The 110,381-nt window shown below is 43.3% G+C and overlaps 2 protein-coding genes across 5 annotated transcripts; one reads left to right on the top strand and one right to left on the bottom strand.

Annotated features, from left to right (window-relative positions):
- The first annotated feature begins 15,175 nt into the window (after positions 1-15,175).
- Positions 15,176-45,547, top strand: TMEM243 (transmembrane protein 243). 2 transcript variants are annotated; one of them, XM_048836532.2, is made up of 5 exons: positions 15,176-15,290; positions 16,619-16,929; positions 41,598-41,648; positions 43,348-43,452; positions 45,087-45,547. In XM_048836532.2, the coding sequence occupies exons 2-5, from the start codon at positions 16,852-16,854 to the stop codon at positions 45,207-45,209; spliced, it is 357 nt and encodes a 118-aa protein (XP_048692489.1). In that variant the 5' UTR covers positions 15,176-15,290; positions 16,619-16,851; the 3' UTR covers positions 45,210-45,547. The 2 variants fall into 2 exon arrangements, with proteins under 2 accessions (XP_048692489.1, XP_048692488.1); XM_048836531.2 differs by lacking the exon at positions 15,176-15,290 and adding an exon at positions 16,370-16,413.
- A 544-nt stretch (positions 45,548-46,091) lies between these two features.
- DMTF1 (cyclin D binding myb like transcription factor 1) lies at positions 46,092-107,570 on the bottom strand. 3 transcript variants are annotated; one of them, XM_048836527.2, is made up of 17 exons: positions 107,426-107,570; positions 96,513-96,629; positions 95,370-95,492; positions 94,167-94,261; positions 91,962-92,076; positions 88,114-88,190; positions 86,466-86,623; positions 84,345-84,377; positions 83,022-83,131; positions 79,303-79,531; positions 77,576-77,727; positions 66,000-66,215; positions 56,698-56,783; positions 53,987-54,145; positions 51,907-52,290; positions 47,786-47,933; positions 46,092-46,889 (listed from the first exon to the last, which is right to left on the bottom strand). In XM_048836527.2, exons 2-17 carry the CDS (start codon positions 96,619-96,621, stop codon positions 46,780-46,782), a joined length of 2,304 nt encoding a protein of 767 aa, XP_048692484.2. In that variant the 5' UTR covers positions 96,622-96,629; positions 107,426-107,570; the 3' UTR covers positions 46,092-46,779. The 3 variants fall into 3 exon arrangements, with proteins under 3 accessions (XP_048692484.2, XP_048692485.2, XP_074980626.1); XM_048836528.2 differs by lacking the exon at positions 107,426-107,570 and adding an exon at positions 106,958-107,396; XM_075124525.1 differs by lacking the exons at positions 83,022-83,131; positions 84,345-84,377; positions 86,466-86,623; positions 88,114-88,190.
- Between the last annotated feature and the right edge of the window lie 2,811 nt (positions 107,571-110,381).

Here is a 110,381-nt window from a genome sequence, read left to right as displayed (position 1 = left end):
CCACGGCCCTGCAGCCCTTCAGCGCAGCTTCCCCCCACCCCCTGCGGAGGGGCCAGCCCCCCAGCAGAGTGGCTGCTCCCCCCACAGGGGGGTGCAGGCACTCGGGCTACGTAGGGCACCACCACAGGTAGGGATGGCCCTGCCTCCCTGGTTGTCTCTTTTCCCAGATGAACAGTCCCATTTTTTTCAATTTCTCTTTGTGGAGGTTGTTCTATACCCCTAATAATTTTTGTTGCCCTTCTCTGTACTTTTTCCACTTCTAATATATCTCTTTTGAGATGGAGTGACCAGAACTGCACACGCTATTCAAGGTGCAGGTGTACCATAGATTTATATAGTGACATTATGATATTTTCTGTGTTATTATCCCTTTCTTAATGGTTCTTAACATTCTATTAGCTTTTTTGACTGCCACTGCACATTGAGCAAATGTTTTCAGAGAACTATCCACAGTGACTCCAAGATCTTTCTTGAGTGGTAACAGCTAACTTAGACCCCATTATTTTGTATGTATAGTTGGGATTATATTTTCCAGTGTGCATTACATTGCATTTATCAGCATTGAATTTCATCTGCCATTTTGTTGCCCAGTCACACAGTTTTGTGAGATGCTTTTGTAACCCTTCACAGTCAACTTTGGGCTTAACTGCCCTGAGTAATTTTGTATCATCTGCAAGCTTTGCCACCTCACTGTTTAACCCTTTTTCCAGTTCATTTATGAATACATTGAACAGAACTGGTCCTAGGACAGATACTTGGGGGGGAAAAAGCTCATATAAAATGGAGAGATTCTATCAGAAAGATAGTCCCCACCAAACCCAGGTTATCTGAAAACCTGAAGGAGAGACACAATTATAGTGAATCAGACAAACAAAATTGTCCACTGTTCTGAACTCTTCAGCTTTTGTTATTTAACTCTTCCACTTGATCTCAGTAAATTCAGAAACATGCAAGTTGGGAAAAATAAAATAAGGAATAGGAAGTTGCTTATTTAAACACTGCTACAAAACAGTCTACATGATCAAAACCACCAGAAGGAAAAAGTAGGTTAATATACTGTAATACCTTAATTTAGTGGATATGCTCTTGTCTCCCTCTTGTGCCTGGCTCTAGCAACTATAATAGCTTATTTCAGAGTAACAGCCGTGTTAGTCTGTATTCGCAAAAAGAAAAGGAGTACTTCTGGCACCTTAGAGACTAACCAATTTATTTGAGCATAAGCTTTCGTGAGCTAAAGCTTATGCTCAAATAAATTGGTTAGTCTCTAAGGTGCCACAAGTACTCCTTTTCTATAATAGCTTAGTGCTTACAGCTAAAGGAATTTTCCTTTATTTCAGATGATGAAAGGTTGGGACTTGTGTGCTGAAGTTCTCAGGTTAAATCCCCACTGATGACCTTGGGGCCTATGTGTAGAAGGCCACTATAAGTTACAGTATCATCATAAAGACAATTAAAGATTACAGGTCAGGATAGCAGCTGGTGTATGTTGGCTGAATGATGCCAGTTTCCACCAAGTGATGATCTAGTCCTATACGTTTGATCTCTAGTTGGTGTAATCAACTACTGACAGTAAAACGCTTAAAAGAAGCATTCCTATTTTGTGAACTCATTGACATGAAAGGTGAATGTCCTGGAGCTGTAGGCCATTGTGTCTATTTTAATATTTAAGTCCATTTAACTCAAAGTTTTGTGTGTAAATTCTTTGTATTTTTCAAACATTTTTTAACATGTAAAAGGCACTCAAGGTAAGTTACTAGGGGATAAGAGAAGTAAGTGAGGGAGGGGGCCTTTCATTAGATTAGAAAGGGGGTTAAAATAGAATCTGCTTGAAATATTTTTGCTGCTTTTCCTTTCAATTTCACTTCATTTTCATTCTGACAATATCAGTGGCTCCCTCAGATGGCAATTCAAGCCACTCCTAGTTCCTAATTGCAGACGCTGATAAAGATTGAGGCTGTGAATTTCAAAAGATAATACTATTTTTTTCCCAATAACATGTAGAAACAGCCCATGGACCGGACTGTTCCCCCAAATCCACACAGGGAGGTGCACATGGATCATCCCCATTCTGCATGGGAAAAGGACTTACCCGACATTGCACCATGATCCCTGCAGATGCCCCTCTGCTCAGCCTCTATGCCGATGGAGGGGGTGAAGACTGGGTTGGCCAGGGAAAGAGTGGTCATGACTGGAGCAGGAATTGGGAGAAATGCACAATGTCCTACTTCCAGTCCTACACGGTTTAGTCAGAAGATAATACAGCTTGCCCTCAATTGGGATCCCAGAGGCAGCTGCAGTCTGGAGAGTCCTTGAGCCATGCTGCCAGGAGCTGAGGAGCACCAATCTAGAATCTCTGGGATTCTGCCAGGTTTGGAGACCAGCCCAGTGGCCTTTTCCACAGGGAGAGGCAAACCTTGCCCCTTTTGGGGACAATAAGGTGGGATCTCAGTGAGGAGACCCTTGTGTAGATTTCCTCCTCCAGAACATTTTCTCAAGAGAGGGATGATCTGGACCTTTGTTACGAAAAGTTAATATTCAGAGTCATTGTAACCACATTCTACTTGGACTCAAAAGTGTAGGAGAAAATAGCTCAGGTATCCTCCAGGAATTTGTGCCCCCTGTTCTTTTGTTAGAAAGATCCAGTGAAAGCTTCATGCTATTAAAAAGAATCATGCCAAATGGAATAGCAGAAGGTGCATAAAAGCTCTGGACAGGAGGTAGAATTAATGGTGCAAAACTGATTTCTCAATTCTCATCACTCAAGACTGTCACAAAGGTGAACGTGCTTTGGAAGGGGGCAATGAAAGAGTGGTGGTTCCTTTATCAGAGCTGAAAACATGAGAGAAATTGCCACAGGAAAACAATATTAATAGTAGGTTTCAGAGTAGCAGCCATGTTAGTCTGTATTCGCAAAAAGAAAAGGAGTACTTGTGGCACCTTAGAGACTAACAAATTTATTGGAGCATAAGCTTTCATGAGCTACAGCTCACTTCATCGGATGCATTCAGTGGAAAATACAGTGGGGAGATTTATATACACAGAGAACATGAAACAATGGATGTTATCATACACACTGTAAGGAGAGTGATCACTTAAGATGAGCTAATACCAGCAGGAGGGCTGGGGGGGCAGAAAACCTTTTGTAGTGATAATCAAGGTGGGCCATTTCCAGCAGTTGACAAGAACGTCTGAGGAACAGTGCGGGGGAGGGATGGGAAATAAACATGGGGAAATAGTTTTACTTTGTGTAATGACCCATCCACTCCCAGTCTCTATTCAAGCCTAAGTTAATTGTACCCAGTTTGCAAATTAATTCCAATTCAGCAGTCTCTCGTTGGAGTCTGTTTTTAAAGTCTTTTTGTTGTAATATTGCGACTTTTAGGTCTGTAATCGAGTGACCAGAGAGATTGAAGTGTTTTCTGACTGGTTTTTGAATGTTATAATTCTTGACATCTGATTTGTGTCCATTTATTCTTTTACGTAGAGACTGTCCAGTTTGACCAATGTACATGGCAGAGGGGCATTGCTGGCACATGATGGCATATATCACATTGGTAGATGTACAGGTGAACGAGCCTCTGATAGTGTGGCTGATGTGATTAGGACCTGTGATGGGGTCCCCTGAATAGATATGTGGACACAGTTGGCAACGGGCTTTGTTGCAAGGATAGGTTCCTGGGTTAGTGGTTCTATTGTGTGGTATGTGGTTGCTGGTGAGTATTTGCTTCAGGTTGGGGGGCTGTCTGCCTTAATTGAAGGGACTTTTGGAGTGGCAGAGAGCGATGTTGGAGAGCATAAATAAAGATGAGATTGGCTAAACTGACCTCCACCTCTCTGGAATCTGACAATTAGTTTTACTATCCAGGCAGCTGCATCAGTGGCAGTGATACATAATTAACCCTGGTATAGCCCTGTCCTTCCAAAACACTAATATACAAGATGAATTAAATCTTTAGGCAAATTAAATGCCATGGACTGAGTACAGAAAAAAACATACAGATGCCCTTCAGAATAAATAAAATAGAGGCAAGAGAAGCTAAGTACTGTCTTATATGTATATAGTGCTGTTCATCTGTAGGGATACCAAAGCTCTTAACAGACAGCCTATGGTCCCAAGCCTCTTTTGGAAACAACGCGAAAGCTCCTTTTGATTTCAGTGGACAATGGATCATGCTCAGCATACAAAACCAGGAACCCCTTCAGCAATGAAATGTAGCTACTTCTGGAATGGAGGGTAGCAGCTAGTTAGACAATCAGGGCAGAGGTGTGCTAAATAATAGTGGAGGAGGGGATTTTTTAACTAAGGACACCAGAGCAAACTTTAGCAAAGTCAAGCACTGTGATGTTTTTTTGTCTGTGAAAAGCAGACAGAACTTTAATTTTGACCAAACGATCCTACCCAGCTCTCAAAGGAGATCAGATTTTTTGTCCCAGAAAAACAAAGAGTTGAGTCAACATTACGGAGAGTTATATCTATGGATCCAGTGAACCTAGCCAATACAAACCTGAAACTTAGGCCACCACGCCATCCCCTCTGATATACATGAAACATGGCTTGACCCACATTTCAGAGGAAAAGGTTGAACCAGACAGAACAGATTTCTAAATGAGGAGGAAAATATTTTCATTATTTTTATTTATTAAATTCTGGTACTTATGAAGTACATCTGTGTTTCCCCAAATATGGGTTGCCACCTCCTGGAGGAGCATGAAGGAAGCCAACATAGGGGCATTTAGAAAAGCTGGATGAGCACAAGTCCATGGGGCCAGATGTGCTGCATCCGAGGGTGCTAAAGGAGTTGGTGGATGTGATTGCAGAGCCATTAGCCATTATCTTTGAAAACTCATGGCGATTGGGGGTGGGGGAGCGAACCCAGATGACTGGAAAAAGGCTAATGTAGTGTCCATCTTTAAAAAAGGAAAGAAGGAGGATCCGGCGAACTACAGGCCAGTCAGCCTTACCTTAGTCCCTAGAAAAATCATGGAGCCGGTCCTCAAGGAATCAATTCTGAAGCACTTAGAGGAGAGGAAAGTGATCAGGAACAGTCAGCATGGATTCACCAAGGGCAAGTCATGCCTGACTAATCTAATTGCCTTCTATGACGAAATAACTGGCTCTGTGGATGAGGGGAAAGCAGTGGATGTGTTATTCCTTGACTTTAGCAAAGCTTTTGACACTGTCTCCCACAGTATTCTTGCCAGCAAGTTAAAGAAGTATGGGCTGGATGAATGGACTATAAGGTGGATAGAAAGCTAGCTAGATTGTCGGGCTCAATGGGTAGTGATCAAAGGCACCATGTCTAGTTGGCAGCTGGTATCAAGCGGAGTGCCCAAAGGGTCGGTCCTGGGGCCGGTTCTGTTCAATATCTTCATTAATGATCTGGAGGATGGGGTGGATTGCACCCTCAGCAAGTTTGAAGATGACACTAAACTGGGACAAATGGTAGATACGCTGGAGGGTAGTGATAGGATACAGAAGGACCTAGACAAATTAGAAGATTGGGCCAAAAGAAATCTGATGAGGTTCAACAAAGTCAAGTGCAGAGTCCTGCACTTAGGACGGAAGAATCCTACAGACTAGGGACCGAATGGCTCGGCAGCAGTTCTGCAGAAAAGGACCTAGGGGTTACAGTGGACGAGAAGCTGGATATGAGGCAACAGTTTGCCCTTGTTGCTAAGAAGGCTAACGGCATTTTGAGCTGTATAAGTAGGTGCATTGCCAGCAGATCAAGGGACGTGATCATTCCTCTCTATTCGACATTGGTGAGACCTCATCTGGAGTACTGTGTCCAGTTTTGGGCCCCACACTACAAGAAGGATGTGGAAAAACTGGAAAGCATCCAGTGGAGGACAATAAAAATGATTAGGGGACTGGAACACAAGACTTATGAGGAGAGGCTGAGGGAACTGGGATTGTTTAGTCTGCAGAAGAGAAGAATGAGGGGGGATTTGATAGCTGCTTTCAACTACCTGAAAGTGGGTTCCAAAGAGGATGGATCTAGACGGTTCTCAGTGGTAGCAGATGACAGAACAAGGAATAATGGTCTCAAGTTGCAGTGGGGGAGGTTTAGGTTGGATATTAGGAAAAACTTTTCCACTGGGAGGGTGGTGAAGCACTGAAATGGGTTACCTAGGGAGGAGGTGGAATCTTCTTCCTTAGAGGTTTTTAAGGTCAGGCTTGACAAAGCCCTGGCTGGGATGATTTAGTTGAGGATGGTCCTGCTTTGAGCAGGGGGTTGGACTAGATGACCTTCTGAGGTCCCTTCAAACCCTGATATTCTATGATTCTATGGAATGGACAGATGTATATAGTCAAGTGTGAGGTTTTTGTTTTTTAAGTAAACCTCTAAGCTATTATAGTTGCAAATAAAACCCATCAAAACTGCAGCTGGCATGGAGATGGCTGCCTGAGTTAGCAGAGAGCCTGAAATAACAGCTGTATGGTACGAACTGCCATCAGTGTTAACTCAGATGCCAGTGATGGCTCTTTAACTGTCAGCATCCATATTGTTAAATATTTCACTGCTCATCTAAGCAAGTAAGAAAAAAAATAGATTATGAAGATCATTATCAAGGCTTCCTGGTTTGGGGAAGCAGGAAATGTATCCATTGAAATGGGTAGCACTTTAACAACACAAGGCAAGGCTGTAGGGGATTCCAAATTGGTTTCACTTTCCTGAAGAAGGAGGCTTATATTTCAGAAGTCTGGGAAACACAGAAGTACATACTGGTTGGACTGGCTAAAAATTAAGGCAATTAAACAGAGAGGTCCTGAGTCTGCATTCAGATCCATGGGGTGCATTCTTGTGCCAGCAATGAGCCTTTCTGATGTTAATTGGAACTGCTCACACAGATCTGATTGCAGGATTGGGTCCAAGACTCTCTCTCTCTAAAAACTTTAGAACTTTTTTTTTTCTTAAAACTCTTTTCTTTCCTTCCCTAGGGAATGCTATTACAAAGAGCCATTCATTTCAACATTCTAAAAGGATGTGACTGCATTGCACTGAAACAAATACAGTAACTAGTGAAATAGAACCCTGGCATATACACACAACTCTCACTTACAAAGTGAGGTGACGTTGATACAGTATAATCACTCAACAGAAGAGATCATTTAGAGAAGCAGATGTCTCATCTAATGATCCAGATATTGAGAAAGAGGGATCAGCTACTGAATCAGATACATCATTTACTAACCAAGAGATGTCACCTGTTGACGCTGACACATAATTTCTTGAGACAGATATATTATTAAATCAGGCACATCACTTACTGAGTCAACAGTTATAAACTATTATCTACTGAGTCCAATATAATACCTGTTCAAAAGATGCATCATGCATCAGCTGCTACCTACTAACTAAATGTGTCACCTGCTAAAACATTCAGTGTACAATCAGGGGGTCCATGAGTGAAATGCCAGACCTTAAAGTAGAGAGAGGGTATGTTGTTTAAGAATGAACATACTGGATGGAACATGAAACCATGAAATTGACATATACTTGTCACCTCCTTCTCAAGTGTCTAACTGGCGTCCAGTCTCCTTCCCTATCACATTCAGATTCCTCCCCTTCAAAGCCCTGCATGGTTCCATCCTAGCCTACATCTCATCTCTAACATTTTGCAGCTCCCTTGCTCAAGTCCTGACATACTTCAGCTCCCTCTGATACTCCCTTTGTCTCCTACTCCCACAAATAATTCCAGGCCTTTTACACCACGTAGAAAAGGTCAAAGAAGCGTAAAGAGGCTCTAAAAACCCTATACACTGCCCAGGGACTGCCTCTGTACAGGAACTGAGGCAGACAGCCATACAGCTCCTCCAAGCTAGGAGTGGGAAGGGTGAATCTGCAGCATGCAGCACTGCAGTGAGTGATTCTGGCAGCCAAAAGAGCAGCCCAGGGAAATTGTTGTAATGTAGACAGGCCCCCAGGGATGTCTAAATTATGCTAGGGGTCACAGAGCACACCAAGATAAGCCACCACCAGAGCCTATCACTCTGCCTAGACTGTGAGGGCCATGCTGCACTTTTAGTCAGTCCAGAGGAGCCTCTCGCCTCATGTGCTAAATGCCTGATTTTGCTTGCTGTCAGTAAAATCTATTGCACAACTCCCATTGACTTCAAGGAGTGTCCTGCTTCCTGAACATTCGTATGCCTTGACGAGTGAAGGAAATTGCTTACTTTTCATACCAATCATGTGAAACCCAAGAGCTTCAGAACCCTTCTCTTTTGTTTCCCTACAGGATCCCAAAGTTTCACATTGAAAGGGCTCCAGAGTGCTTCTAGAGACCCTGCTTTCTTTTAAAGTGGCAACTGCTAAGTCACTTTCTCAGAAAACCTTATCTGATATCTGGGTCTTATGGTAATTAGAGCTTGCTGAATACTTTAGATTAGATAAAAAGAACAGGAGTACTTGCGGCACCTTAGAGACGAACAAATTTATTAGAGCATAAACTTTCATGGGCTACAGCCCTCTTCATCAGATGCATAGAATGGAACATATAGTAAGAAGATTATATATATATATATATATATATATACACGTTCAGAGAAGGTGAAAGTTGCCATACAAACTGTAAGAGACTAATTAATTAAGATGAGCTATTATCAGCAGGAGAAAAACACTTTTGAAGTGATAGGTTTCAGAGTAACAGCCGTGTTAGTCTGTATTCGCAAAAAGAAAAGGAGTACTTGTGGCACCTTAGAGACTAACCAATTTATTTGAGCATAAGCTTTCGTGAGCTACAGCTCACTTCATCAGATGCATACTGTGGAAAGTACAGAAGATCTTTTTATACACACAAACCATGAAAAAATGGGTGTTTACCACTACAAAAGGTTAGCACAAATCCAGGTTTTCTCCCCACCCAAACCCACTCTCCTGTTGGTAATAGCTTATCTAAAGTGATCACTCTCCTTACAATGTGTATGATAATCAAGATGGGCCATCTCCAGCAGTGGGGAGAGGGGGGGAGAAACCTGGATTTGTGCTGGAAATGGCCCAACTTGATTATCATACACATTGTAAGGAGAGTGATCACTTTAGATAAACTATTACCAGCAGGAGAGTGGGGTGGGGGGAGAGAAAACCTTTTGTAGTGGTAAACACCCATTTTTTCATGGTTTGTGTGTATAAAAAGATCTTCTGTACTTTCCACAGTATGCATCCGATGAAGTGAGCTGTAGCTCACGAAAGCTTATGCTCAAATAAATTGGTTAGTCTCTAAGGTGCCACAAGTACTCCTTTTCTTATTGTAGTGATAATCAGGATGCCCCATTTAGACAGTTGACAAGAAGGTGTGAGGATACTTAACATGGGGAAATAGATTCAAGATGTGGGGGGAAGGATAGCTCAGTGGTTTGAGCATTGGCCTGCTAAACCCAGGGTTGTGAGTTCAATCTTTGAGGGGGCCATTTGGGACCTGGGGCAAAAATTGGGGATTGGTCCCCCTTTGAGCAGGGGGTTGGACTAATGACCTCCTGAGGTCCCTTCCAACCCTGATATTCTATGATTCTATGTGTAATGATGCAGCCACTCCCAGTCTCTATTCAAACCTAAGCTAATGGTATCTAATTTGCATATTAATTCAAGCTCAGCAGTTTCTTGTTGGAGTCTGTTTTTGAAGCTTTTCTGTTGCAAAATTGCCACCCTTAAGTCTTTTACTGAGTGGCCAGAGAGGTTGAAGTGTTCTCCTACTGGTTTTTGAATGTTATGATTACTAATCAACAGGGATGTTCTAAGAGTAAGGTAGCCTCTTGTAAATTGTAATCAGCGTGACCCAGGCTAACATAGTTCTTTTTATTTAAATACTTTCAGTACAAAGCCGAAGCCCTGAAATAAGATTAGGAGCGGGTGGCACAGAAACAGCTTTTGTCAGTTTATGTTACAGATAAATAGACCTGGGCACAAAATCACATCTGTTGAAGCTGGTGTAAAGAGCTGCACAAAGGAAGCCATTTGCAATACCCGTGGTAACAAGTTGTATTGGTCCTACAAACCCGAAGAGCTATGCTGTATATTCCTGAGCACCATCTATGGCACTTCATCTGTTAGCTCTTTATATATCTACAGCAGTCTTATAACATCGCTCTTCCCATACTGGAAATTGAGTGATTTCAGTGAACCATACAGTCTTTGAAATGACTAGGCAGCTTTACAGCTCTTCCACTTTGTGTGGTTTTATCAAGAGTTTCTTCCTTCTCTTGCCACTACATTTTCTGGCATCGCCTTTGCCAATTCCCAAGATGTGAAATGAGTTTGGATCTGGACCTGCTTCAAAAAAACACTATGCAGATGAGATCTAACTCTGTAATAGACCAAGTAAAACCTGGGATCTGGCCAACTTCGTGGAAGTACAGAAGCTGCATGGATGCAAGCTTTATGGTTTGGGCCTCTCTCTAGAAATAAGCACAAATATTAATAAGGAGCTCTACTACCCAAAGGGTTCCAACACCTAACAGTCTAGCTGTGCAGTTGGTCCAGGTGCACAACTCTCATTGGCTTCAGTGGGAATTTTATATGTAGGGCAGCTGCAGGGTCAGACTCTAAAGAAGGGGACCCCTGAAGTCCAGAATTTTGTTAATCAATACACATGTATTGGAGTGAATGGCCCGATAGAAGAGCAAAGTGTCATAATTATGTAACCCTTCTGCCCGTCAGAGTTGGGAGCAACAAGGGCCGGGTTCAATATCTAGGGGATTCATTCCAATAACACAAGGCAAACCGGCTCGAGCCCCCACCCAGTGACCTGGGACAAATATATACCACCCCCGCTGGGCGCCTCCCAGAGGCAATACTTCCCCTCTCGCAAGCACATAGTCTGAGTGTAGCAAAAAGCCTTTTAATAACAGAGAGAAACAATGTGGCATTATGTTGGGGAAATACCACCAACAGGATTCATAACACAACCCATGAGCAAAAAAACCCACCCCAAGCAAATTGGGGCATGCCCTTTTCCTTTGGTTCTTGAGTCCAGCAACCCCAAATCACCCAAAGTCCCAAAAGTCCAATGACCCAAAAGTCTCTGTCCCTGGTCAGGGCAACCCCAGAGTTCAAAAGTTTATCTGCAGAGCTTTACCTCCCAACCTGGGTGGAGATGGGGGCAGGGGTAAAAGGCACCTTACATGATCTGAAGCTGACCGCCCCACAGCTCCGTAGGCCTTTGCTCCGCTCTGCCAGCCACCCCACGAACTGCTTTGCTCGGCTCCGCTCCGTGGCCCACAAGCAGCTCCCGCCGTCCCACAAACTACTCCACCAGCCCGTCCACGAACTGCTCCGTGTCCCACAAGCAGCTCCTGCCATCCTATGAACTGCTCCACCAGCCTGTCCACAAGGCACTCCAGCCATCCCACAAACTGCTCCACAATATACCTTCAGGCTCCCCCACTACTTAACACAATGCTCAGTGATTTCAACTCTTAGGCAGTTCAGCTCTTCAGTGAATTCAGCTTGTAGTAGGGGAGCCTCAGTGCTGGTGCACCATTAGCCCAAAGTGAGCTCAGCAGCCTGTAACTAGACTCCTAATAGAATCAAAATTAGCTCTGATATTCCACAGTGGAGAGAGAAGGAAGAGCAATTAGCATGTAAGGCCCTCACTCAGGGGCCCATACCACCAAGTATTAATACTTGTCCCCAGCCTCTCTCCATTCACAGAGTTTTGGAACCCATGACCCTTGCCTAGCGAGTGCTCCTTCGTTGATGGTGAGTCCCTCCATCATAACAAAAGGCCACGTACAGTTCCAAGCACAGTTCCCATAATCAGGGTAATAACAATTTATTCTTCCTGCCCCAATAACAGAGACACTGGGGATCTCACAGCAGCCAAAGTGACCATTTGGGAAGCTATGGCCTCATTCTAGGCGGGGTGGCTGTGCCTATGCAAATGAGATCGGCCCCTGAAGTTCTTTTCCTCAACTTGCCACATCTCACCACCAGATGTCAGGGTGGAGCTCATTCTGACACTGCTTACAATTATTTCATGTCCTGGCTTTTAAACATTTAATCCCCAACTATAAAATTGCAGTATATTTTGTTCTGTAGGAGGGGGAGAAATACATCACTTGTTGTTGGTCTGTTAGATGGTGACACGGTAACCACTCTTGGCCAGGTACTTTGGTGGATAACTGCGATTGCATGGGGGCAAGATGGCTTTGAACCATTTGTATGTCCCCTCTTCCTGATCCTGGGGACCAAGGGGCTCTGCAGCATAATTTAGTGCAGTTTCAGGGCTGCTCTAATATATGCCTGGCTGCCCACAGTATCACAGGGCCACCCCAGCAACTGGAGATTGCTGGGGCATAGGAACAACAAAAAAATCTTTTGGGAACACTCAAGAGTGGTGGATCCACCAAGCTAAAGGCTTCCTTGCGCTGCAGGATAGGCACAAAACAGCTAGAGAGCAAGGCCAAGAATCTGCCCCTTTGTCTCCTTAATCAAATGAAATACTTGCACGTTATGTCTAATTTAATCTAGACAGTGCAAAAGACCCCTCCAGAGATGTTATCCAGAGCTGAAGAGCTGAATAACCATAGAAAAGCTAACAGTGCACTGTCTGTGCAACTTATTTAATGAGAGCCCCACAGAGCCCTTCTTTGTGGTGTATTGAAAACTCGGTTATAATTGTGATCTATCACTTTAAATTCTCAGGGGTCTTCCTGGTTCTGCTTGCAGCAGATGGCTCTGTAGGGAAGCATGTAATCAGAGTCAGTCTGTGCCAGCAAGCTTTGAGTAAGGGGGATGAATTGTACATCGCTGCCTTTGGGAGCAGCCTGTTTTGTCTCTCTCTATTTCGGGTCCTTGTGTGCCAAGGTTCTGAAGTCTAAGAAATAAAGTAGTGTTACATTGCAACCTTCGAGCAAGAGCATTTTAGGTTTTTATCCAACTTCTCTGTGTGTATGCTGTGAAACCTAACACTCTCTCAACCTTTCATTTTTCATCTATCAGCCAGGGCCCCCCTTTCTCTGGCCAGCAATTTTACAAATGAATCAAAATGGCATGAAGAGTGTGTCCATCTGGCCTCAGAAATCCACTTTACTGGGCAACAGTATATGAGCGCTAGAGAGGTTAAGGAAGAGAATACCAGATTAATGACTTTTCTCACTGTACTTTGGATCAGAACAGAGGCAGGGTAAAAGATAGTTTGATTTTTACTTTATAGTATCACTAGAATTTAATCCCAACTTTATCTGTCTTTCCAGTTATAGTGCTTTGATGTTCTAACATAATGACTGTAAGTGGCTAATGCAAGATACTGATCAAATATACTACAGGGCTGGGTGGCTCCTGTGTACAGAACACTTGTACTGAGTCAAAGAAACTTATTAGGAACAATGACCTGATTTGTACCCGCTCGACAGCCTTCTCCTTACAAAACCACAAGGGTGGAAATATCATGCAAAAAAAGCGACTTGCTTCACCAAGAGAGAGGAACCTACATAGATGGGCTGTCCAAGAGCTTGTTAAATGTACAAATTCTTTGATGCAGGGACAGAGATGGATTAAGGAAGGGTCCTTGGGCTCTGGAGTCCACAGTGAGAGGGGACTTGAATACAGCACATGAACAAGCAGTGATACAGAACAGCTGATTGCTACTGGCGGCCTTTTTCTGGCCTGGCTCATCTACAGTCCTGACCCTTTACATTTCCTCCTGTCCTGCAAGAATGAAGTATCTTTTTTATTTTTACAGGAACCCAGTGGTGTTCAGTGGAATTCACCTAATGGACAAGAAATCCCCTGATGTCTTTTAAAGGGCCAGGACTGGACAGGAAGAGCAATGATTTGGGAGTGGGTCATAAACAGGAGTCTATTAGGATGAAGAAGAAAATTATGTCAAGGGAGCATTTGAGCACCAAACTTAATATGTCACTAATCTCAGCCCCGGCAATATTTGCTCCCTTTCTCAACTACATTTATTAAAGTAAAACAAGTTGCCCTTGCCAATGACCATGTTATACACACACTGGTAACATTTTACACAACATTATTCACTTTGGCACAGGCCCCCCAAAATCATGAGATTGGCTTAAAAGCATCAGATTTAAAAAATAATAAATTTGGGGTTCTTTTAATTTGCCTTCTGGTGTTGAGTCTTCATGTTTCATGTTTTCAAGCTTTTCTTCACAACCATGATGGAAAAAAAATTAAAAACAAAAACTAAAACTGTACAATGAGTCTCACATAATCACATGCCTCCAAGAGCTGAGGCTTTAACAGCAACATCAAATACTGCAAGACTCTTGATAAAACCACAATGGTTGGCAACACTGCATTTTTCCCAGAGGGAGGACTACAGAAGTTGCAAGGCAGTAGAGAATCAGGCCCTAAAGCCCAGATTATGAAAGGTATTTAGGCACGTAACTCCCATTGACTTCAACAGGAGACAGGCACTAAAATACCTTTGAGGATCCGGACCTAAGTGACTTCCTGAGTGCTCCAGAGGGACAGTCAGAATCAAAGCCAAGATTAGACCTTAAAATTATTTTATCATCTTTCTCTTTTGATTGCCAGGCACCACTGTATCAATGGTCAAAGTTCTTGGCTCCCAGATGTGTGCTCAGACTACTATCTCTCTCTCCAATAAATAATATAACAATCTACAGTGGAGATAGACCATGAACCAGGTTCTCTATTGGTTACACCGGTTTTAGTTGAGTATAACTCCACTGAGTTTAAAGGAGTGACAGCTGCATAAACTTTAGTAAAAATAAGGAGGAGTCCTTATGGCACCTTAGAGACTAACACATTTATTTGGGCATAAGCTTTCATGGGCTAGAACCCACTTCATCAGATGCATGGAGTGGCACCCTTGGTCAAATTCACCCTGCTGCCAGAGGGGTCATCCCATTGTAACAGATGGGCTAAATACGGCCATCATCTCAGCATGTATTTTGAAAAGACCAATACTCAGCAAATCATTGTATTGTTACTATTAGCAATGATCAATTTAATTATTATTAATAATAAAGCTGCACTTAAGGGTAAAAAAAAAATCTTAAAATAATGTGACTCTCACGTTGCCCGGTTACTGATTAGCTACTCACGTACCAATGTCCCAAACAGTTATTTCCCTTTCAAAATAAACAAACCTGCAAGCTTGGGAAATAAAGAATTGCAGCAAGTGCAGGTCCTCTCCTGCCTGTGATTGGATCGAGCTGGCAGTGAGATCACGGGGGAGGCTGGATTGTAGGTAGGGGAGGGCTGGTTTGCGACAGCGCCTGGAAGGATATTAACCAGTGAAGGGCAGGGTTGGGGGTGCTTGTATCGGCTGTAGCTTCCCTGGGGTACACTACGGGGGTAAGTAGCACCAATGGAATCTTAGCAACGCCAACGTTCTGTTTCCGAACGTTAGCTATTGTGGCGTCTTGGACATATGTTCCCCAGAGGGGGGTCAGCCTTGTGTGTAGAAGGGGGTGGGCTCCACGCTTGGGATATGTACGGGGGTTCGCTGTCGGGGCAGGAGGAGGAGAGGAGGGTCTGGTATTTCAGTTTCTCTGATCGGGGTTGCTTTGTTTTTGGTCTTCAGCGTTTGTGTGTTTTCCCTTAAGAGGCGAATCAATCTTTCAAGGGATGGATGAATGGGGTGGGGAAAGGGGTTGGTGCCTGGCTCTTTTCCCTCCCCTTTTGCTCAGGCCGCTGCAGATCTCCGGGAAAAGAAGGGTTATTCTTGGGGGAGCTAGTGTCTGACTATAGACTAGAGGAAGCAAGTGGGACATGAATCAAAGTTTATTGCGTGCTGTGGCGGCCTGATTTAAAATGGAAGGGGAACAGAAATCGTGGATCAACCACTTAATTTCCTCTTATTATAAAATTCTGTTGGATTTTTTTTATAGAATCACTCCCCCCTCTCCCCCCAGCAAACAAGTTCTAGCAGAGGGGAAGAAAAGCATTATTTTCTGTTGTAACCTTTGGCATATACTCGGCACGCCCTTCTCTGATAAATACTCTGCACCTAGTCTAATCTGATTGCTTGGTTGAGCACCAGAAGCGAATCCGGTGGGAGGGGAAAGAAGCTGGGGCAAGATTTCCTTTCCCACAAGAAGAAAAGGAGTACTTGTGGCACCTTAGAGACTAACCAATTTATTTGAGCATGAGCTTTCGTGAGCTACAGCTCACTTCATCAGATGTTTACCGTGGAAACTGCAGCAGACTTTATATACACACAGAGGTATTGTTTCATATTCTCTGTGTGTATATAAAGTCTGCTGCAGTTTCCACGGTAAACATCTGATGAAGTGAGCTGTAGCTCACGAAAGCTCATGCTCAAATAAATTGGTTAGTCTCTAAGGTGCCACAAGTACTCCTTTTCTTTTTGCGAATACAGACTAACACGGCTGTTCCTCTGAAACCTTTCCCACAAGACTCACCGCTCTGCCAACCCCCAGCTCGTGAGCCTTGAACTTGGAGCCATGATGGTGGGGTAGGGGCAGCAGTTGCAGAAAGGCAGCTTTGTTTAATTGATCTCCAAAAGAATGGAGCTTTTGTTGGGGGTGGGGGAGAAAAGGACTCCTGGCATGGTCTCCCTATTAACAGCCTTGATTAGTTCCATTAGGGGAACTACATGATAATAAATCAACCAGGCTGCCCTAGGTCCAATATTTCTCGTTTGTGTTTGTCTCTGGCAGGCAGCAGCTTCTGATCATGAAGAAGAAAGCGAAGGCTTGGAGGGGAGGCTTGGATCCTTGGCTCTGAGCCATGTGTTGTATGTAGCACCCAAAGCCAGGAGAGATGTATTTTCCATAAATAACTCTTGCTCACACATACTGTGCCATGGGCTTAAGGCCTCTTGAGACGGGGGTGGTTTTGTTTTGAGATAATCTCTCTCCCTGTGAGTGACACAACCAATTTTGGGGAGGAAATGGAAGACTATACAACTAGAACCTATGGCACGGGTGGACTGGACAACAGACCTCTCTTTGGAGAAACTTCAGCAAGGGTAAGACCTGATTCTGCTTTGGAAAGATCTCTGCTGCCCCCTTTCCCCTCCAAGAGCTGGCTAATGAAGGGCTCCTTTCTGAAGCAGAGGTAGAACTACTCAGAGTTTGTTGGAAAGCAGTATTTGGCATTTTCATGTGCAATAAGTAGCTTACTCAATCTCTTGGTAGTCACTAATTGCACCCCCCCCACCCCCTTTTTTTAAATAAAAGTTGAACTTGCTAGAGAAAGAAGTATTTCCACACCCATAGGGGCACTTCACAGATGTACTAGGGCCTCTGGAAAGCAGGCGGCTGAATAGAGATTTTGTTGTTTGATCTAAAGGCACAGAGCCACTGGGATTATTTGCAGAATTTGAAGGGTTCTTCAGAGCCTTTGTAGGGTCCCATGTCAGCAGTTGCGATAGGGTGCCTTGCAGAGGGTCATCTTGAAAATGAATGCTGTGATTGTGCAGTGGTGGTGTTGTGTAATGTGGCTGTGACTTGCCCAATTGCAAGGGTGACCAGATAGCAAGGGTGAAAAATCATGACCCTGGTTTTTTGTTTGTTTGTTTTGCGGGGGGAGGATATAGTTGGGTAAATAGGACAAAGCTCCTAATATCAGGACGTCTGGTAACCCTACCAACTGCATATGTCTAGCACATGGTGTTAGTTGCTCAGTGTTGTGGGATCTTCTAATAATGGGGTCTTTCTGCTATGGCAACTCGGCAAAATACTTTGCCATGGCAAATTTACTTTAGAATTCTCTGGTTTAGTGGGATTATTTCAAAGCGTTGGGGGAATGGGGGGAAATTTGTCCCCTGACTCTTTTTCTCATCCTGCCTTTTTCTTGAGATAACTATGAATTTGTGAATTGTGGTCTGAGCAGCCGACTGGAACAGGGCAGCATTAATTCTTGAGCAAATCACTCAACCTCCCTGCCTCAGTTTCATCACCTGTGAAATGGTGATGATACCTACTTGATAGAGCTTTGGTGAGGATTAATTGGAGAATGTCAAATGTTTTCAACGTGAACCCTGGGAGGTGCTAGGTGGCAGGAACAACTTCTTGTAACGCTATTTATATTGCTAGTAACTAAGCCCCAGATCAGCAAAGATACTTAGGAGCCTAAATCCCAGTTTTGGTTCCCCTGTAATCCATAAAACTCCCTGAACCCTGTAGGTGGCTAAATTTAATGCCGAAGTTTTCAGGGTAAAAGTTTCCTCTGTGCGTAAGTTTTTGCTTCTGGGCTTACACGCTGCTGCCTCACTCTTGGTGTCCAGAGCTGCAGAGTGATTCATGCACTGGGGGAAGATAAGTGTTTAGACACCTAAATTGCTTGCCAGGTCCAATCTGGTTGATGGCTGCCTACAGGATTGGGTCCCCTTCAATAGGTGGGGTGCCCATTTCATAACTTCTAGCCCAGTGAGTAGAGCATTAACCTGGGTCTCCCACATCCCAGGTGTAATTTTCCCCCTCCACTGGAAGCGGGGAAACCACAGCTCAAATCCTCTGAGGACAGTTCTCTAACCTCTGGGCTATTCTGATATGGGGCTCCCTCAGTCCCTCCTGTTGAAGTTGTTCCACTCTGGATTAAAAAATGAAACTAAAGGGAGTAGGGGGACTGGATGCCAAGTCTCCCTCTGCCTGGTGGGTGTACTAACCACTGGACTACAGAGTCATTCTCTCTCTGGCCCAGTGACTGTTCCACTGGGGATAAATACTTACCCAGTCATAGGGCCACAGAGAGAGCATGAGAATGACTCTATTGTACAGTGACTTTGGCTGAATACCTAGTCTTTCATGGTTTATCCTCGTAGCTTAAGTGGTAGGGCCTGGCCTTCTGGAGCAGGAGGATCTGAGTTCGATCCCTGTTGCTGCCACGAAGTTCTGAGTGGGCATGGCATGCAGCTGAGAGACAGCTGAGAACTCCTAGATAGCTGTGAATTTATTCAAAATTATACACAGCTCCTGACTTTGTGAGAGCACTGGAAAAACAACCCTTTGGGCTCTTGAACTTAGCACCAGAAAGAGCGTTAGTTGTGTTCTGCCTTCTCCACTGCCTGGAGAAACCAAAAAGTGCCAGTCAAGCTAACTTCAGAGGTGCCCAAAATGTAAGGGGTAAATATGCAGTGAATATCTAAGAGGAGATATCTGTCCCTTTCAGCTCTGTTTTTCCTCATCTAGGAGGGTAATAGACAATGAAAGGGTTTTTATTACAATTTGCTGTTTAACAGCTCCCCGGCTTTGGCCGTGATCCTGCAGGCCACGGCAATGAACCCTGGTGCGGAGCCCTATTGAGAAGCTCAACATGAGCACAGGGCTCTGCTCACGTTTTGTTTTGTTTTTTTTTAAACTCTTCACACCACATTAACGTCCTATCCCGTGCTTTAAGTGTGTGTGAGAATATACCACCGAAACTCCTTTTTTTATTAGCACTGAAGTCCATCATTTACCCTTAGGATGGATATAATATGGACAGCAAACGGGGTAAAATTCCACTATGACTCAAATCTGATCTGAGGGGACCACGTCTAGACTTGAATACCTCTGGGCACTGGCTCTGCCTTACACTTTACATGACGCTAAGATTATAAGGAAACCACAGAGACACAGTTGTATTCCAAATAACTGTGTTTACTAACTGTACCCAAATTTACAAACCTAGCTACCTTTCGTACACTGCTGCTTTATGAAGTGTTCTGGTCGCTTCTGCAGGAGAAACCTGGGAGGCCCACTAGTGGGCTTCCAAACTACTGACCGGGATACTTCTCAATTCCTGTACAATTACTCCTCACTTCACATTGTAGTTATGTTCCTGAAAAATGCTACTTTAAGTGAAACGATGTTAAGCGAATCCAATTTCCCCATAAGAATTAATGTAAATTGCGGGGGGGCGGGGGGGAGGAGGTTCCAGGGAAATTTTTTTCCCCAGAGGAAAGACCTATATACACACACATACACAGTATAAGTTTTAAACAAACAATTTAATACTGTACACAGCAATGATGATGTGAAGCTGGGTTGAGGTGGTGAAGTCAGAGGGTGGGATATTTCCCAGGGGATGCCTTACTGCTAAATGAACTAGCACTCGTCTGAGCCCTCAAGCGTTAACCCGTTGTTGTTAATGTAGCCTCACGCTCTGCAAGGCAGCACGAATGGAAGGAGGGGAGACAGCATGGCAGAGAGAGACAGAGACACACACTCTGTGCGTGCCTGCGAGTGAGAGAGAGAGATGCACATTGCCCCTTTAAGTACTCTGACCCCACTCTAAGTACATTGCCTTTTTAAGTAGATCAGCAAGTGGAGACAGCAGCTGCTGTCGGGAAGCTCCCTCCGTCCAGAGCCCTGTGGTGTCACCCCACCCTGCTCTGTGGACATAAGGTACAGGAGCTGGGGGAGGGGGACATTCTGATATTAGGACCTGATATTCTGATATTATACCTGATATTAGGACCCCCCCCCACCTCCACACAGCAAACAGGAGGCTCCCAGGAGTGGCTCCAAAGCAGAGGGCAGGAGCAGCACATGGCAATGGGGGGAGGGACAGCTGAACTGCTAGCAATGGATAGCCTGCTGGGTGGCTGTCGCACAGGGAACTTAGGGGAGCTGTTGGGGGGGCTGCTGGCCCACCCTGGTTTCAAGCCCCCCCCAGCTCGCTGCAACGGGCTGCTGTTCCTGCAAGCAGTGGACAAAGCAGACGGCTGCCAAACGTTATGAGGGAGCATGGCGCAACTTTAAACGAGCACGTTCCCTAATTGATCAGCAACGAAACGACGTTAACCCGGACGACTTTAAGTGAGGAGTTCCTGTACACTGCAGCCTCTCTCAAGTCTGACAGCGACATGGGTGATGTGCTGTGAAATTAATAAAATGGATACACTTTCACCAGGAGCTGCTGAGGGGCCACCAAGCAGACATCAGGTAGACAGGGCCTAGCTACCGCTCTACTTGCCATATATCAATTAGGGTGCTGCTCTTCTTCCACTTCCCATTCCCTCGCTTTCCAGCCCCACCAGTTGTCTTGTGATGGGTTGTGTGATAACTGTGGGATCTGCCTACATGATCCCTGCACTGCTGGTACCAAAGTCCTTATTAAAATGCTGTGGGATCCCCAAGGCATGACAGGTGTCTCTTTAAAACCTTGACATTTGCTGGAACAGAGTTTGGTTGGACTTGGCCATTGTACAGGACAAAATGGCTTAACTTGAATTATGGCACCATAACTTCAGACTTCTTAATTGAAAGTACAGCATCTGGTACTCTTGGGTGAAAGCCTGTAGTTAGCAGCCTTTTCTTTAGTTGGCGGAGAATGCCAAAACCATGACCCTTTCCAATCCCGCCCCTTCTGGCATGGATTCATCCTGACCTGGATTTCTGGATCTCTCCTGCTCTGATTTATTTTGCTCCTCTGGCACAGAATCATCGGAAGATTGTGCAGAGCTGAAATGGGCCATATAAATAAAAAGAAAATAAAGAAAGAAGAAGTGGGACCACTAAGTATGGGGTGGAGATTAAAGATAATCTGGTATAGCCCAACACCTAAACAAATGCTCTGCCTCAATTTTTCATAAGGTTAATGAAGAATTTAGGGGTAGTGGCAGGATGACTAATGGGAATGAGGATATGGAAGTAGAAATTACCATATCTGAGATGGAAGTCAAACTCAAACAGCTTAATGGGACTAAATTGGAGGGCCCAGATAATCTTCATTCAAGAATATTGAAACTGGCACATGTAATTGCAAGCCCAATAGCAAGGATTTTTAATGAAACTGTAAACTTGGGGGTTGTACCCTATGACTGGAGAATTGCTAATACAGTTCCTATTTTGAAGAAAGGAGGGGAAAGCGATTGGGGAAACTACAGGCCTGTAAATTTGGCCTCAAGTGTGTGCAAGGCCTTGGAACAAATTTTGAAAGAGAAAGTAGTTAAGGACATAGAGGTGAACAGTATTTGGAATAAAATGCAACATGGTTTTACAAAAGGTAGATTGTGCCAGACCAACCTGATCTCTTCCTTTGAGAAGGTAACTAATATTTTTAGACCAAGGAAATGCAGTAGATTTAATCTACCTGGAGTTCAGTAAGGCATTTGAGACAGTTCCACATGGGAAATTATTAGTTAAATTGGAGAAGATGGGGATTAATATGAGAATTGAAAGATGGATAAGGAACTGCTTGGAGGGGAGACTGCAACAGATCATACTGAAAAGTGAACTGTCAGGCCGGAGGGAGGTTACTAGTGGAATTCCTCAGGGATGATTTTGGGACCAATCTTATTTAACTTTTTTTTTTTTTTTTTTTTTTTTGACAGCACAAAATGTTGAAGTGTGTGAATAAAATTTATGGCTGACACAATGTTGGGAGGTATTGCCAATACCGTTCCTGAATTGGGGATTTAGACCTTGAAATGGAATTGGTTAATCAGCTAGATTTAGTTGTTAAACCGGCCACAAGCTAGAGAACTGTTCCCGGCAGACTGTTTGTTGCTTTGTTGCTGCTTTAACTTTCAGTCTGACTTCACGTTTACTGTAGTTACTGATGTGGGATTGTAGTCTTTGATCAGCTGTCTCATGGGTGCCTGCGCCTGATGGATTACACATGCACGAAAATGTCCTGCAATTTCATCATTTTAGGATTGAATAGAATGTGATACACAAACAGAAGGAAAAGCTTTGTCTAACTCCCTGGCTGTAGGCAGAATGGGCAAGTTTTTTTTTTTTATTATTCTTTTTATTTTCAAAAGCAGCTGCTAATTTTGGGTGCCTAACCTGAGATCTTTTAAAGGGGCCTGACTTTAAGAAAATGGTGAGTATGATGAGGCCCTGTAAAGCCTCCAGTTAGGTACCCAAAATTACTAGCTGCTGTTGAAAAATCTTGGCCAATGACCATTCTTTCAGCCCAGCCCATGTGAAAGGACCATGACGTGATTTTGCATTTTAATATTGTGGTGTATTTAAAATGGTGTTAAAATTGTCATTGTCACTTTAGATTTCAGGGTTTTTTTTTCCTGATCCTGCTTGCACTCTGCATGGAAGCATGGGATCTCTGGATCTAGTGGCAGTTAGTTGTGTAGACAGTCTAGAGCAGAGGGCGTCAACCTTCAGCATGGGGCCCATCAGGGTAATCCGCTGGCAGGCCACGAGACATTTTGTTTACATTGACTGTCGGCAGGCATGGCCCCGCCCCGCAGCTCCCAGTGGCTGTGGTTCGCTGTTCCATACCAATGGGAGCTGCAGGAAGTCGCAGGTCGCTGTCGGATTACCCTGATGGACCGCGTGCCGAAGGTTGATGCCCCTGGCCTAGAGCAGTGGTTCTCAACCTATTTATCATTGTGGGCTGCAGGTTGAGAACCACAGCGCGTCCGCCCCTCCCATAGTCCCCTATGCCCAGTGCCCCTCACCCAGAGACCCCTCCAGAGAGTGGGGCCATGAGTGGAGCCCTGGGTGCAGGGCTTGGCAGCCGGACATCGCCACATGGGGCTGGCAGCTGGGACCCGGACCCCCAGCGGCGAACCAGGAACGGAGTGCTTGGCACAGGGCTAGGAGCGGAGCCCCACCTGAACCCTGGAGGTGCTTCAGCATCCCAGCAAACCCCTAGTTCCCAGAGCCTCCCCCCCCACCCGACAAACCTGGCCAGAGATCCACTTTCCCACATCCTGCCCCCCTGTGGCACTCGCCCAGCCCCCTGCTAGCAGGAACGCTCCAGCAGGCGGACAGACCCTGTCTCCCCCTGAGCCACCCTCTCCCCCTTCCAGATCAGAGCAGCAAATTTTGTATTTTTTTTTTTTAAGCACACAGCTGAGCTGCAGCTGTGTGCTAATTGGGCCGCGGGTTGAGAACTGCTGGCCTAGAGGCAGGTTGAGTTGTGCCTTTCTATTTTAGTGAGCAGCCTGCTTTCTCTCTGTTCTCTCATTCGAAATCCTAAGGAATACAGCAGGGTTGCATTGCAACTTTTCTGCAAGACTGTTAGAGAGAAACAAGCTTCTCGAGTGTATACCGTGAACATGACACATGGGTTCTGTTTTCTTTTTTTAAAGCTTCATAGCAGTTCCCACTGTGTGAATCTGAGATGCCTGACCTTGTTGTTTTACTGCTGTTGTGAGAGGCTTTCCCTCTTCATGCTTTAAAGAGTATCTTCAATGTGGCTCAAAAGCAGAGACATGAAATAGTTTCTGTTTTTGGCCCCCAGTGATCCCTTGGCATGCTCCTGCAAGAGTACGGTGAGCCAGGTTCAAATATGGGGTACGCCTCTATTCTACCTATTGAAAATCTCCCTGTAGCTTCAATTGGCTAGGGTATCTTTCTACAGGTCTGTGCACTGTTGGAACAGAGCAGCTGTTTTACCTCGGAGGTGGCTGCACATTTAGCACTGAGCTCCATAGGTGTGCATAGCACTGTACATACTGAGTGAAAGACTCTCGCTGCCCTGCAGAGCTTACAGTGCGGGCAGATCTCTAAGTACTATAGGTGTGGACTATAGATGTGGACACTGTGGCACAGAGGTTAAGTGACCTGCCCAGGGTCACTCTGCATGTCTGTGCTAGAGGCAGGATTAGAACCTAGATCTTCATCACCCAGTTCTGTGCGTTAACCACTAGAATACCTCCCTTCCCATTTGCAATCACAGAACTTCCCTGGGCAACTTCAGTAACTGCTTACGTGTGGAAAGTAAAGTTCAGTGTCTCTCAGTAAAGCAGCTGGAGATAAGGAGACTTGTTGTCCTATCAGCCAGCAAGCTCTCTGCTGATCAGCAAGTGCCCCAAGGACCACTGCAGGCCATAGACCATGGTCTGACAACTGTTGCATTAGGCTGGGGAGTCGTAGCTAGGAGGTTGCATGCAAGCGCCAGTGGGTCACAGTCACTCTCACCTTGCTGAAGGGGAGGAATTGTTGTGTCTAGAGTGACCAGACAGCAAATGTGAAAAAATTGGGATGGGGGGGGGGGTAATAGGAGACTATATAAGAAAAAGACCCAAATATCGGGACTGCCTCTATAAAATCGGGACATCTGGTCATCCTAGTTGCGTCCCAATATGGGGAGGATAGAGGACTCCTGCACTAGACCAGTGGTTCTCAACCAGGGACGTTGGGGCCCCTGGGGGCCATGAGCAGCTTTGTGGGGGGTGGGATCAGCCAAAATATATCCGAGAACAGGGCCAGCATTAGACTCACTGGGGTCCAGGGCAGAAAGCTGAAGCCCGAGCCCCACCACGCGGGGCTGAAGCCAAAGCCCGAGCAGCTTAACTTTGCAGGGCCCCCTATGCAAGCGGATGTTCGCCAGTCATGATCGGAGCAGGAAAGCTGACACTGAAGAGATGGCAGGCATGCACATAGCGGAGGGGAGGACTGATGGCATTTTATAACGACCCTTGCACATAAGCATGGAGGCGGGGAAATGTAAAATTTAAAAAAAAGGAAAAACCTACCAAAAAAACCCTGTCCATACTATTTAAAGAGGGCTGTATCAGAAACTTGAGTTTTAGATTAGCCAGTTTATTTAAAAAAAAAAAATCTAAACTTGACAATGTCCCTATTAAAGCAGCAAAGAGTCCTGTGGCGCCTTATAGACTAACAGATGTATTGGAGCATGAGCTTTTGTGGGTGAATACCCACTTCGTCGGATGCATGCACCCGTGTATGTATTCACCCACGAAGGCTCATGCTCCAGTACGTCTGTTAGTCAATAAGGTGCCACAGGACTCTTTGCCGTTTTTACAGATCCAGACTAACACGGTTACCCCTCTGAAGCTTAATGTCCCTATTAAAGCATTTCTGAGTTCAGCTGGATGGAAGGGGCAAGATTTGAGTCCTTATTTCCAGGAAAAGACATTACTGACATGTATCCTAACATGTCCCCCCACCTCCGCTTTGTGTCCTTTGATTTTTTGCCAAGTCATTCTGTCGGAACTTGCTTTTTAACGAATCTAGGTTTGAGAAAAGTTCAAACCTTGGTATGAAATGCTGCTGCTTTACTATAGAATAGCAACTGAATGCGTCTTACTTGGTTTAACATAAATTGGCACTGGTCTAATGGGCTTCAAAAGTCCACTTGCCAGGTCTAGAGGAGGTAGGGGTGAGTGTGTGTGTGTGTGTCCTCTAAACCATCAATTGCTGCAGGATTTGAGTCAATTTATAAATCAAAACCCCATCCCAATGTGACTGGAGTGTAAAGTAATGCAGGATTGCCTTGGTGGCTGCAGACTGCTCCATTCTCATTGCTTCTGTTCCTGGCTTTGCACAGCAGTAGCAGAATGAAACTAACAAGATTGGTCAGTTTCACACTGCTGTTCCCTTGTCTGTGGGCAACAGTGATCCATGCTGGAGGAAGGGAGGGGAGATGACAGAAAGCTCCTTCTCCCTTTCCGCAGCTAGGAGGAGAGGGAGCTTGACACTTCAGACCTCTGCTTGCCAAAGGCCTACATGAAAGTTAGTTCCATCTAGTGCGAATCCCAGAGCTCTGATCTTTGGGACAGCCAGGCTAATGTGCCTAGCTGTGGGTGACAGTGGAGCTAGCCTTCTCCCTGGGGCACTGCCTCTGGACCTCCCAAGTGAGTGATGCTTGACTTTCATATCAGTCTCTGGTGAGCAGGTAGATGCCTGCCAATTTTTTGAAGTCTTGATCTCTCTTGTGCACTATTCAACATGAAAGTTAAAGTTCTGCCTGCTATCGTAAGAGGGAGGTTGCAGTGGTCTAGGGTTTCCATTTTCATCTAGGTTCAAATTCAGCTATGGTCCCTGAAAAAAAGATCTCACAAAACTCAGTGATTGGGCAACAAAATGGCAAATGAAATTTAATGTGGATAAATGTAAAGTAATGCACATTGGAAAAAATAACCCCAGCTATACATACAATATGATGGGGGCTAATTTAGCTACAATAATCAGGAGAAAGATGTTGGAGTCATCGTGGATAGTTCTCTGAAGACGTCCACTCAATGTGCAGCGGCAATCAAAAAAGCAAACAGGATGTTAGGAATAAGACTGAAAATATCTTATTGCCCTTATATAAATTCATGGTACACCCACATCTTGAATACTGCATACAGATGTGGTCCCCTCATCTCAAAAAAGATCCACTGGCATTAGAAAAGGTTCAGAAAAGGGGCAACTAAAATGATTAGGGGTTTGGAACAGGTCCCATATGAGGAGAGATTAAAGAGGCTAGGACTTTTCAGCTTGGAAAAGAGGAGACTAAAGGGGGATATGATAGCGGTCTATAAAATCATGAGTGGTGTGGAAAAAGTGAATAAGGAAAAGTTATTTACTTGTTCCCAAGAACTAGAGGCCATCAAATAGAAAAGGAGTACTTGTGGCACCTTAGAGACTAACCAATTTATTTGAGCTTTCGTGAGCTACAGCTCACTTCATCGGATGCATCCGATGAAGTGAGCTGTAGCTCACGAAAGCTCATGCTCAAATAAATTGGTTAGTCTCTAAGGTGCCACAAGTACTCCTTTTCTTTTTGCGAATACAGACTAACACGGCTGTTACTCTGAAACAGGCCATCAAATGAAATTAATGGGCATCAGGTTTAAAACAAATAAAAGGAAGTTCTTCTTCACTCAGCGCACAGTCAACCTGTGGAATTCCTTGCCTGAGGAGGTTGTGAAGGCTAGGACTATAACAGGGTTTAAAAGAGACCTGGATAAATTCATGGAGGTTAAGTCAATTAATGGCTATTAGCCAGGATGGGTAAGGAATGGTGTCCCTAGCCTCTGTTTGTCAGAGGGTGGAGATGGATGGCAGGAGAGAGATCACTTGATCATTACCTGTTAGGTTCACTCCCTCTGGGGCACCTGGCATTGGCCACTGTTGGCAGACAGGATACTGGGCCGGATGGACCTTTGGTCTGACCCAGTATGGCCAGTCTTATGTAAATTAAACTGAATTCTGCCTTGGATCAGAAACGCTTGTTTGTGGGAAAACTGCCATTTTTCTTGTTCTTTTCTCTAGTCCCCAACTTTCCAAACGGTTGTCATCACTGAAACTCGAGGTGCCCTTGGCTCAGTGAATGAAGGGCATTCCCTTGCTCTCCACGGTGTGTTCACACATCCTGGGTTAGCACCTAAAATGTAATTCCAGGAGGCAGTGTGGCCCCATGGTTGTGACACTGGACTGGGAGTAGAGCGACCTCGGTTCTATTCCTGACTCTGCTGCTGACCTGTTGTGTTGTTGTTGGGCGAGTTGCTCTCCACCACCACTCCCCCCCGCCTTTGTCTTGTCTTGTTTGTTTAGATTGTCAACTCCTTGGTGCAGGGACGGTCTCTCAAAATGTTTTTGTATGGCCCCAGCACAATGGGGCCCCAATTTCTTACAGGATTTGTACGTGCTGCTTTGATACAAATGACTATCCTTTCTGGGCTTTTCCTTTAGTCATAAAGGGGCACCATGAATGTGAATCTTGGAATGGCTGAAAGTACCTTCAAGTAACACAAGTTGCAGCTGCAGTTGTACATCTCTGGGAGTAGAAATGTTAACTTTCTCTCCAACCCTTCTTCCCACAACCACCCTCCTGCACAGTCTACCAGGAGCATCCTTTTCTATTTAGGCAAATGGGTCAGCTTATTTTGAAAGCTGGTTGAAATAGCTACACCTGTCCCCTTTTGTTGATGACAAGCTCAGAATACACCATACACTCCCCTCCTTAGTGCCTCCCTCCCCTTCTCCCTGCCCTCCCAATGACACGCTGGCAGAATTGAGAATAGTTTCTTGGCACAAAATTTTGTTTCTTGAAAGCCCCACAAAAATAGTGGTTTTGGCTTCTCACCTTTTACTTTTCTCTTTAAAAACCTATATTAAAAAAAATCATCACCAGGAGAAAGCAGTCATCAATTTAAAACACTGTCTTCAGTAGGCGATGAATGCTTTTTGCCTGTGCCCAGAGATGAAGAGCGTGAGTGAGATACGGGTGGGAAAGGGGGACAAAATAGCCCCATGTGCAAAGCAAGTGGCATGCTTCTGATTTAGGTCTACACAGATCCCCACTTAATACTGTGACAGGTGACAGCAGCTGTGTAGAGCTTACGCCTGCTCTGGGTCCTGACAACAGCCTGTGAAGTCAAGGTGGCCTTTTGCATCACTTTTTGTGTTCTACACTGTGCTTCCCTAGGAGCCGAGCGTTCCAGATACCTTCGGCTTCTGTATGGTCTGGTAGCTGTAATGGTGTAACCACAGGTCATTGCTCCGCTTTGATCTTGTATGGACATGGAATAGACATAGTTACAAAAGTGTCTGTGTGGGTGTTAATCTTTAGAATCCTGGTTCCATTGTAAATGGTAGGGGATCTAAAAACCAGTCAGGGTGCTGGCAGAGAAGATCTGGTTGGGACGTAGTGGAAGAGCTTAGCAGCTCAGAGGGAGGTCTGGGCGCTTAATGGGAAAGTGGAGGGAGAGATGGTAAGCTTCCTCTAAAACAAGCACCCTTTTTTTAGACTGGGATTTTGTACGCAGGATCAGTGTCTGGATATATGTCATGTCAGGACAATGTAGGTACTGCTGCAAGTGGTGGTGATGAGTTTGTTAGTCTGCAGCCTGCAGCCCACCAAGGCAATCCTGCATTACTTTACACTCCAGTCACATTGGAATGGGTTTTTGGTTTATAAATTGACTCAGCTTTCCCTCAGCTGGTACCAACCTAGTGCCACAAGCTGGTTCTATGCTGCTTCACACCCTGGCATTTGATATTCTGAACAGCTAGTGAGGCATGTAAACTTTTTTGGCTAAGACTTGCATGAGGTTCTGGTGACCAACTTCTACTGAATGCTTCATGGCAGTGCTGCTTTTAATTCAGAAGTGTTCATGTCAGTCTCACACACAGACTCAGCTAGACTCCCTGATACAGCGATATCAGGTCTAAGGCCGCAATACCCCCATGCCATTCTGTTTTCTTTTAGTTATATTTAACTAGAGTAGGGGCTACTTTAACATCCCCTCATTCTACAGAAGAGGAGAGGGTAGAACACCACTCCATCTTTCTTTGTTTTTTGCCCAGACTGAAATGCCAAATGCACGTGGAAGCAAACAATGGGCAAGGAATCAATTAGCCAAGACCTGAAGTCAGAGGGTAAGTCTACACTACGAAATTAGGTCGAATTTATAGAAGTCTTTTTTTAGAAATCGTTTTTATATAGTTGATTGTGTGTGTCCCCACACAAAATGCTCGAAGTGCATTAACTCGGCGGAGTGCTTCCACAGTACTGAAGCTAGCGTCAACTTCCGGAGTGTTGCACTGTGGGTAGCTATCCCAGTGTTCCCGCAGTCTCTGCTGCCCATTGGAATTCTGGGTTGAGATCCCAACACCTGATGGGGGCAAAAACATTGTTGCAGGTGGTTCTGGGTAGGTGTCATCAGGCCCTCCCTCCCTCTGTGAAAGCAATGGCAGACAATCGTTTCGCGCCTTTTTTCCTGAGTTACCTGTGCAGACGCCATACCATGGCAAGCATGGAGCCCGCTCAGCTCACTGTCACCATATGTCTCCTGGGTGCTAGCAGATGTGGTACTGTATTGCTACACAGCAGCAGCAACCCGTTGCCTTGTGGCAGCAGATGGTGCAATAGGCCTGAAAACCATCCTCATCGTGTCCGAGGTGCTTCTGGCCACCTCGGTAAGGTCGGTCAGGAGCGCCTGGGCAGGTATGGGTGCAGGGACTAAATTAGGAGTGACTCGATCAGGTCATTCTCTTCAGTCCTGCAGGCAGTCCTATTGCACCATCTTCTGCTGGGCAGCCAGGAGATGTGGATGGCTTGCAGTCCTACTGCACCGTCTGCTGCCAGGCAAAGATATAAAAGATAGATGGAGTGGATCAAAACAAGAAATAGACCAGATTTGTTTTGTATTCATTTGCTTCCCTGTCCCTCCCTCTGTGAAATCAACAGCCGACAATCGTTTTGGTGAGGTCTGTCAGGGGCACCTTGAAAACTTTAATGGAGATTCAGTCTTGCCTAAAATACCAGAGGGAGCGATAGCTCAGTGGGTTGAGCATTGGCCTGCTAAACCCAGGGTTTTGAGTTCAATCCTTGAGGGGGCCATTCTGTGTGACAGTTGTTTTTGTTTCTCCTTGATGTAAAGCCACCCCCTTTGTTGATTTTAATTCCCTGTAAGCCAACCCTGTAAGCCATGTCGTCAGTCACCCCTCCCTCTGTCAGAGCAACAGCAGACAATCGTTCGATGACTTTTTTCTGTGCAGACGCCATACCACGGCAAGCATGGAGCTAGCTCAGATCACTTTGGCAATTAGGAGCACATTAAACACCACGCGCATTATCCAGCAGTATATGCAGAACCAGAACCTGGCAAAGTGAATCCGGGCGAGTAGGCAACGTCAGCGCGGTGACGAGAGTGATGAGGACATGGACACAGACTTCTCTCAAAGCACGGGCCCTGGCAATGTGGGCATCATGGTGCTAATGGGGCAGGTTCATGTGGTGGAAGGCCGATCCTGGGCCTGGGAAACAAGTACAAACTGGTGGGACCGCATAGTGTTGCAGGTCTGGGACGATTCCCAGTGGCTGCAAAACTTTCACATGCGTAATGGCACTTTCACGGAACTTTGACTTGCTTTCCCCTGCTCTGAAGCGCATGAATACCAAGATGAGAGCAGCCCTCACAGTTGAGAAGCGAGTGGTAATAGCCCTGTGGAAGCTTGCAACGCCAGACAGCTACCGGTCAGTCGGGAATCAATTTGGAGTGGGCAAATCTACTGTGGGGGCTGCTGTGATGCAAGTAGCCAATGCAATCAAAGATCTGCTGATATCAAGGGTAGTGACCCTGGGAAATGTGCAGGTCATAGTGGATGGCTTTGCTGCAATGGGATTCCCTAACTGTGGTGGGGCCATAGACGGAACCCATATCCCTATCTTGGCACCGGAGCACCAAGCCGGCAAGTACATAAACCGCAAGGGGTACTTCTCAATAGTGCTGCAAGCTCTGGTGGATCACAAGGGACGTTTCACCAACATCAACGTGGGATGACCGGGAAAGGTACATGACGCTTGCATCTTCAGGAACTCTGGTCTGTTTCAAAAGCTGCAGGAAGGGACTTTATTCCCAGACCAGAAAATAACTGTTGGGGATGTTGAAATGCCTATAGTTATCCTTGGGGACCCAGCCTACCCCTTAATGCCATGGCTCATGAAGCTGTACACAGGCAGCCTGGACAGTAGTCAGGAGCTGTTCAACTACAGGCTGAGCAAGTGCAGAATGGTGGTAGAATGTGCATTTGGACGTTTAAAAGTGCACTGGCGCAGTTTACTGACTCGGTTAGACCTCAGCAAAACCAATATTCCCATTAAGAAAAGGAGTACTTGTGGCACCTTAGAGACTAACCAATTTATTTGAGCATAAGCTTTCATGAGCTACAGCTCACTTCTTCGGATGCATACTGTGGAAAGTGTAGAAGATCGTTTTATATACACACAAAGCATGAAAAAATACCTCCTCCCACCCCACTCTCCTGCTGGTAATAGCTTATCTAAAGTGACCACTCTTCTTACAATGTGTATGATAATCAAGGTGGGCCATTTCCAGCACAAATCCAGGGTTTAACAAGAACATCTGGGGGGGGGGGGGTTAGGAAAAAACAAGGGGAAATAGGTTACCTTGCATAATGACTTAGCCACTCCCAGTCTCTATTCAAGCCTAAGTTAATTGTATCCAATTTGCAAATGAATTCCAATTCAACAGTTTCTCGCTGGAGTCTGGATTTGAAGTTTTTTTTGTTGTAATATAGCAACTTTCATGTCTGTAATCGCGTGACCAGAGAGATTGAAGTGTTCTCCGACTGGTTTATGAATGTTATAATTCTTCACATCTGATTTGTGTCCATTTATTCTTTTACGTAGAGACTGTCCAGTTTGACCAATGTACATGGCAGAGGGGCATTGCTGGCACATGATGGCATATATCACATTGGTGGATGTGCAGGTGAACAAGCCTCTGAGAGTGTGGCTGATGTTATTAGGCCCTGTGATGGTGTCCCCTGAATAGATATGTGGGCACAGTTGGCAACGGGCTTTGTTGCAAGGATAGGTTCCTGGGTTAGTGGTTCTGTTGTGTGGTATGTGGTTGCTGGTGAGTATTTGCTTCAGGTTGGGGGACTGTCTGTAGGCAAGGACTGGCCTGTCTCCCAAGATTTGTGAGAGTGTTGGGTCATCCTTCAGGATAGGTTGTAGATCCTTAATAATGCATTGGAGGGGTTTTAGTTGGGGGCTGAAGGTGATGGCTAGTGGCGTTCTGTTATTTTCTTTGTTAGGCCTGTCCTGTAGTAGGTGACTTCTGGGAACTCTTCTGGCTCTATCAATCTGTTTCGTCACTTCCACAGGTGGGTATTGTAGTTGTAAGAATGCTTGATAGAGATCTTGTAGGTGTTTGTCTCTGTCTGAGGGGTTGGAGCAAAAGCGGTTGTATCGCAGAGCTTGGCTGTAGACGATGGATCGTGTGGTGTGGTCAGGGTGAAAGCTGGAGGCATGTAGGTAGGAATAGCGGCCAGTAGGTTTCCGGTATAGGGTGGTGTTTATGTGACCATTGTTTATTAGCACTGTAGTGTCCAGGAAGTGGATCTCTTGTGTGGACTGGACCAGGCTGAGGTTGATGGTGGGATGGAAATTGTTGAAATCATGGTGGAATTCCTCAAGGGCTTCTTTTCCATGGGTCCAGATGATGAAGATGTCATCAATATAGCGCAAGTAGAGTAGGGACGTTAGGGGATGAGAGCTGAGGAAGCGTTGTTCTAAGTCAGCCATAAAAATGTTGGCATACTGTGGGGCCATGCAGGTACCATAGCAGTGCCGCTGATCTGAAGGTATACATTGTCCCCAAATGTAAAATAGTTATCGGTAAGGACAAAGTCACAAAGTTCAGCCACCAGGTTAGCCGTGACATTATCGGGGATAGTGTTCTTGACGGCTTGTAGTCCATCTTTGTGTGGAATGTTGGTGTAGAGGGCTTCTACATCCATAGTGGCCAGGATGATATCATCAGGAAGATCACCAATGGATTGTAGTTTCCTCAGGAAGTGAGTGGTGTCTCGAAGGTAGCTGGGAGTGCTGGTAGCGTAGGGCCTGAGGAGGGAGTCTACATAGCCAGACAATCCTGCTGTCAGGGTGCCAATGCCTGAGATGATGGGGCGCCCAGGATTTCCAGGTTTATGGATCTTGGGTAGTAGATAGAATATCCCAGGTCGGGGTTCCAGGGGTGTGTCTGTGCGGATTTGATCTTGTGCTTTCTCAGGGAGTTTCTTGAGCAAATGCTGTAGTTTCTTTTGGTAACTCTCAGTGGGATCAGAGGGTAATGGCTTGTAGAAAGTGGTGTTGGAGAGCTGCCGAGCAGCCTCTTGTTCATATTCCGACCTATTCTTGATGACAACAGCACCTCCTTTGTCAGCCTTTTTGATTATGATGTCAGAGTTGTTTCTGAGGCTGTGGATGGCATTGTGTTCTGCACGGCTGAGGTTATGGGGCAAGTGATGCTGCTTTTCCACAATTTCAGCCCGGACACGTCAGCGGAAGCACTCTATGTAGAAGTCCAGTCTGCTGTTTCGACCTTCAGGAGGAGTCCACCTAGAATCCTTCTTTTTGTAGTGTTGGTAGGGAGGTCTCTGTGGATTAGTATGTTGTTCAGAGGTATGTTGGTACTGCTTGCTGTACGCTCCACAATATCTGTGAGAGTAAGGGGGAAAGATATTTATGGCAGGGTGGGAGGTTGAGGCAAATTGCCTGGCTGCTGGTTACGTGCAGCCAGACACCAGGGCAGTTAGAGTACAGGAGGGCGCGGTGTGCATCAGAGAAGCTTTGAAAACCAGTTTCATGACTGGCTAGGCTACGGTGTGAAAGTTCTGTTTTTGTTTCTCCTTGATGAAACCCCCCACCCCTTGGTTCACTCTATTTCCCTGTAAGCTAACCACCCTCCCCTCCTCCCTTCGATCACCGCTTGCAGAGGCAATAAAGTCATTGTTGCTTCACATTCATGCATTCTTTATTAATTCGTCACACAAACAGGGGGATAACTGCCAAGGTAGTCTGGGAAGGGTGGTGGAGGAGAGAAGCACCGGGAGGGGTGGTGGAGGAGGGAAGGACAAGGCCACACAGCACTTTAAAACTTATTGAATGCCAGCATTCTGTTGCTTGGGCAATCCTCTGGGGCGGAGTGGCTGGAGGCCCCCCTACCACGTTCTTGGGCGTCTGGGTGAGGAGGCTATGGAACTTGGGGAGGAGGGCGGTTGGTTACATAGGGGCTGTAGCGGCGGTCTGTGTTCCAGCTGCCTTTCCTGCAGCTCAACCATACGCTGGAGCATATTAGTTTGATCCTCTAGCAGCCTCAGAATTGAATCCTGCCTCCTCTCATCACGCTGCTGCCACCTTTCAGCTTCAGGCCTCTCCTCAGCCCGCCACTTACTCTCTTCAGCCCGCCACCTCCCCTCCCGATCATTTTGTGCTTTCCTGCACTCTGACATTGTCTGCCTCCCCGCATTCGTCTGTGCTCTGTCAGTGTGGGAGGACAGCATGAGCTCAGAGAACATTTCATCGTGAGTGCATTTTTTTCGCCTTCTAATCTTCACTAGCCTCTGGGAAGGAGAAGATCCTGTGATCCTTGAAACACATGCAGCTGGTGGAGGGAAAAAAAAGGGACAGTGGTATTTAAAAAGGCACATTTTATAGAACGATGTGTACACTCTTTCATGGTAAACCTTGCTGTTAACATTACATACATAGCACATGTGCTTTCGTTCCAAGGTCGCATTTTACCTCCCCCCACACCACGTGGCTAACCCCTCCCCGTGGCTAACAGCAGGGAACATTTCTGTTCAGCCACAGGCAAACAGCCCAGCAGGAACGGGCACCTCTGAATGTCCCTTAAGAAAAGCACCCTATTTCAACCAGGTGACCATGAATATCACTCTTCTGAAGAAAACACCGAGAGATAAAGAACGGATGTTCTAGCAAACATACACTGCAAAGCTTTGTTCTACGATGATTCCCGAGTATGTACTACTGGCCTGGAGTGGTAAAGTGTCCTACCATGGTGGACGGAATAAGGCTGCCCTCCCCAGAAACCTTTTGCAAAGGCTTTGGGAGTACATCCAGGAGAGCAGCAAATGCCAGGGCAAATTAATCATTAAACATGCTTGCTTTTAAACCATGTATACTATCTTAAAAGGTACACTCACCAGAGGTCCCTTCTCCACCTGGCGGGTCCAGGAGGCAGCCTTGGGTGGGTTCGGAGGGTACTGCCTCCAGGTCCAGGGTGAGAAACAGTTCCTGGCTGTCGGGAAAACTGGTTTCTCTGCTTGCTTGCTGTGAGCTATCTACAACCTCATCATCATCATCATCTTCCTCGTCCCCAAAACCTGCTTCCGTATTGCCTCCATCTCCATTGAAGGAGTCAAACAACACGGCTGGGGTAGTGGTGGCTGAATCCCCTAAAATGGCATGCAGCTCATCATAGAAGCGGCATGTTTGGGGCTCTGACTCGGAGCGGCCGTTCGCCTCTCTGGTTTTCTGGTAGACTTGCCTCAGCTCCTTAAGTTTCACGTGGCACTGCTTCGGGTCCCTGTTATGGCCTCCGTCCTTCATGCCCTGGGAGATTTTGACAAATGTTTTGGCATTTCGAGAACTGGAACGGAGTTCTGATAGCACGGATTCCTCTCCCCAAACAGCGATCAGATCCCGTACCTCCCGTTCAGCCCATGCTGGAGCTCTTTTGCGATTCTGGGACTCCATCATGGTCACCTCTGCTGATGAGCTCTGCACTCACCTGCAGCTTGCCACGCTGGCCAAAGAGGAAATTGAAATTCAAAAGTTCGCAGGCCTTTTCCTGACTACCTGGCCAGTGCATCTGAGTTGAGAGCGCTGTCCAGAGTGGTCACAGTGGAGCACTCTGGGATAGCTCCCAGAGGCCTTTACCGTCTAATTGCGTCCACAGTACCCCAAATTTGACCTGGCAAGGCCGATTTCAGCTCTAATCCCCTTGTCGGGAGTGGAGTAAGGAAATCGATTTTAAGAGCTCTTTAAGTCGAAAAAAAGGGCTTCGTTGTGTGGATGGGTGCAGGGTTAAATCGATTTATTGCTGGTAAATTCGACCTCAACTCCTAGTGTTGACCAGGGCAGAGTTTCAATGACCTTTCAAATGTTGCTGACAGCAGAGAAGGGAGCTGTAACCTCTTAAACTACAGGGAGCTGTCCTCCTGTGCTGCTTTGAGTTCTAGAATCAGCTGATGCAGGTCCTGGCAGATTTAAAAACAAACAAACCTCCTGTTCCTCTATGGAACTCTTTAGATTAAACATTTATCCTGTTAATGATTTGCATAGTGCAGTTCTGTATGTTGTCTCCCCCCCTCCCTCCATTTTGAAGTGTTATTCTAATCTGATGTGTCTCTCATAGAATCCTAGGACTGGAAGGGACCTCAACAGGACATCAAAAGTCCCCTGCACTCATGGCAGGACTAAGTATTATGTAGACCATTCCTGACAGGTGTTTTTCCAACCTGCTCTTAAAAATCTCCAATGATGGAGATTCTACAACCTCCCTAGGCAATTTATTCCAGTGCTTAACCACCCTGACAGTTAGGACATTTTTTCCTAATGTCCATCCTATACCTCCCTTGCTGCAATTTAAGCCCATTGCTTCTTGTCCTGTCCTCAGAGTTAAGAAGAACAATTCTTCTGCCTCCTCCTTGTAACAACCTTTTATGTACTTGAAAATTGTTGTCATGTCCCCTCTGTCATCTCTTTTCCAGACTAAACAAACCCAATTTTTTCAGTCTTCCCTCATAGGTCGTGTTTTCTAGACCTTTAATAATTTTTGTTGCTCTTCTCTGGACTTTCTCCAATTTATCCACATCTTTCCTGAAATGTGGCTTGCAGAACTGGACACAATACTCCAGCTGAGGCCTAATCAGAGTGGAATAGAGTGGAAGAATTACTTCTCATGTCTTGCTTACAACACTCCTGCTAATACATCCCAGAATGATGTTCACTTTTTTTTTTTTTTTTTGCAAATGTTACACTGTTGACTCATATTTAGCTTGTGGTCCACTATGACCCCCAGATCCCTTTCCGCAGCACTTCCTAGATAGTAATTTCCAATTTTGTATGTGTGCAACTGATCATTCCTTCCTAAATGGAGTACTTTTCATTTGTTCTTATTGAATTTCATCCTATTTACTTCGGACCATTTCTCCAATTTGTCCAGATCATTTTAATCCTATTCTCCAAAGCACTTGCAACCCTTCCCAGCTAGCTATCGTCCACAAACTTTATAAGTGTACTATGTATGCTATTATCTGTCCACAAACTTTATAAGTGTACTATGTATGCTATTATCTATGTATGCTATTATCATAAATTATCATTTATGAAGATATTGAACAGAACCGGACCCTGAATTGATCCCTGCGGAAACCCACTCATTATGCCCTTCCAGCATGACTCATAACTACTCACTGGGAGCGGTTTTCCAACCAGTTTTGCAGCCACCTTATAGTAGCTCTATCTAGGTTGTATTTCCTTAGTTTGAGACAGTCATGGGAGACCGTATCAAAAGCTTTACTAAAGTCGCGATATACCATGTCTACCGCTTCCCCCCCATTCACAAGGCTTGTTACCCTGTCAGAGAAAGCTATCAGGTTGGTTTGACATGATTTGTTCTTTACAAATCCATGCTGACTGTTACTTATCACCTTATTATCTTCTAGATGTTTGCAAATTGATTGCCTAATTATTTGCTCCATTATCTTTCCGGGTAGAGACGTTAAGATGACTGGTCTGTAATTCCCTGGGTTGTTCTTATTTCCCTTTCTATAGATTGGCACTATATTTGCCCTTTCCCAGTCTTCTGAAATCTCTCCTGTTTTCCATGACTTTTCAAAGATCATCCCTAATGGCTCAGATATCTCCTCAGTCAGCTCCTTGAATATTCTAGGATGCATTTCACCAGGCCCTGGTGACTTGAAGACATCTAACTTGTCTAAAGAAAAGGAGTACTTGTGGCACCTTAGAGACTAACCAATTTATTTGAGCATGAGCTTTCGTGAGCTACAGCTCACTTCATCAGATGTTTTTTACCAAAGGCTTTTTACCAAACCTTGTCCAGGAAGTGGGGTGCAAGGTTTTGGGAAGTATTTTGGGGGGACAGACGCGTCCAAACAGCTCTTCCCCAGTAACCAGTAATTGTTTGGTGGTGGTAGCGGCCATTCCAAGGATAACGGGTGTAATATTTTGTACCTTGGGGAAGTTTTGACCTAAGCTGGTAAAGATAAGCTTAGGAGGTTTTTCATGCAGGTCCCCACATCTGTACCCTAGAGTTCAGAGTGGGGGAGGAACCTTGACATGGAACCAAACATCTGATGAAGTGAGCTGTAGCTCACGAAAGCTCATGCTCAAATAAATTGGTTAGTCTCTAAGGTGCCACAAGTACTCCTTTTCTTTTTGCGAATACAGACTAACACGGCTGTTCCTCTGAAACCTAACTTGTCTAAGTAATTTTTAACTTGTTCTTTCCCTATTTTAGCCTCTGATCCTACTTCATTTTCACTGGCATTCACTATGTTAGGCATCCAGTCACCACCGATCTTCTTGGTGAAAACCGAAACAAAGAAGTCATTAAGTACCTTTGCCATTTCCACACTTTCTGTTATTGTTTCCCCCTCCCCCCCCCATTGAGGCCTACCCTTGTCCTTGGTTTTCCTCTTGCTTCTAATGTATTTGTAGAATGTTTTCTTGTTACCTTTTATGTCTTTAGCTAGTTTGATCTCGTTTGGTGCCTTGGCCTTTCTAATTTTGTCCCTACATACTTGTGGTGTTTGTTTATATTCATCCTTTGTAATTTGACCTAGTTGCCACTTTTTGTAGGACTCTCTTGATTTTTAGATCATTGAAGATCTCCTGGCTAAACCAGGGTGGGCTCTTGCCAGACTTCCTATCTTTCCTATGCAGTGGGGTAGTTTGCTCTTGTGCCCTTAATAATGTCTCTCTGAAAAACTGCCAACTGTCTTCAATTGTTTTTCCCTTTAGACTTGCTTCCCATAAGATCTTATCTACCAACTCCCTGAGTTTGCTAAAGTCTGCCTTCTTGAAATCCACTGTCTTTCTTTTGCTGTTCTCCCTCCTACCATTCCTTAGAACAGTGGTTCTCAAACTTTTTTTTCCGCGGACCACTTGAAAATTGCGGAGGGTCTTGGCGGACTACTTAATGATCTTTCCAAATGTTGTTTTTACTGTTAGCTAACTATTGTAAAGCGCTTTGGATAAAAGTGCTATTAACAAAAAGACTAAGTAATTAATGTTTTTTTTGTTCTACAAATAAAAGCACACAACTTCTATTTTACTATCAGTAGTCTAGTCTTACCTTTCTAATGCAATGGATGTGCCCTCTCTCCCCTGCTGCAGCAGCCCCCGAGCTGGGGCTGGGAAGGAGGGCCGTCTCTCCCCGGCAGCTGCAGCCCTGGAGCTGGGGAAAGTCACCTCCTTTCTCTGGCCGCCGCAGCCCTGCACGTACCAAATTCCCCCCACTCCCTCTTCTCACCCAACTGCCCCCTCCCACGTACCCTCTATTCCCCGCAAGGCCACCACCTCACCTTACATGTGCCTCTTCTCCAGGGCCCAGGCACCTAATTAGTGGAGCCACGCCTGTGCAGCTCCACTAATTAGATGGGTGGCCCTTCATTCTCTCCTGTGCGGCCACCCAGGCGTGCACCTTAGAGGGAACTATCCGCGGACCCCCTGAACGGAGCTTGCAGACCACTGGTGGGTCCGCGGATCACAGTTTGAGAACCTTTGCCGTAAAATCATGAACTCTACCATTTCATGATCACTTTCACCCAAGTTGCCTTCCACTTTCAAATTCTCAATCAGTTCCTCCCTATTTGTCAAAATGAAATATAGAACAGCCTCTCCCCTAGTAGCTGTCTCCACCTTCTGAAATAAAAAATTGTCTCCAATACATTCCAAGAACTTGTTGAATAATCTGTGCCCTGCTGTGTTATTTTCCCAACAGATGTCTGAGTAGTTGAAGTCCCCCATCACCACCAAGTCATGTAGGTGTCTAACTTGGGGAACAGATCTCACTTGGTTTCAAAGTACAAAGATGGTAGGTGGTCCTCCCCGAGTCCTACAAACTTGACTTAAGACCTGTCTCAATCTGGGTTCTCTCCTCCTTCATTGCTAGTAATAAAGCTTCTGCAGGTTAAATGATGCGTGTGTGAGAGCCCTGTGCAATCCCGCTATTTTAGTGGGTTTATACAGGTGTGAGGGTCTGGTAACACAGGAAAGTGGTGGTTTAAAAAAAATTAAAAATCCACTGTTAATGCACAGGAAACAGACTCCAGCTTTCTCATTCAGAATGGTGTTGGTTCTGCCAGGCTTATAGGAGTTGAAAGGAGTAGCAGCTTGCTTTTGTCATTGAGAGCAAGATTTGCTGACGTCAATACACAGTGGAAGACTGCCAGTGAGAGGTAGTTACATTTCAAAGTAGAACTGCATATAGATGAAGGATGGAATATAAAAACATTGGCTTGTCTTTTCTACTTAAATTGTAAGCTTCTGGGGGGCTGAGACCCTCAAACACTGTATGTACAGTGCATAGTAGAACGGCACCCGGGCCTCTACCTATTACTGTAATACACACATTAATCAAATGTTAGGATGATAAATCAGATAACCAAGTGTGTTACTTTCTCCTTTTCTTCCTTCTTCCAGGATAGAATCATCAACTTAGCTGTTGGTAGCTTAACATCCTTGCTGCTAATAGTAAGTATTCACCTTCCCAAACTGCATTTCTTTGCTTTCTATGCTTCAAATCCTGATTCTGTTGAAGTTTAATGGCAAAACTTCCACTGACCTGAATGGGCGCAGGTTTTAGCCCCAAGTGCTTCCATCCTTTGCACAGTGGCTTGCTAGTAATTTGAGACCCTTTGCCTTTAGGGAAGGGAGAATGCCATTTTCTTTCGGCAGTTTTATTTTCTGCTGCTACTTCACAGGAACGGAGTCCTTTTTAAAACGAGTAATAGAGTTCCCCAAATCCACGGGAGAAAGGAACTCTTCAGCAGCACTCTCTAGTGCTGGGTGAAATTTTTACATGTGTTTGAGGTGCCCATTGCTGTGCTATCTCACTGTGCTTTCCTCCAGCTCTTGAAAGAACCAAACGCTTTCACAAAAATGAGGAGTCTACTCCATGATCTGTGATGGTAGCTGCTGACTCTCCTGCCTTTGAGAGCCAACATGATGGGTAGCGCCTGAATATTCAGGGAATCCAGCCTGTTATTGGAAAGTCCAGAGAAAGAGAATCCTTGAACAACCCCAGGGTAGAATGCCAAGCCCGTCACAGAGAACCTCCGGCCTCACAACTCCTTGAGCTTCACCTTCGAGCAGGGATCGGCAACCTTTGGCATGCGGCCCGTCAGGGAAATCCGCTGGCGGGCCGGGACGGTTTGTTTACCTGCAGCGTCCGCAGGTTTGGCCGATTGCAGCTCCCACTGGCCGTGGTTCGCTGTTCCAGGCCAATGGAGGCTGCAATCGGCCGAACCTGCGGACGCTGCAGGTAAACAAACCATCCCGGCCCGCCAGCGATTGGCCGAACCTGCGGATGCTGTAGGTAAACAAACCGTCCCGGCCCGCCAGTGGATTTCCCTGACAGGCCACATGCCAAAGGTTGTCGATCCCTGCCTTAGAAGACATGTAGCTGAAACATCCCTTCCAAGCAATAATGCTGGGATAGAGCATAGGTGGGGAAGTTGGAAGATAGCTGGGGACCATTTACATGTTTGTAAATTATGACCAGAACCTCGGAAGTAAATTAGCTGCTGCAAAGAGTAAGACACACTGCTGCAGTACTTTTTGGTTTAGTTGGCTTGCCGTTTGGCTAGCCACATGCTATATAGCCAGTTGGAACTTTTTGACTGGCCTTCAAAATTAAACACAATTATGTAGGACTTGGTCCTTGAGGTGACAAGGTACAAGATAATTTTGCAAGACCTGCATCCATGAGGGATGGTTAGTGTCCTCTGGGAGCAGGATATCTTTCAGGACTGCCAGAAGGAGCACTATTCTAGTTATAAGGAGTTCTAGATGGCTTTTTTCTCCCTTAAGTTTCTGTGTGTGTGACCCTTGAATTTTCCACTTCCATCTGTCCTTCTACATGGACATGAGGATTGTATTGGGCCACTGGAAGGGAACTATTGTACAATTACTAAGGATTGTGCCTATGTGGTTAGAGGTACTTAATGTTTAATTTTTAAACAACTATGTCCCTAGTCCTTTCCATGCTCTCATACCCCCACCTCCCTCATGCCTCTTGCCAGTGTGGGTGGGTGAGACACACCCAAAGTGGAATCCTAAACTGTTTCCTTGGTCACTTCATAACTCTGCTTCCCGAGTGGGTGTGGATGTGTGGGGTTTTTTTTTTTTGACACTATGAAAAAATTTAATCTCTCTGTATTTCTCTGTACAGGTCACTCTGATCAGTGCTTTTATCTTTCCTCAACTACCTCCAAAACCAGTGAATATATTTTTTGCTTTCTGCATCTCCTTGTGTAGTGTTTCTGCTGGCATACTTGTAAGTATTCCTACTTTTATTGTGAAATATACACAGAATTGTATTTTATGTAATAATAGATCCTTTGTTTTCCATAATACAGTAGTGAACTAGCTACACTAACCCTCTAAGTAGGGCAGCTGTAAGATTATAGTACATGTGTGCACTTGAAATCTGGTGAGGCACTGGATATTGGTCAAAGGTAGATATCTTATGTTCAGACTTTATTCTGCTCGTGCAGAGGGATAGACTTTCTATCAAATATCTTCTGTTCTAATTTCTGTGATCCTGTTGTCCACTCCTGAGCATCCAGGCCACAACATCCCAATATTTAACACACTCACAATAGGCTTGTCTATGCACCTGCTACACAGAGTGTACAGGTCACATCCTACAACAAAAGACCATGCTATGGTTAGGGATTTACTTAAATCACGGAGAAATCACACATTTTTCACAGGTTGGTCACAGTATAAGTAGATTTCATGGATGTGTTACACATCTCGAAATTTTATTTATGCCATGACTTACATTAAAGAGTGTGATTTCTCCATAGCGTTTGTCAAACTGGGGGCCCTGACCCAAAGGCGGTCATGGGATTGCTAGCAGCAGCTCCTGCTCTCTGCTCTGCCTTCAGAGCTGGGCAGCCAGAGATCATATTTCATGGACCATGACACTATTTTCACGTCAGTGAATTTTGTAGACCCCCTAGCTATGGTGTGTCTTCATACACAACAGGCAAGACTTAACTTCTGTACTGGTGGGAGCTGCCACAGGAAAGCGAGGCAAACAGAGTTAAAGTTGGCATCTCAAGTATCTAAAAACTTTGGCATTCATTACTGGGATTTTTCTCTTTTAAATTTGACTCTTTTAAATTTGTTTAACTGTGAATTTCCTAGCTTTCAAACAACCATTGAAATAACAACTCCACTTTAAATGTTAATGGCTTATTGACACTTCTGTATCTATGGGCTTGTCTACTCTTAAAATGCTACAACTGCACTGCTGTAGTGCTTAAGTATAGACACTACCCATGCTGACAGGAGAATCCCTTTTGTCAGCATAGGTAATTCCACCTCCTTGAGAGGCGGCGGGGTAGGTAGGCAGACAGAAGAATTCTGCCGTCAATCTATTGCTGCTTTCGCAAGGACTTCGGGCTGTTTAACTATGGTGGTTGGGGTGTGAGAAATCCACACGCCTGAGCCATGTAGTTAAACTGACCTAATTTTCTAGTGTGGACCAGGCCTTACAGTTTGCAAAGCAAGCTCACCCATCTCATCGCTTGCATAATTAACATTTCTCAAAATTAAACTGTCTTAAGTCTATAGGAACGGTAAGTAAGCAGACTGTGATACTGGCAGGCAATACATGAGTGGTTAGTATCTCCCTGCAGTGTGCAAGTGCATTCCACAGAATGCTGAGAGAGAAAGGTGGTTGGTTTTTCTTAGTGCTTAGTTTTCTGTGAGGTTTCCCTATATTAACTGCTCTCTCCTCCTTAGTCCGATTTAAAGGGGGTGATGTTAAATAAAACCCTAGCAGTTCTTAGTTTCACCCAGTTACTTACTGTTGCTCTGAACTATAGACGGTTTGTTTGTTTATCTTACATATAAATGCCTGACTTTATTTCTAATGCAAAATCACTCTCTCCTTTCTAGATCTACTGGTATCGACAAGGAGACTTGGAACCTAAGTTTAGGAATCTAATTTACTATATCTTATTTTCTATTGTCATGTTATGTATATGTGCCAACCTGTACTTCCATGAAGTGGGTAAATGATTGTGAGACTGTTCTTAGCTCCACCCTAGAAACAAAGGGGATAATCAACTGGACAGGGATGAAGAAATGGGTTGTTCAGGGATAATCAGTACATGATTTTCATGTAAATGTGTATCTAAAGTCCCTTGTGTTGGGAAGAATTATTGCCATAGGACATGACACTTTGCTTTTATTTAAGAGCTAACTTTGCACTTAATGCACATTCCAACTATACTGATGTTTCAGAAGGGCACAAGCTTTTTCATTTTGGAAAAAACGGCATTTTTTTAATTGTACAAATAACTGCAGCATCGCAAAGATCTGTAACAGAATAAATAAATGGCATCTTAGTTACAGAAGACAAATACTTTATTTTTGTTTAAACTGACTATACAATTATTTCTGTTCCCTAGGCAACCTTTTGTTGAAACTACAACTTAATTTCACATTAACAAAACCACAGACTGAAAGACCAACTGATTATGAAGAGCTAATTACAGAAATAAATAAAATAATTTATAGAGTTATTTTCCCTCACACGCACACTTAGAAGGCTGCTCAGTCTGCTAGGAGCCTGAAGGTCGAAAGAATTGCTTTCCACTGCTTTAGGGATATAGGCCCATACTATTACTGAGCTGCTTCTTCAAGACCTTGCAAAGGGTGCTACCACCTCCTTGCCATCGCCCAGATATTAATGTGCTGCATGCAACTCACCTTCAGAGAGAGGCTGGAAGTGTAATATAGCTAGGCAGTCTTTCTACCCGACTTGGAATGGCATCTGAAGGTTAGAGGCTTTTTTGTTCTCTAGGTTTTAGAGGGATGCTGGTGGACCTCCGTAGCTTTCCCTTTCTCATCAGTTTCCCTTTTATTGAACTTGCTGTAGTGATTATTTTTTTACTTTAAAAAACCCCCAAAAGTTCAAATCTTTCACTTCTGCTCTTTCTGCAACTCCATCCATTGCCAGCAATAGACTCTTCAGGAACAGCGAAAGACAACCCTGTAAGCATCTGTAACTAGGGTCCTATGTGCTGGAAATACTGGTACGTCAAATGAGATTGGGAAAACAGACCCGTTCTGCAATGCTGCTCCTGCCCTTGCCCTCACCCTCTCAAGTCACTGAGATATCCTCAGCTAAATTTCAGGAGGAAAAAGTAACAAGTCTTAACTCTGTATTTTAGAAGAGCCAGTAAGTGCAGAAATCCTCATCCACTCTCCATGAAATGTGTGCAAACTAATTCTTGTTGCTGCATTAACAAGCTAAGGGCTACAGTCCTTGGTTTCCGTCCAGTTTTCAAGGTGCATAAAGTCCAACACACGGGCAACAGCCAGGTCAAAATGATTGACGGATCCTAGCAGTGTGCAACTGAGACTCTTAACACCTGGCTGAACTGGGGCTTCAGTTAGCTGCTGTACCCCTTTACAAATGAGGTACATCGTCTTATGAGCAGTAAAAGTGCACTGTAGCCATTTCAACTTGAGAATGTTTTAAACATGTGAACTGACTACTTTCTTTGGAAGGTGGTATAGGGCTGCAACTGTAATTTCATGATGCAAACAGGTTCATTTAGAAAGCAGACATGATTACTGCTTCTTAGTGACAACGCACTAAGTCTTCAACATCCTTTGAATCTTCAGAATCGGGACTGTCCAAACATGAGCCAATAATGTGTGATCCCTCTTCGTGGTGTTGCAATATAGGATCTGCAATGAGCCATAACATGTTAAGGACAAACTTATTGTATTGCTAAAAAAAACTTACCTCAAAAGCACATAGGTAATACTTTGAAACAGTTTAAATAAAACTATTAAAATGTAGCTACTCTACTCTAGTTTTTCCAAAAGAATTTCCTCTAAAAAGCAGGTATACAGAATTGCACGCTGAACAAAAACCAATCTCTAACTCAAACCTCACACTGAGTGGTTTCCACAAGGGCTACCACCCATCACCATTCTTCCAGCTACAGTATAAGCAGTCTAAAACTAATTAGCTGTCATTTAACATTGGTGCAGTGGAGGAAAACTGATGAATGCATGACTTCCTTGTTTTTAAAAAAGCTTCCAACTTCTTTCATCTAAAGAGGCTTATTTCTAAAGTTTCAAACCAGCAATGATTTGGAAGGTAAGTTATATGAACATTCCATAGATAAAGGCTATAATGCACAGAATGATTAGAGGAGCTCAATTACCATATGGAACTAAAGCAGCTGTTCTCAAACAATGGCTTGGGACCCCGTTTTAATGGGGTCGCCAGGGCTGGCTTAGACTTGCTGGGGCCCAGGGCTGAAGCCCAACCTGCACCACCCAGGGACGAAATCGAAGCCCAAGGGATTCACCCCTTGGCGGCAGGTCAAAGGCTAAGGCTTTGGCTTCAGCCCTGGGAGGTAAGGCTCAGGTTACAGGCCCCCTGCCTGGGGCTGAAGCCCTTGGGATTCGGCCCCTCTGCCTGGAGTGGCAGGCTCAGGCTTCCGTCCCACCTCCTGGGGTCATGTAGTAATGTTTGTTGTCAGAAGGGGGTTGCGGTGTAATGATGTTTAAGAACCCCTGAACCAAAGAATCTTGTTTCAGGCCAATTGCATTAAGCAACTGTCTCATATTACCTGTTAATGTTGTCAGAGGTAAGACTGATTCATTGTCTATATCATCCGATGTCTGGATAAAACCATGGGGTGAAGGAACAATAAGGACAGTTTCATCGTCTATTGCAGTCTGATCAACTTGTTCTTCTATGGCTGGAGAACCTAGGTCCTGCATGATGAGAGATTGAAGGATAAGATCCGAGAGGTTTATCCATAATGGAATACAGAAACATTTGCTTCTAGAAACTGAGTTATGTGCTGGCTGTGGCTGAGATCTTTTTCACAGCGAACAGTAGTTAGAAGGAGCGGAAAATGACAGACATATTCAAAAGCACTGTTTTAAGTGAACCACAATGGCTATAAACTGAATTTCTCACTATGTTGGCTACTCTTCTCTAGATGTGCTAAGACATACCTTATATATTTACAATACTTATCAAGTTTTGGTCCCCATGTAGATAAGAGGGCTCTTCAATGTAAACAGTTATAACACAATCCAATGGCTGGAACTTGAAGCTAGACAAATTCATACTAGAAATCAAGTGCAAACTTAACAGCAAGGGTAACTTAACCATTGAAAAAACTTACCAAGGGTTGGGATGGATCCCTGGAAACTTTTAAATCAAGACTTTTTTGGGGTAAATGATTCTCTAGTTCAACTTTATTTAAGCAAGTCTTATGGCCTGTGTTTACACAAGAGGTCAGACTAAATCACAATTGTCCTTTCTGGCCTTGTAATCACGAATTATTTATACAACTATAATTGCTTTCTGTGAATTTAATAAGGAAGTTAGAAAAAAAATTAACACCTTACCAACACTTCTCCTTGAGTCATAACTACAACTGCTGCTTTCACTGTCAAGTTTTAACTACTCTAAGCACAGCTAAGTAAGAGTGATCTTGACTGCTGTCAGCTAAAGGCTGATTGCAGAACAGCAGGGGTGACTGGAATTGGCAGAATGAAAATAGCCGGATTGTTCAGATTCACAGCTGGCGTGGAGATTGCTGGGGCTGGCTAGAGGCCCTTGTTTAGAGGGATAGCTAGGATGGTCCAGCCAGTTTTACTAAAACCTGTTCCTCTCGGCAGTTTTGTTAGTACCACCTTTGTGGCTGGCCACCCAGCTGGTTACCCCTTATCAACTGCTGTCAAGCAGTGTATGAAGGAACGCATGTATGTGATGCATGTATCATAACTGGGTCCTCCCTCACTAAATTAGACCAGATCCTAGCTTGCACTACTTAGTGCAAAGTATGATGTCCCTAATTCAGTGAGGAAGCAGCCTGCAGAAAGCACAGCATAGCATACCTTCCAACATTGAGGAGTGGTTACTAGGCCCACACTGAAAAGCTGGCCCTCAAGGTACAGGGGATAGAGGGAAAGGCAACTGGGCACTTTTCCAGCTATAATTATCAAACCCCTGCAATGTGAGTCCATACCTCCCATGCACTGACACAACTGTAATGGCAGCAGGCGGGGAGAAATGTCTTATTCAGAAAGTGAAGTTTACACAGGCCTTTTTAGAGTCACTCCTACTCCTGAGTACTCCTCTTGGCTAAAATATTCCCCTCTATCTCCACTAGTGAAACTGCACAGACCCCAAACTTCCATTTAGCTAGGAGGATAAACAAATGAGAATTACCAAGTCGATTTGCTTTTTCTTCCTAGAATAATTAAACAAACAATCTAACATCTTTTCATACCTTTACCCATAACTAATGTCTTGAAAGTTTAGATTTTGAATTGCTAGCATTTTTGTCTTTATAGGCTGAACATGGTAACTTAACTTATTTTGATTTGTGTGTGACAAATCCAAGGATTCAACTGCTGAAATAGAGCTCTCAACCTGCCTAAAATGTAGAGCTTATTATTGCATCCATTTCAGCTAACGGGAAAAAAAAAAAGAATGCAAATTGATGAAAGTCTGTAGCCTTGGACTGTGTGCAGGATGTACTGATCCTGCTCCTCAGAACAGCAGAGAGAAGGTTCAATGTACATATCTGTTCACCGTTGCAGAAACAAAACCTAAGAGTCTGAATTATAGTGGGATTCCTGGCTGAGTGAGAAAAAAAAATTGTAGCATCTGTTATATTAGCCCTTTTGGAGAATAGTTTGTTGAAGGGGAAGTGCAACTTAACCTAACAAACTCTAACAAGCCCAATAAAATGCAAGTTGATCTTATTTCTTGTTACTTAATCCCTATCAATTGTTCCAATTCAAGAACATGCAAGATGTATGGGCTTGGTATAAAAGGTAGTATCTAGCCCAGAGGTGGGCAAACTTTTTGGCCTGAGGGCCACATCTGGGTATGGAAATTGTATGGTGGGCCATGAATGCTCAAAAAATTGGGGTTGGAGTGCAGGAGGGGATGAGGACTCTAGCTGGGAGTGTGGGCTCTGGGGTGGGGCCAGAAATGAGGAGTTTTTGGGGCGGGGGCTCTGGCTGGAGGTGCGGGCTCTGGGGATGAGGGATTTGGGGTGTAGGAGGGTACTCCAGGCTGGGACCAAGGGTTCAGAGGGTAGGAGGGGGATCAGGGTTGGGGCAGATTGTTGGGGCAAAGTGGGGGAGCGGGCTCTGGCTCAGAGTGCGGGCTCTGGGTTGGGGCCAGAAATGAGGAATTCAGCGCATGGGAGGGGGCTCCGGGCTGGGGAAGGGAATTGGGGGCATGAGAGGGTGTCAGGGGTGCAGGCTCTGGGCAGCACTTACCTCAAGCAGCTCCTGGAAGCAGCGGCATGTCCCCTCTCAGGCTCCTATGCGGAGGTGCGGCCAGGCAGCTCGGTGCGCTGCCCCGTCCACAAATGCTGCCCCTGCAGTTCCCATTAGCTGCAGTTTCCAGCCAATGGGAGCTGCGGGGGTGGCGCACAGAGCCCCCTGGCTGCCCCTAAACGCAGGAGCCGGAGCGGGGACATGCTACTGCTTCCAGGAGCCTCGGCAGACACACGCAGAGCAGCCTCCGAACCCACTTCCTGGCTGGAGCACGGGAGCAGGGCAAGCCCCAGATCCAGATCCCGCTCCCCAGCAGGAGCTCAAGGGCCGAATTAAACCAGCTGGACAGCTGGATGTGGCCTGCGGGCTGTAGTTTGCCCACCCCTGATCAAGCCTATACAATGGCTCCAGTGTTATACTTATTTAGATAAACACGTGGCTGCATCTGAGATGTTGAGCTGTGTAAGATTGTAATTTGTTTCACAACTGAATCTTTACTGAAGTGTTTGAGCATTTAATAATCGGACTATTCCGCTTAACCAATCAAATCCTGAAAAAAAGTCATGAAAGGTCTGCTGCAGCTAAGGGGACACTAGCGAGATTAGTAGAGTAAAAAGTTGACTGTAAGAAATACTGTACTTCACCTCTCCCTTGCTCACACAATATATTTGTAAAGAAAAGACAGTGACTTGGTAGACAAATAGCTGGCTTGTTTATCGCCTAAAACCATAAACCATCAGTTCACTGCTTTGATCCATACTAGCTGGGTCACACTATGTTATGTTACCTACCTGCATTAAAGCAAAATCCTCAAGATGAGGACTTGGGGAGTCCAGATTCCTAGCCCACTTGTGAGTTTTCTGTGCCACTGAATCTGAACCCAAACCCTAGCCTTGATCTAACTACCACCACTTCCCAACATGTAAGGGTTTACGAAGTTCTGAGACAGAAAAAGCCTCTTCACAAAATGCTCATGGAGCTAAAACACTAGAAGACTGAATTAAAAAGCAGCACTATTGACACACTCATAAGGACAACTTAATTTTCTCATCAGGCCTTTATCTTGAACCTTCACTTTCTCTCTCCCTGAAGGCTTGTTTTCACTACTAGGGAGATCCACGCTGCTGCAATCGATGCAGCAAGTGTCGATTTAGCAGGTCTGGTGAAGACCCGCTAAATCGGCGGCAGAGCATTCTCTGGTCGACTTTGGTACTCTAGCTCTCCAAGAAGAGTACGGTAAGTCGACCAGAGAGCATCTCCCGTTGACGCAGCGCAGTGAAGACACGGGGTAAGTCGACCTAAGGTATGTCAAGTCCAGTTAAGTTATTCACATAGCTGGAGTAGTCTAACTTAGGTCAACTTACCTGGGTAGTGTAGACAAGGCCTTAGAGGCAGTAGTTTCACATATTCTGATAGTTTCCATCATACACTTCCTTACCTCAGTGACATAAGTGTCAGTTAAATTGGAGTGGGAATCCTCTTCATGTTTGAGGTCTGTATCTGAAATTTCCTCTTCAGTTCTTACCATCACCCCATCTATCAGTTCGGTGCTATTTCTGCCACTGAATTTGGAGGAGTCATCGTCAATATAGGCAGACTGCTCTTCATTGCTCAGTTTGGACTGATGGATGTCATGTGGAAAAGTATCTGTTTCCAAGGTACTTGGAGGATCTGACAGGTCAGCTGACTGAATGTGTGAATCGACAGTAAGTTCTGCCTGGGTTACGGAGGAGATGTCTTCAGTAGCAACAGTGCGAATTATGACACTCGGTGTGTGGCACTGCACTGTGACATTATCACTTGCATTCAGCAAATGTTCTGGCTGTAAGAAGTATTAACAGAGGATACAAAATAAATAGTATTTAGCACTTTGTGGGTTTTTCACCTATCTTTAGTCCAACACAAGTTATTGCGGTCAATACATGGGTAACTGGGTGAAATTTAATGGTCTGTGACATATAGGAGATAAGACTAGATGCTCTGATGGTCCCTTCTGGCCTTCAACTCTATGAATCTGCAACCTGATTAAAACTGTTATATCTAGTTTATGGAGGAGTAAAAAAAGAGGGGCATAGCAAGGTAAAGTGAATCAGTGGCAGAATTGCAGCTAGAACCCAGGGGAGTTCTGAATCTCCATCCTGTGATCTCACTATTAGACAACATTTCTTCCTTGCTGTTTGTAACAAAGGAGGAGTACCCCATCTGGATTATTGTGTCCCGTTTTGGGCCCCACACTACAAGAAGGATGTGGAAAAATTGGAAAGAGTCCAGCGGAGGGCAACAAAAATTATTAGGGGGCTGGAGCACATGACTTATGAGGAGAGGCTGAGGGAACTGGGATTGTTTAGTCTGCAGAAGGGAAGAATTAGGTGGGGATTTGATAGATGCTCTCAACTACCTGAAAGGGGGTTCCAAAGAGGCTGAATCTAGACTGTTCTCAGATGTATGAAGCAGATGACAGAACAAGGAGTAATGATATCAAGTTGCAGTGGGGGCGGTCTAGGTTGGATATTAGGAAAAACTTTTTCACTAGGAGAGTGGTGAAGCACTGGAATGGGTTACCTAGGGAGGTGGGGGAATCTCCTTCCTTTGTGGTTTTTAAGGTCAGGCTTGACAAAGCCCTGGCTGGGATGATTTAGTTGGGGACTGGTCCTGCTTTGAGAGGGGGTTAGACTAGATGACCTCCTGAGATCCCTTCCAACCGCGATATTCTATGATTCTATAATTCTGAGGATAGTGATAAGCTTAAGTATTATTTAACTCGAGACAGAAAAGTCATCAGCGGTGATCAAACCGGATACCTTCAGTTCCAAAAGCACAAGCTCATACTACTTGAGCTAAGTGGTTACAGTTAAAATAATAGTCCTAGATTCAGGAGATCAGAGTTCTATTTCTATAACTGCAACAAATTTCCTATGTGACTTCCAATATCTGTCAGCTGTCACCCTCTGCTAACCAGTCACAATACTTCCCTACCTTACAAAGGTTGTGGGAGGACAAATTAATTCATAGATGTGAAGATTTCAGTGATAAGATCTTAGAAAATCCTATAAATAAAAAGTTGTAGGTAACAGATTTAAATTTTGTTGAGGTCAACCACTAGAGGGAGACATCTCGTTCAAACCAGTTTAATCTTCAACCAAACAACTAATCTCCAATAAGGACTATGCCCATGCCAAATTTTAAACTTCAGCAAGTTTTCTGCAGCCTGTAGTTTGAAGAGTTGGGTTTTTTTAAAATGGGAAATTCTCACTCTTCAATAATTTTAAAATGGCCAAAAGAATTTTACTCTACCTGTGACTAGACAGAGAGTGAGCATGGAAAATTTCAGCTCCAAAGGGAATATTATGGAAAGTTATAAGCATGTCAGAAAGGTGTATGCATTGGGAACTATTTTGTAACCTTAGCATACGGAGATAACTAGGGGCCTGCTGTAACCACAGCAGCTGATAGGCAATAATTATTAGCCCACCCTTTTCCCAAGATGTTTCGGCATTCTAACTCTTCAAAATACATACGGATAAGGCATGGACTATGATCTGCTCTGGGGAGGCAGGAGCAGCAGCAGCTGTCAGGGTCACTGTCGGACTGGTAGTCAGTGTTAAAGGAAGACCTTGGTTTGAGCTTGTCTGTAGTAAGTAAGTGCCCGGAGTTCCAGTAGGCTGGAGATGGAAGGACTAAGAAAGGGAAAAAACAGTCAGTACAAAAATTCCCCACTTCCTGAACCATGTTTAAAGCTCTTAGCGCACTCACTTATAGGGAGTTTAGCTAGCTAGAAACAGTACTGAAATAACTCCTTCCCTGTGTTACTTACCACAATTTAATTGGAGTAACTGTAAAAACCTCATTTTTCTTCAATAAACTAAATTAGTGAAGAACTAATTATCTGAGGTCCTCGCAACTGTCTCTCTGCCCTAAGGACTTTCTCCTACAGGGTAGTGCAGGGTTCTGTTTAGTCCCTTCTCCTGTTCAGCTATGGATAGAAAAGTTAACAAGGGGACATGGTTAAACTGGAGTGAAAATCCTGAACTGCGTTGGTGCAGAATCTTTTCACACATCTTATAGTGAAATTTCACTCTGGTAAAAGCAAGTTCTGCTATCCTAAATCCACTTGGAATACAGCAATTTCCACCCACTGATAGGTTAATTCTTGTCTGCCCCTCTGCTGGGACATGATCCAACTCCCATTGAAGTCAATGGAAAGACCCAATGTGAGCTGGATTGGGCCCTGGCTGACCAGATGAAAACGGCGGGGGGGAGGAGGGGGGAGAGGGGAGATAAAAGATGCCAGTATCCCATGAGGGGAAAGATAAGGAGAGATTCTTGACTTCCTGGTCTTGCTCCCAGAGAGGAGTGACAAGGAGACAGGCCACTCTTGCTACAGCTGTTCAGTGAGAATATGGCCTCCCAGAGCTCCCATTTGCCATAGCCAGGAGTAATAGAGAGAGACCGTGCCCTACCAATAATGGGATGAATGGTACAGGCATAGGGAGATCTTTTGCCAGCAAGGGTCTCTCGTGTTATAAACTCCACTTATAAGAAAGATTTTTATTAAAATAAAAATATTAAACATACACTGCTATAAGATGTGGCACCTTAGAGACTAACAAATTTGTTTGGGCATAAGCTTTCGTGGGCTAGAACCCACTTCATCAGATGTATGAAGTAAAAGATACAGGAGCAGGTACAAATACATGAAAGGATGTGGGTTGCTTTACCAAGTGTTAGGTCAGTCTAACGAGATACATCAATTAACAGCAAAATACCAAGGGAGGAGAAATAACTTTTGAAGTGGTAAGAGAGTGGCCCATTACAGACAGCTGACAAGAAGGTGTGAATAACAGTAGGGAGAAATTAGTATTGGTGAAATTAAGTTTTTGTAATGACCCACCACTCCCAGTCTTTATTCAGGCCTAATCTGATGGTGTCTAGTTTGAAAATTAATTCCAGTTCCGCAGCTTCACGTTGGAGTCTGTTTTTGAAGTTTTTTTGTTGAAGAATTGCCACTTTGAGGTCTGTTATTGAGTGACCAGAGAGATTGAAGTGTTCTCCTGCTGGTTTTTGAATGTTACGATTCCTGATGTCAGATTTGGTCCATTTATTCTTATGCGTAGACACTGTCCGGTTTGGCCAATGTACATGGCAGAGGGGCATTGCTGGCACATATCACATTGGTGGATGTACAGGTGAACGAGCCTCTGATAGTGTGGCTGATGTGATTAGGCCCTATAATGGCATATATAGCAATATATATATATAGCATATGTATATCATAGCCAGTCCTCGCTTACATACAGCCCCCCAACCTAAAGAAAATACTCACCAGCAACTACACACCACACAACAAAAACACCAACCCCGGGACCAAACCCTGCTACAAACCCCGGTGCCAACTCTGTCCACATATCTATTCAAGGGACACCATCACAGGGCCTAACCACACCAGCCACACCATCCGGGGCTTGTTCACCTACACATCTACCAATGTGATATATGCCATCATGTGCCAGCAATGCCCCTCTGCCATGCATCCAATGAAGTGGGCTGTAGTCCACGAAAGCTTATGCTCAAATAAATTTGTTAGTCTCTAAGGTGCCACAAGTACTCCTGTTCTTTTTGCGGGTACAGACTAACACTGCTGCTACTCTGAAACCTACAAAAACTTAATTTCCCCAATACTAATTTCTCCCTACTGTTATTCACACCTTCTTGTCAACTGTCTGTAATGGGCCACTCTCTTACCACTTCAAAAGTTTTTTCTCCTGCCTTGATATCCTGCTGTTAATTGATTTATCTCATTAGACTGACGTAACACTTGGTAAAGCAACCCACATCCCTTCATGTATTTATATATGCTCCTGTATCTTTTACTTCATACATCCGATGAAGTGGGTTCTAGCCCACAAAAGCTTAGGCCCAAATAAATTTGTTAGTCTCTAAGGTGCCACAAGTACTCCTTTACTTTTTGTTGATACTGACTAACATGGCTGTCACTGAAACCTGCTATAAGATGGTTTCACAAGAGTTAATATTTCATATTGAACCTTCACAGCTCTAACTAATTACAACTAGGTACACATTTTGCTCTGGATTTTGTAACAGAAGTTTACTTTAGAATCACCATTAAATTCTCCCTTCTCCATTTTGGAAATCAACTACAAAAATGTAACAATTTAACCGTATTTAATGAATAAGTGTGATATTGCAAGGCAAGTTCTGTGTTACTTACTGGGAGAATCTCAAAGGTTTGTAGTGTTCCACTATTTAGTGTTATTGTCTCAGAGTCGACAGCAGCAGCAGGAGAATCAGTTGAGGCTATGGGAGTAGGAAAAAAATCAAAAAGCCACATGTAAACCAAAATGTGTCAGCACAGAAGGGTGTCAAGCAGGGTATTGCTACTCCCAGTGCTGAGAGAAAGAAAACTGACTGTAGTACTAATGGCAAGGTTCTCTAGTTTGTATCTAGAATACAATACTCTTTAAAGAAACCATCTTACATGAGATGGAAATAGAGGGAAGAAAGTATGATTAACTGCATACGGATCAAAAAACAAAATGACGTTAAAGGGATCTCATGATTTATGTTTTAATGACATTTTAAAAGAAATAATATTCTGGAATAAGTATCCATAAGACCACTCTATAGGTCAGATCCTCAGCTGGTGTAAATCAGTGACAAGTCAATACAGTTATGTTCTGTGTTGATCCACACCAGCTGAAAACTGGCCCTATATTTGCATTCCTCTCTGTCCTCCTATAATGTGTACGTGCACCAATGGATGAAGGGCAAGATGCACTCAAGTATATTTAATCACATTGTATGTAATGGCTGCAACCTACTGAAGGTACAAATGCTAATACCATAGGAGCTTGACTGTTTCACTGGGTTACTGCAAGCAGTTTGAACAGGAAGGAGGCTATTAAATAGCAGCTACTAAAGTTAGACATTATAAAATCAGCAGTTCCAGATAATTTGCTTCCCACAAGTTTTAAAAGAGCTGGCTGAGGAGCAATCTAGACTGTTAATTTTGATTTTCCATATATTGTGGAAAACTGGGGAAGTTTCTGAGGGCTAGATAAAAGCTAATATCATGTCAACATTTAAAAAGGGTAATCAGGATGATTCAAGTAATTATAGGTAGGGCTCCGTGTCTGTCTCAGAAGTCACGGATTCTGTGACTTTCCGCGACCTCCGTGACTTCTGTGGAGGCCAGTGTGACTGACCCCAAGGCAATCCAAGCAGCTGGCTCTGACGCCAACTGCCCAGGTAGCCCCGGGGACAGCCACACTGTCTGCTCCTGGAGAGGCTTTGCAGTCAGCCACTTGGGCAGCCCTGCAGCCAGCCACACCGATGGCCCCAGGGACCGCCTGAGCAGTGGCCGGTGCGGCTGGCCCCCAGCAACTGACCCCAGGTGGCTGGAGCAGCCGCTGTTGGCAGTCCCCATAGCGGTCCCTGGGCAGCTGGAGCAGCTGCTGCTCGGCGGCAACTGGTGCCACTGGCCCCACCCCAGCAGTGGCCACCTCCCCAGCAGTGGCTCCCTGGGGAACCCCTCACAGCAGTGTCCCCCCCCCCCCCAGATTTTCTCAGGGGTATTTATAGTATAAGTAATGGACAGGTCATGGGCAGTGAATTTTTGTTTATTGCCCTTGACATGTCCATGACCTTTACTAAAAATACCTGTGACTAAATGGTAGCCTTAATTATAGGCCTGTTAGCCTGGCACTGGGCAGAATGATGGATTTCCTGGTAAAACACTCGATTAATAAAGAATGAACACAGAATCATATAGTTAATGCCAAGCAACACTGGTTTATGGAAAACAGATCTTGTCACAAACTTCAGATTTTTAATGAGATTACAAGTTTGGTTGATAAAGATGAATAGTGTTGATGTAATACACTTAGGCCATGTCCACAATGCTGCTGGGAGTGAGCCAGGCCCAAATAGACAGACTTGTGTTGGTGAGGCTCGAACCAGGGTGCTAAAAATAAGTGTGGAGACTGGGGCATTGGCGGAGGCACAGACTAGCGACTTGAATTCAGACCCAGTGGGACAGGTGGGTCTGAGCTCAGATGGCTAGCCTGAGCCTCTGCCAGTGCCCCTACATCCACACTGCTACTTTTAGTGCACTACGCTAACCCACTAGCCCAAGTCTGTCTACCTAAACGGAGAGCCTCATTCCCAGCTGCAGTGTAAGTGTACCTTAGACTTCTGTACGGCATGCAATTGGTACCGCGTGACACTTTGAACTGATAGGTCTTCAAATGTAATTGTAAATGGAATCATCACTGAATAGGCGTGTTTCTAGTGGGATCCTGCAGGGATCAGTTTTTGTCTCCACTCTAACACTTTTATCAGTGACCTGGAAGAAAACATAAAATCGTTACTGATAAAGTGTGTAGGCGACACAAGGATTGGAGAAGTGGTAAATAATGCAGAGGGCAAGTCACTGACACAGAGTGATCTGGATTGCTTGGTAAGCTGGGGAACAAGGAAACAATGTGTGTTTCAGTTTGGCCAAATGTAAGGTCAAACATCTAGGAATAAAAAATATAGGCCATACTTACAGGATGGGACACTCTACCCCACAATGAGTCTGACAAAGACTTAGGGGTTCATGATGACCACGAGCTCCCATTGTGATGCTGTGGCCAAAAGGGCTAATGGAGTTTATGTTATCTCTGCATTTGGCACTCGTGCAAACATTACTCGAATATTGTGTCCAGTTCTAATTTCCACACTTCAAGAAAGGTGTTGAAAAATTGTAAAGGGTTCAGAGGACAGCTTTGAGATGATTAAAAGGTTTGGAAACCATGCCTAGCAGCAGGAGGCTCACGGAGCTCAATCTACGTAGCTTAAAGTGAAATTTAAGGGGTGATTTGATCACAGTCTAGAAGTACCTCCATGGGCAGCAGAAATTTGTTAAGTTGTTTTCAATCTAGCAGAAAAAGGTATAACAAGATCCAAAGGCTGGAAGTTGAAACTGGACAAAAATTTGCCTTATTTCTAATCTGAATTTAACAGGGAGGATAATTAAGCAATGGAAAGATTTACCAAGGGTTATGGTAGATTCTCCGTCACCGGAAATTTTAAAATCAAGATTGGACATTTTTCTAAACTATATTTTGTAGTTTAACCACAGCTATTGGACTTGAAGCAGTAATTAATTCAGGGAATCGCTATGGCCTTAAAATCTATGAATGTCTGATCTGGGGAGAGAGAGAAGCAAGAGTCATGGTTTATGCCAAGTTGTGTTTCCAGAATTATGGACACTTTCTGCTGTCCAGTGGTTTGGGATTAGTATTCCCCCGAGTATTAGTGCACAGAATCTGAACTCATGCCTGCACTCTCTGGAGCAGGTAAATAAAAGTGACATTTTAAACCTTCCGTTTCGAGGCACTGTATCAGCAGGGAAGCACAGCAGCACACATTTTTCAGCATTTTTGTTTGAATTGTGTGACAGTTCTGCCAAAAGAAATATGCTCACTTTAAAGGAGACCTGCAAAAGGAAACAAAGGGGTGTGCCCTCTTCTTCTGGCTTCTTTATGATGCACAAACAACGCCCCTGCACCTTGCCAGTGTTTGTTTTTTATACTGGAAATGCAGGTCTTATCTGCTTTGGAAAACTCTGACTGGAGAACTGGTGGGAAAACATTAGAAGTACCCAGGAAGCAAATGTGATTCTACTTGTATAGCTTATTTATTCCCCTTCCTGTATGGGAATAAGCTATGCTGAATACACACTTTTGTACCAGTATCACTGTATTCATACAGGGAGCTTGTGCCACTTTAACGAAGTAGAGTTAAAGCAATATAACCTGTATGTGTAGACAAGCCCTGAGTGAACGTCTGAGAGAAGGGAATCTTAAACCTTCTCATCAACACCTCCCCTGCAATTAATGTCTTGGCTCCAAATCCACCTTTCTGAGACCTGCAGCAAGTCCTCCTCCAGAACCAGGAAAACCAGACTTGACATTCCTGCTATTTCCAGATAGAATTTTTTTTTTCAAGTGAGGTACACAGTTTTTTTAATACAACAAAAGCAGCAAAGGAGGACACAACTCCTTTTTGGTTTTTCATTTGTAGGTCATCCTTAAATTGTTTCTATTGTTGCCTGGTTTCTCTAGCTGAAAGCTCGCAGCCTTGTTGTCCCTTAGGATATGTTTCCATCTAACTTTTATGAATGTGATTCTTTTCCCCTTTTCTTTGTCTTATGCTGTTTCATCTGCTGCAGATGGAACTACTAAGAACTCTTAGCCCTGGTCTACACTTGGGGGGGAGTTGATGTAAGGTACGCAACTTCAGCTACAAGAATAGCATAGCTGAAGTCAACGTACCTAGATTGACTTACCATGGTGTCTTCACACCAGTGAGTCAACTGCCACCGCTCCCCCATCGACTCTGCTTGCGCCTCTCGCGGTGCTGGAGTTCTGGAGTCGACGGGAGAGCGCTCAGAAATCGATTTATTGCGTCTAGACTAGACACGATAAATTGACCCCGATATATCAATTGCCACCCGCTGATTCGGCGGGTAGTGTAGACCTACCCTTAGCTGCCTCTGAAAAGGACATTCAAAACACTAAAATGCCCAGTAATTCTTTTGAATGATCTTCCCAATGAACAGCTAATGTAAAGAATAAGGAAAAAAGGGCACAGTAAACAATATTTAACTCTTTGCCCCAGTGGTGGCAAAGTGAAACAAGAGGTAGAAAATATTAATTTACAGTTTATGAGTTTAAGTGAAAACAAAAGATAGTAAATTTCCAGAAATTCGAAAGAATGATTAAAAACTTACATTGCAGTAGAGCCCAGAAGCTGCAAACCCTATGTGCTAGGTACCATACAAACACATATGAAGTAGGGATGAAGTAGTGTTTAATAAAAGTAACTGTTTAAACTATTAAAACTGTATCAGTTAAACATTTAACTGTTAACGAGTTCAAAACATAGGCATGGGAAATAGGAGTGTGGGGGGTGCTATAGCACCCCCATATTTTACATGGGGCTCTGGCTGCCGCCCTGCACCAAGGGCTCCACTGCCAGCCCCATGTCCCGGGGGCCCCAGCTGCTGACCCCGAGCCCAGCCCCCTTACACCGTCCAGGTCCCCTGCTCCCGGAGACATGGCTTTGCTCCTGGCCCCAGCTTTTTTGGGGGGGTGGGGTGGACAGGGGTAAGGGGACTGGCTTTCAGCACCCCCACTATTAAAAATGTTCCAGCACCACTGGTTCACAATGAATCTACCACACATATATATGATCTTTGTCAAGTGCCTTTAGTAACAACATAAACAGCCAATCTTGTGTGTAAAACCCACTTTTTTGTTTAACTTTTTACATAATATCCCTAGCGTCCAAACCCACAAAAACTCTGATTAGAATTTCACCTCTACTACTGATTTTTGTTAAGAAAAATTAACATGTTCATATACTCTGGTGTCAGTCTTGTGTGCAACCGATTAACAGCAAGGCCAGCGTTGGAAAACACATGTTCTGCAGGCACAGACATTCCTGGAATGCACAGGTAATTTTCTGCCAGTTTTCCAAGCCTTGGAAAATGCTGTGCATTGACTTTCCACCCCTCCAGTGGACTGCATTCCAATGAAGGACAAAGTTCCCTGAATTAATTTTACAGTTCATTTTCTACTGCATTCTCCTCATTCTCCTTTTTGGTATAATCACCACCTAAAAGCATCACTATAGCACTCTTCTGAGTTTCACGCATTTTTTATGGCACTGGCTCACCCGGTTCAGCACTTCTTGGTTCAGCCCTAGCACTCAGAGGTTCTTCTATTTCTAACATCGATGCAAGTTGCAGAAGCTTTGCTTTTTGGACAACAGGCGAAAGAAACCGCATGTGTTTATGATGTAGCTCTAACAAGGAGGCAATAAGTGGAGGTTTGGCAGGATTGGTAGGTTTCATGTGATGCTCCAGAGAACAATGAACAGCTGCCTTGAAATCAGCGACTTTTCCCTTTTGGACAGCAGCTTCCCTTCTGAGGTGAGTTTGGAGAAGATTGTTGCAAATTGAATAAATATTTGAAATTGACACTGACTGTTCAGCAGACATGGCAGTTGTAGCACATTTTAAAGCCGAAAGTACTGGTAAAATATTCTCTATTAATTGCCAATGCTCATCTTGTAGCTGAAGCATTTGGGCATTAGATTGTTTTGTTACAGAGCTATCTGAAAGCGCAGCTGCTATTAGCCCACCTTTGCTCACCGAGTCTTTCGAACATGTCATCTACTGAATTCCAGCAAGTTTTACATGACTGGATCAGATGGTGTCGCTTACCCTGAAGCTGTGTTTGTTTTCTTTCAAGTGCTTTTGCAGCCACAGTGCTGTGGTGGAAGTGTGCAATTAGTCTACTTGCAGCTGCAACAGCATGATCCACACTACTTGAAGAAAACCCATCATTTATGGCTAGTTGCAAAGTATGAGCAAAACAATTGACAGATTCCCATGTAACATACCTTGGTGTGCGAGCACAATGTTGCTTGCATTATTGGATGATTTAGTTGGGGATTGCTCCTGCTTTGAGCAGGGGGTTGGACTAGATGACCTGCTGAGGTCCCCTCCAACCCTGATATTCTAAGATTCTATGATTGTGTACGCACACCAAGACACGGCATGCCAGACCCCATCTTTCCACTGTAGTGTTTAATTTTTCAGCAAGGTTTTCCGCTATGTGTCGTTCTGCTATACTTTCGGTTTGTAGAAGGCGGATCGAAGCTCCCAATTTTCAATATAATGGCAAGTGACAGTCATATAGCTTTCTGTAGTTAATGCTGTCCGGCAGTCAATGGTGAAAGCTACTTTACTGACATTTTCCAATTTTTCCCAGACAGACTTCACACAGTCTTCATAGCACTTCTCTAGTTGCAAGGTTACAGTCTGTCTCACAGGCACATGGTATTCAGGTTCTACAAAACTCATCAATGCACGAAAACCTGTACCCTCAATGACACTTACAGGCAGCATATCTGTAGTGATCATGGTGCACAAAAACTCCGTTATTTTTCATCATGTTGTGTGTTGCATTTTCTTGAACTATCAGAAACAAACGCTGTCAGCGTTGCTTGATTTTTGTCTTCTTTTTCACATGAAACAGAGGGATGTTTCAGCTTCATATGGTTCAGCATTGCTTTGGTGCTGTTTACACACCTCAGCTCTATATTACACAGCTTACGTTTAGTGGTGTCTTCGGTTGTTTTTGTGAAATGATTCCAGGCATTACTCCTTTTCGATTGCTCCATCTTCACTATGGAACCACAGTTACCAAAAATCACTATAACCTACATGATGTTGTTTGAAGGTTTAACGCTACCAAAGTGTGATGTCGGTCAGTGGCACTGGAACATTTTTAATAGAAGGGGTGCTGAAAGCCAACTCCCTTACCCCTGTCCAACCCTTCCACCCCCGCAAGCTGGGGCCAGGAGCGCGGCCGTGTCTCCAGGAGAGGGGGACTTGGACAGGGGGTAAAGGGGCTGAGGCTGGGTGCAGGGCCAGCAGCCTGGACCCTGGGCCAGCAGCAGAGCCCCATGTAAAACGTAGGGGAGCTGCAGCACCTCTGCACTCCTAGTTCCTGTGCCTATGAAGTCAGTTTCATAGCAATGGTCCCGACTCCTAACAATGCAGAACCTAGTTCCACATATACTATGAAATGGTACTGCTGCGGCATTTTCAATGTGCACATTAGGCATTTAAATGTTAACTGAATACATTACTGTTAAGACTGATGCTTATTGGTTAACATTGTACATCCCTAATATGAAGACAGTCCCTACTCTGAATTATTTACAATCTCAGAATCTAAGTGGTATTTCAGTGATGGAGGGGCAAAGGAATACAAGCACATTCATACAAGTTGTATATATATTTTCATTTTAAAAAATTATAGATGCAATATTGACTATCCTCATTTGTCCTTCAAATTGGTATTGAATCTGCACTGTAGTAACCATTTGGCTCTGCTGCATACCATGGCACAGTTGTCATACTAGTGCAAATCCAAAATGCAGATGTACACAACGTGGGTCTTACTCCTGAAGTCAGTGTAACCCTGCTTTGTGTTAGCCTGGCACATCCACAGTAAGAGTAAACATATTGAAGTATGTTAATTTCCTTAATACAGACAGGGTCAGAGTCTTTCATTACCCTATGGTGAATGCGACTGAAAATTGAAGCAAAATCCTGTACTATCTGTGTATGCAATGTACAGACTCCTCCTCTCTGACCTGGTTGCGCATATCCTTTAACATATCCAGTGCTGGTTGTTTTCTAGCATTTCAGACACCGTCTCAGATGTGTGCGAGGGAGGTCATGTACAGTAACATTATACTCAATGATTTCTGAACAAGAGTAGAAGGGGCTAAGGGCATGATAATTATTGTGTATTGTTGTCATAATAAACAACACACATAGTATTTTCCATCATAGGAACCTGTATAGACCCTGTGAGAAAGGTATTATTAGATTGTAAGCTTGGATGTGTGTGCGTGTACAGCATGTAACACAATGGGGCCCTGACTGGGACCTCTGGGTGCTACTGCAATACAGATACACACAATAATAATCATCATCTACAAATGATTTGTGCAGGGTCACATATCAAAATTGAGGTACAGCTGGAAATTGAACACAGGTTTCCCAACTCTCAGTCCTGTCCTATAACCACAAGATCCGAGTGGCACTCAGACCTAAATGCTGTAAGATACTTGCATTTCTTCATCATCTTTAGCGCCCTACTAAATTTATGGTCCATTTTGGTCAATTTCATGGTCATAGGATTTTAAAAATAGTAAATTTCATGATTTCAGCTATTTAAATCTGAAGTTTCACGGTGTCGTAACTGTGGGGATCCTGACCCAAAAAGTTGTGAAGGGATCCCAAAGTTACTGTGGGGGGGTTGCGGTACTGCTACCCGGACTTCTGCACAGCTGCTGGCAGTGGTGCTGCCTTCAGAGCTGGGCAGCTGGAGGGCAGTGGCTGCTGGCCAGGAGCCCAGTTCTGAAGGCAGAGCCACCACCAGAAGCAGCGCAGAAGTAAGTATGGCAGGGTGTGGTATTGCCACTCTTACTTCTGTGCTGCTTCCTGCAGAGCTGGGCCCTCAGTCAGCAGCCGCCACTCTGTGGCCACCCAGCTTTGAAGGCAGCAGCGCAGAAGTAAGGGTGGCAGGGTACGGTATTACCACCGTTACTTCTGTGCTGCTGCTGGCGGGGCGCTGCCTTCAGAACTGGGTGCTCTGAAGGCAGCACAGAAGTAAGGGTGGCAATACTGCAACCCCCCTAAAATAACCTTGTGACCCCCCCTCCCCCGCAACTCCCTTTTGGGTCAGGACCCCCAATTTGAGAAACGCTGGTCTCCCCCGTGAAGTCTGCATAATATAGGGTAAAAGCACACAAAAGACCAGATTTCACAGTCTGTGATGTGTTTTTCATGGCCATGAATTTGGTAGGACCCTAATCATCTTAAAACAAAAAACCTTTAGGTTTTATTGTAGGACATAACAAGTATGAGTTTCAACTACTTACAGACATGAGTAATCTGGACTGGAATCTGCAAAGCTGCCATAGGACTCGGAGAGTTGCCTGCATTCTCCTCCAAGTGAGCCACTCGAATCTGTACATGCTGAACCCCTGAATTGGAATGAGTGTTTGATAACCCACTTCCAGATTTGTTTTCCGAAAGCTGGTGCCCTGGGTTGTTTTTTTGGTTCTCATGCAGCTGTTTAAGACCTTTTATTAGCACTAAGGGAGAAAAAGAACATTCATTCTCAGACATGCTGAAGAGGGGCATTTGGAATCAACACTGTGCATCAGATTTCTGAGAAAGATCTAAACTGAGGGTCTCACCCGTTGGACTCTTCGTAACTTCAAGAGCCCCTGAGGTTTGAGAGAGCATGTGCTGCTGGTGGGGAAAGTAATCAAAGTCATCCAAGTAGAGCATCACTGATTTTCTGCCCCAAAGGGAGCACTCTCTGGAATACGGAAAAGAGTAAGTGCTCCCCTGTTGAGGTATACGTTAAGCGTCCAGAGCACAGAACAGGACCACAAACTCTTAACCAGACGGCTTCTCTTACTGCTGCCTTTGAAAACTAGTTACTAGCCCCATCCCATTATGTTTTCAGTGGCTGTGGGTGAGGCATGTGTCCATACGAAATAGGGATCTTCCTGAGCACTTACAGAATAAACATATTTCAAGAACAGTTCAGGCTCATGCTTCTTTGATCTGCCTAGCTAAAGCCAGAGCTTCTGTTCACTGACTTGCAACAAAGACCATGTGGCAATTCTCTCAAATGATTAAAGGCTAGAGAGGAACTGGGAGGGAGACACTAAGCAGGGAGTTCCAGCATATAATAAAGGCTGGAAATGCTGCAAGGCCAGGACACCATGAATCTTGTGAGAGACTATGCAGCCTTCCATATGAAGCCCAGCTTTGCTTTTTTCAGTTGAGTCCCGGGAAAGATGATGCTTTTTCAAGGAGACATCACAGCCAGCATGGACCCTGGAAGAATGCGATGTATATCTGCTTTGCAGACTTGTCATCTGAAGATGAGAACCTTATCAGAACTGTTTGCACAAACAATTTGAGTGCAATTGCTGGTACTTCTTATGGGAGAAAGAACCCAAAGGATAGACAGAGGCCAGCATCAGACAGATCAATCAGCAGAACAGACAAGAAAGTGGTCTAGATTAACCATGAGTTTGTTAGTGTCTGGTAATTCCTATCTGTCTGTGTTCTCCACCTTTTGTTCTCCTTGTGTCTCATTCATCTCTTTAAGAAAAGGAGTACTAGTGGCACCTTAGAGACTAACCAATTTATTTGAGCGTAAGCTTTTGTGAGCTACAGCTCACTTCATCGGATGCAACCGATGAAGTGAGCTGTAGCTCATGAAAGCTTATGCTCAAATAAATTGGTTAGTCTCTAAGGTGCCACTAGTACTCCTTTTCTTTTTGCGAATACAGACTAACACGGCTGCTACTCTGAAACCATTCATCTCTTTCTCTGCCTTTTGCTTTCCTTTCCATCTGACTTTCTCCCTGTTCTTCTTTCACTCTCTCTCTGTTTCTCTGTCTGTTCCTCTCTATCTAAGTATTTGTTTAAATCCAAACTCCAATCTAAATTCTCTCTCTCTTTGCTCTCTTTCTATCCTTCTAACAACAATCCTTCTGACCTAGAGGGTGTTTTATGCTGGCATGCGTTAAAAGACCAGCCTCCATTCCAGCTCTGCCTTGGGAAGTGGGCTACTGTGACAAAGCCCTGGTCTACACTAGGACTTTAGGTCGAATTTAGCAGCGTTAAATCGATTTAAACCTGCACCCGTCCACACAATGAAGCCCTTTATTTCGACTTAAAGGGCTCTTAAAATCGATTTCCTTACTCCACCCCTGACAAGTGGATTAGCGCTTAAATCGACGTTGCCGGCTCGAATTTGGGGTACTGTGGACACAATTCGATGGTATTGGCCTCCGGGAGCTATCCCAGAGTGCTCCATTCTGACCGCTCTGGACAGCGCTCTCAACTCAGATGCACTGGCCAGGTAGACAGGAAAAGAACCGCGAACTTTTGAATCTCATTTCCTGTTTGGCCAGCGTGGCAAGCTGCAGGTGACCATGCAGAGCTCATCAGCAGAGATGACCATGATGGAGTCCCAGAATCGCAAAAGAGCTCCAGCATGGACTGAACGGGAGGTACGGGATCTGATCGCTGTTTGGGGAGAGGAATCCGTGCTATCAGAACTCCGTTCCAGTTTTCGAAATGCCAAAACCTTTCTGAAAATCTCCCAGGGCATGAAGGACAGAGGCCATAACAGGGACCCGAAGCAGTGCCGCGTGAAACTGAAGGAGCTGAGGCAAGCCTACCAGAAAACCAGAGAGGCGAACAGCCGCTCTGGGTCAGAGCCCCAAACATGCCGCTTCTATGATGAGCTGCATGCCATTTTAGGGGGTTCAGCCACCACTACCCCAGCCGTGTTGTTTGACTCCTTCAATGGAGATGGAGGCAATACAGAAGTAGGTTTTGGGGACGAAGAAGATGATGATGAGGAGGTTGTAGATAGCTCACAGCAAGCAAGCGGAGAAACCGGTTTTCCCGACAGCCAGGAACTGTTTCTCACCCTAGACCTGGAGCCAGTACCCCCCGAACCCACCCAAGGCTGCCTCCTGGACTCAGCAGGCGGAGAAGGGACCTCTGGTGAGTGTACCTTTTAAAATGCTATACATGGTTTAAAAGCAAGCATGTGAAAGGATTACTTTGCCCTGGCATTTGCGGTTCTGCCTTTGCAAAAGGTTTCTGGGGAGGGCAGCCTTATTTCGTCCTTCATGGTAGGACACTTTACCACTCCAGGCCAGCAACACGTACTGGGGAATCACTGTAGAACAAAGCATTGCAGTGTATGTTTGCTGGCATTCAACCAAAATCACGCGGTGGGAGGAGGCAAAATGCGACCTTGTAACGAAAGCACATGTGCTATGTATGTAATGTTAACAGCAAGGTTTACCCTGAAAGAGTGTAGCCACTGTTTTATAAAATGTGTCTTTTTAAATACCGCTGTCCCTTTTTTTTTCTCCACCAGCTGCATGTGTTTCAATGATCACAGGATCTTCTCCTTCCCAGAGGCTAGTGAAGCTTAGAAAGAAAAAAAAACGCACTCGCGATGAAATGTTCTCCAAGCTCATGCTGTCCTCCCACACTGACAGAGCACAGACGAATGCGTGGAGGCAAATAATGTCAGAGTGCAGGAAAGCACAAAATGACCGGGAGGAGAGGTGGAGGGCTGAAGAGAGTAAGTGGCGGGCTGAAGAGAGTAAGTGGCGGGCTGAAGACAGGGCTGAAGCTCAAAGGTGGCGGCAGCGTGATGAGAGGAGGCAGGATTCAATGCTGAGGCTGCTGCAGGACCAAACCAGTATGCTCCAGTGTATGGTTGAGCTGCAGCAAAGGCAGCTGGAGCACAGACTGCCACTGCAGCCCCTCTGTAACCAACCGCCCTCCTCCCCAAGTTCCATAGCCTCCACACCCAGACGCCCAAGAACGCGGTGGGGAGGCCTCCGGCCAACCAGCCACTCCCCCACAGAGGATTGCCCAAAAAAAAGAAGGCTGTCATTCAATAAATTTTAAAGTTGTAAACTTTTAAAGTGCTGTGCTTAAAGTGCTGTGTGGCATTTTCCTTCCCTCCTCCACCACCCCTCCTGGGATACCTTGGTAGTCATCCCCCTATTTGTGTGATGAATGAATAACGAATGCATGACTGTGAAGCAGCAATGACTTTATTGGCTCTGCAAGCAATGATTAAAGGGAGGAGGGGAGGGTGGTTAGCTTACAGGGAAGTAGAGTGAACCAAGGGGTGGGGGGGTTCATCAAGGAGAAACAAACAGAACTTTCACACCGTAGCCTGGCCAGTCATAAAACTGTTTTTCAAAGCTTCTCTGATGCGTACCGCGCCCTCCTGTGCTCTTCTAACCGCCCTGGTGTCTGGCTGCGCGTAACCAGCAGCTAGGCGATTTGCCTCAACCTCCCACCCCGCCATAAACGTCTCCCCCTTACTCTCACAGATATTGTGGAGCACACAGCAAGCAGTAATAACAGTGGGAATATTGGTTTCGCTGAGCTCTAAGCGAGTCAATAAACTGCGCCAGCGCGCCTTTAAACGTCCAAATGCACATTCTACCACCATTCTGCACTTGCTCAGCCTGTAGTTGAACAGCTCCTGACCACTGTCCAGGCTGCCTGTGTACGGCTTCATGAGCCATGGCATTAAGGGGTAGGCTGGGTCCCCAAGGATACATATAGGCATTTCAACATCCCCAACAGTTATTTTCTGGTCTGGGAATAAAGTCCCTTCCTGCAGCTTTTGAAACAGATCAGAGTTCCTGAAGATGCGAGCATCATGCACCTTTCCCGGCCATCCCACGTTGATGTTGGTGAAACGTCCCTTGTGATCCACCAGAGCTTGCAGCACTATCGAAAAGTACCCCTTGCGGTTTATGTACTCGGCGGCTTGGTGCTCCGGTGCCAAGATAGGGATATGGGTTCCATCTATAGCCCCACCACAGTTAGGGAATCCCATTGCAGCAAAGCCATCCACTATGACCTGCACATTTCCCAGGGTCACTACCCTTGATATCAGCAGATCTTTGATTGCGTGGGCTACTTGCATCACAGCAGCCCCCACAGTAGATTTGCCCACTCCAAATTGATTCCCAACTGACCGGTAGCTGTCTGGCGTTGCAAGCTTCCACAGGGCTATCGCCACTCGCTTCTCAACTGTGAGGGCTGCTCTCATCTTGGTATTCATGCGCTTCAGGACAGGGGAAAGCAAGTCACAAAGTTCCATGAAAGTGCCCTTACGCATGCGAAAGTTTCGTAGCCACTGGGAATCGTCCCAGACCTGCAACACTATGCGGTCCCACCAGTCTGTGCTTGTTTCCCGAGCCCAGAATCGGCGTTCCACAGCATGAACCTGCCCCATTAGCACCATGATGCATGCATTGTCAGGGCCCATGCTTTCAGAGAAATCTGTGTCCATGTCCTGATCACTCACGGGACCGCGCTGACGTCGCCTCCTCGCCCGGTATCGCGTTGCCATGTTCTGGTGCTGCATATACTGCTGAATAATGCGTGTGGTGGTTAATGTGCTCCTAATTGCCAAAGTGAGCTGAGCGGGCTCCATGCTTGCCGTGGTATGGCGTCCGCACAGAAAAAAGGCGCGGAACGATTGTCTGCCGTTGCTCTGACGGAGGGAGGGGCGACTGACGACACGGCTTACAGGGTTGGCTTCAGGAAGCTAAAATCAACAAAGGGGGTGCCTGTACATCAAGGAGTATTTCAGGCAGGACTGCACGGAGGGTTCCAATAAGAAATGGTGCACCTAAGTTATCGTTGTTATTGGAACAAGGAGGTTAGCCTGGCCTCTGATTGATACATGGCTAGATTTACCTCGCTGCACCTTCTCTGTGAGTGACTGCAGTGTGACCTAGAGGAATGAGTCCCCTAGACAGGGGAGGAGGCAAATGAGTACAAAACAAATCTGGTCTATTTCTTGTTTTGACCCACTCCATCTATCTTTTACATCTTTGGCTGGCAGCAGACGGTGCAGAAGGACTGCATGCCATCCACATCTCATGGCTGCTCGGCAGAAGATGGTACAGTACGCCTGCTAGCCATCCCCATCTCTTGCCTGCCTGGCAGAAGATGGTGCAATACGACTGCTAGCAATCCTCATCTCTTGCCTGCCTGGCAGAAGATGGTACAGTACGACTGCTAGCAGTCCGTATCGCCTGCCTGCTCACCATAAGACGGTTCAATAGGACTGACTGCAGGACTAAAGAGAATGACCTGGTCAAGTCACTCCAAATTTAGTCCCTGCGCCCATGTCTGCCCAGGCGCTCCCAGCCGACGCGGCCAGGAGCACCTCGGACACGATGAGGACGACTACCAATCGTATTGCACCGTCTGCTGCCAGAAGGCAAGGGGTTGCTGCTACTGTGCAGCAAAGCCGTACCGCGTCTGCCAGCACCCAGGAGACATAGGGTGACGGTTACCTGAGCGGGCTCCATGCTTGCTGTGGTATGGCGTCTGCACAGGTAACTCAGGAAAAAAGGCGCGAAATGATTGTCTGCCCTTGCTTTCACGGAGGGAGGGAGGGAACGGGGGCCTGACGACACGTACCCAGAACCACCCGCGACAATGTTTTAGCCCCATCAGAGCGCTCCATTGTGACTGCTCTGGACAGCACTCTCAGATGCCCGATTGTTTGCCATTGCTCTGACGCTGGGAGGGGCGCTTACAGGGTTGGCTTCAGGGAGCTAAAATCAACAAAGGGGGTGGCTTTACATCAAGGAGTATTTCAGGCAGGACTTCACAGAGGGTTCCAATAAGAAATGGCGCACCTAAGTTATTGTCCTTATTGGAGCAAGAAGGTTAGCCTGGCCTCTGATTGATACATGGCTAGATTTACCTCGCTGCACCTTGACTGCAGTGTGATCTAGAAGAATGAGTCCCCTAGACAGGGGAGGGGGGGGAAGCAAATGAGTACAAAACAAATCTGGTCTATTTCTTGTTTTGACCCACTCCATCTATCTTTTACATCTTTGGCTGGCAGCAGACGGACTGCATGCCATCCACATCTCATGACTGCTCGGCAGAAGATGGTACAGCACGACTGCTAGCAGTCCGTATCGCCTGCCCGCTCACCATAAGATGGTTCAATAGGACTGACTGCAGGACTAAAGAGAATGACCTGGTCAAGTCACTCCAAATTTAGTCCCTGTGCCCATGTCTGCCCAGGCGCTCCTGATCGACCTCACAGAGGCGACCAGGAGCACCTCAGACATGACGATGACGGCTACCAGTCGTACTGTACCGTCTGCTGCCACAAGGCAAGGGGTTGCTGCTACTGTGTAGCAATGCCGTACCGCGTCTGCCAGCACCCAGGAGACATAGGGTGACGGTTACCTGAGCGGGCTCCATGCTTGCCATGGTATGGCGTCTGCACAGGTAACTCAGGAAAAAAGGCGCGAAATGATTGTCTGCCCTTGCTTTCACGGGGGGAGGGAGGGAACGGGAGGCTGACGATATGTACCCAGAACCACCCGCGACAATGTTTTAGCCCCATCAGGCATTGGGATCTCAACCCAGAATTCCAATGGGCAGCGGAGACTGCGGGAACTGTGGGATAGCTACCCACAGTGCAACGCTCCGGAAGTCGACGCTTGCCTCGGTACTGTGGAAGCGCTCCGCCGAGTTAATGCACTTAATGCACTTAGAGCATTTTCTGTGGGGACACACACACTCGAATTTATAAAACCGATTTCTAAAAAACCGACTTCTATAAATTCGACCTTATTCCGTAGTGTAGACATACCCAAAGAGGCCCATTGGTGATTCACTACTCTGTGTCAGCAACTCCTATCAGGCCCAACAAACTTGCTTCCTCTAACACTGCTGTCATAGAATTTATCTATAAAAATGTTGTCAGAGGTATCAAATGAAAGCTGGTGACACACTGGTCATTATTATCATTGTGAAATGTATGTGTTCAAACTATAGAGGAATTAGGGGTAGTTACTGATATTATGCTTTAACCAAACAAAGGGAGAATCTGGTTTCTTCCAGACTGGAAGGAAGGTAGCTAACTTCCTGTCTTTAACGTAAATTAAGTATTGTGGAACCAACACAAAAGAAGCTCCATTTGCTATTAAGACAACAGGAAAAAGAGGTGGGGGGGATGTAAATTCAACATGACAGCACACAGGAGAACAAGCAACAGGGAGTACGCTTCAAAAGGACACACTTCAAAGGTTTACTGGCTTATACAAGGAAAGAAAAAGCACCCCTTTATCATCTATTTACTGAGGAAACCCCTTTGATGGTGTAGGGGTATTCTTGAAAATCTGGATTCTGGTTATGACAGAAAATCAGCAAGTGCTTCAGAAAAGCTCAAGTGACAGACTGTTTTAGACAAGGACTGTAGCCTAAATTTTAGTCTCCAGAAAGTGTGTTTTACTTTTGTTTTATTTGTAACCATTTTTGCTTCCATTATTCTTTCTCAGTACTCACTTGAATCTGTGAATCTGTATTCTTTGTTAATAAACTTATATTTGTTTTCACCACAAACAGGTTACAGTGCTGTGTTGTTATAAAGGACGAAAATATAAAATATTTGTATGCTAAAATTTGTGTATTAAAATTTTAAAAATATAATTAGGAAGGTAAAAAAAAAGAAATTGAAGAACAGCTAGCCAAAGACTCAAAAAGTAATAGCAAATTTTTTGTTTAAGTACATCAGAAGCAGGAAGCCTGCTAAACAACCAGTGGGGCCACTGGACGATCAAGATGATAAAGGAGCACTCAAGGACGATAAGGCCATTGCGGAGAAACTAAATGAATTCTTTGCATGGGTCTTCATGGTTGAGGATGTGAGATTCCCAAATTTGCGCCATTCTTTTTAGGTGACAAATCTGAGGAACTATCCCAGATTGAGGTTTCATTAGAGGTGGTTTTGGAACAAATTGACGAACTAAACAGTAATAAGTCACCAGGATCAGATGGTATTCACCCATCTCATTTTCTAAAGTACATCCAGATCTAAGCATGGATCTGAGTCCAGGAGAGTGAGTCAATACCCCATTGAAGTGGTTGGGATGAGGAAGGCTCAGTGTTCTCACCGCTTTTGTTAAGCAGAACATTAGTGCAGATACAGAGCTGAGCCTAACACAGGCATTGGAGTGGTCCCAGGATCAGGCAGAGTTTACCTTTTAAAGTACAAAGTCCGGTACTCATGTTTTCCTCTACCTCTTTCATTCTCTCCTTTCTGTTTTCCTGTCCCCCCACAAAAGCTGTTTTCTTTAGCATGATGGGGAGGGTGTATTTTTGGATGAACATAATTGTTTATGAACAATTGAACATAATTGTTTAAATGCAGAAATAATTTTGAACTTAAGGGTGTTGGCACATGCTAGAGGGTAGCAAGAAATAGGCAACATGGATTTGTCAAGAAAAAGATCATGCCAAACCAACCTAATTTCCTTCTTTGGCAGGGTTACTGGTCTAGTGCATAGGGGAGAAGCTGTGGACATGATCCATCTTGATTTTGACATAGTCCCACATGACATTCTCATAAGCAAACTAAGGAAATGTGCTCTAGATGAAATTACTGTAAGGTGGATGCACAATTGGTTGACAGACCGTACTCAAAGAGTAGTTAGCAATGGTTTGCTATCAGACTTGGAGGGTGTATCTAGTGGAGTTGTGCAGGGGTCAGTCCTGGGTCCAGTACTATTCAATATCTTCATTAATGACTTGGATAACAGAGCAGAGAGTATGCTTATAGAATTTGTGGATACCACCAAGCTGGGAGGGGTTGTAAGCGCCTTGGAGGACAGAAATAGAATTCAATCTAATTCAATTCATCTGGAGAACTGGTCTGAAATCAACAAGATGAAATTCAGTAAAGACAAGAGCAAAGTACTACACTTAGGAAGAAAAATAAATCAAACACACAACTACAAAATGGGGAATGACTAGGTGGTAGTACTGCTGAAAAGGATCTGGGGGTTATAATGGATTTCATATTGAATATGAGTCAACGATATGATGCAATTACCAAAAAGGCTACTGTGGGGTTTATAAACAGGAATGTCATATATAAGATATGGGAGGTAACTGTCCCACTCAACTCAGCACTGCTAAGGCCTCAGCTGGAGTACTGTTTGCATTTCTGAGTGCCACACTTTAAGAAAAGACATGGACAAACTGGAGTCCAGAAGAAAGCATCAAAAATGATAAAAGGTTTAGAAAACCTGACCTATGAAGAAAGGTTAAAAAAAGCTGTGTATGTTTAGTCTTAAAAAAAAAAAATGATGAAGGGGGACCTGATAATCTTCAAATATGTTAAGGGCTGTTATACAGAGGTCTGTGATCAATTGTTCTCCACGTCCACTAAAGCTAGGATAAGAAGTAATCAGCTTAATCTACAGCAAGAGAGATTTAGGTTAGGTATTAGGGAAAAATTTCTAACTATAAGGACAGTTAAGACCTGGAACAGGCTTCCAAAGGAGGTTGTGGAATCCCCGTCATTGGAGATTTTTAAGAACAGGTTGGATAAACACCTGTCAGGGATGATCTAGGTCTAGAAATACTTGGTCCTGCCTAGGAGTTGAAGGCTGGACTAGATGACTTTGAGGTCCCTCCCAACCCTACATTTCTATGATTCTATGAATTTGTGAAGCAACAATATGTATCTCTATTTAGAGAGAGGTCAACACATTAGTCAGCTTTTAGTTTATATCCAGAAAAAAACTGATAAATATTAAACTCTCTGTGCAAACTCAATTTCTCAGGAATCTATCACATTTTAGCATGTTTGAAAAATAAGTACATAATAAACAAGCTACAGAAACCCCAAATTTGGAGTATTTGTTTAAAAAAATATTGCATTTTTCAAAGTTCAGTCAAACAATTCCTAGTGTCAATTTGCATATAACATTGCAAAGAGAAATAAAACGTTCTCCCACCCTTGCAAAAGATGGGAGCAGACTAGTTCAAGAGGTTGCAGGACAGAAAGGATCAGTGCAATTGGTGAAAGCTCCAAGACACCAGATTCACTCTCCAATCCCCCACTGTAAACTTTCTACTGCATCTACAGGTAAAGTGGCACATGGCTCCTAGAAAGCCACCCATCTTCCCTTCTGGTTCCAGCTGTGATCCCTAGTGTAGCTAGCTGTGGGAGCAGCTCACATGTACAGGGTTGCAGACCCAGGCCTTTGCTTTTCTGACACTCAATTCAGTCTTCAGTGATACCAGTGGATATTCCCCACCCTGGAGAGCAAATAGCCTTCTGTCTGGTGAGTGGGGAACGGGAAGGGGGACTGCAGTCTGTTGATTCATTTTGTCTATTTAGATTGTAAACTGTCTAAGGCAGGGACGGTCTCTTACTATATGTTTGTACAGCACCAAGCACAGTGGGGCCCCACTCTTGGTTGTGGCCTCTAAGCATTCCTGTAATACAAATAATAAATACTAATAATTGTCATAGGCAGGTGTCCATTTACCAACACAACTCCTTCCACAACTGGCATCCTGCTGGAAGATTTTACAGGGACAGCAAGGACTGAACAAATGAGCATGAAGACTAAACTAGCCTCTCACTCACTCAATCGCCCCTCCCGACCAGCACAAGGATAAAGGACATTAGCAGACAGACAGCAGTGGGGAAGCTTACACTGTCATTCTCTGTCCCTGCTCCGTTGACAACCAGGAGTCAAGCCCAGGGCTGTCAATATGGCATCTTTCATAATTACTAAGTTCACAATATTTTAAGGTCATAACTCCATTTAGGTTTCAGAGGAACAGCCGTGTTAGTCTGTATTCGCAAAAAGAAAAGGAGTACTTGTGGCACCTTAGAGACTAACCAATTTATTTGAGCATGAGCTTTCGTGAGCTACAGCTCACTTCATCAGATGCATACCGTGGAAACTGCAGCAGACTTTATATATACATAGAGAATATAAACCATTTAGGTTTAACAATACCTATTCCTGAGGAACCTGTGAAGCAGACTTTCTGAAGTCTTTAAAGAAGAGAACAAAATGTTTAACTAATACATTACCAGGGAATGAAACATCTTTGTGGTTTGCAATCTGTCTTTTAATTGTCCACCATTTACTCCGAAGCCACTGTGGTGAGCGGACACTGCTCCATCCTTCAGCCAGTAGATCCCAATTGATTTCATTTTCATCGGACACCTCAAGCTCTGCTATCCTGGCAGGGTTATAGAAAACAGGAATCTGTCAGAAGCTGCCATCAGGCCTTTAAGGGATGTTAGACATCTTTGCTCAAGAACGGATTTAGGCTTCCAAGGCTCCATGCTGCCAGATGTCAAGCGAATCACAGATGTCAGAGATGGATTAGACCTATTAGGTCATCCAGTCCATCTCCCTGCCAATGCAAGGTTGTTCTTCCTTCTATACCTATTGTAGTGCTCTGTCCAGACTAATTTTAAACCTCCCAAGCAATGATGCTTGCAACGCTTCCCTTGGGAAACTATTCCCCTAATACATCTCATTGGCAGGAAATACTTCCTGATATTCAGCCTAAGCTTTCACTCTCTTAATTTCACCCCATCACTCCTAGTTACACTCTTCTTTTACCCTAAATAACATCCATGTCTCCTTAGTATGGACTTATGTCTCCCCTTAGATTTCTCTTAGGTAAGCTATACATAGTTAACTATTTAAATCTTTCCTCAAAATCAACCACTCCAGGTTCTTCAGATGAGGGATTGTCTTCATATATGTAAGCAAATATCTAGCACACTGGGCTCTACTACAATCTGTAGGAATAATCATCATCTCTGAATTCTCTTCAATTTGTACAGTATGCTGTGGAAGGGCTTTTGACTGTAGGCTGCACAAGCCCTCTTCATAGACCAAGTAGTTGTACTGACTACACTTGCTAGATAAAGGAACAATCCTAAAGGGATGAATTATGAATGACTGGACAGACTGTGAGAGACTAAATGCATCAATACTATTTGCACACCAATATTAAGAAACATAACCAGGATGTATTGTAATTTACAGTCAGTCAGGTAAATCATTTTGAATGTATGTCATAAAGCAGTGACTAGTGCTCTGTAAATCATGCTTGGATTCCCTGCCTGTCTCCCCCTTTTATTGCCACCCAAGAAAATGATCAAATCATAACGAAAAATTGACTGGCTGAAAAATCTGAGTTAAAAGTATTCAAAACAGAAGAGGAACTGAATGGCTCAGAAGGTGTCTAGGGGACTATTGAGCCTTTCACCACTTGGTTATCAGTTCAACTCTAACTCAGATAGGGACCAAAGGTGGTGCCATCTGGTGCCTACATGAAATGAAATTGTGGTCTCAGTTTATTTCCTTGTGGACATGTGTCCACATCACAGAAACCACCACCACACTTGACCCTCGTTGGCAACCTCAGCAGAGAGGCCAAGGACTGAATGGGCAAGGAGACTGAACTCCCCTCCAGTTCAGAGCTGAAGCGCATTGGTGGGGCACCGTGTGGGAAGCTTGCACGGTCGCTGCCTGTGCTGTACCTGTTCTGTGGAATAATAGAAGACTTCAGTCTCCAGGGCTTTCAATCTGACACCTTTCACGAGCACTAAAATTCACTAAAAAAACAAAAACAAAAATAATGTTCAATATGAAATCTCTGGGAAGTGTGAACACAGCAGCCATTTTTGGCGTGTTCTTGAGATCTCTTAGTGCCTGGGAAATCAGCAAAAGGGACCCCAATGGAATTCTACTAGTGTCACTTTTTTACTATGAAACTTTTTAAACTGAGAACACAAACCTCAAGATTAGATTTATTTCATCCTCCTTAGTCCATTCAGTTCCACCACTCTGTTTCCAGTTCAGATAGTTAAGCCATTTGGAGCGGCATTGCTTTTCAGAGCGTGTTCCGACCCGTTCTGCCACAGCAGCCCACGATACCCCTTGTGTGACAATGTCACCTGGCTCCGTGCTGGTTAGCTCATGTACCACTTCTGCTAGCCTCTTTTCTTCTTCTTCTGTCCATTTTCCTAACAAAATAAAGGACAAAAACATGCAAGTTAACTAACAATACAAGCCATCTTAACCTGCACAGCAGATATGGAACCATACGGCATTTTGTGATTGGAAGCGGCACTTCACAGTTTTCTGGAGTTTAAGCACTTGCATAACTGTAACGCACTGTACCTCAGGGGAACACCCAGCACCCCCATGTTCATCCTTGTAAAATGACTGTGTGGTATTCAATGCAAAGTTTGTCATGTTGGGTGTCTTCGGAAGGCTCATGATCCACTGAGCACTGCTGTTACCGTAATGTTATAGGTTATATAATTTCATGTATATAGTTATGAGGCTGCAAATATATCCTCATGGCTTAAAGCAAGCTCAGGCAAAAACTCTCCAAGAACAGAAAGGCAGTTCACACCTCATCAGGGCCTCACATGAACATAGGACGCTGGCCTAGGTAACAACAAAAGGATCTGTTAGACTCTTGAGTGAGTCAGCCCCCTTCTTTTGGTCAGTTTGGGACTGCAGTGAGGTAATACTCACCTGATTCTGAAGGGGGTGGGGCAAAGCCAATAGGGAAGAAAAGACATGAGAAAAGGTAGAGACATTTGCCATGCTCTTCTTCTCTCTTCCACCTACATCTACAGACACCACACCAAGCGACTGAAGGGCTGATCAAAGGGCAGAGCCTGGCTAAAGAGCGAGCAACCAGCCAGCCTGTGGTGGGGATAGCTCACTGGTTTGAGCATTGGCCTGCTAAACCCAGGGTTGTGAGTTCAATCCCTGAGGGGGCCATTCAGGGATCTGGAGCAAAAATTGGGGATTGGCTCTGCTTTGAGCAGAGGGTTGGACTAGATGATCTCCTGAGGTCCCTTCCAACCCCGATATTATATGATCTAAGTTTTTAAGGGCATTGAAAGTGTTAAGATCAGCTTAGAATGTGTTTTGCTTTTATTTCATTTGACCAAATCTGACTTATAATCACTTAAAATCTATCTTTATAGTTAATAAATTTGTTTGTTTATTCTACCTGAAGCAGTGCATTTGGTTTGAAGTGTGTCAGAGGCTCCCCTTGGGATAACAAGCCTGGTACATATCAATTTCTTTGCTAAGTTGAAGAACTCATATAAGCTTGCAGCGTCCAGCGGGCATAACTGGACACTGCAAGACGGAGGTTCCTAGGGTTGTGACTGGGACTGGAGATACTGGCTAGTGTCATTCGGTTGCACAATCCAAGGAGAAGCTTACATGCCAGAGGCTGTGCGTGAACAGCTCAAGAATGGGGTTTCTCACAGCAGAGCAGGATAAGGCTGGTTCCCAGAGTCAAGGATTGGAGTGATCTAGCAGATCACTGGTCTGGATGACACCAGAATGGAACATCACAGTAACATCAAACAGTCCTAGTGTCCTAGACTAATATAGGAGTTGCCCCATGTACTAGATACATCGCTTTGACGGTCAGATGTTCCAACAGTACATCATTAACTCATTCAAATGCTTATTGGTCCACTGCAGCAGGGAACTGTTTAATTGTTTAAAGGCAACATCTTTGCCCCTGTCAGCAGTAAAAATGGGAATATTCAGGAGTTATACTGTGAAAACCAAGCATACTCTGTTCTAGTTATCATCCTCCACATTCAAGTTCCTCCCTCCACTACCTATTTATTTGTATGCCCATCAGCATAGTATGTTAATGCTCTCCTCAATCAAACAAGATACTGCTTCCTCAGAAATACCAGAAGGAGACACACACCATATCCCAACTAACAGACGGGAAGCCTCACCATCTCCCACTATGAATCTTTACACCATCAAGCCACTTTACCACATCAAGCCACTTCTAGCTCAATGCTAATTTTTCTGCACACACAGCCTTATCTTCCAGTGCGACTGGTCTGGCCAAAGCTGTTTCTGGCCTGAAACAAGAATCAGGAATTGGCAGAGACTGTGACAATAAGTCACGTCAAGAATGCGAGACTGAGCAGATAAGCAGATACCAGCAGACAGGTTAGGAGAGACTCCCTTCCAAGAGTCTTTCCCAGCCTCACGTCCTAGTGACCAAAAACCCTCTTTTGGTACATCCAGGAGCCCCACTGAGCTCCCCTCCCGCAGGGGACTTCAAACCTAGAACTTAGGTCACCAGTTAGCTATCTCAGTTAGGAGTTACACACCTGGATATTAGCCAAATTGTAAAGGTTTGAATTCTGATTCACAAATGTTTTTACAACTTTAATTCCACAAGTCTCTCTGGCAAAAATATAATTTCCTTGGAACAGTGACATTGGTGAAGCAAAGAAACCCAGCCATGAGATGATTATTAGGCTCTCATCTCAGTGTAACCACTGATTCACTTTGTGATCTCAGGCAAGTCAACCTGTCTGTAAAACTGAGTAAAAAACTGAGACATCACTGAAAATAAGGGGACAGATCCCTGGGGAGAAAAATCACAACACATTGAAGAGCACCTCAATCTATATTTAGGGATTGTTATGGAACAGTGTATTCAGTTTTGGGTCACTGATTCCTAACATTAAGTGGTGGTTAAGTTATCAACCTATTTTAGGGCTTTCTACAGCACACATCATGATAGCATCCAAGCATGTACATTGCATCTGCAGTAAAATATCCTTATGATTTTGAGTCAACATTATGGATTAACCTCTTGCCATCAAAACGCCTCATGGTACAAGATCATAAAATCTCACAAACTGAGCAGTCCAGCTGTCAGTGTTTGGATGCGAAACATGTAAGGAAAAGCCTCAGTGTGACAGGAAGTAATGCTGGTGATTCAGTCTGTGTGCCACATTCACTCTGGGTCAGTACTGAAACGATGCTCCAGCATGATGCAAAGTACTTCTGCTAAAAATGCTGACTTTCAGATGAGACATAAAACCACAGTTCCAGGCCCCCCAAGTGTCATTAACAATCCCATGGGAAAATTACATGGGTATTAAATCCAGAGTCCTGGCCAAATTTCAAGTGGGTAATTATATACTGGCTACCTAATTTTCCCCTTCATTTTAAATGAAGTATATTTCATTTCCTGTCCTTCAATTTTGTGCAGTGTTGATATGTGCTGTTTAATAGTTTCTTCATTTTAATTCAGCAATAACTACAATTTAGCACTGAGTGAAATGACACCCATATATAGAGAGAGAAAGTTTGTAAAAATCCTATGATTAAAATGTATCAAATACTTTGTAATTCATCTTGATGAAAAGTACCATAGGAACATCAGAGCTCAAGATTGTTATTAAAGGCCTACAAAAAAAGTTACATATACATTGTAATTTTTTTTGCCCTTTGTGACCTGAAATTAGAAATAAAAAGACTTAAAATAAAAAAGTTACCAAATTTTATGCTAAGCTTCAGCCTGAAGTGAATTTCCTAGAGCATAGGAAATCTCTAAAAACAACAGAAAGAGATAACAATGGAGAAGTTGACACAGCCTTAACTAGAATATCCTTTACTGACACCACTATACTACCATACCTGTGTGTTATAACACCATACCTGTGTTGCAGGTGTCCTTCATCAGCCTACATCGATCTTTTACAGATGAAGCACTTCTTCCCAGTGCAGCGCCTATTGTTGCCCAATCATTACCATGCTTTATTCTTAACCTAAGTGAATACAGTCTGTTAGCATTTTGTTCAAATGACTGCCACACCTATATTGTGTGGTGGGGAATAATAAATGTTATATTACTGGAGTGTGAGCACTGTCCCATAGTAGATGGGACTGGTCAGAATGGAAAAGTTTTATTCCTAATTCTTGCTGCTTATTTGTCACATTATGCTGGAAGCCATTTAGCCTGGCCATGCCTCAGTTTATCCATCTGTAAAATTTACCTGCCTCACAGGAATGTTGTGAGGCTTAACTAATTATTGTTTGAAACATGTTTTGAGATTTTCAGATGAAAGGTCCGACTCCCATTCCAAATTCTTATCTATTCCCATGGGGAGACTTTGCATTTAGTACAGAGAATATTCATGAAGCCTGGTATAATAGGTGCTGAAAAACTGGGAATTCTATAACTCACCTCCCCAGGAAGCCAGTTTACACTGCATCTTGCCTCACTACTTTCCAATTTCTAAAGCTTATGCATTCCCCTTCCTTCACCACTTCTCAGAGTGGCTTAAAATATTAACCATGGTTACTTATTCATTTCAATTTATTATGAACCCATCTGGAACTCTAGGTGCCTTACAAAACGCATAGAAACTTCAACTAGATTTATATCCAAACAAAGTAACTCCCACCTTAAATCCTCCATTCTTCCCATCAATGCAAGCTGTATCCTAATCAACCCAATCAATCCTTAAGGAAAAGCCTGGGAAAACAGATAAGCCTGAAGAATATCCTTGGTTCTGTCACACCAAGGGTGTGTATTCCAGATTCAAGGACCCTCACTGATGTCTTGGTGAAGTCTCCCAACATCTGTTTTCATAAGGGGAATCTTATGCTTGACCATTCAACCATCCTTACAGCTAACCACTGCTCAAGCTCTCTAAAGAAAGAAGACCAAACTACTCTCAGTTATACTTATGACAATCTGAAGTATCACTGGTTTCAATAGAATACATCAATCTTAGTTTGGCTAAGTGCTGTATTTACATCTGTAAATACATGCTGAGTAGGAATTGGCCAGAAAGTGGCTTTCATTGCTCTTCAAACTACTCTGGTGCAATACTACTTTGTAGAAAAGAGTTATTGCAGTCAATTTACCTATGATCGCTGAACTGAAATGTTCATAGTAAAACCTTTATAAAATTCTTTTTTTAAAAACTGTTGTTATAAATAAATTAGATAAGATCTTGTGAATGCAAAACTTACTCCTTGAGCTTTTCAATTTCTTCAGGAGTATACCTATGCAATAAATAAGAAGAACATTACTTAGAAAAGAAACATTCACTTTTGTGTTGGTAGTAGTACATTGTGCATGGTTAACAAAAAGAAAATTTCTAACTGAGGGAAACAATCTGAATATTTAAACGCACATTAAAGGTAAATTATTTATCTTTGTTCATTTCTAAACACGTTTGGATCTCTTCACATTTAGTTTCACACTGGTGTAACTCCTTCAATTTCAATGGATTTACTTCTCAGGTATAAGAAATCAGAATTAGGCCCACTTATGCCTTAAAGAAGGGCTAGTTCTTCACAGCACATCATCTACTTAATTCGGTGACTGTCATAATGATACATTTGTGGCAATAAACACCACTAACACTTAGCACTCCAATCGCACTTCTCCTCTTCAAAGACCTTTATAAACGTTAACTAAAATCCTATCCATCACCCTAGGGGGATAAGTATCTCCATTACTTTACAGTTAGGGAATCCAAGGCAGGGGGATTAAATGAATTGCCCTCTAAATCACATCAGAGACAAGATTAGTACTCAGCAGTTCATGGCCTGGCTTTTAGTTCTGTGCCCACTTCACAATGCTCTCCACATCCTGGTAATCCTTTTATAGTGAATACGATCACAGATGCCTTAGGCTCCAATCCTACAGTAGGTTGCACCAATGCAGTCCCATGCACCGATGTGAAATTCTACTAGAGTCAATGGAACAGTGTGCTAGCATATCCTGATGCAGGATCAGTCCTTTGGAAGCTCTTATACAAAATTATGGAAAGGAAGGGACTAAGAATTAAGAAGGAAAGAGAAGGTCTTATATAAATCCGAGGTGTCTGCAAAGGGCACAGAAAAGATAACTGGCCAACAAATCCCTGCCTCTAATGGGATGTTGTTTTTATCTTGAACATACATCTCCCTATAGTAGTGGACAAGCAATGGGATCACATTTGAGAGAAAGTTCTGGGAAGTCACAAAAAGGAAGGAAAAACAAGATGAGTCCCTTGTTAGCACCTAGCTAACTAATCCCACTGATTTAAACAAAGTACCAGAAAAAGAAATCTAAAAAGATTGCAAAGCTTAGGTCAAAGAGAATCATCCCATCTGATGGAAAAGGACACAAGGAAATGTACTGAACTACCGGCAGGAGACATTAGCATCCACTGCCTGGACTGACCTGCAGGATGCAGGAGAAATGGCTTTTCATCTGAATGTTTTATGTTTCTAAGTTTTCACCACTGTGAAAGTTCTTCAATAACTTAAATGGTTAATGCGAAAAAGCATTAAAAAAATGCTATGCATTCTTTAAAAAAAAAGAAAGTTTGTAGATTGCTTCTTCTAGAGTCCACTTCTTGAGCTATACCATCAAAATTAAATCGGCCAACCATGATTTTTTTTGTTTGCTTTTAATTCCCCATCTCCCTCCCATTTAGAGAAACAGCCTTCTCTAACAGACTGAGCTCAGTACCAGGAGCCAGGAACTACTGATTTCTAAAGCTGACTCAACATTCACTTGTGTGACATCTTGGGGAAGTCATCTACACTTTCTGTTTATCTACTTGTTAAAATGCAGGAGTGTTTAGAGAATAGTTAACCTTTGTTAAAGCAATGTTTAGAAAAGTAAAATAGTATTTGCTAACAAACGTGCTATCAGTGTTATCAAATACAACAAGCATGGTTGCTTGTGTGTTCAATATACAATAAATTAATTCCATAAATTCACAAAAATAGCTGAAGCAATAACATGGAGCAACAGCAATGGGCTGCATGGCCAGTAATTCATCTCTGTGCATGTACAAAGGCTACACTAGAGATCAATGGAAGCTCTTATACAAGTTCTGACAAGACTTTATATCAACAGAACCAAAAAGGGAGGGAGCTTGACTTTTTTTCCCCCTAGGCCTAATAAATCTCATGGCTACAGCCTCTAGTCTTGCTTCTCAACTACCTCTCAGTTGAAAGGAATTTACCTTTCCCCCCCCCAAAATGTCATTTTCATTACTTGAAGTGCATGTAAAATAAAAAACAAAAACCCAAAACAAAACACATGACCCTAATGATACCAATCAAGCCATGCATCATTATAGGTTTTCATACTTTCCAACATGGTTTCTGTCATCATACATGCGAAGAACTCTTCTGTAAACTGCAAAGAGAGGCCGGTTCAGACCCCATGCTATGGTCCTGTAGAAATCTTTTCGTTCATCTTTTGACATCTCAAAGATAATTTCAGTGGCATCTTTTATTCCACGGGCCTACATAGATCACATTTTAAGAAGAGATTTTAGACAAAACTGTGTATCATTGACAAACAGAACTTTTAAAAATGAGAAGGTTGGTACATTATTCTGAAATTCATGAGAGATATTTCATAAAACTAAAACAGACCATAAAACATTTCATAAAACAGACCATTTATTCAGAGGCCCAAACATGCATTTAAGTGCCTAATTTCCATACAAGTTTGAAAATTCTAGTAAATGTATATTTTGTGGTAAAAAAAAAATCAATGTCAAATCTGAGAATATCACACAAAATAAATCTAAACTGACACTGTTTATTTCATGCACTGGGGTTTTTGTAAGGAGAAAGAAGTTTCACAAACAATCTGAAGAAATGCTTTCATAAAAAAAAATCAATCAATGTAAAGCTAATTTTAAGGCAGTGGTGCCCAACCTTATTACACAGGAGGGCCACATAAATCTAAGCACAACCTTGTGTACAGATTCTACATATTTTAATTAGATTTAAAGTCACCTGTATTGATTTATATTTTAAGTTCAGCTTGTTTAGTATGTATTTAGATAGGTTGTTCTATATACAGTATTGTCTATTTACACACTGTATAAACTAAAATGATGTAAACATGATGACAAAATGCTGATCAATCATTATTCTGTTGAAGCAGGCCGCCTGAAACTCTCTGGTGGGCCATGTACGGCCCATGGGCCGTATTTGGGCACCCCTGTTTTAAGGTAAGATATTTCTTTACATTGATGGAAACCCAAACAAAGCTTAATTGTGATAGCAAATGAGAACTAGAAAGTGAACTTGATTATAAAAGAAAAACAAAACTGACCAATTTAGTTTAAGTGAAGTAAAAAAGACAAGCAAACATCAGAAATGGGGATAAGGTACGGTAAATTATATTTCACAAACCATTTCAATGCTAATCCAGAGGGTTATTATTAACCCAAGAAAGAATTGAGACTTTAATTTGACCAAGCTAAATAAAAAAGGCATGTACATGTGCACAATTTTGTGATTATAAATTCTAATACCTGTGCAGGTAGGTGTTAGTACTGGAAAAGGTACACAGGTGTTTGCACATGCCCTAGTGAAGACTGGATCTAGCCCCTTCTGAAGGTGTAGATTCTTCTCTTGATGTGGCCATGATTTCCATGGGAGTTACACATGTTCAAGGGAAGATCACACCACTCGAGCACACTGATGTAAAATTTTACAATGAATTATTCTGAGCATGCAAACTGGAAGTGTTGTGAGACGATCTGGCAGAGCCTTAAACCCTAAGTATGATTACAATAAAAATTATATTTACTGATTTAATGCATAAGAAACATTTTTGTGTATTTCAGACAGGCAATAATCAGTTCTACTACAAAATGATCAAAATAAGCCCATCTGCATGCTCTTTGGAAGTTCTACAGAAAGTTAGTTTCAAATAGGATATAGTAGAAACAGCATAACCAGCTAAACTAGCAGACTAATGTACTGTAATTCCTACCTTTAAATAACGTTCAATGTTACTCATCAAAATGTCGATTTCTTCCTTCGACCACATTCCCTGCTTCCATTTATGGCCTTAAAATGGACAAGACAAACTAATCACAATGCTGGAGGCCAGCAAGGTGGGGGAAATCAGAATACATTATTTCCTTACTGAAGTAATTAACAAAGAAAAACATGTAGTAGTTACAAACTAATTAGAACCATTATGTAGCAGAAATTACTCTATTTGCTAAGCAACTAGTTTTCATGTTTGATGGCTTCAGTATCACCAAGCCCAAGAGTTCAAAAAAAAAAAAAAAAAAAAAAAAGGATCACAAGATTCTGATGATTTTAAGCCACCTAAAAATAAAATTGGGGTTGTTTCTATTTGGTGTCTGGTTTTTTAATCTTTAGAGTGCATTCAAGTCACATGTTTAGGCTTTTCTCTGCAACCATGAGGACTGGAAGCTTTTTTTTTTTTTTTTTTTTAATAAGAATGAAAGCTGAGATTCTCATGTATTTACATGACTAAATGAGCCAGGGCCTAAAGAAAAACAAATATCACGAGACTCACAATAAAATTGTGACACTTGGCAACACTGCAGCCTTATGTTATGGACCTTATCACTTCCAACCATGCCTGTGTAGTGCTAACTGCTGTTGGTGCTCCCCATGCAGTCAATGGTAATAAGCTCTATGCCTAATTAGAGTTTGCAGAATTGGGCCCAGTGTCATTATTATCTGTATTGGGACTAGTACCTAGTGATCACAATCAGAACTGAGGCCTCGTTGCATGTGTTGTATTTCCTGAATAAAAATGCAAATCAATACAAACAAACATTAAGCAAAAAGAAAAGGAGTACTTGTGGCACCTTAGAGACTAACCAATTTATTTGAGCATGAGCTTTCGTGAGCTACAGCTCACTTCATCAGATGTATACCGTGGAAACTGCAGCAGACTTTATATACACACAGAGAATATGAAACAATACCTCCTCCCACCCCACTGTCTACCAGCAGGACAGTGGGGTGGGAGGAGGTATTGTTTCATATTCTCTGTGTGTATATAAAGTCTGCTGCAGTTTCCACGGTATACATCTGATGAAGTGAGCTGTAGCTCACGAAAGCTCATGCTCAAATAAATTGGTTAGTCTCTAAGGTGCCACAAGTACTCCTTTTCTTTTTGCGAATACAGACTAACACGGCTGTTCCTCTGAAACCAAACATTAAGCAGTAATTTCAATACCATCTAAGCTTTTGGCTTTTTTTAAAAAGCAAAACCAATTCAATTTTATTCAGAGATAAGAATGCAAACCTTAAATACCATGATATAATAGCCAAGTGGCATTAAAAATAACTGCCCCTTTACTCTTGCCTACAGATATTTTCTCTCTTTTGTGCTCACAACATCTTTACTAGTGACAGATCACACGTAATTAAGGATACGCTCCTGACCCACTTCAGGTACTGAATGCTAGCTACATGCCCATCTCTGCTCAGAAAAACCAAGTGTTTCCTTCTCAGCCTGATAATTACCAGCAAAACAATTTGGAGAAAATTGACAGAGCTTTTGCTTACTGAAATCTAATTATAAATCAAAAGTATCGTCATTATAGCTAATTCTGTTCCTGCAGGGTAGTAAAATGTTCTTACAACATGTCCCCAATCTTTCTCTTCCTCCCAAGCTACGTACAGAGACCTAGATGAGGTTCCAGAGGTAAATTACATCTATAGTTTATAGTTACAATTCTTTGTCATTTACATGATCATCTGAGCATATAAATCATCATGAAGAGGAGACAGGACTGCACTTTACATGGAATATCATCTAAATTGAGGAAAGGAAACCTTATATTATACCTTTGCTATGCTTGCCTACTTCTAGCCAACTTAAGCCAAGTTTAATATAATTTGACACAGGACTTGAAAAACCTATTTAGACACCTGTTAGCTGGGGGCATAAAAGTTGGTGGTACACACTGCCCAGGTGAGAAGCTCAGGTTCCACCTCCAAACTGCCGTGATGGGGGAATTCCTGGGATTCCTATAAGCATATTTTCTCTGAGAAAGGTGGCACCTGCCAGCAGGTTTCTGCCACTATCTCAGGGGTTCCCAAACTTTTTTATAATATGGGCTATAATTTAATGGAAAGATTGTTCCAGCATCACTTCTGCCATTCACAATCACACAGACAATCCTCCACTCCATTGACAATTGCACAGGCCACCTGCAATTCATGACCATATAGCATGCCTGTGGGAACCATGACAATTACTTACAGGGGAAAGGAACATGAGGAAAATGTTTAGTGTTTTCACTCTGAACAGCTGGAAATGAGAAGACCCAGCAGCATGTGACCAGTCAGCTCTTCACCAAATCATCAGCAAGAACTCCTTTGGCCACAGTTTGGAGAACACTACTCTAGGCTAGTTGACTTTGATAAATGTGAAGTCCATATTCCTCCCCACTGGTGCTGGAAAGGAGGTGCATATTCTCTCTGCTTCCTCACCCTAGAGTCTACCAGCTACTGTCATGGGGTGTCTCAACTACTTTACCCCCAGCCTCCAGAAATGGAAAGCAGTCTCTTTGCTACTCTGCCCCTGCCCACTTCAGTTCTTGAATTGAGCACCGTGGAGATTAGAAACTAGTGGCTCTTAAAAGCAACCATGCATACAATCAGGACAGTGAATGAAAGTGATAGACAGGAACAGATAATATGATGGGTGCTTCTTCCTTCTCCCAGCTCTGAGGTTCCCATTCCCAATGCTTCCCAGTCATTGCTCCCTCCCTACAAGCCGCCATCCTCTCTCTGCAGTAAACTTCAGACCTATGGAGTTTCTGTGAAAAATTAAAAGGAAACAATACAATATTTATTTTGTTCAAAATTTTTCCACAAAAGTTTGTTTCAATTTTATTTGGAAAAAAAAATAAACTAATTTTAATTCACCCCTTTCCTCCCCACTGAAAGAAGGAGGGAAAAAATTGTGGGGGGGGGGGAGGAGGGAATAAAAAAAGCTAACAAAAAATTGTTTCAAAATGCATCACAAACATATTCATATTTCTTAAAAGGCCAAATTTTGTTGAAAAAAACACTGATGAAAAATTTTAACCAGCTCTAATGTGGAACAACTAAGTTCTGAAGCACTCTGCAGCACTAAGTTTAAATCATGTGAAGCTTTTAAAGGACTTGAGACACTACCAAGCCCCTAAGCAGGATCTCCTTAAATAATTACTACTGCTACTAAAACATTGCCACTCATGAGAGCATTATAGCACCCGTTCCCTCCCTTATTATAGCTACATCGGGGTGGGGCACCACTCTATCCCTCTATATCAAGATGGGAACAAGAGGAGTAGAAACTGATCACATGTTTTTGTTGTACATCAACATCAAGTGCAGGATTAATTTAGCATTGTGTTTCAAGTAACATTCTGGAAAATTAACGGAGGGTGAGAATAAGGAGGCCACATACACAAGCTCCAGTAGATTCTATAGGGCATTATTTTTCATTTTGTTAAATAAATAGCCTCCTTATTTTTACTCTCCTTTGTAACTTAATTTGAAATTACTGGTAACATACAGTGAAACACTTTTACTCCTAGTCGTCATTCTCTCTATCCCTCTGGATCCCCTTTCACTTTTTATCTTGTCTTTTGTGTAGGACAAAGGAAGACTTACTATTGCCCAGTAAGGAAAGTGTCTGTATTTCTAGCTTTAGACTTCACCCCGCTAACAAGAATGCAGGCATCTTGCGCCAAAATACAGGGTATTTTATGCAGCCTAAAAAGTACCCTCACACACGTATCATACAGATCAGCTCACCTTTTTGCAACCAATGGGAGAATTTGGGTCTAAATATCCTACCTTTGTTTGTTAGAGAATCCTTATCCTCTTTGGTTGTAAACCAGGCTTGACTAACAGCTGACACTTCTTCACTGCCTAGAGGACAGTTTTCATCCAGTTGTTCATTCTGAAGAATCTTGAAAAGAAGAATTGAAGAGTACCTTGTTAACCGATTTAACATTCATTCCCCGACCTTGAATTTAATATGCAATACCTGGCAAGTATAAGTGGAAAAAAAGATGGCTATGTCATACTAGTTCACTTTGCTGGCTGCTAAGAAAGTATATTTGTTTTAGGCGGGGTACTACCAGGATATTTTCCCTTTTTAAACAACACTTTTACCCATCATACACATGGCCAGCTTAAACTACTATCTCTTCCCCATCATTCTTTACAAAATGCACACCAATTTTCTCCCAGTAATGGCACTGATATAAACTCTATTTTTTGTTAATTGTAGGATATATCGAATCATTTGCTTATCTACTGTAATCTACACTCCTCCACCGCTACTCTATATTCTGCATAATGTGAAGGTTTACAAACTAAGATCTGTGTTTTCCCTTGTCTTTCTCTCCTTGCAGTGGGCCTACTTTACACACCATCATCAGAAATGACTAATATTTACAAGAAGCTTCACAAATGAACAGAATACATACAATCTCTAACAACACAGCTTTTGTGCCCTGAAAAGAAAATATTTTCTTTTAAAAAGTTTATTCTTTATTCAGATATTGGCTTAAATCAGTCGCTATTTGTGTCCAGCTGATGTATTAATTTTATGACAATTACATTTGTCATTTAGCATTGCATTATTACTTTTTAGTATATTTTATTATTCAATTTGTTAAATATTTGTAAAAAAAACCTAGTTAACACAACTTAAAGTATCCAATTAAAACTGGACACTCAAATAGTTTAGAACCCAACTGTAACCTCCACCTTAAAATTGTAATTTGTTAGGACATGCATGGGGTATAAACAGTGCAGACATAAGAGGGGGAAAGTACTAGCAAGGACCAGAAGATTGAAGACAGGTGAGATGGTGTGGTGGAAAATATAACTGGTAGTTTTGAAGACACTGGATATGGCAGAACTGTATTTGTAGTGAGTGGAGTCAGGTGATATGCAACTTAAATAGAGGCTACAACAGCAGGAAGAGAAAAGTAAAGAAAAACATTCAGAGATTTAGGGTATGTACACATTACAGCAGCTACAGAAGCACAGCTACTGCCCTGCAACTGTGTAACTGTAGCGTAGAAGGTGTTTTTCTGTCAATGCAGGTATGTCACCTCTCTGAGAGGCAATAGCTAGGTAAATGGAATAATCTTCTGTCAGCCTAGCTGCATCTACAGTGAGGCTTCAGTCAACCTAACTACATCACAAAATGCATGAAATTTTTCACAGCCCTGAGCAATGTAGCTAGGTTGACCAAAGTTTTAGGTACAGACCAGGCCTCAGAAAGCATTGCTGTAGCCTCCAGGAAAGCTAGGAATTTTAAAATTCTGCCCCCAAAGGGCTGGCAGTGGCCAGATGAGAGCAGAGTGATCGCAAATAGGTCCATTTGGCCCTAACTATCCTTGCTGGAACTTCTCTGGAGAGATGGGAGCTGTAAATTCCACACCCAATAGGGGTAAGAATACTTACTATCCTAACTCTCAAAGGTGTTGTGAGGATTAATTAGATAATGGGCTCAGTCCTACTCCATCTGAAGTTAAAACTCTGACTTCAGTGGAAAAAGGATTGGGCCCAACATCTAAAATGCTTTTTAATGTGAAGTGCACTGTATGAGAGCTGAGTATTTTTAGGCTTAAACATTTCTTTCTCTTGACAATGGTACTACCTGAAAGGTTTTACCATAAGGATTGTAAAACTTATTTTCCCCTGAACACCACACCTGCAGTAGTGGTAAATTTAAAATCCCAGCCATCTTATCTTTCTATATGGCTCTCTCTAAAACAAACCAAAGCATGTGTGCTACACCTGTCATAACTTACTGCACCAATCAGTGTACAGAAAATTTCACCAAATCATGTTTTCCTTTGAAAAAATAAAATGTATTTTTATTGGACAGAATCTTCTAAACAAGACCAGTGTCACTGTAGGTCAGTTTCACAAACACAACACACAGTGACTATTTAATCAAAACTTTTTGCTTTCTTCATATGAATATGCAGAGGCAAGTTAATTAAAAGCCCTTGGACCAAGCCTGAAGCTTTATCATACCTGGATCTGAGTAACAGTTCCTTCATTAATCTCATCATCGGCTACCTCAGTGGTAGCAGTCATGGTCACCTCAAAGCTCTGATCATTTTCTGAAACTTCAAAAAATGTAAATTAGTAGTGTAGTTTATTTCTGGAATATTTGGTATGTAGAGTACAGGATTTACACAAACACAGTACCTGGTCTGCAAATCTGAATAAAGCTGTGCTCTGACACTGATTTTTTGGTCTAGTAAAAACACGAAGATGCTTGCTAATACTTCGCTTTATGAAGTTCAAATAAGGATTTTAAAACTAGGACATGTACAACTAGGACATCTACCACCTTTTGGTAGATTCATGTTGTAAAACAAAAAATATAATTAGTTTTAAATAACTGGGTGCAAACAGCACAATGCGAAGGTTTCTTTTCCTGTTCTATATTTTGTTTTCATTACTCTCCAATGACTATTAGTGTATAACTTTCAAACTAGTTGGCAGCAACTTTTAAAGCTTATTTTTCCTGTAGCTCCAACCTTACAGTGTTTGCATTTGTAAAAATAACAATTAATAAAGTCCTAACAAAGTTCTAGATACTATACTTCATATAAATAGGACAGAAAGTAGAGCCAAAGAGTAGAGAGTTTAGTGTTTTGGAATACTCAGACTCACTAGAACCACAGGTTCAAACCCTGACAAGCTTGATTCAATTCTCTATCATACTGTGATAAATAACTCAAGCACCACACAGTTCTCTACATATGTGTGGATCTGTCAGATATGGCCTCAAACATGGAAAGCTCAACTGTTCTGTTTGGACATAAAGATCCTGTACTCTTTTAGTAAGAACAGAGTGTTTGCGTTGGTGTCCTCCCAACTCTGCCTCCCCGAGTCGTACAGTATGCTAGTTGGTTGCTGCTCTCTATCCAACAGCTGGGTTTACTTCATTGATACTGTATGTATACAGCTTGTTGTAAAGTGTTCTATGACTTATGGGGATTAAAGTGTAAAATATTGATAGAAACACTGACAAAATAAAGTGTTCTAAAATATTCCTAATTTTTTTTTTTGCTCCAAGGCTCATCATCATGTTCCTATTATGCCTCTGGCGTTTAGGGCAGTGACGAAGCTCCTCCACTCCTGTCTGTTTCTGGCAAGTCTTTCAATGCTTCAAGAGTGCCAGAACATAAATATAATGTGCACTTTGATGAGTGTTCAGTGACTTACTTGGAACTGCAACAACAGAAATGCATGGAGTAGAATCATCAATACTCTGATCATCCTCTGATGATAAGCAAAGTCTCTTGTGTGGAGGTTCAGTGCTGTCTTCTGAGTCTACTTCATCAGCTTCTAGTAACAAAAACACATCCAGAGCCCTTTCTATTAACATAATGAACCTTGTGTTGACCAAACATTGCTGAAGCTAAAAACAAACATGTGAAAGCTTGCTCAGTGCTCTCATTCAAGTGTTTTCTTTCTTATTTAAACTGAACCTCACTCTTGCTAAACCATGTTAATAGTGTGGCTGATTAACCATTCGAACAGCTTACCAGAGGATTCTTTGTCACTGGAAATTTTAAAATCAAGATTGGATGTTTTTTTAAAAGATATACTCTGGTTCAAACAGCAATTAATCCAGGGAGGTCCTAAAGCCTGTGTGGTTCAGGAGGCCAGATTAGAAGATCACAATGGTCCCTTCTGGTCTCAACATTTGAATCGCTCTCAGAAGCAAAGCAAGCCCCTGAGCCCGCGAATATCCATGCTGGTGCTCAACTCCAAGAATGTGAGTAGCCCACTGAAGTCAATCAGCTATTCATGTGCTTAAAGTTAAGCAAGTTTGTAAATTCTCCGTAGGATTAAAGTGTATACTGGTAGATTTGTAAAATTATAAAATAAAGGGCGTTAATAATCCAGTGTGACCAAAAGAAGTCAAGATCTGTATTTTTAAAATGTTGCTTTTATAATGCACCAGTTAAAGGTGTAAGAGATGCTGTACTAGTTTCAGGAAATAACTAAAAACAGAGTCCACAGCCCAGGAACCAGCCACTTAAAAAAATTCAAGTCAGCTAAAAGGAAAACTTGGCAACAAGCAGGACAACATATCCAAGAAAAATGTTATCTGAAAGGAAAGGTCTTACACAGAGCTTTAAAGAGAGCTAAAGGGAAATCCTGAGAAAGGGAGGCCCTAGAACACAAAATATCCTGCCCTAGCCCAAAGCAGACAGAACCTCAGCATGGACAGCAAAGACAATCCAACTGATAACATCTCACTTGGAGGGACACAGGTGGAGAGGGAGGTTGAAAAGGGTTTCAAAATAAATAGAACCAATAAAACAGAGAGAATACAAACACTGGTATAATTCTCTATACCATTCTGAGGGCAATGAAGTATAAGGTTCCCTTCGGTGTCCTGGGTCAAAGTCACAGAGTTCACGGTTTCTACTGTCACTGTGTCAGACTCTTCTTCAACTGTGCTCATACTCAAACCTGAACAGAAGAAAAAAAATTAAAGTCTTCTTTGAGCAGGCTCTACTTTCAATATACGACATATTCTTTCTCCTGCATTTAATGAGTAGTGCAAAACTCCTCTAGAGACCTGGGAGTCAGGAGACCTGGGTTCTATCCTTGCTCTGACACTGACTCATTGTATGGCTTCAGCAAGTTGAGGCTTGAAAAGTATACCTGACTTGACTTTTCATCCATGCTTAAACACTATTCCACAACAGAACTGCTTTCCTGTACCTTTGTCATATACAGTTCTATAAATTATAAGAACATTTCAAAGCTATCTAGGTGCCTAAAATATGCACACAGGAGCCCAACTTCACAATTTAGGTGCGTTTGCCATTTTCAGAAGGGAAGTCAGGTTCTGCATAAGCTCCCTAAGTGACTTTTTTATTAATTTAAATAGAAAGTATTTCATTTGAAACTTCAGAAGAATCATAAGTATTAGAAATAAAAGGACCTAACAGATCATTTAGTCCATCTTCCTGCCAGTGCATGACTGTTCCCTACAGTGCATTTGCTACTGCTTCATCCCCTTGAATTTAAGAAGTCTCAACTAACAGGACTTCCAGGGGGAGAGGGATAGCTCAGTGGTTTGAGCATTGGCCTGCTAAACCCAGGGTTGTGAGCTCAATCCTTGAGGTGGCCATTTAGGGATCTGGGGCAAAAATTGGGGACTGGTCCTGTTTTGAGCAGGAGGTTGGACTAGATGATCTCCTGAGGTCCCTTCCAACCCTGATATTCTATGACTCTATGATACTTCCTTTATGGGACTATTCCACAATACATCTCACTGTCAGCAAGTATAGATTTTCACTTTCCTAATTTCATCCCATTACTCTTATCCATATCCCAAACTGCCATATAATAATAATTCCTCTTCTTCCTTAATGTTTACACCCTTCAATCATGCATAGACTATCACATTATCCTCCTTAGCCACTGCTTAGCCAAGCTATATGCAATTGGCTTTTTTCAAGGCCTCAGTACTACAAAGATGTATTCACATGCTTAAAGTTAGTTGTGTGTGCAAATCTTTGAAGGATTGGACCCTTAATCTTTCCTCATAAGCAAACTCCTTTAGGCCTCTGATCATTTCTTTCTGTTGCTCTTCTCGGAACTCCTTCCAGTTTGTCCATATCTTTCTGGTAACAGGGTGCCCAAAAATGAATGCAGTATTTCAGCTGTGGTCATACCAGACCAGTACTAGGAAGGACAATTACCTCTCTTATCTACAATATAGATCTGCATATGCAGCCAAAGATGCACTGGCCTCTTTGGTTACTATAGAATACTGAAGGATGAATTTGCTGTCCATTAACAGCTCCTGGTCTCTTGCAGGTGCTTCTCAGGTTTCTCTATCCCACTGAATACCAATGTTTTGGATTCTTCTTTCCTAGATGTATTACCTTTCATTTTTTTCAAATCTCATGTACTCTCTCTGCCCATGTTTCTAAGGTCTTCAAGTCTTCTTTATATTATTTCTTTGCCCTCTCTACTACTTGTGAAATTTTTCATTTGAGAACTTTATTAATGGGTTGTTTACTTTAGCTTCCTGACCTCTAGTTAGGATGTTAAATAAGACCACACCTGTCACTGGAAGGAGGATGCCACTGTTTCCCATCCAGCCCCCACCTTTCTTTTTTGTGAGTGGCTCTTCCACACAGCAACAGTAGACAGAAAAATACTTTTTTAAAACCTAGAAAAATGTTATTCTAAAACCAAAACACTGAAAAAGGGTCAGAGGGGCGGTATAGTACCGGCAACAATTTTTAACTCATGTTTTATAAGTGGTTATTATTGACAGTAACTCCTACAGATGATCCCAACTAGACCAGGGTCCCACTGTGCTAGGGTTTATACAGACAGCCCCTACCATAAGGCATTTACAATCTACATTTTAAATTGATTCCTTGAGTGGTATTGCTTTGGCAAGAAACTAATTAAACAAAGTGATTCTATCTAAAATAATAGTAGTTACTGAAGACTGTCAGCAACTGCTGTAATTACTAGAGAGGATAAGACCATTGTTGGCATTTAGAATGAACATCATCTTAGAAAGCGTCACAAATCATGTAAGTCCATTCTGGTGCTTGTTGGAAGGATTCCACTTTAAAACAACCAGCCATTTAAAATATGGGTAATAATGGTTGCTTCCTAGGATGAAATTGTATTAGCTCTTCATTATGGTGAGAATTCTGAAGGCTGTTGATAACCTAGAGCAAACTAAACTGCAAGCAGTATTTGTTGAAAAAGTTATGTTGTTGATTTTAAGGGACTGGAACATGCATCCTTAGCCCAAATGGAGACTGAGAAATATTCAACATGTTTTACTAATGGGTGGACTATACCGTCTTTAGACTTGAACCTTGATTCTTTAGTTTAATGTTTGAGAGGTTGGCAAACAGGAAAATTCCTCACTTGTTCTTTTGATGGAAGAATAGAACGCTTTATTGCCACAACACATTTGTACTTTCTAGACAGTTTTCAACAGGAATGGGATCACATGGGAGTGTTGTAGTTACAATCCTCACGGCAAAGTTTCTCGAAATGAAGCATCCTTATTTAGCAGCCATTAGCGTATGATTATTTCCACCCCATCATGTGCACGCGCACACACACACTCTCACTCTCTGAAGTCAGCTGTTTTTCCTTCCAGGACTTCAATGGATCCCACTACAGTGTGGAAGACAGACAAGACCAACTTGTTTATAAAAGCAAATTTCAACCACGTGTTTCACTAAGGCTCATTTTTATTGATCTTGGAGGGGGAGGAAGTTCTAGCACTATAAATGCTGGGAAATATAGAACAGGGTTTTTATTGTAGGCATCCACAATGAAAACCAAATAAAGAGATCTGACAGCTGAGCTTTCCTCCGTCCTGCCACCCTTCCTTTCCCACGGGCATTTAGGACTGGTTGGAAAACAGTGGAAAGATCTCTCTGAGACATTTTGGCATGGGGGGTAGGCTCTTAAATTGGCAATATAAATTTGAGAGTAATTGTTGAGAATGCAGAGCAGTTAGCATTATTGTCCCTGTAAAGCTGCTAAAAAATTGTAGAGAAGGTGTCTGAGAACCCAGCAAACTGAAGGTCTGGAAGGTGGGGGAGGAGAAAAATATCTTGGGAGTGGGGTACAGCCTTCCAATGCAACAGTCCTCAAGAAATGGAGGTTCCCCAAGGTAAGCAGAGACAGGAGACAGCAACTCTCTCTCCACTGTTGCTTTATCTTTCATGGCTATGCAGCAGCAACCATAAGAGAAGTTAATGACGCCTGGGGCAGCACCTCCTCCCACTGAAATATCTGCATGGGTACCTTCAGAGTCAGCTAAAGATGATGCTACAGTAACCATCAGAGTTCCCAGCTACTCCCTGTCTACCACAAAACCCCCACGGAGTCCAATCCCCATGGAGTCACCTGACAAGATGGGATTATGCAATGAAGGTAGCACTCCCCAACATAAACCCAAGATCCAGCAGAATACCATGCTTGTTGCCAAACGTCTTACGCCTGAGAATGATGTATGCCAAAGTCAAGGTTAAAGAGAAGAGATGGGGACATACTGACTTGAGGCACAGATCTTCTAGAGTAAATTATGCTGGTGATAGTGTTTTGGTTTTTCACTTTCATCCCTATTTGAGGTTTAGCACATATGAAATCTTAATTTCTGATCTTAGGTAACCATGATTTATAACTAAACCATGCTAAACGAGGGCCTGATTTAAAGAGCATTGAAGTCAATGGAAAGACTCCCATTGACTTCAATAGGGTTTGGATGAGGGCCCAATAATAGTTTTGCTGTTGTGAAGCAACTTGAAAAGGAAAATCAAATCTGAATATCATGAAACACTTCCAATTAGTGCACTCTTTTAGATTGTAGATTAAAAGGTGAAGGGAAAGTAAGGGAAACTCTTTCGAGATATGTAAATTTAGACAGACAACATAGTGCAAGTGTGTACATACCACAGGTATGGGGTAGCTAATCTAACAGAAATTCAAGATTAAACAATTCTGAAAAAGTGTTTATTAAATAAACAGCTTTCAGAACTTTAATGGTTACTTTTTTAACCCAGGCTAAGTTCTTCTGTTTGATATTCTCAGATACTATAGGAATGGGTACACTATAATTGAATACTGACCCCGACAGACAATTCACTGATAGGCTACCATTCTTATACAGAACACAGCAGAGTGATGCTGCAGAAGACAATGCATTCTAATGAAGACTTCCTTGATACTGACTGCAGGGAAAACATTCTTGCTGGAGGTCTTCAATTTATCACGATGACTGCTGAATCTTACCATTGGCACTACATCACGGTTAAGGTTCCTTCAGCGCAGGCACAACATAAATCTCTTCCAACACAAAAACTACTTCCATCCACAATCCATTTACTCAAAAAAGTCAAACGCACAAACAGTCATGGCCCTATAATTATTTCTGATAATCTACAATTTTGACATTACCAACATACAATTTCTCCATCTCCAAAACATCATCTTTTTTAGTCTCTCATACAGTTTGCTACCCTGCTCATCCTTTTATGCATCTTCCATAAACAAACTTAAGAAATGTGAGTACATACTGTGTTTGATTTTGTGTGCTATGTGGAAGGGTGTAGGTTTGTACTAGAAGATAATATAATGTTGGGTGGATAAAGGGGAATAGTACGAATATTTATTATGAGTGGTTGTGAAGATAGATAGCATGTGAATGGTTTGGATCCTAATTTTACCTAAATAAGTGATTTCCTAGATTTTACGGATTGCTTTGTTAAGAAGTGCACCTGAACAATCTTAGCTGCAAATTAAAAATTATACGGGATTTAAACAGTTCTCTATGAAACCGAACATATTGTGTGGGTTAAACAATGCTTATGGGCAGACTGTTTTAATGTTTTTTTTCTTAATATGGATAGTAAAGATTCAGGCATTATTGTTCATAGCAGCTAGTCCACTGAAACTACATAGTGCAGTAATGTAAACCTGTTTCAGAAAATTACGGGGTGTACAGTAGGTTCACCTAATCTCTGACAAAGCTGATTTTACATTAAGTCATCAGAATTAAGAATTGTGATTTTCAGTAACAAAAGTTCTATAGTGCTGTCAGTCATGAGATTTCACCACGTAACTGTACTGGGGACAACAGCAAGTTCCGCGGAAACTGTTTTTATACACTCATTATTGGATCTAATGCTTACTCTGAACTAAATTTAAGAAGAAATATGACCTTTTAATCATCAGGAAATGAACAAAGCAGTGGCAATAGCCTTCTACCTACTAACTTGATTTCAGATCTAGTCCTCCCGTCAAGTGCCACAAATGGGTCCTTTTTCAATGGATCCACACTGCTAATTTCACTGGGTAAAAATGTATTTCTTTTTAAAGTTTGATTTTTTGCTACAAGATGCTATTAGATACAGTAAAATTAAACTGGAGCAACTACATTCGAATCGATAGGACATCAGTGTAGTTATTCAAGGCACCACCATTGTAACTGACATTTAACTAGGGCTGTCAAGAGATTAAAAAAAATTAATCATGCGATTAATCACATTGTTAAACAATAATATAATACCATTTATTTAAATATTTTTGGATGTTCTACACATTTTCAAATATATTGATCTCAATTACAATACAGAATACTAAGTGTACAGTACCCACTGTAGAGAAATAGTAGAGAAATGGTATTTTTCAATTCACCTAATACAAGTACTGTAGTGCAATCTCTTTCATTAAAGTTGAACTTACAAATGTTGAATCATGTAAAAAAAACTGCATTAATGTAAAAGTTTATAGCCTACAAGTCCACTTAGTCCTACTTCTTGTTCAGCCAATAGCTCAGACAAACAAGTTTGTTTACATTTGCAGGAGATAATGCTGTGTGCTTCTTGTTTACAAGGTCACAAACATTCCCATGGTGTTGTTGTAGCCGGTATCGCAAGATATTTTTCGTGTCAGAAGTGCGAAAGATTCAGATGTCCCCTCATGCTTCAACCACCATTCCAGAGGACACGCGTCCATACTGATGATGAGTTCTGCTTGATAATGATCCACAGTGGACAGATGCATGTTCATTTTCATCATCTGAGGGAGATGCCACAAGCAGAAGGTTGATATTCTTTAGTGGTGATTCGGGTTCTGTGGTTTCCACATCAAAGGGTTGCTCTTTTAAAACTTTTGAAAGCATGCTCCACACCTTATCCCTCTCAGATTTTGGAAGCCACTTCAGCTTCTTAAACCTTAGGTTGAATGCTGTAGCTATCTTTAGAAATCTCACATTGGTTCCTTCTTTGTGTTTTGTCAAATCTGCAGTGAAAGTGTTCCTAAACAAAGATGTGCTGGGTTGTCATCTGAGACTGCTTTAACATGAAATATATGGCAGAATGGGGGTAAACCAGACTAGGAGACATACAATTCTCCACAAATTTAATTAATGCATTATTTTTTTAACGCGCATCATCAGTATGGAAGCACATCCTCTGGAACGGTAGCCAAAGCATGAAGAGGCATACGAATGTTTAGCATATCTGGCACATAAATACCTTGCAATGCCAGCTACAACAGTGGCATGTGAACACCTGTTCTCACTTTCAGGTGATATTGTAAATAAGAAGCAGGCAGCATTATTTTCTGTAAACATAAACAAACTTGTTTCTCTTAGTGATTCGCTAAATAAGAAGTATGACTGAGTGGACTTATAGGCTCTAAAGTTTTACATTGTTTTGTTTTTGAGTGGAGTTATGTAACAAAATAAATTTACATTTATAAGTTGCACTTTCATGCTAGAGAGCACATTACAGTACTTGTCTGAGGTGAACTGAAAAATACTATTTCTTTTATCATTTTAACAGTGCAAATATTTGTAATAAAAATAGAAAGTGAGCACCATACACTTTGCATTCTGTGTTGTAATTGAAATAGATATATTTGAACATGTAGAAAAACATCCAAAAATATTTAACACATTTCAATTGGTATTTTATTGTTTAGCATTTCAATTAAAACTACGATTAATCATGATTAATTTTTTTAATTGCATGGGTTAACTGCGATTAATCGACAGCCCTAATTATAACACAACCTACAATACCTTGTACTTTAAAGCTATATCAACTCTTTTGATGTGTTCTGAATGTGTTCTCATTAAAAAGTCAATAAGTTAATAAATACATATGCAGTCATAATCAGCAGTTTTCACTGGTCATCTGGCACACATTTGTAAAAACCACCACATAAACAAGATGACTTCTTGTTCACAATGGCCGCTTCTGGTTGTCCAAATAGCATATGGTGCAGTAACAGCAAAATTAGACCCAGCAGTTAAGTATTTCAGATTCAAAAAAATCTGTCACAAAGAAATCTTCTTAAATAGCTGCAAAAGTGGGGGGAATGTTGGGGGGGGGGGGGGTGTCAGCCCAAACACAGAGATTCCATGTCAGAGGTTTTCTATGGAAATTCACTCTATATGTCATGATTTATTTTAAATGATTTGAAATGAAGTCGACCGAGTTCAAAAGCAGCATTTATAACAAACATTTATACAGATGGGTTATCACAGAGATAGAAGGTATAGTAGACACATGTTGAGACAAACTGTTCTCATTTACACCAGCATAAAATTGACAACTTCATAAAGTCAAAGGAGGAACAAGGAGAGATTAATTATCAATATGAGGAGAGATTAACAAGACTGGGACTTTTCAGCTTGGAAAAGAGACAACTAAGGGGGGATATAGTAGAGGTCTACACAATCATGACTGGTGTGGAGAAAGTAAATAAGAAAGTGTTATTTACTCCTTTTCCTAACACAAAAACTAGGGGTCACCAAATGAAATTAATAGGCAGCAGGTTTCAAACAAACAAAAGGAAATATTTCTTCAGACACACAGTCAACCTGTGGATCTCTTTGCCTGAGGATGTTGTGAAGGCCAAGACTATAATAGGGTTCAAAAAAGTTCCATTAATGGCTATTAGCCAGGATGGCAGGGATGGTGCCAAAAGCTGGGAAATGGGTGACAGGGAACATATCACTTGATGATTACCTGTTCCGTTCATTCCCTCTAAAGCACCTGGTATTCACAGAATCATAGAATATCAGGTTTGGAAGGGACCTCAGGAGGTCATCTAGTCCAAACCCCTGCTCAAAGCAGGACCAATCCCCAACAAAATCATTGGCCGCTGTCGAAAGACAGGATACTGGGCTAGATAAGAGTGACCATATTAGGTCAGACCAATAGTTTATGAGGTATTCCAGATGTACTGGTGTGCCAGTACACAGTTTTAGCCAACCATTGCAATATGAAGCAGAGAGCATGCCTTCATCCATCATATAGAACAATGGAAAATTGGACCACTGGCCATTTCTGAGGCTCTCAAATACTACCGGGATAGGTGTGAAGAAAAGCTTGATAGATTGGTATACACTAACAAACACTAAAGAAAAAGTATTTCAATTACAACTCTTTATTAATGTTCAAAATTGTCTCTTCACCTTTAGATACATTAATATTTCATAATACACTAGCAAATACGAAAAGTTGTTCAGTATTATACCTACTGTAATTATAATGAAAAGCCACAGCTCTGATGCTTTGAGAGGCATAGCTGAACATACAAATTAACTTCTATAAAGAAGAGTGCTGTGACCTATGTTGAAGTATTCACACAAATGGTTAATATTTCAGCCCCGATCCTACAACTGTCTCTGCAAGGAGCCAGTTTCAGGTTTCAGCCCTGATAACTGCTGCAAGATCCACACCTCTGTGGGATATTACTGATTCAGCTGATACTCCTATTATTTACAGTACCAACTCTAAAGAATTTGATTTTATTTGACTACACAAATGTTTAAATATAAAAACCCTTTCTTCTTTGTATAAAAAGAACAGAGTACTTGTTCAACAGAGTACAAGTACTCTGTTCATTTTGCAAATACAGACTAACACGGTGCTACTCTGAAACCTATATTTATAAAGTTCAGTCAATGTTCAGATGGCATATACCAGGGGTAGGCAACCTATGGCACGTGTGCCGAAGGCGGCATGCGAGCTGATTTTCAGTGGCACTCATGCTGCCCGGTCCGGGGGGCTCTGCATTTTAATTTAATTTTAAATGAAGTTTCTTAAACATTTTAAAAACCTTATTTACTTGACATACAAAAATAGTTTAGTTATATATTATGGACTTATAGAAAGAGACCTTCTAAAAACATTGAAATGTATTACTGGCACGTGAAACCTTAAATAAGAGTGAATAAATGAAGACTTGGCACACCAATTCTGAAAGGTTTCTGAGTAACAGCCGTGTTAGTCTGTATTCGCAAAAAGAAAAAGGAGTACTAGTGGGACCTTAGAGACTAACCAATTTATTGGAGCATAAGCTTTCGTGAGCTACAGCTCACTTCATTGGATGCATTCAGTTCTGAAAGGCTGCCGACCCCTAGCACATACAAACTCCAGTGTTTTGTTTTCCTTACAGTTGTCTTCATCTACATGGCGAAGTCATTGTCAAGCTGTATCTTTTTACTTCATTATGAAGGCACTTCACTACATCTTTCATGTTTGTAAGATGCTTATTACCTGAATATTGTCAATGTATCAAACTACACATTACACTGTCTGTAAGTTTGTCAACAAATAACCTTTGTCAGGTTATGTGAATGCTCTATTTCTACTTCTAACTGGGAACTAAAATTTCAGTAACTCTCTCAGTCAGTGTACACATATACTTTGCTGTACTTTCTCTGAATTGCTTAATGAGACGTGGTGTGAGGGATATATTTGCATTTACCATAAGCGTATTGATTATGCATCATCATAGCCAGAACTTATTACACAACTAAAACAAAGCACAATCATTTACATAAAACAGGGATACATATGTTCTCCTAACAGGATGCATTCGGTTGTATGGCTAAAGCATAATTATCAAGTTAGTTGAAAAAATAAGTTCTGGCAATTTTCCATATTTAAGTGAAAATCCTCACTCTTTGTAGATTTCCTCTTTCAGAAACCTACTGTAACACCTACTGCCAGAATAACCCCCAATCATATCACCTATCAGAATAAAACACCAGACCCAGGAAAGAAGAAATGTTACTCATGCTTTGCAGCCGGGCTTTTAACATTTAAAGACACGAGTTTAAAAATCTGGGAAAAAGGCAAAAAAAAAAAAAAATTTTTTTTCCAAAAGCGCAAACAATAATCCGTAAGCGCCTTCTCCCCCGCACCACGAGTCTCCTCTGGGGCGCTTTCACTACCATACGTTTTAAAAAACCACTTTGCATTTTTCATTTTATATTTCACCTGCTTTGCCATTTTCACTGTTTTGTTGCAATAAAAACGCCCCCACGCCCGGTGACAATCACGCCCACACGTGCACCAGCTCCGCCCTCCTGGCGAGGAGTTACAGCCCCGGGGGGGGGGGGGGCTGCTCCCCCACACCCCCTGGTTCAGGGGGGCGCTGTGGGGGAAGAAGCCGCCTCTGCCCCCCGGCCAGGCTCCCGCTGCTCCCCGCCCGGCAGCGCCGCCATTTGGTCCCATTCGAGCTCCGACGCCATTTTCCTGTCTCCGCGGCTTCTTCTCGCCCGGCGGCGGCGGCGGCGGCGGCAGCAGCTGAGGCCGCTGCGAGCCCCGCTCCCTATCCCCACCAGCCGTCGGTGAGAGGAAGGGGCTGCGCCGCCCCCCGCTGCCGCCCCGCCAACGGGCTCTCCCGCCGCGCCCTGCGGCCGGCTGCTCCCGGCCCCGGCAGCCCGCGGGTCCCCTCGCACTTACTTCCTGTTTTGGGTCCGGGCACTTGAGAAACCAGGATGGAGACTCTGAAGTACCAGGATGGAGGCGCCGAGAGCGGCAGCGAGCGGGGGAGGCAGCAGCGGGGCCGGGGCACAGGCAGCCAGCGAGCCGCCGGAAGAGCCGCCGCCGCCCCGCCCACCGGCTTCCGCCGCGGCGCGGCGCCACAAAGCTCACGGAGCTGGGCGGGCCGGGGGAGAGCGCGAGAAAGGTCACACCATCCCCATCTGTGTGCCCTGCTGAGGGGAGATTCTATCTCATCCCACTCCTCTGTGTGTGCCCTGCTGAGAGGAGAAACTTCCCCACTCCCAACCGCCTGCTAAAGGGAGACTCTATTCCACTCCTCTGTGGGCTCTGCTGAGAGGAGATACCTCCCCATCCCACCCCTGGGTGCATAGGTGCTGGAACTAGGGGTGCTGCTGTGGTTTCCATCATATACAGATTTCAGAGTAGCAGCCGTGTTAGTCTGTATTCACAAAAAGGAAAGGAGGACTTGTGGCACCTTAGAGACTAACACATTTTTTTGAGCATAAGCTTTCGTGAGCTACAGCTCACTTCAAGCTCACGAAAGCTTATGCTCAAATAAATGTGTTAGTCTCTAAGGTGCCACAAGTCCTCCTTTCCTTTTTATCATATACAGAGTTTACAGTTTGGTTCAATAGCTCTCGGCACCCCCACTGTACAAATTGTTCCCTCAGCACTTCCTATGCGCAGAGGTGCTGGAGCAGTTTTTCTAGTGGGGGTGCCGAGAGCCATTGAACCAAACTGTGAACCCTGTATATAATGGAAACGACTTCAAGCCTGGGGGTGCTGCATCTCTAGTTCCAGCACTTATGAAGTTGCCTGTTGGCAAGATGGTGCTTTTAAGTGCCTTGATTCTTGGCAAAAGTCACTGCATTTCTCCTTGTTTAACTGATCTCAGAATATGGCCCTTAAAATTTGCCCTTGATCAATAAGGGAAGGGGAACATTTCAGATAAATTCTCATCTCTTTCCAGAGGAACCTTTTTTTCCTGATGCTGTGTAAGCCAGAATAATGGAAATTCAGCTCTCCAGAAAGTCGTCGTAGAGCCTGATTCTCCCCTCACATGGACTTGCATAATCTCAGGACTAACTCCATTGAAATTCATGGGAATATGCTAGTGAAAAAAGTGATGTATATCCATTTTCTGTCAGTGCCTTCCCATTTCATAGACTCATGCATTTCCCTCGTCACACTTACACTGTGCTGGTGCATGGGGTTACTTATCTAATACAGTGGAACCTCGCTATTTGGCTTTAATGACTGGAGGACTTATCATGAATGAGTGAATTTTGCAAATTAGTAATGAAATAGACACAACACAAAACAGGCCAAGGGACTGGATCACAAAAAGTGTTTTGTTCATTTGTTCATTTATTTTTTATCTATGTAGCTTAATTATTTAGGATAATACTGTATAGTACTTCATAATGGGCTCATTCCTGCAACTCTTACTTACTGTGCAGTTCCTTTGAGGACTACTTGTATGAATAAGGACTATTTGCACCCATGAAAATGGGCTGCAGGATCTGCCACATTGTACTAAGTATCCTGTAATATATTCAGTAAAAGGGAAATGAGACTTCACTATGGTGCTATTAAATCTTTGCAGAGAACGGGGGAGAGATCACATTTGTTTTGTGTGAATTATAAAATGTGCAAACTAGCTAGATTCTGCTCTTCTCACTGTGTCTCAGAGGGGCTTTAAAACTAAGCATTTTTACTTGTCAAAGAGAATTCTCTTTGTCTCCATTTAGTGAATTGTAAGATGGAGATAATATCACACCATGTCTTGTAAAGGTGTTACAAAGCTTCATTAATGTTTGTTAAGCGTCACATAGCTTGGCAAGAAGAGGATCAGGGGAAGGGCTATGCACTGGATATATTGTTGTCTGGATCCAGCAGTCAAGAACTAGAGGTGTCTGCTAATTCAGAAGGGAAGATCTAGTTCATAATTGTTAGGCTTACCAAATTTCCTCAGTCATTCTCTGCTTCAGTAAATTTTTTTCTCTGTAAATATTTTGTGGTTATGGTAGCAGAGGTAGCAACAGGTACAGTTTAAGGGTGCCTGATCTGTCCCATTATAAGAACCTGTTGGCGGCTCCTTATAACTTTGCCAGATTTAGCTGTTCAGGCTGAAGTTTTCCTGGCCTGGTGTCTGCCTCAGGCTGAATACTTCGGGGAAATTTCGGCAAAAGTGATTCAGCTGTTTCTCAGAATGAGGTTGGGGGAAACACGTTGTTTCACGCATGTTAAAAAGTTCTTATGACAGTTTTATTGAGAAGCTTTAGTGCCTCCATCATTTGGAGTAGGGACTTGAAATTTCCCAAGTGACATTGCCTTTTGCCATTCCCGTGAACACATGCCCAAAGTTAGCCAAGTTATGAGCCCCTGAAACATCTCAGCTTGCACATTTTCAGTAGATACTTTTTAGCGTTCAGCAGCTAAATTCTCCAAAGATTCCACCTACATCGAACATGCTCCAGCCCAGGCTGCAGGGGCTCAGCTGGAGTTTTCCTGCTTTGTTCCTCCCAAGAGTCAGGAGCTGGTGTGGCACCATGAACAGGAACTGAGAACAGGGAGGCTGTATAAGAATGCATGAGCATAAAGAGAGGCAAATTCAGGTTGTATAGACATGTTAATTCTGGCATTTCCTCATTTTTCAGTGCTATACTTTGCAATCTTAATATTTTCTTTATATAGTTTTTTGGAAGTAATATTATGAAGAGCCTGTACCTGCAGTCCTATAGACTCATAACTTCCAAGGAAGTCAGTGGGAGTTTTGAGTGCACAATAAACACAGATTCAAGCCCCAGGTACAGAAAGCAAAACTTCTCCTCTCTGTACATGTCATGTTCTCCATACTCTGTCAGCGCAAGATCCACTCATAGAGGAAGAGCAGAATATCAAAGTAGAGTGG

The sequence above is a fragment of the Caretta caretta genome, chromosome 1, assembly GCF_965140235.1.
Source record: "Caretta caretta isolate rCarCar2 chromosome 1, rCarCar1.hap1, whole genome shotgun sequence".
NCBI lineage: Eukaryota > Metazoa > Chordata > Testudines > Cheloniidae > Caretta > Caretta caretta.
Note: the sequence above shows the minus strand (reverse complement) of the source record. Positions and strands in the feature narration are given on the sequence as shown.

Excerpts from the sequence above, each read along its gene's own strand:
- DMTF1 (XM_048836527.2), bottom strand. The coding sequence starts at position 96,621 with ATGAGCACAGTTGAAGAAGAGTCTGACACAGTGACAGTAGAAACCGTG. Across the intron at positions 88,191-91,961 it reads GGATTCTCTAACAAACAAAG|GCCATAAATGGAAGCAGGGA; the intron begins GTAGGATATTTA and ends GTCCATTTTAAG. Across the intron at positions 77,728-79,302 it reads GAAATAAATCTAATCTTGAG|GATAGCAGAGCTTGAGGTGT; the intron begins GTTTGTGTTCTC and ends TAACCCTGCCAG.
- TMEM243 (XM_048836532.2), top strand. The coding sequence starts at position 16,852 with ATGGAAGACTATACAACTAGAACCTATGGCACGGGTGGACTGGACAAC. Across the intron at positions 41,649-43,347 it reads TAACATCCTTGCTGCTAATA|GTCACTCTGATCAGTGCTTT; the intron begins GTAAGTATTCAC and ends TTCTCTGTACAG. Across the intron at positions 43,453-45,086 it reads GTGTTTCTGCTGGCATACTT|ATCTACTGGTATCGACAAGG; the intron begins GTAAGTATTCCT and ends TCTCCTTTCTAG.